Below are 144179 nucleotides of genomic sequence, written 5' to 3' on the forward strand. Positions count from 1 at the left end.
CTTTTTATATTCCATGCATCTTTCAACTTTTGAAACACATTCATATATATTCTTCATACTCATTCAACTTTCAAGTAACCAGTCAAAAGGTAAGCTTTTCTACACTTATGATTCAACTTTTTTTTCACATTTCATATTTTCAGTCAGAAACTATTCACATTTCAACATCTTTCAACTCTTCAATCCCAAAGATAACTTTCAACTATGCAGTTTAGCATCGGCTTTTCAGCATCAGCATTCACACCGCAATAACTTCAGAAATTGCATTTCTAATCCTTATTAACTTCTACTGCTCACTGACCATGAAAAGAAGTAAACACAGGAATATATATATGGCTGTAGTATTGTTTTAGCCATTGTTACCTCCTACACTCCCAGCACATAATTACCAAACATACTGCTTAATCTTCAAACTTTGGATCTATTTCAAGGGTCACATGAAAATATTACTTTCAGACTTTTGGACGTCACTACACACACGCGCTGCATTAAAACACACACTTTCATATATTAAACGTTTTCAACTATTTCTAATTCTAAGGAATTGTAATTTTCTATTTTGTTTTACCTTTGCTGTCACTATTTTTTCTCTTTCTATTTCTATGAAAGTAACGGACAGCAACAAAAACGTTATTCCTTGTATGTTAACATATAAAGCCGATTCTGAGTATCATTTTGAAGGAGCTACGTGTTTGGATAGTGTTGGCTGGAGAGACACAGCGTGGACGCCATTGAAATACTTTAAAATAAATGTATCTGATACATTTTGATATTGTAATGTTGGAGGAACACACCTGCTCTGTGTAACCGGACTTCAGGCTTCAAAACAGCGTCCAGTAGTTTCTGTTGTCGCTCGTTCTTCTCTTTTGAACGACAGAGTTCATCCTCGTACTCTGCTATGGTTCTTTCAAACAGCCCAAATATCTCTTCAGCAGCCGCAGCTAGGCGCTGATTCACCAACGCTCTCACCATTTGGACTTTAGACATTTTAACCAGATAGGTTTATCCAGACATACAGAGGCTATGAAAGCATATGCTACCTGATTTTAGAGAAAATAGCAGAACTCAACAGTTGACAAGATTGTGAACAGTCGCCATCTTGTTTCAAGTTAGTCAGAGTTAGGACAGTCACTTCCGTTTCATGTACATTTCTGGTCTTCAAAATAAAAGCCCAAAAGGTGCGTTGAGGCAGAACCTGAACATGTAGAATATTTCGTAGGCCTATACATAACATTCAAAATAAAATCAATTATTTACAAAAAGGCAGTGACTTATTCAAAAGAAAAGATTTGCAAGACTAACAGCTACTTTAACTAAGTGTATTTTGTATATCAAATACATTCAATATTCTTAAATATATTATGTCAAATTATAGCATTCTAATGAGACAAGGTCCACCACCAGTTTGTTTGAGTCGTCAACTTTATTTACACAGCCCAATATCACAAACCCCAATCTGCGTCAGGGGGCTGCACTGTCTGTACTGTAGTGAAGACCACCCCCTGTGTCCTCAGGCATATTTTGTTAGAAAAATACATACAGAACAGAATTTTTCTTATTTCTAAAAATTCAGTCCTGAACCTCCAAAAAGTCTTCACAAGTCCGGCACACGTCAAGGGATCACCATATTTGTCAGAAATAACAAAAAACATGTTCTTAAACCAGAAATGTGAAGGAGAAATACCAAGAGACAGTTGTCTATTTCAAGCCCATACATTTCAAAGCTTTAGTTTTATTTAAAGTAAATTGACAAAGGCAAGAGATGTGGTCAGCAACCAGGGTGAGGAAAAAAATAAGTAAAAGTGAGTCCCTTACAGACAGATCGTATAATTATATCAAATCTACATGTCTATGATTGGTTGTTAATAATGCCAGTATGAGCCGTGGTTTAGACTTTAGCTCCCCATAGGCTGGCAGGCTATGTTCCAGCCATCGTGGCCTCCTGGCTCCTCTTCTTGTCCAATCGAATGGTCTTCCTTCCTTCTGTCATATGCGGAAGGAAAATACTTAGCTATGCCTCTCCTTCTCTTCTCCTCAACCTACGTGCATGGTTTGTAGCTATGTGTCTTATGGTTAGTCAGCAGATCAAGTCCTATCAAAAATTCCTTTGTTAAGCAGCTACAAACCTCTCTCAGTGCTGGGAAAATGCTCCTCTATCTCAAGGGTATTTCTCTCCCACAGATGTGTCATGTGGGCCTCTGCTTCTATCCCTGTCTCTTATAACAAGAAAAAATGTAAGTTAAATGATTTGATTAGATAATTTCATGAACTTAACATTTAAGTTTATATTGATTGTTAGTTAATTATATAAAAGTAAAGGTAAATATTATGTGATTAGTATTACATCAATAATATTGGAATATGTATTTTTCTAACCACATCCAAAGAGGTCTTAATCTGTATCTCAGTGCACATTTTGTATCTTGATTACTCTGAACAATTTTACATATGTTTCAACTCATATGTATAATTCTCATATGTTTTAACTGTACATTTTCCTATTCTATATTCCGAGATGTCATTACTTATGTGCATATGTGTATGCTAGTTTTTCTCCTGGGTGTTTTTTCCGTTAACATTAAGAATTGAAATTAATCTTAATGTTTCATCAAACTTCCTCAGAAATACATTTATGTCACTGAGAGCGACTTTATTATTTTTCAGAGCATATGAATTGAGACTGGCTTTTGCTTTCTAGGATAAATCATCATCACTGTCGTCAGTCTTGTCTTCAGTCTCAAGTTGTACATGTGGATCTGGATGTGAGTTCCCTGCTTATTACTTTTAAGGAAAATGCATCATTGTAAAATTGTAATATACATTTGATCTGAAAGATTCCTGACTTACAATGAAATCAAAATCAGTGTGTAATAAAACAAAATGTATCAAACAAAACTGAAATGAACACCAAACTAATAAACCAAGTCCATGTTGTTTTAAGACTGAATTCCTTCAGCGTCTTCCACAGATTGTCTTTGAACACACCTGCCTTCATGAAGAGGTTCCTGAGATGTGAAGTCAGGTGATGCTGTGTGCCTGTTTATGCACCAAAATTACCACTATGTGCTGCCAAACTACTTACATTGGAATAATTGAAAACAAAGGAATTATAAGATCTTGCTAGAAATGGCTCTGACTACATTAAATTGTTCCTTATTTTGGCTTCAATGCAGCTTTAAGGACTCACCAACACACTGCTGAAATTAAACTAAATATTTCAGCAAAGAAACACTTGGTGTAGCTGAGCCTTTATCATTACAACAGTTTGAACATTTAGGCAGTCATTAGTGAAACCAACTGGCAAAGGCATCTCTACTTCAAGCATCACTGTTCCTTCAGAAAGAGTTCACAGCTCCACAATGTGACACTAAGGTGTTGATGAAGGGAAATAATTAATTTAGAGATCTGGATGTGAGTTCCTGGCTGGTTCTGGTCCTCCACAGTCCTCTCCATCAGCTCCTGTTTCCATCTGTTCAGTTGAGCTGCTGGCTCCAGGCTCTGCCTCTCTGTTCTGCTCAGTTTGTTGAAGCTGTGAGGACTGAGGACAGACAAGCTTGTGTCTTCTTAGTTGACAATGCCAAGTGAATCTTTGGTCACAAACACTGCAGCAGAATCTTTTCTCCCCTGTGTGGTTCGCCATGTGGACAGTCAAAGATGATTTCTTTGTAAATGCTTTTTCACAAACTGAGCACTTGAAAGGTTTCTCTCCTGTGTGGATGGCCATGTGTACTTTAATTTCTCCTTTCCATTTAAAACGTTTCTCACATACAGAACAGCTGAACCTTTTCTCCCCTGTGTGGACAGCCATGTGGTCAGTCAAAAATGCTTTCTGTGAAAATCCTTTTTCACAAACGGAGCACTTGAAAGGTTTCTGTCCTGTGTGGATGATGGCCAAGTGTTGTGTTAAATGTGCTTTGCGTTTAAAACCTTTCTCACATAATGAGCAGCTGAATCTTTTCTCCTCTGTGTGGACAGCCATGTGTTGTGTTAAATGTTGTTTCCGTTTAAAACCTTTCTCACATACAGAGCAGCTGAACCTTTTCTCCCCTGTGTGGACAGACATGTGTTGTCTCAAATAACTCTTCCCTCTAAATGCTTTACCACAAAGTGAGCAGCTGAGTGGATTTTCTTTAATATTACATCTGACACCACTTGGAGAGACTTCATTATTTTTCAGAGACTTTGAATCTGACGGAGGTTCTCTGATATCATTAGACCAATCATCACTGTGTTCAGTGTCAGAACAGTCTTCAGTCTTGTCCTGTTGTTGAAGCTGTGAGGACTGAGGACTGACACACTTGCTTAAATGTACACTTGACTCATGTTCAGTGGTGTCACTACCGTCCTCACTGTCTTCAGTCTCAGGTTGTAATTCTGGATCTGGATGTGAGGTCCTGGCTGGTTCTGGTCCTCCACAGTCCTCTCCATCAGCTCCTGTTTCCATCTGTTGAGTTGAGCTGCTGGCTCCAGGCTCTGCCTCTCTGTTCTGCTCAGTTTGATGAAGCTGTGAGGACTGAGGACAGACAAGCTTGTGTTTTGCTAGTTGAAAAGGCCAAGTGAATCTTTGGTCACAAACACTGCAGCAGTATCTTTTCTCCCCTCTGTGTATCGCCATGTGTAAAGTGAAATATCTCTTCTGTGTAAATGCTTTTTCACAAACTGAGCACTTGAAAGGTTTCTGTCCTGTGTGGATGGCCATGTGTTGTCTTAAATGTTGTTTCCGTTTAAAACGTTTCTCACATACAGAACAGCTGAATCTTCTCTCCCCTGTATGCACAGCCATGTGTTCTTTCATATCTCCTTTCCGTTTAAAACGTTTCTCACATACAGAGCAGCTGAATCTTTTCTCCCCTGTGTGGACAGCCAAGTGTAGTTTCAATGTTTTCTTCCCTCTAAATGCTTTACCACAAAGTGAGCAGCTGAGTGGATTTTCTTTGGTATTACATCTGGCACCACTTTTAGAGACTCTATTTTTCAGAGACTTTGAATCTGACGGAGGTTCTCTGATATCCCTAGACCAATCATCACTGTCTTCAGTGTCAGAAGAGTCTTCAGTCTCGTCTTGTTGATGAAGCTGTGAGGACTGAGGACCGACACACTTCTGACTTTCTGCTTTTGTAAAACCACACTTAGAGTAGCTGAATGGTTTCTTGCTTAAATTTACACTTGACTCATGTTCAGTGGTGTAATTCCAGTCCTCACTGTCTTCAGTCTCAGGTTGTAATTCTGGATCTGGATGTGAGGTCCTGGCTGGTTCTGGTCCTCCACAGTCCTCTCCATCAGCTCCTGTTTCCATCTGTTGAGTTGAGCTGCTGGCTCCAGGCTCTGCCTCTCTGTTCTGCTCAGTTTGATGAAGCTGTGAGGACTGAGGACAGACAAGCTTGTGTTTTGCTAGTTGAAAAGGCCAAGTGAATCTTTGGTCACAAACACTGCAGCAGTATCTTTTCTCCCCTCTGTGGTTCGCCATGTGGACAGTCAAATAAGCCTTCTGTGTAAATGCTTTTTCACAAACTGAGCACTTGAAAGATTTCTGTCCTGTGTGGATGGCCATGTGTACCTTTATATCTCCTTTCCGTTTAAAACGTTTCTCACATACAGAGCATCTGAACCTTTTCTCCCCTGAGTGGACAACCATGTGTCGTTTCAATATTGTCTTCCCTTTAAATGCTTTACCACAAAGTGAGCAGCTGAGTGGATTTTCTTCGGTATTACATCTGACACCACTTTTAGAGACTTCATTATTGTTCAGAGACTTTGAATCTGACCGAGGTTCTCTGGTCTCCTTAGACCAATCATCACTGTGTTCCCCTCTGTGTATCGCCATGTGTAAAGTGAAATATCGCTTCTGTGTAAAAGCTTTTTCACAAACTGAGCACTTGAAAGGTTTCTCCCCTGTGTGGACAGCCAAGTGTAAAGTCAAACCTCCTTTCTGTGTAAATGCTTTTTCACAAACTGAGCACTTGAAAGGTTTCTGTCCTGTGTGGATGGCCATGTGTTGTGTTAAATGTTGTTTCCGTTTAAAACGTTTCTCACATACAGAACAGCTGAATCTTTTCTCCCCGGTATGCACAGCCATGTGTACATTCATATCTCGTTTCCATTTAAAACGTTTCTCACATACAGAGCAGCAGAATCTTTTCTCCCCTGTGTGGACAGCCAAGTGTAGTTTCAATGTTTTCTTCCCTCTAAATGATTTACCACAAAGTGAGCAGCTGAGTGGATTTTCTTTGGTATTACATCTGGCACCACTTTTAGAGACTCTATTTTTCAGAGACTTTGAATCTGACGGAGGTTCTCTGATATCCTTAGACCAATCATCACTGTCTTCAGTGTCAGAAGAGTCTTCCGTCTCGTCTTGTTGATGAAGCTGTGAGGACTGAGGACCGACACACTTCTGACTTTCTGCTTTTGTAAAACCACACTTAGAGTAGCTGAATGGTTTCTTGCTTAAATTTACACTTGACTCATGTTCAGTGGTGTAATTCCAGTCCTCACTGTCTTCAGTCTCAGGTTGTAATTCTGGATCTGGATGTGAGTTCCTGGCTAGTTCTGGTCCTCCACAGTCCTCTCCATCAGCTCCTGTTTCCATCTGTTCAGTTTGTCTTTGATGAAGCTGTGAGGAGTGAGGTTTCTCTTCATCATCTTCACTCTTCACAGGGACAGGAGTGAATAGGAACTTGGTGATATCAGCCTCCTCCAGCCCTTGAAGCTGCTCTCCCTCCAGACTGGTCCAGAGTTCCTCCTGTTCCTCTTTAATGTGTGGGGGCTCTGGTGGGTCCTCCTGGTCCAGACTGGGGCTCCACTCCTGCTGCTCAGGGGGAACCTCTTCTTTAACCACCACCAGCTGCTGGATGTCTGTAGGAAACATAACAGATAAATGTTATTGGTGTGAATGCTGAAGGAGAAACCTGACTAGCTCCACATACTTTAACATGGAAAAGTTCAGATCAATCATGACATTTCTGCTATCATTCAAATTTGATATCTTTCATTCTTTTGTAGTGCTGTTCCGGAATGTAATTTGTATCAGCCGAATCACATCTCCCTGTTAAATACAGATATTTGACTATTCACTATTATTAGGGCTGCATAGATGAAAATAAGAGACCAGATATTTCTGGAGAAAGGCACACAGGACCACACTTTTGACATTGTTCACAATACAAACACAATGTTTACACTGTATCTTCATTAGTTTATTATGCTAGTAACGGAAAATGTATTTTGTCAACTAGACTGACAGTTTGGGAGTTAGAGGCTGCAGTTTGAGGGGAAATGTTGGATGAAATGACCTATCTGAACCCACTAGCAACAGGTGGAATGTTTGCCTGATCACAGGCCCTCTTTAATACACACCAGGGTTCGACATAACGTATAGCCCGATGGCCCGGGGCCAGTAAAATCATATGCAGGGCAAGTTGATTGGCCAGTCACTGTCCCGCCCGGGCCAGTGACTGGCCAATCACAGTTCAGTATCTTTTTGTAGACTACATCATGGTTCATTGAAATGCGCGTTCTGAGTCGTAATGAAAGCAGTGTTTATTTAAGACTCAATATAATAAACCTAATATAAAATATATTTTTTAATGAAAGGCCAGTGGACAACCGATGCGTGGGCGTTTTGACAGGCGGAGCAACAAGCGGTTGCACTCTCGCTCCGTTGGCAGAGCTGCCTACCGTCCGCCTGCGAGTCGACAAATCAATCGACTTACTCTGCCCCCTTTCTTTCTTCCCACAGCAGAGGTTGAGGCGCAGAAAATGATAACTGCGCTTTTCCTTTATCTGCCGCCGTAATGTTACAATATTTGCATCCAAGCCCCAATGGTAATACAAATGAGAGGCGTTATTTAAACGCTGTGAATGCGTCTCCGGTGATTGTGTCGGTTGTAGACAGAAACGAACGGAGGGACTCCGCTCACTGTACAGTTCCTATAGTCGCGCAGTTTGGCACTGTGTTTTCAGGCTCGAGACATTCAATCAGATCGCGGAAGTCTTTCCCATTGAAATCGCTAACGGGGAGAATATCCCCGGTTATTATTTTAGCCACAAACCACAGTTCATCTGCGCGGCGGCTCACTCGCTGGCGAGATCACACGGTGAAACGCTGCTGTGATCGGACGAAGGCATTGTGTGTTTCTAAGGTGATTTAACGTCATAGTCTTAGACGAGCGTTTAACTTATGCTGCATATTTTGCACTGCATTGTTTTTTATCAATAGTTTGAAAAAATGGTCCCACACCGGACTCTTATATGTGAAGCTGACACTTCATGGAGAAGTGACACTGCTGCAGCGCGCTCACGACCAGACGTGAACTCACATACACGGTGAAATCTCCCATTAAAAAAACGGCATAACCCACTGATTTTCGGATTTCTATTCTATTTTTAAAGTCAACTTGAGCGAAAGTGGAAAACCGGTCATTCGGTCGACACATTCACATCCCTAATGCATATAGAGAAAGTAATAAAAACAGCCTACCACACCACAAAGAATGATCAGACCTTCATCTCTTATTTATTTTTTATGTTTGAACATGACTTCTGCAGGTGAACTATTCATTAAACTGCCCAAATTCAAGAATAAAAACAACCTTCAAACTACTGGACTTTAAAATACTGGCCGACTCTTTCAACATACTTTCAGTTGTAGGCTTCTAATTCAATATGTTTGCCTGGTTTTATATTATGTGTATGAGCAATATCAACATTTCATATAATTAACTAAAAGAAAAATAACCAAATCTAAAGGGAATATCTATACTGTTACAGTATAGATATTCCCTTTAGATCTGGTTATCTTTCTTTATTTTTCTAATACAGGTATTATAATTATTGACACTAAATTATGAAGAAAAAAAAAGTGTGTGCAGGGCCAGTGAAAATATACAAGGGGCCAGTAAAACTCGGATCCACTGGCCCGGCGGGCCAGTAGGAAAAAAAAGTTATGTTGAACCCTGCACACACTGAGCTGAATGACTTACTCTGGTCATTATAAGACAATTTCACACTTTTAAGCATTTTCTATGACATTCAACTTCATTAGTTTCATCTTCATAATAATTGAATACTTCCCAACTTTTTATATTCCATGCATCTTTCAACTTTTGAAACACATTCATATATATTCTTCATACTCATTCAACTTTCAGGTAACCAGTCAAAAGGTAAGCTTTCCTACACTTATGATTCAACTTTTTTTTCACATTTCATTTTTCAGTCAGAAACTATTCACATTTCAATATCTTTCAACTCTTCAATCCCAAAGATAACTTTCAACTATGTAGTTTAGCATCGGCTTTTCAGCATCAGCATTCACACCGCAATAACTTCAGAAATTGCATTTCTAATCCTTATTAACTTCTACTGCTCACTGACCATGAAAAGAAGTAAACACAGGAATATATATATGGCTGTAGTATTGTTTTAGCCATTGTTCCCTCCTACACTCCCAGCACATAGTTACCAAACATACTGCTTAATCTTCAAACTTTGGATCTATTTCAAGGGTCACATGAAAATATTACTTTCAGACTTTTGGATGTCACTACACACAGGGGCGTAGCACCAAATTCTGGGCCCCTATACAAAAAGTCCTGATGGGTCCCCTGAAAGGCGGTCTTACAATACACATGGCTCATTGAGCCAGACAACTCCACAATACACTTATTTGAGGAATGACCAAATCATTACTTTTACTGGTGTTTCCCCCAGAAAATGTCTTAGTCAAGGTGGTCACTGGCCAGGGTCACAGGAGGCGTGGCGCAATGCGCCGCGGCGAAAATGTTGGGGGTATTTTGCTCAAAGACGCCAATGTGCACTATAGAAATAAACAACTGTTTATTTGAATACAAAAACACAACAGACACTGACCTTACAGTTGTGCAATTTTGTTTGCTATGTGCAGGTAAAATTTTACGGACAGTACAAAACACAATTAAAGAAAACTTCTACTGTTTTGGTGCAATGCTATGCAGACACACTAAATACAAATAATAGACCATACACTTGTGTATGCACAACAAGTGCAAATTCAACTTTTTAAAGTTCCTTTATGGATGGGGGGCTGTGATTATTGTGGACAATAGGCCTACTGTGATGCGATAGCCTATAATTCATTAATGGTTATTATTAGCCTACTTGCTTGATTTATTTATTTATAATACAAAGGTTATTGGTCGTTTTGGAACATGTCTTTCCCAATTTAAAACATAAAAATAAAGCAGCATTGAAAATTCAGAAAATAAATCTTGTTGGCCTACACTAGCATGCTGTTCTACAAATAACTCAATAGTTGAAATAATAAATACAATGTGTTTTCCCCTTAAAATGTCTAAATGCATTTCAAAGACAGTAACAGTGTGGCACACCATCACTCTCATGTATTTATCAGACTTTTCTCTGCGCTTTCTGAGCTGATAGATAGGTTGTGTTGCCACAGTGATGTGGAGTCTTAAACTGTTCTAGCTTTGCCAGCACTTATATCTGTACAGCTAAATATCCCCATAGAAACATCGCTGCGTTTATTTTCGCCACCAGTTCAATTCAATGTCGGCTTGCTCCTGCTTACTCTCCCGCACATATGCCTTGGTCATGCGCAGACAACCTGATCTCCTTGCAAGGGTCAGGGGCCTATCATGAGCCAGTCAATTATTTTTTTTTGGAATGGCATTGTTCAGGGCCTTCGAAGATCAGGGCCCCACATTCAGCTTAAAAAAAATAAAAAATAAAAAATGCCTTCGGCCCCACCGTGACTGTCGCACTTTCACCCGCAGTCCGTCGGCCCTGACTACACACACACACACACACACACACACGCTGCATTAAAACGCACACTTTCATATATTAAACGTTTTCAACTATTTCTAATTCTAAAGAATTGTAATTTTCTATTGTGTATTACATTTGTTGTCCCTATTTTTTCTGTTTCTATTTCTATGAAAGTAACGGACAGTAACAAAAACGTTATTGCTTGTATGTTAACATATAAAGCCAATTCTGAGTATCATTTTGAAGGAGCTACGTGTTTGGATAGTGTTGGCTGGAGAGACACAGCGTGGACGCCATCGAAATACTTTAAAATAAATGTATCTGATACATTTTGATATTGTAATGTTGGAGGAACAAACCTGCTATGTGTAACCGGACTTCAGGCTTCAAAACAGCGTCCAGTAGTTTCTGTTGTCGCTCGTTCTTCTCGTTTGAACGACAGAGTTCCTCCTCGTACTCAGCTATGGTTCTTTCAAACAGCCCAAATATCTCTTCAGCAGCCGCAGTTAGTCGCTGATTCACCAACACTCTCACCATTTGGACTTTAGACATTTTAACCAGATAGGTTTATCCAGACATACAGAGGCTATGATAGCATATGCTGCCTGATTTTAGAGAAAATAGCAGAACTCAACAGTTGACAAGATTGTGAACAGTCGCCATCTTCTTTCAAGTTAGTCAGAGTTAGGACAGTCACTTCCGTTTAATGTACATTTCTGGTCTTCAGAATAAAAGCCCAAAAGGTGCGCTGAGGCAGAACCTACACATGTAAAATATTTCGTAGGCCTATACATAACATACAAAATAAAATAAATGATTTACAAAAAGACACTGCACCTTTAAATATATTATGTCAAATTGTAACATTCTATCGAGAAAAGGCCCACCACCAGTTTGTTTGAGTCGTCAACTTTATTTACACAGCCCAATATCGCAAACCCCAATCTGCTTCAGGGGGCTGCACTGTCTGTACTGTAGTGAAGACCAACCCCTGCGTCCTCAGGCTTATTTTGTTAGAAAAATACATACAGAACAGAATTTTTCTTATTTCTAAAAATTCAGTCCTGAACCTCCCAAGAGTCTTCACAAATCCGGCACACGTCAAGGGATCACCATATGTGTCAGAAATAACAAAAAACATGTTCTTAAACCAGAAATGTGAAGGAAAAATACCAGGAGAAAGTTGTCTATTTCAAGCCTATACATTTCAAAGCTTTAGTTTTAATTAAAGTAAATTGACAAAGGCAAGAGATGTGGTCAGCATCCAGGGTGAGGGAAAAAAAAGTAAAAGTGAGTCCTTTACAGACAGATCTTATAATTATATCAAATCTACATGTCTATGATTGGTTGTTAATAATGCCAGTATGAGCCGTGGTTTAGACTTTAGCTCCCCATAGGCTGGCAGGCTATGTTCCAGCCATCGTGGCCTCCTGGCTCCTCTTCTTGTCCAATCGAATGGTCTTCCTTCCTTCTGTCATATGCGGAAGGAAAATACTTAGCTATGCCTCTCCTTCTCTTCTCCTCAACCAACAAGGTTTGTAGCTATGTGTCTTATGGTTAGTCAGCAGATCAAGTCCTATCAAAAATTCCTTTGTTAAGCAGCTACAAACCTCTCTCAGTGCTGGGAAAATGCTCCTCTATCTCAAGGGTATTTCTCTCCCACAGATGTGTCATGTGGGCCTCTGCTTCTATCCCTGTCTCTTATAACAAGAAAAAATGTAGGTTAAATGATTTGATTAGATAATTTCATGAACTTAACATTTAAGTTTATATTGATTGTTAGTTAATTATATAAAAGTAAAGGTAAATATTATGTGATTAGTATTACATCAATAATATTGGAATATGTATTTTTCTAACCACATCCAAAGAGGTCTTAATCTGTATCTCAGTGCACATTTTGTATCTTGATTACTCTGAACAATTGTACATATGTTTCAACTCATATGTATAATTCTCATATGTTTTAACTGTACATTTTCTTATTCTATATTCCGTGATGTCATTACTCATGTGCATATGTGTATGGTAGTTTTTCTCCTGGGTGTTTTTTTCCGTTAACATTAAGAATTGAAATGAATCTTAATGTTTCATCAAACTTCCTCAGAAATACATTCATGTCAATGAGAGCGACTTTATTATTTTTCAGAGCATATTAATTGAGACTGGCTTTTGCTTTCTAGGTTAAATCATCATCACTGTCTTCAGTCTTGTCTTCAGTCTCAGGTTGTACATGTGGATCTGGATGTGAGTTCCCTGCTTGTTACTTTAAGGAAAATGCATCACTGTACACTTTTAATGTACATTTGATTTGTGAGATTCCTGACTTACAATGAAATCAAAATCAGTGTGTAATAAAACAAAATGTATCAAACAAAACTGAAATCAACACCAAACTAAATAACCAAGTCCATGGTGGTTTAAGACTGAATTCCTTCAGCGTCTTCCACAGATTGTCTTTGAACACACCTGCCTTCATGAAGAGGTTTCTGAGATGTGAAATCAGGTGATGCTGTGTGCCTGTTCTTGCACCAAAACTGCCACTATGTGCTGCCAAATTATTTACATTGGAATAATTGAAAACAAAGGAATTATAAGATCTTGCTAAAAATGGCTCTGACTACATTCGTTCTTTATTTTGGCTTCAATGCAGCTTTAAGGACTCACCAACACACTGCTGAAATTAAACTAAATATTTAAGCAAAGAAACACTTTGTGTAGCTGAGCCTTTATCATTACAACAGTTTGAACATTTAGGCAGTCATTAGTGAAACCAACTGGCAAAGGCATCTCTACTTCAAGCATCACTGTTCCTTCAGAAAGAGTTCACAGCTCCACAATGTGACACTAAGGTGATGATGAAGAGAAGTGATTCATTTAGAGATCTGGATGTGAGATCCTGGCTGGTTCTGGTCCTCCACAGTCCTCTCCATCAGCTCCTGTTTCCATCTGTTCAGTTGAGCTGCTGGCTCCAGGCTCTGCCTCTCGGTTCAACTCAGTTTGATGAAGCTGTGAGGACTGAGGACAGACAAGCTTGTGTCTTCTTAGTTGACAATGCCAAGTGAATCTTTGGTCACAAACACTGCAGCAGAATCTTTTCTCCCCTGTGTGGTTCGCCATGTGGACAGTCAAAGATGATTTCTTTGTAAATGCTTTTTCACAAACTGAGCACTTGAAAGGTTTCTCTCCTGTGTGGATGAACATGTGTACTTTAATTTCTCCTCTCCATTTAAAACGTTTCTCACATACAGAACAGCTGAACCTTTTCTCCCCTGTGTGGACAGCCATGTGTTCAGTCAAATATGATTTCTGTGTAAATCCTTTTTCACAAACGGAGCACTTGAAACGTTTCTGTCCTGTGTGGATGGCCATGTGTTGTGTTAAATGTGCATCCCGTTTAAAACGTTTCTCACATACAGAACAGCTGAATCTTTCCCCCCCTGTGTGGACAACCATGTGTCGTCTCAAATAACTCTCGCAGCTGAGTGGATTTTCTTTGGTATTACATCTGGCACCACTTTTAGAGACTTTTTTTTTCAGAGACTTTGGACCTGCCGGAGGTTCTCCGATATCATTAGACCATTCATCACTGTGTTTAGTGTCAGAAGAGTCTTCAGTCTCGTCTTGTTGATGAAGCTGTGAGGACTGAGGACCGAAACACTTCTGACTTTCTGCTTTTGTAAAACCACACTTAGAGTAGCTGAATGATTTCTTGCTTAAATTTACACTTGACTCATGTTCAGTGGTGTAATTCCAGTCCTCACTGTCTTCAGTCTCAGGTTGTAATTCTGGATCTGGATGTGAGTTCCTGGCTGGTTCTGGTCCTCCACAGTCCTCTCCATCAGCTCCTTTTTCCATCTCTTCAGTTTGTCTTTGATGAAGCTGTGAGGACTGAGGTTTCTCTTCATCATCTTCACTCTTCACAGGGACAGGAGTGAATAGGAACTTGGTGATATCAGCCTCCTCCAGCCCTTGAAGCTGCTCTCCCTCCTGACTGGTCCAGAGTTCCTCCTGTTCCTCTTTAATGTGTGGGGGCTCTGGTGGGTCCTCCTGGTCCAGACTGGAGCCCCAGTCTGTTTGGGTTCCCTTTGCTTCCACTTCCTTTTTTTCCAGAGGGTCTAAACCTGTCTGAGGTTCCCTTTCCTTCTCCCAATCACTGTTGTCATCACTCTTAATGTGTGGGGGCTCTGGTGGGTCCTCCTGGTCCAGACTGGGGCTCCACTCCTGCTGCTCAGGGGGAACCTCTTCTTTAACCACCAACAGCTGCTGGATGTCTGTAGGAAACATTCACAGACAGTATGAAAAAACAGAAAACAGTATATACACCTCATTGTAGGCTTGAGCTCAAAGGTCAAGAATACATCTCTGATCAAATATCTATCTATAGGTTATCTTTACCTTTTGCAAAATAATTGAAAAGTTCAAATGGGTTCAGCTGAGATGTGTGATCACATGTTCTGGTCGAGGAAACATTTTTAGTGTTTTTTATATGAAGAAATGGAACAGTAGCCTGAAAATTCAGACCTGCCGATAAGAAGAGGACAGTTGGTGTCAATAAGATCAGATAGTAAACATACGGTCAGGTAGAAAATGATTCCATCACATTTTCTTTGTTAGAGGGCTGTTCCATTAGCCTGAAAATCCAGACCTGCCACTGGCCATACATTTGAGTGTTGGCCCAGGCACGATCCATTGGAGCGCATTAACTTTGTTGGAAAATTCTGCCTTACCAATCAAATCGTTCTATCTGATATGGGCGGACCAGCAGCTGGCAAGCTTCCAACTCCTCAAAGCGGATCGCGACACAGAACTTTCCGGCAAAACTAAAGGTGGAGGTATCTGAACAATGGCTAAAGTAATGATGTGACAGTCAGTGCGTTTCCATGGCACAACTAGATTGGATTAAGACATATATCGAACTAGACACTCGAACGGACCGTGTCACTTGTCTGAGTATACATGACCTTTAAGACATCGGATAAATGTCCACAGGGTTTTTCCTGCATAGAGAAAGTTTTGGCGCGCGCCAAAGCGGATTTATCCAGCGCCAAAGGAAAATCAGAAGCGCCAAAATGATAAAGATTGAGAATAAATATAGCTATTTAAAACCTCTCCAAATTCAGCCCAATTTAAGGGCCCGTGTCCACCTAACGCCTTTTTCCAGCGTTAAACGCTGGCTGTGCGCTCGGGAGTGTGTCTATTGAGGGTTTTTTTCGACCGCTTTTTTCAAGCGTTTTATGAGCTGGGAGAGAGAGTGCTGTGATCGGGGGAGAGAAAATGCTGATCGTCACCTGTCAGTCAGACCTAACACTGGTTTAACTGTTTAGGCTTGCTGTTTTCTATTTAAATCGTTACATTTTAATATGAGTAGTCTTATGAAACAGAGAATACTTTCCACCATCCTCTGTTTGGATGAGGAGTTATCGCGGCTCCTGCAAACACACACGGAGCAAGTTGTAGGCTGACGTGTGCGCATGAAACGATCCGTAGGAGATAAAAAATACAGCGAAAGTTATTTGGTCTTTATAAAAAGCAGATGTTTTGGTGCAAATTGCACTGATTTGTTGAACCATGTACAGATACACAATCTGCAGCCAGATGTTCTTGCAGGTCTTTGGAGGTGATCTTTGGGTTGTGTGCAACCATTCTCACAATCCGCCGCATATGCCGCTCTTGTACTTTTCTTGGTCTGCTAGACCTGGGTTTAACTGCAACTGTGCCTGTGTCCTTCCATTTCCTAAAAACGTTCCTTACAGTAGAAATTTGACAATTGAAACCTTTGGGAAAGCTTCTTGTAGCCTTCCCCTAAACCATGATAATGAATAATCTTTGTTTTTAAGATCTTTTGGGAGCAGTTTTGATGATCCCATTCTGTCTCACTTCAGCAGAGAGTCAAAGAGAAGTGCAACTTGCATTTAGGCACCTAAAATACATTTTCTCATGATTAAACAGACATTTCTATGAGGTTCAAAGCTTAACAACATAATCCAACCAACTTTGTGTTTAAATTAATCAGTTTTACATGCTGTTACAGGCATTAAAATCAACAAAACCACAAGGGTACCCATGTTTTTGCACAGCCAGTTTTTCACATTTTATTTTATTTCATACAACCAAATACTGCTTTTCAAAAAATCTTTGTTTGGAAAACATCCCAGTACTTAGCTATTTCTGGTAAATTAAAGACATACCACTTTTATATTTTTTTTGTGAAAGCAGAGTCAATTATAAGGCCGGCTGAGAGGGGTTCCCAAACTTTTTCATATGATTGTATAGCCATTAGGGGGGCACCAAATAATCAGGACAATGATCAGACCCTAAAAAATGTTTTCATATTTTATATCGGCCATATACTGGAAGAGACACAAACATGTACAAAATGAACCATTGTTAAGATTATTAATGAAAACAATTATTATAATTTTCCACAATGACACGGCGGCAGCGGCGCCAAATTTATGTAAACAAAAGCCGCGATTCAAATTGTTCCTTCAGTCGGATGGTTTTTTTGCCAGCAAGAAATGGAGGAATACGTTATAAAAGGTAAGGCTTATCGACCATTATTTCTATCTGCTAATGTGTAGCTGTGGTGATTTTATAAGCCGATGTGACGCCACAAAGGTGTGGAGAGGTGCAAAGAGACACTAGGCTCATTAGAGCCCAGTTGCGGCTCGAGAGTAGCCGAGTGCAGACGGGGGAGTGAGCAAAAAGCCTGACTGTAACCCGACAGCTCCGAGTTGGCTCGATTTGCATGTGCCGTCGGAAGTAGCGTCTTTATTGCGGATGCAGTTCGTTTTCTAGTATTATTTTGAAGGCCTATTAGAAACATATTTGTAGAAGAGCTACACATAGCCCACTACAACCGATTAGAAGCAGAATATGAAACCAATAGGAGTAAACACTTCAAAAGCGAGGGACATTTTCAAAACAAGATATATCCCCATTCCCCAAACATCTTTATCTTTCTTGTTATTTTACGAGATAAGTCTACTTTTAAGTGATAAAACAATGCTTTTCGATCCAAATAAAGGAGGTTTAGTATTTCTCCCTTTGCATAACAAATATGAAAGGCATAAAGAATGTTAAAGTAGGCCTAGGTTAGATTTCAAAATAGAGTAATTTCAGTAATAAGAATGTAACGTTGATGAAGTGTATGTAGGCCTAATAAAAGATCCCTTTTTTTAGAGATGAACATGATGAACTTTAGTATGCTGATGTCTAACATTTAAAGCAGCTATGAGTAACATTTAAATATCTTTTAAACAGCCTCATGTTTCCTCTGATAATCATAAATTACCTTTAACAGAAAACGAGACCATCAGTGCAAAGAAAGACGTTTTTAAATAGTTTTTATTACTGCTTTTGGTCTGGTCGCACACCCAGTCCGATTTTCGGTTCGCTCGTGCAGGCTCTATGGTCACATATCCATATTGGTCGCAGATTTCAGTATGGCGCAGCAAAGTGATTTGAGAAGTCTATCCCTCCAGGTGAGGGAAGGGGAGCGGTTGGTACTAACACAAAGTTTGCTTTGCTTCACCATCATCAGATAACCATTATCTGAAATAGTCATTATATCAACAACACAAACGCATTACCTCATCGTGATCCATACTAACTGCCGTCTCTCGTTCATTCGCTTTCTGTGAGGACACGTCTTTCAGCTCCGTGAGAGAGAGTAGTTGGGTGACACTGCTGCATCAACTCATTTCAATCAGGTGTGTGTGGCAGTGACTGGCATTAGTTGATGCAGTGTCAAAACCACTCTCATGGAGCCGAAAAGAGTCCTCACACTTTCAACACACGGACATGCACTATATTGCGCCCTTCTCAGTTCACACTCGCACGCCTGGCACGCGCTAGAAAACAGTTTTGCGACAGCGGGCGTCGTAAAAATACTACCGCTTTTGTCCAAAGGGGACGCCAACGTGCCATCTTACTCGTAGTGGCTTTAACATAGCCTACAATTCCCAGAGACCATTTAGATCAATGTCAATTAGGCTATGATTTAATCTCAATGGGATAACACTTCACTACAAAGTAATGTGACTCTAGGTTGTCTTCACTTTTAAATGAATCTATACAGGAGAGTTAAACCTGCATGCTAATTATTGTTTTGGTATTGTAGTGTATTTCATAATGACACATTCTAAGATTACTGATAATCAGCAGATTGCTTAATTACATGCAGAATTAACTAAGGAAAGCCAGGAGAAGCTCCCTCTCTCTGTGTGTGTGAAGTTGAGGCCGGAATGCTGGCTGTTTAGGTTATGGGTCTGCAGGGAAAAACAGCCGTTAAATCACGTTCAGCTAGTATATGTTTTAGAAGGATTTAAGAGCCAATGGGGCGACCAGAACGGTTCTTGTAGCGGTCAAGGGCTCTGGACGTACAAGGAATGCATCTTTTTACGAGCCGGAACTAGAGATGCATCTGAGTCTACTTAAACAAACTCAGGAAAACGTGTAGAACCAGAGCGGCCAAGTCTCACGCTTTGGCCGTGAGACACACGCATATCAACCAGTTCACACGCTCACACGCCACACCTCCAATTTCTCACGCAGAGAAATGAATCCCCGTAATATATTTTTTTTTTGGTACTTTTACTTTGAAAGTCTTATTTTGAAAAGCTAAACGGACTGAGTTCCGTGACATCCTCTTTCTGAACGCGCGTTAACGTTATGCTTTGATGTGCACTGTGCATTCGAAGCGGGAGGCGAGCATGGACATATAAAGAAGGCGAGCCTCCTACCCGCACCTTCTCTTCCGAGGTGTTTGTTGATAGCGTGCCAAGTTACCGCTGATAAGAATTGTGTCCCCGCCGGCCGGTGAGCGCGCGTGCATCAAACATATTAACCCTTCAATTTCACTCAAGTAAATTCAGAAGATCTTTGGATCGTTTTGTATATTGTTTTTGGTAATTTAGTTTGAAAATTAGGTTTGCAAAGTAACAAATGGCTCATCCGCCAATAAAAATGCTTTTATTCTTCTGTGTAATGAACTGTAGCCTATGTATTGCACATTTATAGCACTTTTCATAACACAAATCAAGGTAGCCTAAGAGGAGGGACCAGGTAACCCAGATGTTTTATTTTAGCCTAGTAGTTTGCATTGGTGTTCAACTGTTCCCTAATTTTTTTCTTCTTTGAATAAAGCCTAATGCTGCTAGTAAAATACCACCAGCCACTCATCCCTCAATAGTAGACATGATATAGAATAATTACCTTTATTACAGTTTAACCAAATGTTTTAACAATAGGCTACAGGAGATATTTGAAAGCACTACACATGCATTGTAGGCTATTCAATTAAATTTGTGTCAGCGAAACCGTGAATGTTCTCTTTTACTTTACATAAAAATGAATGCAGAAAAGGCACACATTGCTTCATAAAAATTCACCAGAATGCAGGAAATTAAGTGTTTAATGCTCAAAATTTTCAGGGGGGGGGACCCCCAGACTCCCACTTATAATATGTCCACACCCAATGTTTAATTAAAACCTGTCCTACGACTTTGCAATTCATGAATTGGTTTATTTTAATAAGATTTTTGATGTTTTATCACATTTTCCAATTGTCTTTTATTTCTGATTTATTATGAACAATATGTAAACTTGCAGGACACTAGCAAAAATGATTGGGTGGGAAAGAGGACACGGTTTTGGGTCCCTCGGCCAAAAAATCTCACTCCAAACTTTTGGTGAAACTTGGTAGCCCTGTGTAGAACTAATGCTAATTTATGGGACAACTGTCCACCAGTGTTGCTGCAAAAGCACACAAGCAGACATCTTGGCGAGGGAAACGGACCAATCAGGACATCACATTTTGGGGTTAAAAAGAAGCACACACGGACAGAGGGAAGGTTGGGATTTATATTTTTTTTGTGAAAGCAGAGTCAATTATAAGGCCGGCTGAGAGGGGTTCCCAAACTTTTTCATATGATTGTATAGCCATTAGGGGGGCACCAAATAATCAGGACAATGATCAGACCCTAAAAAATGTTTTCATATTTTATATCGGCCATATACTGGAAGAGACACAAACATGTACAAAATGAACCATTGTTAAGATTATTAATGAAAACAATTATTATAATTTTCCACAATGACACGGCGGCAGCGGCGCCAAATTTATGTAAACAAAAGCCGCGATTCAAATTGTTCCTTCAGTCGGATGGTTTTTTTGCCAGCAAGAAATGGAGGAATACGTTATAAAAGGTAAGGCTTATCGACCATTATTTCTATCTGCTAATGTGTAGCTGTGGTGATTTTATAAGCCGATGTGACGCCACAAAGGTGTGGAGAGGTGCAAAGAGACACTAGGCTCATTAGAGCCCAGTTGCGGCTCGAGAGTAGCCGAGTGCAGACGGGGGAGTGAGCAAAAAGCCTGACTGTAACCCGACAGCTCCGAGTTGGCTCGATTTGCATGTGCCGTCGGAAGTAGCGTCTTTATTGCGGATGCAGTTCGTTTTCTAGTATTATTTTGAAGGCCTATTAGAAACATATTTGTAGAAGAGCTACACATAGCCCACTACAACCGATTAGAAGCAGAATATGAAACCAATAGGAGTAAACACTTCAAAAGCGAGGGACATTTTCAAAACAAGATATATCCCCATTCCCCAAACATCTTTATCTTTCTTGTTATTTTACGAGATAAGTCTACTTTTAAGTGATAAAACAATGCTTTTCGATCCAAATAAAGGAGGTTTAGTATTTCTCCCTTTGCATAACAAATATGAAAGGCATAAAGAATGTTAAAGTAGGCCTAGGTTAGATTTCAAAATAGAGTAATTTCAGTAATAAGAATGTAACGTTGATGAAGTGTATGTAGGCCTAATAAAAGATCCCTTTTTTTAGAGATGAACATGATGAACTTTAGTATGCTGATGTCTAACATTTAAAGCAGCTATGAGTAACATTTAAATATCTTTTAAACAGCCTCATGTTTCCTCTGATAATCATAAATTACCTTTAACAGAAAACGAGACCATCAGTGCAAAGAAAGACGTTTTTAAATAGTTTTTATTACTGCTTTTGGTCTGGTCGCACACCCAGTCCGATTTTCGGTTCGCTCGTGCAGGCTCTATGGTCACATATCCATATTGGTCGCAGATTTCAGTATGGCGCAGCAAAGTGATTTGAGAAGTCTATCCCTCCAGGTGAGGGAAGGGGAGCGGTTGGTACTAACACAAAGTTTGCTTTGCTTCACCATCATCAGATAACCATTATCTGAAATAGTCATTATATCAACAACACAAACGCATTACCTCATCGTGATCCATACTAACTGCCGTCTCTCGTTCATTCGCTTTCTGTGAGGACACGTCTTTCAGCTCCGTGAGAGAGAGTAGTTGGGTGACACTGCTGCATCAACTCATTTCAATCAGGTGTGTGTGGCAGTGACTGGCATTAGTTGATGCAGTGTCAAAACCACTCTCATGGAGCCGAAAAGAGTCCTCACACTTTCAACACACGGACATGCACTATATTGCGCCCTTCTCAGTTCACACTCGCACGCCTGGCACGCGCTAGAAAACAGTTTTGCGACAGCGGGCGTCGTAAAAATACTACCGCTTTTGTCCAAAGGGGACGCCAACGTGCCATCTTACTCGTAGTGGCTTTAACATAGCCTACAATTCCCAGAGACCATTTAGATCAATGTCAATTAGGCTATGATTTAATCTCAATGGGATAACACTTCACTACAAAGTAATGTGACTCTAGGTTGTCTTCACTTTTAAATGAATCTATACAGGAGAGTTAAACCTGCATGCTAATTATTGTTTTGGTATTGTAGTGTATTTCATAATGACACATTCTAAGATTACTGATAATCAGCAGATTGCTTAATTACATGCAGAATTAACTAAGGAAAGCCAGGAGAAGCTCCCTCTCTCTGTGTGTGTGAAGTTGAGGCCGGAATGCTGGCTGTTTAGGTTATGGGTCTGCAGGGAAAAACAGCCGTTAAATCACGTTCAGCTAGTATATGTTTTAGAAGGATTTAAGAGCCAATGGGGCGACCAGAACGGTTCTTGTAGCGGTCAAGGGCTCTGGACGTACAAGGAATGCATCTTTTTACGAGCCGGAACTAGAGATGCATCTGAGTCTACTTAAACAAACTCAGGAAAACGTGTAGAACCAGAGCGGCCAAGTCTCACGCTTTGGCCGTGAGACACACGCATATCAACCAGTTCACACGCTCACACGCCACACCTCCAATTTCTCACGCAGAGAAATGAATCCCCGTAATATATTTTTTTTTTGGTACTTTTACTTTGAAAGTCTTATTTTGAAAAGCTAAACGGACTGAGTTCCGTGACATCCTCTTTCTGAACGCGCGTTAACGTTATGCTTTGATGTGCACTGTGCATTCGAAGCGGGAGGCGAGCATGGACATATAAAGAAGGCGAGCCTCCTACCCGCACCTTCTCTTCCGAGGTGTTTGTTGATAGCGTGCCAAGTTACCGCTGATAAGAATTGTGTCCCCGCCGGCCGGTGAGCGCGCGTGCATCAAACATATTAACCCTTCAATTTCACTCAAGTAAATTCAGAAGATCTTTGGATCGTTTTGTATATTGTTTTTGGTAATTTAGTTTGAAAATTAGGTTTGCAAAGTAACAAATGGCTCATCCGCCAATAAAAATGCTTTTATTCTTCTGTGTAATGAACTGTAGCCTATGTATTGCACATTTATAGCACTTTTCATAACACAAATCAAGGTAGCCTAAGAGGAGGGACCAGGTAACCCAGATGTTTTATTTTAGCCTAGTAGTTTGCATTGGTGTTCAACTGTTCCCTAATTTTTTTCTTCTTTGAATAAAGCCTAATGCTGCTAGTAAAATACCACCAGCCACTCATCCCTCAATAGTAGACATGATATAGAATAATTACCTTTATTACAGTTTAACCAAATGTTTTAACAATAGGCTACAGGAGATATTTGAAAGCACTACACATGCATTGTAGGCTATTCAATTAAATTTGTGTCAGCGAAACCGTGAATGTTCTCTTTTACTTTACATAAAAATGAATGCAGAAAAGGCACACATTGCTTCATAAAAATTCACCAGAATGCAGGAAATTAAGTGTTTAATGCTCAAAATTTTCAGGGGGGGGGACCCCCAGACTCCCACTTATAATATGTCCACACCCAATGTTTAATTAAAACCTGTCCTACGACTTTGCAATTCATGAATTGGTTTATTTTAATAAGATTTTTGATGTTTTATCACATTTTCCAATTGTCTTTTATTTCTGATTTATTATGAACAATATGTAAACTTGCAGGACACTAGCAAAAATGATTGGGTGGGAAAGAGGACACGGTTTTGGGTCCCTCGGCCAAAAAATCTCACTCCAAACTTTTGGTGAAACTTGGTAGCCCTGTGTAGAACTAATGCTAATTTATGGGACAACTGTCCACCAGTGTTGCTGCAAAAGCACACAAGCAGACATCTTGGCGAGGGAAACGGACCAATCAGGACATCACATTTTGGGGTTAAAAAGAAGCACACACGGACAGAGGGAAGGTTGGGATAATGGAATTGGCTAACCGGGCATGGCCAGCCTGGTCTGACACAGGCAATGGGTTATTTTATCCTAATAAAATACTTTATCCACCTCAACTCATCCTGTCTCAGCAGATTCATTCTATTTCTCAAACTAACACCTTTCATGATGGACCCCCGAAAATATACTACAGTATGCCCTAAGGTCATTTATTATGGAAATATTTATATTTATCATGACGTGTTGCATGGTGATGGGTGTTGCATTCTGATTTGAGCATCAGTGCAAGGCTAGTATGAGACTCCTGTCCAGGGCCGCTGCTACGCTTTTGGGTGCCCTAAGCAGAAATTGTCAGTGATGCCCCCCACCCACCCCCCCCCCAAAAAAAAAAACACCCAGAAGCTCGCGTCCGCAGGGCGCGAGCGAATTTTTTTTGCCCTTGCAAGATCTCTGCGACTGCTTTTTGGCACATTTGCCAGCATTTACTAACAGAAAGAATAGCTTAACTTGTGAAAAAACTGCCTTTGCAAAGGAATTGAGTGATAGGATCATAGACTGATTATGAGATAATGGGCCCCTGGGCTTACACTCTTAAAGGGCCCCCCACTTGTCCCTATCCAGTCAGGTACACTGAATGTTCTACACGGATACATACAATTAATGGCAATAACATATTAAGGAAGTCAGTGTTTCCCACAGGATTTTGGGGTATTGTTGGAGGGACCCTGTACCTTGTTGGGGGGTGGGTGGAATTTTTTTTACCTTTTTAAAGTAAAATGTATCAATCTGGTGCACTTTGTGAGGAAATTTTAGAGACTAGAGAGATATCAAATCCTGAGATGCAGAAGGAACATTATTTTTCAGATTTTTCTTAAACAGGTAGCACTCTTTACTCTGCAACTGTAAAAACAGTAGATTGGTCTGCAGACCCATGTTCTATGATGGAGGGGCCCATTTCAACAGATAAAGGGTGGATATGAACAATTTAGAATTCACACATATAAAGTTTATTTGTGTATGTGTGAGGGGGCCTTCAACCCCCTTAGACAGAGCTACTAATGCTGTCGTTTTTAACTTGCTTTTGTATTTCTCCCCTACTAGTTGAGGGGCCCATGATGATTTCTATTTTGTTACATTTTAATGAGTATTTATATTTAGGCTATTCCTTTTTGGACCCTGTTATTGACATCAGTGACTGAGCTCTTTGACTATGCAACATGAAAAGTTACTATCAGTATCTCTGGCTAAGGGCCCCCCTGAGCCCTTGGGCCCCTGGGCCTGTGCCCGGTGTGCCTGTGCAGTAATCCACCCCTGGATAGGTTACACAATTAAGAAAAAACAACGATGGGCCTGTTCATAACTAATTTATATATTTTTTGTAATGTAATGATTATCATGAACTTAAAAAAAAAAAACTATTTTGGGGGGCCCCCGGACCATCTCTTTTTCCTTTTTAATTAAAAAAAAAAAAAAAAATTATAATTTTTTTTTTTTTGGGGTGCCCCCCCCCCCAGGAACTTGGTGCCCTACGCAGTCTGCGTACTCTGCGTATAGGGAGCGGCGGCCCTGCTCCTGTCAGTGTCAAGGTTTTTGGTTGGATCTAAATGTTTCTGTAGTAGTCTATGTGTGGTGAGTCTGTACTTGTCTTTAGCTACACGTTCTTGTAAATCTGTGGCCTTAATGCCATAGTAAATTTTAAAATGTTGTGTAAAGTTGAAGGACAGGGGCATTTCATGTGAAGTCACCCTGGGGCACCCTAACGGGTTAATCCGGGCCTGACTAGACCCAATAATGGCGGACGCGCAGGCGCATAGCGGAGAGATGAATCAACGGCCACTCATGTTTCAAATGTTCGAAATCCATCGTTGTAACAGTGAAGTTGCTGCATTTCTATGAATAGTAATGATCTTGTAATGTTGGAGGAACAAACCTGCGCTATGTGACCGGTCATCAGGCTTCAAAACAGCGTCCAGTAGTTTCTCTTGTCGCTCGTTCTTCTCTTTTGAACGACAGAGTTCCTCCTCGTACTCTGCTATGGTTCTTTCAAACAGCCCAAATATCTCTTCAGCAGCCGCAGTTAGTCGCTGATTCACCAACGCTCTCACCATTTGGACTTTAGACATGTCACCATTCAGAAGCGTATCCAGACATACAGAGGCCACGAAGGTTTATTACTGATGTTTCTAAAGAAAATTCTCGAATTTAACAGCGAGCATCGCTATGATCAAACGCCATCTTGTGTACATTTAGTCAGTCACTTCCCGTGCGTAGAAATGTTCTCGCCTTCAAAGTAAAAGCCCCGAAGGTTTTTTGAGTGGCAAAGACAGCCATTCAAAGAGCATTACTTATAAAAGCTCTTCTGTTCTCATTTTGGTATTAGCCTCTTATAAAGCATATAAATATTGAATACTTTTAAATATATAGCTCTAAATGTAAACGTGCAATCCACTAGAATTGTCACATTTCTACAGTTTGTTACCCTCTTTAACCTCCTAGATTTGATTAAACTTATCTTTTCCTGTCTGGTTCAATTCCAGCTGTTTTCTAATGATTAATTTTCTCTTATTTGATCTTATTCTGCTATGATTAATTATGAGCATTTTTTTTGGTGCTTTATTTCACAGGTTTGGAGAGACAGAGTTGAAATGGGGAAGAGATGGGAATGACATGCAGAGAATTGACCACGGGTCAGATTCGAATCGGGTCTGCTGTGAAGAGGACTGAGCTTCTAGGGGGATGCTCTAACCACCAAGCAACCCCCCTCAGTCGAGTAACTTTTAGTTATTTTGTTGCCTTATATTCTTTTAAGAACAAGAAAAGCTCACTAGTTATGGCTGACCGGCTCATGTCCAACCTTCCGTCTACATGCAAAATTAATATGGCTGAAATTAAATTTATACTTTTAATTTGGTGGTCAGTAACACACTATTAGCCCACATACTGACAATAATTTTCTTGATTTTTGGGAATAAAACAGCATTAATTATGAAACAACTTGTTAACTACGTTTATTGACATTAAAAAAATAAATATTCACACGCGACTGACTTTGCCTTCAATAATGTACATTTGATTTGTAAGATTCATGGGATGCTGTCCACTTGGCTCAGCATTGAAACCACCACTACATTCTGCCAACCTACTTACATTGAGATAACTGAAAAACACATACAGTATAAATCAAAGTATTGCTATTACAGCAGCCAGTAAGGTTTTGCTCTTCATTCTGAGTGGAGGAAAGCTGGGATTTAGGACACTGGCAGGGAGAGTCTGCATCTCTGTGCTTGTTGATGAGAGCACTTAGACTTTTGTTGTTTAGATTTAGTCATCATCACTGTCTTCAGTTTCACAGGAGTCTTCAGTCTCAGGTTGTAAATGTGGATCTGGACGTGAGTTCCTGGCTGGTTCTGGTCCTCCACAGTCCTCTCCATCAGCTCCTGTTTCCATCTGTTTAGTCGAGCTGCTGGCTCCAGGCTCTGCCTTTGTGTTTTCCCTAGTTTGGTTTGGATTGGGTTGTGAAGAATCTAGACCGTCACATTTTCGTTTTTGGACATGTCTCTCTGAAGTGAATCTTTTCTCCCCTTTGTGGTCGGACATGTGTCGTGTTAACAAAGTCTTCCATTGAAATCTTCTACCACAAACTGAGCAGCTGAATTGTTTCTGTCCTGTGTTGAAGCCCAAGTAAGAGCTATTGTTCAGAGATTTTAAACCTGACTGAGGTTCTGTGGTTTTCTTAGAATAATCATCACTGTCTTCAGTCTCAGAGGAGTCTTCAGTCTCAGGTTGTAAATGTGTATCTGGATGTGAGATCCTGGCTGGTTCTGGTCCTCCACAGTCCTCTCCATAAGCTCCTGTTTCCATCTGTTGAGTTGAGCTGCTGGCTCCAGACTCGGCCTCTCTGTCCTGCTCAGTTTGGTTTTGATGAAGCTGTGAGGACTGAGGACAAACTAATGTGTGCCTTTTAAGTTGATTACGCCAAGTGAATTTTTGGTCACAAACTCTGCAGATGTGTCTCTTCAGCCCTGTGTGGATGGCCATGTGTTCTTGCAAATGTGCCTTTGAGGCAACTTTTCTACTACAAACACTGCAGCTGAATCTATACTCCCCCTTGTGCGTGGCAATTTTTTTTCTCAATTTTTTAGATTTACCTCTCAAGCATCTTTTAGGGACTTCATCCTTTTTCAGAGACTTTAAACCTGACTGGCGTTCTCTGTTTTGCTTAGACCAATCATCACTGTCTTTGGTCTCAGAAGTGTCTTTAGACTTAGGGTGTGAACGTGTGGATCGTTTCTCTGTCTTGTGAATTATCATGTGTCTATTCAGATTACTTCCTGTACTGAATGTGTTCCCACACTCAGGGCACCTGAATGTGTTCTCTTTAGGATCACTTATTTGATCATTCATAGACTCATTCACTTTGGTATAAGGTGCTAATTCTGGATCTGGATGTGAGTCTCCATACTCATACTCATATTCAATGTTTGTTTCTGTATCTTGATGTGAGTTCCTGGCTGGTTCTAGTCCTCCACAGTCCTCTCCATCAGCTCCTGTTTCCATCTGTTCAGTTTGTCTTTGATGGAGCTGTGAGGACTGAGGTTTCTCTTCATCATATTCACTCTTCACAGGGACAAGAGTGAATAGGAACTTGGTGATATCAGCCTCCTCCAGCCCTTGAAGCTGCTCTCCCTCCTGACTGGTCCAGAGTTCCTCATGTTCCTCTTTAATGTGTGGGGGCTCTGGTGGGTCCTCCTGGTCCAGACTGGGGCTCCACTCCTGCTGCTCAGGGGGAACCTCTTCTTTACTCACTAGCTGCTGTTGGAAGTCTGTGGAGAGTAATGAAATATAAGTTTTAGAAACTGTATTTTCCTTAGCAGAAGAAATTTTATTTTTGTTAAAATATGTTGCTCTATAGTCATACAACAATCACTTAAACAGTGTGCTTGGTTCCTAACTAATGTCTGTCATCATACCATATATACTGGTACATACTATATCCAATTGGCAGTACACAGCAAGGTCTTTATTTTCTGCTGCCCTGGACATTGTTGCTACCTTCATCTCCTACATTTTGTAATTCGTCTTCACAGCCTAAACACGCCCCTTGATGGTAATAATGGATTGGATTTATATAGCGCCTTATTCCCTACAGACTCAAAGTGCTTTACAGGGTTCCAGGTTCCATTCATTCACACACAGTCATACTGGGGGTGGTAAACTGGGATAGTAGCCACACCTGCCCTGGGGCAGACTGATGCAAGCGTGGCTGCCATTCCACGCCAAAGGCCCCTCTGATCACCACCTTAAACATACAGAAATCATACACATTCACACGAGGCAAGATGGGTGAAGTGTCTTGCCCAAGGACACAACAACCATGACACAGGTGGCCGGGCGGGAATCGAACTGCTAATCCTTGGATCATTGGCCAACCCGCTCTACCACCTGAGCCACAGTCGCCCCATGGTGTCATGGTTCACAAAAATATATCAGTGATTCTTGAGAACCGCGACAAAATGCTGGGACAAAATAGAACTGCTGTTATCTTTAAAAATAAAGAAAAATTAAATTGCCCCAATGGGACCAATAAAGTTTTCTTGAATCTTAAAAGCCCTAGCTCTAGCAGAGGTGGCAGAGGACAGAGGAGTAGCAATAAAAGTCAATCAAAACGGCTTTGCTGATGACATGGTGCCTCAAATCATCACTGACTGTTGAAACTTGACAGTGATCTTCAAGCCCCTTGGATTGTGTGCCCCTCCACTCTTCCTCTAGACTGTGGGACCTTGATTTCCAAATGAAACACAACATTTAATTTGGATCAGTGTTGATTTGAGGTATCATGTCATCTGCTGCTGTTAGTCCACTGTGTTATCAAGTCCAAAGACACCACAGCCATCTACCAGAAGATTTTTGAGCACTTCATGCTTCTGTCTGTTGACAAGCTTTATGGTGATGACAATTTCCATTTCCAGCTAGACTTGGCACCTGCCCACAGTACCATAAACCACTGGTAACTGGTTGACTGACCATGGTATTACTGTGCATGAATGGCCAGACAACTCTCCTGACCTGAACTCAATAGAGAAACTATGGAGTATTGTTAAGAGGCAGATGAGACACACCAGACCCAACAATACAGACGCGCTGAAGGCCTCTATCAAAGCAACCTGGGCTTCCATAACACTTCAGCAGTGCCACAGGCTGATAGCATCCATGCCACGCCGCATTTAGGCAATAATTTGTGCAAAAGGGGCCCAAACCAAGTACTTACACATGCATGACCGGTTTTCCACTTGCGCTCAAGTGGAAAACCGGTCATTGGTTTGACACATTCACATCCCTAATGCATATGGAGAAAGTGATAAACACTACCACACCACAAAGACTGATCAGACCTTCATCTCTTATCTTTTTTTATGTTTGAACATGATTTCTGCAGGTGAACTATTCATTAAACTGCCCAAATTCAAGAATAAAGAGAATTATCAAACTTCTGGACTTTAAAATACTGGCCGACTCCTTCCACATACTTTCAGTTGTAGGCTTCAAATTCAATATGTTTGCCTGGTTTTATATTATGTGTATGAGCAATATCAATATTTCATATCATTAACTAAAAGAAAAATAACCAAATCCTAAGGGAATATCTATACTGTTACAGTATATTCCTTTTAGATTTGGTTATTTCTCTAATATAGGTATTATAATTAGGGCTGTCAAATTAACGCGTTAATTTTGATTAATTAATCACAGAAAAATTAACACGATTAAAAAAATTAACGCAGATTAATCGCACTTCTATAATGCCTTTTGACCCGGTGCAAAAGTGGTGCGGAGCTGCATCTGTAGCTCGCCGGGCCGGACGCGTGGGTTAAAGGGAGAAAGGTAAAGAGAGAAGCAAGGGAAAGGGGCCGACTCGAGGGCTCTATGGACGGTTTATGGGATGCATGAAGGTAGGAAGACATCTTACTTAATTCTCCGCAGTGTCCGTGCATTATTTATTTAGTGGGTGCAACAATGTAGGCTAGGTTCAAAACAGTAGTAGGCCATATCTCTCAATCTTCCTCCAATTTTGTCTGCTAGCTGTCTAGCACCCGCCCCGTGTGTGTGTGTGTGTGTGTGTGTGTGTCTCAATATTTTTGCCTATGAGTAGGCTACGAAATGGTGGCAGTGCAGCGCTGTCTGTTGTGGGAGATGGAAAGTCGTAATTTTGTCTGCTTGTTTTTTTGAGAAAATTCGGCGCTAGTTCATGTATAAAGCTGGCTGAGGGGAGGAGACAGAAGTTACGAGAGACGGAGAGCGAGCGCGCGCGCGAGCGAGAGAGAGACAGAGAGAGAGACAGAGAGAGACAGAGAAACAAACTGTAGTAGGCTATACAGCTGTTTACAAACAGGTATAAAAGTGTCATATAAGTATGCGATTAATTTAGATTAATTAATCACAGAGCCTGTAATTAATTAGATTAATTTTTTTAATCGCTTGACAGCCCTAATTATAATTATTCACACTAAATTATGAAGACGAAAAAAAGTGTGTGCAGGGCCAGTGAAAATGTACATGGGGCCAGTAAAACTCGGATCCACTGGCCCGGCAGGCCAGTAGGAAAAAAAAGTTATGTTGAACCCTGAACACTATCCATAGCTCAGCGCGCAGCGGTTAAGTTACTGTTCAACAAAAGGAGCATTAAGGCTACGGCTTCACAGTAAAAGCATTTCACTGGATGAGTCGACTTTTATTTTGAAGTACGCCTAACAGGAAAGTAGCAGCTCACAAAGCCCCTTCACTATCAGCATGTCTTCTGTTTTCACGAGTTCAATGCGGTGAAATAAGAGGACAGAAAGCTTGTAATTTGCAATACTTGTAACCCCAAGCAATGCAGGGTTCAACATAACTTTTTTTTCCTACTGGCCCGCCGGGCCAGTGGATCCGAGTTTTACTGGCCCCTTGTATATTTTCACTGGCCCTGCACACACTTTTTTTTCTTCATAATTTAGTGTCAATAATTTTAATACCTGTATTAGAAAAATAACCATATCTAAAGGGAATATCTATACTGTAACAGTATAGATATTCCCTTTAGATTTGGTTATTTTTCTTTTAGTTAATTATATGAAATGTTGATATTGCTCATACACATAATATAAAACCAGGCAAACATATTGAATTTGAAGCCTACAACTGAAAGTATGTTGAAAGAGTGGGCCAGTATTTTAAAGTCCAGTTGTTTGATGAGTGTTTTTATTCTTGAATTTGGGCAGTTTAATGAATAGTTCACCTGCAGAAGTCATGTTCAAACATAAAAAAAATAAGAGATGAAGGTCTGATCATTCTTTGTGGTGTGGTAGGCTGTTTTTATTACTTTCTCTATATGCATTAGGGATGTGAATGTGTCGACCGAATGACGGGTTTTCCACTTGCGCTCAAGTTGACTTTAAAAATAGAATAGAAATCCGAAAATCAGTGGGTTATGCCGTTTTTTTAATGGGAGATTTCACCGTGTACGAGTTCACGTCTGGTCGTGAGCGCGCTGCAGGAGTGTCACTTCTCCATGAAGTATCAGCTTCACATAAGAGTCCGGTGTGGGACCATTTTTTCAAACTATTGATAAAAAACAATGCAGTGCAAAATATGCAGCATAAGTTAAACGCTCGTCTAAGACTATGACGTTAAATCACCTTAGAAACACACAATGCCTTCGTCCGATCACAGCAGCGTTTCACCGTGTGATCTCGCCAGCGAGTGAGCCGCCGGGCAGATGAACTGTGGTTTGTGGCTAAAATAATAACCGGGGATATTCCCCCCGTTAGCGATTTCAATGGGAAAGACTTCCGCGATCTGATTGAATGTCTCGAGCCTGAAAACACAGTGCCAAACTGCGCGACTATAGGAACTGTACAGTGAGCGGAGTCCCTCCGTTCGTTTCTGTCTACAACCGACACAATCACCGGAGACGCATTCACAGCGTTTAAATAAAGCCTCTCATTTGTATTACCATTTGGGCTTGGATGCAAATACTGTAACATTACGGCGGCAGATAAAGGAAAAGCGCAGTTATCATTTTCTGCACCTCAACCTCTGCTGTGGGAAGAAAGAAAGGGGGCAAAGCAAGTCGATTGATTTGTCGACTCGCAGGCGGACGGTAGGCAGCTCTGCCAACGGAGCGAGAGTGCGCCCGCTTGTTGCTCCGCCTGTAAAAACACCCACGCATCGTTTGTCCACTGGCCTTTCATTAAAAAAATATATTTTATATTAGGTTTATTATATTGAGTCTTAAATAAACACTGCTTTCATTCCGACTCTCAACGCGCATTTCAATGAACCATGATGTAGTCTACAAAAAGATACTGAACTGTGATTGGCCAGTCACTGGCCCGGGCGGGCCAGTGACTGGCCAATCAACTTTCCCTGCATATGATTTTACTGGCCCCGGGCCATCGGGCTATACGTTATGTCGAACCCTGCAATGGCATTCATTTTCGGCTACAGTAAGGTTTTATGCATCAAATTGTACCGGAAGAGCTATCTACTAGGCTAAGTGTCACCGCTGACTATTGGCTTGGCATGCCTACTACAGCGATTTCGGCACGTTTCCACTGAAAACATGTGTACGAGTGAAAATTTCAAATAAATTGCGTCTGAACGGTTTAAAGAAAAAAAAGAAAAAACGGGAAAACTGGCACGTTTTCACCGTGTAAAGTGCCCCTCAGCAGCAAGGGTCATCTCCAGAACACCCTCCTCTCACCACATCACCCCTGTCCTTTACCAGCTTCATTGGCTCCCGGTTCATTTCCGTACTCAATTTAAAATCCTCCTCTACACCTTCAAAGCCATCCATAACCTTGCACCCACATACCTAACATACCTCATCCAAATTGCCACTCCCTCCCGTGCACTCCACTCCTCTGTACACCTAGTCAGTGGCGGACTCAGGGGGGGGGGGGGGGGGCAGGGGGGCGACCGCCCCTCCTTGTGGCTCATTGGTTGAAAAAGCGCGCTAAAGTGCCCTCAAGAGTGGTGAAAACGAGAGGAAATGCCTTCTTTGCTGCCCTTTTCACGTGCAAAACATGATTGGGTGCCCTCTAGGGTGCCCCTTCATACAATAAATTATGTTGATGTGCCCTCTAGAACAAGAAAATTCGATGACGTGCCTTTATGAGTGCCCTTATAGTCCCCTTCTGCCCGTCTAGTGCCCTTCTAGTGCCCTTCTGCCCGTCTCGTCCTTCTAGTGCCCTGATAGTGCTCTTCTGCCCGTCTGGTCCTTCTAGTGCCCTTTTGCCCGTCTGGTGCCCCCATGGTTGAAAAAGTGTGCTAAAGTGCCCTCTATGGTGGTGAAAATGAGAGAAAGTGCCTTATTGGCTGCCCTTTAAACGTGAACAAAAATTATTGAGTGCCCTAGGTTGCCCCTCCATACAATAGGCCTAAATGATGATGATGTGCCCTCTGGAGCAACAATATGGCAAACCGAAAATAATTGTTGTGGTACTCTAATGAGGTGCAGACATTCCTCTCTTTGTTAGCTGACAAACGGGGAATGCAAAAGAGGCGTTGCTTTCATGTGGCGTCGCTATGACAAACAGCTACATCGATTGGTACTTAAATCTCCACTGGATAACAAAGCAAAAAGCGGATTAAGAGTATGTCCGTACCCATAGTGGAAAAGCGCAATTAGATGCCAAGTTAGAAAAACTTAATATTTTCAGTTTGCATAATCCGTTTAAAATGTATATACATTTTTTAGGTGTCAAGATCCGGTCCTCATTCAAGTGTAGGTTATGTCACGCAAGAGAGACGATAATAGTCAGCTATCACCTCAACATGAAGGAAAACTTCCTTACATTTTTCAGCAGCTGGCTGTCAGCGGTCAAAGGCTGTATGGTAGCGACACATTGAATTTTCTCCAGTCTAATTTACGTAAACGTTAGTAAAGATGAAAGCAGCAAGGCATCCTCCCTTCTTAGGCTAAAATGTGGAAGTGCACAATAATGTGAACAACTCATTTTGGTGTTTATAAAGTCGCTAGAATTAGGGGAAACAGTGTCTTTGAAGCTACATTTTTTCTGGGGGGGGACCCCCAGACTCCCCTTTTAATTGTATGAGCCCATCCGTTTTTTTTAAAAACATCTACAAACACTGTGTTTGGTGTTTTGTTACATTATATTCTATTTAGCTGACGCTTTTATCCAAAGCGACTTCAATTAAGTGCATTCAACAATGAGGGTACAAACTCAGAACAACAAGAATCACGTCAGTACTATAGCTGCAAATAAACCAAACTACAAAGTGCCACAAGTAAGTGCTACATGGAGATGTAACAGGTGCCCCGAACAGGGCCTTCCAGGCACCGCTGCCTATAAGGCTCCGCTGGGGGAACAAAACACCATCGAGTTAGAAACGCCGCTGTGTGTCCACATGTTGTCCAGAATGTGCCCTTTTTATTTTTTCGCCCCTGCCCTTCAAACAGTCTGAGTCCGCCACTGCACCTAGTAGTCAGGTGTAGTGCATTCCAGAGCAGGGGAGAGGAGCAGAGCGGCTGAAGGCTCTGCTCCCCTGCTCTGCAATGCACTACCCCTCCGACATCCGCAACACTGACTTCATATCCCTGTTCAAATCTAAACTCAAAACTTACCTTTTCAAATTTGCATACACCTCCTGATGTTCCCTTCCCGTTTCACCATATCACCATCATCCACTGCCCACTTTATTTTAACTGTTTTTAATTCAATTAATTGTACTGTATATTTCTCTGACTGTACGGTGTCCTTGAGAGTCGTGAAAGGCGCCCTAAAATCATTTTTTTATGTACAAGACTAAACGTTTGATATCACATAACATACTGTGGTGGCATTTTTGCATATGATATATCTCTGGACTCAAATGTTGGAATACTTATTTGAGGAATCTACATTTCAGTTTACACTAAAACACATTCAATATATATATATATCATTGCACTAAGGTCTATACAAGTTTATGGCAAAGGAAACATTTGCTATAAACTTGTATAGACCTTAGTGCAATGATATATACAGTATATATATTGAATGTGTTTTAGTGTAAACTGAAATGTAGATTCCTCAAATAAGTATTCCAACATTTGAGTCCAGAGATATATCATATGCAAAAATGCCACCACAATACCATATTAGTATACAGATCAGAATTAGAACAGATTTAAATACAGATATAACTTTAATAGTATAATAATATCATGGAAAAGTCCAATCCAAAAGTGATACTTTCATAATACAGTCCCCTCCATAAGTATCGGAACAGTGAGGCCAATTCCTTTATTTTTGCTGTAGACTGGAAACATTTGGGTTTGACACCAAAAGATGAATATGAGACAATAGCTCAACATTTAAGCTTTCATTTCCAGGTATTCACATCTGGATCTGATACACAACCGAGTAGATATATTTTTTTGAAAAGGAACACCACATTTTTAGGCAAGCAAAAGTATTGGAACAGATAGACTTTAAATAAATTAAAGTGAATAAACCATAATATTTTGTCGCAAATACTTTGCTTGCAATAACTGCATCAAGCTGACCCATTGACATCACAAAACGTTTGCATTCTTCTTTTGTGATGCTTTTCCAGGCTTTCACCGCAGCCTCATTCAGTTGTTGTTTGTTTTGGGGGGTTACTCCCTTCGGTCTCCTCTTTAGCAGACCAAATGCATGCTCATAGCGTTTAAGTCTGGAGATTGACTTGGCCAGTCTAAAACCTTGCATTTCTTGCCCCTGATGAACTCCTTTGTTGTTTTTGCAGTTTTTTTTATCATTATCTTGCTGCATGATGGAGCATCTTCCAATCAGTTTGGTTGCATCTTTCTTTAAATTGGCAGACCGAATGTTTCTGTAGACTTCTAAGTTAATTTTGCTGTTGCCATCATATGTTACTGTGTTGTTGTCAAGATGAACCTTTACCAAAGTGATGGAAAGGCTAAAGTTTGGAGAAAGAAAGGATCTACTCATGATCCCAAACATACAGGCTCATCTGTGAAACACTGTGGAGGCAATGTCATGGCTTGGGCTTGCATGGCTTCTTCTGGGATGGGCTCATTATGTAACACATGATGGCAACAGCAAAATGAACTCAGAAGTTTACAGAAACATTTTTTCTGACAGTTTAAGGAAAGACGCAACCAAACTGATTGGAAGATCCTCCATCATGCAGCAAGATAATGACCCAAAACACAACAAAGGAGTTAATCAGGGGCAAGAAGAGGAAGGCTTTAGACTGGCTAAGTCAATCTCCAGACTTAAACGCTATAGAGCATGCATTTTACCTGCTAAAGAGGAGACTTAAGAGAGTAACCCCCTAACACAAACAGCAACTGAATGAGGCTGCGGTGAAAGCCTGGAAAAGCATCACAAAAGAAGAATGCAAAAGTTTGGTGATGTCAATGGGTCACAGGCTTGATGCGGTTATTGCAAGCAAAGGATTTGCGACAAAATAGTACGTTTTATTCACTTTAATTTATTTAAAGTCTATCTGTTCCAATACTTCTGCTCGCCTAAAAATGTGGTGCTCCTTTACAAATAATGATATCTTCTCAGTTGTGTATCGGATCCAGATGTGAATACCTGGAAATTAAAGCTGAAATGTTGAGCTATTGTCTCATATTCATCTTTTGGTGTCAAACCCAAATGTTTCCAGTCTACAGCAAAAATAAAGGAATTGGCCTCACTGTTCCGATACTTATGGAGGGGACTGTATTGTAGATCAGGGGTGTCCAAACTACGGCCCACCCTTTTTAATTGGCCCGCAGCACATTCTGAAAATAGAATGGAAAACAGCCCTTCAGTGCCAAAAAAGGAAAAAATAAGCTGGAGACACTGTATTTAATCGTTATTAATAAGCCCAACTACTTAATAAATTCTGTAAATAAAAGTAGATTTTATGTAACAAACATAAGTTGATCAACAAGCCCATTAACCATTTGCATAACAAGCTTGAAATATAGCCTGCTTCCCTTTTCCCCCTCTATAGGGCTGTGAAGGGGGGGGGGGGGGGGGGTCACTATCCTGCCTAAGAAGCAATCTGAGGCTGCTGTTTTGAAAATCATTTGCCAACCCTTTTTGTTACAACATTAATGAAAACTCAATAATGTAAAGTTGTGATGTATTTTTTCCTTCTTTGAGCATATTAAATTATCAAGCATAATTAGGCTAATTCACATTTAATGGACTTGGCTATTTCGATTGATTTCGATATTTTTCCCCTCTAGTGATTGGCCCGGCCCTTGATATATTTTTAAGTATTTGGCCTTCAGTGAAAACAGTTTGGACACCCCCAGTGACCCCTTAATAATTTATCTTTCTTGTGTGTATATATTTCTGTTAAAACGTAGGCCTAGTTCTATTTTATTCTATTTTAATTTCTATTGTAGGCCTATTTTATTTCTATGTTGAGCACAGTAGTAAGGACTCGGAGTAGCCTATATGTCACACAAACATTTCACTGCCACTGCCCATCATGTATGAGTATCTGACAAATAAAAACCTCTTAATCTTGAATGTCTGATCTTGACTACTAGGCTACTACTAGTTCACTCCCGTTAAGTTGATTACACGTTGCTTGACAACCAACGCACTCTGCTCCGAGTACAACTACTGTTGCCAGACTATTTGTGTTGGTGGAAAACACATCAATTCCTAAATGACAATCAACGATCAATTTTTAAAGTAAAATTATGAATTTAACTTGTACAACTGCTGTATTAAAGCAATATCACACTCGAGATCTTCATCGCCCGCCTTAAAATGGCGGACCTGGGACGCATCAGTGGACAAAGAGGTTTCAACGTTCCTTAATCTATTGTAGCTAAAGAAGGTGCATTTCTCTTATTAATAATGAACCTGTAATGTTAGATGAACAAACCTGCTCCGTTTAATCGAACTTCAGGCTTCAAAACAGCGTCCAGTTGTCTCTGTTGTCGCTCGTTCTTCTCTTTTGAACGACAGAGTTCCTCCTCGTATTCTGCAATGGTTCTTTCAGGGCGCACTCACACTAGTGCCGTTTGCCTGTTCCGTGCTCAGCACGATTCAGCACGATTCCCCCCCCTCCCCACTCCCCCCGCAGGCCCGTGCTCACACTGCTCGTGGCCTGGGCACACTTGCACCTTGCCTACGTCACCGTGCACGTTTAGGATTTGGAGCTTAGTCTACTTGTAGGCTATACGACTGTTTGTGAATATTTTCATCCGGCCAAATTTGCATCAAATATTCCACTTCCACATTAGAGCAACGAGAATCCTTAAGCTATTGTTTTTTTTAAAATGTAGTCTTGACGTAATAGGTCGCGGTGAACAGTCTCATATTTGTGCAGCACGCTGTTTATTATTAATATAACGGCCCGTCATCAGACCATATGTATCCGGATGGTTTTGTACACATCGATCGCTCCATCAAATCCAAGTCAGAACTTTTTGTATGGGCAGAGATCGTTTTTTTAAGTGTCTTTATAAAGTTTCTTGTTAAACCTTAGTGTAGGCTACTGTTTCCTTATCACCGGGCTGCGGTGTGTTGTTTTGGGTGCGTCTCCACCGCCATGCGTAAATGCAGTTATGACAGCTGACGGGAGGAAAAAGAAAAAAAATCATCTGACGAACGTGAGTAAACACGAAAACCTTTTTGCTGTGCTTTCTGAGCCGACCTAATTAGCTCTCTCCCTCTTTTATTAGCCCACACCTAGGCTTACACACACGTTAATTCTCACACATTATAGCTACAAGTCCAAGTGGTGGGCAATTCTGGTGCCGACTAGTAAGGCAGCGGACGTTAACGGACAATGCATCCTTAATAAATTCACGTCAGGAACGCCGCCTGTGCGCTTGCTTGTGCGCGTGTCATCTCATTAGCATCTGTACTTTGGCCACGGCACACCTCTCCCAGGTGTGCCGTGGCCAAGGGGCTGTTCCGTGCTGGAATACGGATGGCGTGGTCACACTAGCCAAACGTTCTAGACTTTAGTATGCTAATGAGCTTTGGCACGGGGCCGCGGCCCTAGTGTGAGTGGCCCCTCAAACAGCCCAAATATCTCTTCAGCAGCCGCAGTTAGGCGCTGATTCACCAACTCTCTCACCGTTTGGACTTGAGACATTTCTACCATTGAGTAATGTTTATCCAGTTATACAGCAGCTATGATAGATTCTTGCTGCAGTTTTAGAGAAAACTGTAGAACTAAAATGCCTGACTCTTAGGAATAGCGCCATTGAGTTCCAAGTTAGTCAGAGTAAGGACAATCCCTTCCAGTGCGTGGAGATTTCTGGACTTCAAAATAAAAGCCTCAAAGACGTAAAATATTTTAAAATAATAAATTACAAAAACATTTGGACGTTTGATATTCTCACACAAGGGACACAACCCCCTTCTCCTCAAACTGACTAAAACCACAACGGGACTTTTCCGGTTGCACACGTATTTTTTTGTTTGTTTTTTCGGTTACACTAGTTCTACTCAGGTAAAGCGCCACATGGTCATTGAGGAACATCCGGTTCCCGGCAACATGTTAAATAACCTTCAAAACAAAAGTCTCAAATCTTAAAAGAATGTACAAAAAAAAACTTTATTCAGATTGTAAACAATTACATTTACAGGTAGCCCGTCGCTCTATTGCGCAAGATGTTAAAAAATTTAGTTGTACTGTTTTGTATGAAAATTAAATTGATATTTTACTTTACTACTTATTGTGTTTTGTTACTGGAAATGTGAACAGTATGTGCACGGATGCTCTGAACAAATACGAAGTTCCTAACATATAAAGTTCATTTAATTGACATAAAAAATAAATATGACGGGCAACATACTTTGCCCCCTATAATGTACATTTGATAAGTTAGATTTCTGATCAAATAAACACTATATAACAAAACAGACAAAATAAGAATTCAGGAACAGGAAGCAATCCCCAGATAAAGATAATTCATTTTCTGATTTTCAACAAATAAGTGTCCAACATTTTTACAGAATCTATTTTAGATACAGCCCTTTTCATTTGATAAATCAAAACATATTATGTACAGGTTTTAAAAATGGATTTGGACTCCATGTTTTCAGAACAACATATCATAAATTCATTAATCAGACATCCTTCTGTAATAACATACAGAATAGTGACGGTGAAATCATGGAAAGGGAGGGAGGGAATCGAGGCGCGTTAGAGGGGAAAGACACAATGAACCAAAATAAACCAAAATATGATCAAGCGTCGCGTGGTCATTGCATGCATTGCTTTTGGTGTGAACGCACCTATAGAAGTCGAGATGTGTTAAAAGGAATATTAACATTTACACATAGTTGTTCACAAATCCTGCAGCGCAATCGTTTCTCTCATGTGTGGACAGACATGTGTCGTGTCAGAGATCCCGTCAGGTTAAATCTTTTACCACAAATTGAACACTTGAAAGGTTTCTCCCCGGTATGGATGGTCATGTGTCGTGTCAAATGTATCTTCTGTGTAAATCTTTTACCACAAACAGAGCAAGCGAATGGTTTTTCTCCACTGTGAATTCTCAAGTGTGCCTTCAGATTTGAAATTTTTCTGAATGATTTACAACACTCTAAGCAGCTAAATGGCTTCACAATAGTATCACGTTCATTATTATTCACCAGGTTTAAAGCTGAATTTGTTTTTAATGTCTCTCTCCTGTCTTCGGTCTCATGTTGTAAATGTGAATCTGGATGTGAGTTCTTAGGTGGTTGGGGTCCTCCACAGTCCTCTCCATCAGCTCCTGTTTCCATATGTTTAGTTGAGCTGCTGGCTCCAGGCTCTGCCCCTCTGTTCTGCTCAGTTTGTTTTTGCTGAAGTTTTGATGGCCGACGACACTTGTGTCTTTTTAACTGTGTATACCAAGTGAAACTTTGCTCACATAATCTACATCTGAAGAGTTTCTCCCCTGTGTGGGTGACCATGTGTGCTGTCATATGGGCCTTCTGTGTGAACCTTTTACGACAAACCGAGCAACAAAAGGGTTTCTTTCTCATGTGAATTCTCATGTGTATCTTCAAAGTACCATTTATGCAAAATCTTTTCCCACAGTCAGAACAGGCAAATGATTTCTGTTTAGGATGAGTCTTCATGTGGTTTTTAAGAGCAGCCCGGCGAAAAAATATTTTACCACAAACACAACAGCTGAAATGTTTCTCATTAGTATTATATACCTTATCACATTTAGGGACTTTTAGAGACTTTAAATCTGACTGAGGTTCACCAGTCTTCTTACAGTCATCATCACTTTCATCAGTCTCAGGTCCTAATTCTGGATCTTGATGTGAGTTCCTGGCTGGTTCTGGTCCTCCACAGTCCTCTCCATCAGCTCCTGTTTCCATCTGTTCAGTTTGGTTTTGGTGAAGCTGTGAGGACTGATGACAGACACGTGTGTGTTTTTTGAACTGTTGAGCCCACGTGAATCCTTGGTCACAGATGCTACATATGAATCTTTTCTCTGCTGTGTGGATGGCCATGTGCTGTGTCAAAAACCCCTTCCTTGTAAATACTTTACCACAAGCTGAGCATCTGAATGGTTTACCATTCTTATATTTCACACCACTTTCAGAGGCTCCATTATTTTTCTGATAAGTTAAACTTGAGTGAGGTTCCCGTGGCTCTCCATGGACTTCAGTCTTAGGTCCTGATTCTGGATCTGGCTGTGAGTTCCTGGCTGGTTCTGGTCCTCCACAGTCCTCTCCATCAGCTCCTGTTTCCATCTGTTCAGTTGAGCTGCCGGCTCCAAGCTTTGCTGCTCTCATATCACTTTTAGAGATATCATACTTTTTTAGAGATTTAAAACCTGACTGAGGTTGTTTGGTCCCCTTGGAAATGTTGGAATATTCATCATTGTCTTCAGTCACAGGTCCTAATTCTGGATCTGGATGTGAGGTCCTGGCTGTTTCTGGTCCTGCGCAGTCCTCTCCATCAGCTCCTGTTTCCATCTGTTCAGTTTGTTTTTGATGAAGCTGCGAGGACTGAGGATGGAGACATTTGTGTTGTTTTAGTTGATAACGCCAAATGAATCCTTGGTCACAAACACTGCAGCTTAATCTTTTCTCCCCTGTGTGGATACACATATGTCTTGTCAAGGTTACCTGATGTGTAAACCTTTTTGCACAGACCGAGCAGCTAAATGGCTTCCCTTCAGGATGAGTTTTCATGTGTTTCTTCAGGTGTTTCCTAAAGCAAAATGTTGTACTGCAAACTGAACAGCTGAATGGTCTGTGAATATATCCCATGCCGTCTTCAGCCACAGTTCCTAATTCTGGATCTGGATGTGAGTTCCTGGCTGGTTCTGGTCCTCCACAGTCCTCTCCATCAGCTCCTGTTTCCATCTGTTCGATGGAGCTGCTGGCATGAGGCTCCGCCTCCCTCATATCACTTTTACAGATTTCATCAGTTTTTGGAGACTTTAAACCTGACTGAGGTTCACTGGTCTCCTTAGAATAATCTTCACTGTCTTCAGTCTCAGAGGAGTCCTGAATCAAAGCTTGTAAATGTGGATCTGGATGTAAATCTTCTATCTCATATTCAATGTTTGTTTGTGGATCTGGTTGGGAGTTCCTGGCTGGTTCTGGTCCTCCACAGTCCTCTCCATCAGCTCCTTTGTCCTTCTGTTCAGTTTGTCTTTGATGAAGCTGTGAGGACTGAGGTTTCTCTTCATCATCTTCACTCTTCACAGGGACAGGAGTGAATAGGAACTTGTTGACATCAGCCTCCTCCAGCCCTTGTAGCTGCTCTCCCTCCTGACTGGTCCAGAGTTCCTCCTGTTCCTCTTTAATGTGTGGGGGCTCTGGTGGGTCCTCCTGGTCCAGACTGGGGCTCCACTCCTGCTGCTCAGGGGGAACCTCTTCTTTAACCACCAGCTGCTGCTGGACATCTGTGGAGAATAATAAAATCCACCTTTTAGAAAACTGTAACTTTCTGCTAACGCTTAAACTACTGCCACATTTTTAAAAACATATCTTTCACTTACTCTGATTTAGGTTGCATAATTCAAAAATGTTCAAAGTTGAAAACTTTCCATGGGAATTAACAGGAATTTTGGGAATAAACAGGAATTAACTAATTTTAAGGTTTGCCCTCACCAGTGATTTTAAATATAATTGGGGAAAACATATTTTAGCATAATCGTGACTAAAACATTCAGATTTCATGCAAGTAAACTTAAGTATAAATGGTATTTGTCAATCACATGCACCCTTTCTCTCAGGAAAAGCCTCCACAGGAAGAAAGGGATGCCTTTTTCCGGAAGTGGTGGAGACCATATTGGGCGTCCTTCGGCAGGGCAGAGGTGGACCTCAGCTTCGACCAATCTATTGAATGAATATCTCCAGGAGAACATTCCCCCTTTGGTTCTCCGGGAGAAGGGGGATCATCCCTCTGGGACGGAATGCTTCAGAATTGCTTTAAGCATCTGGCGGACATACACACTGCCCGGCCAAAAAAAAGTTACCTCCTGGATTTTACTAAGCAAATACGCAAGAGCCCTCCATTGCTCAAAAACTGCAGTGTTTAATATATTTCAGTTGGCAACACATTATTTAACCCTAACTGATGTAGTGAATAGCTTCCTTTTTCCTTAAAATCCATGTCAGAAGACATATGCTGTGGTTTTGGAAAATATGTAAGTCTGTTTTAGAGGAGTGAATTTATTGGCCTGCATCCAACAAAGAAAACTACTAAAGAGAAGCTGAAACTACCAGAATCGTGTCCAGAACTGTCCAACGCATTATTAAAACCAGAATAGATAGGAGTGAATCGTCAACTTTGAGGAAGAAATGTGGTCGGAAAAACAGCTTTGATGATCATAATGGGAGATCACCTAAAATAAATAAAAAAAATTGGTGGAATCCAAAATTTAAATAGAATAGTAGAACTCCTGGCAATGTTTAAGAGTAAAAGTAGGAGCATTTCCACACGCAAAATGCAAAGAGAATGGACTATGCATACTATCAGTGGGGCTTATAAATAGAATGCTTCAATTTGCCAGGGAGCATAGTAGATTGGACTCTGAAGCGATGTTAAAAGGTTGTGTGGTCTGATGAGACCAGATTGAACCTGTTCCAGAGTGATGGGGGCATCAGGGTAAGAATACAGGTGGATGAAGTGATGCTCCTATCATACCAAGTGCCTACTGTACAAGCCTGTGTGGCAGTGTACAGTAGGACCAGGTCAACTCATGCACTGAGTAACATGAAAGAAAACACATGTAGCGGCCAAAGATAGCAGCACACAGGGATCTAGTAAAGATGAAAAATCAGTCAACAGATTGTGTTATTCTATTTACAGTCACCAGAACGCGGGACCCCCATACCCCCTAATTCCATTTGGGAATAAAAATCCTAATTTCTATGTTTCTAAAGGCAGGCTAGTAAGGTGTAAAATGTTTTTGCCTTTGCACCTAATGCTAAAACAACCAAATTGTAAACTAACCACGGTGTAAGCCATATGTTTAAAAATGTGTAAATGCGGGGGCGCCTTTAGCTCAGTTGGTAAGGTGTCCCCCTCCCGGGCCGGGCCCAGCAGCAGACCCGGGTTCGATTCCCACCCGCGGTCGTTCTCTGCACGTCACTCCCCTCTCTGCCCCATTTCACCTCTGTCTCTCTGCACTATCAAATAAAGCATAAAAATGCCCAAAAAATACCTTTAAATAAAAAATTTAAAAAATGTGTAAATGCTATGCTGATATTCAGGAAAGAGGCTAGGAGGGAATCATCACAGTATACACCCACTACAAAAACTAGAACACTGAGCTGGACATATACCAACCGCAGCCAGAACGAATTAAACATTAAGGTCTGTATAAACATAAACAAATATTCACTGGACATTATATGCCTTTAAAACAACATAACTTAATGTACATTTGCCTGGGCACGGTGAGAAAAAACTGCTGCTTGAATCAGTTACGGGTTGGTCGACAGCCCAGAGATTGGCAGCAAAAAGACAATGGACCACAAAACTAAAAACTTGAATGGCCAACGGTCTAAATGAAGTACAATAAAGTACATTTAATGCCGACTCTGGACTGGAGACAATGTGTTGTGGAAGATCATTTTGATTTGTTCAAATCTACCATTGATGTGTTATTCTGTTCCTTAATAAACAGTGTGTTATAGCACTGCTGTTCCTTTGGGAATAGTGAAGTAAGTATTTAAAATCTTGTTTGCCTGTGCTGTTTGTTTATCCGAGACGATACAACTACTTTGAGAAACATTTCCTCCCCTTACCCTAACTCTGTGTTACCCAGACTGGGTCCCAGAGAACTGAGCTGAGGGGAATGGAGGTTGAATAAATTGTGCAAAGTATTTGGACCCTATTGAATAAAACAGGCTGGTACCTTGTGTAGTTCTTCTACATTCTAATAAAGAAGACAGGCTAGTTACTCTGACAGTTCCCTGAGTCTACAAACCGGTTTAAATGACCTCTTTCAATAGCGTACTCTTTGTTCACATGACACATGCCGAACATACTAAGACGCAGGTGTCACACCCTCAGGAGGTCTGACCTGTTTTTCACTGCACCACTTCAGCAGCTACAAGCATGTTTTCCTGTTGGAAATTAATGGAACAGATTTGAGTTCAAAGTTTAAGAACTTTTTTTGTCGGGATTTCAGTAAAGTTGGTGTATTTTTGCATTTTCTAAATAAACACGTTCAGTATTTTTGCAGTAGTTTTTTTTCCCCCAGTAAAATTAACTAAATAAGTAGTAAATAGTAAGTAAATAGAGACGAGAGCAGAATGAACTAAGACTGAATGTTGCAACTAGACAGGCAAACTTTGTAGTTTGGAGGGTAAGGATGGTTTGGTTATTCATGTAGAGAACCACCTTTTCCAGTTTTGTGTGAAGAATTTTGTTGATTTTGAAGTCTTATTTATTTCATTACCACCAATAGATTTCAAATTATTTATTGTCATGTGCAGAAAATGTTTGGTGAAATCAAAATCTGAAAATATCAACAGCAGAACTGTTTAATAGTGATGATAGTACGACCCTGTTCCAGAGTGATGGGTGTGAATCTTTGGTCTGAACTGGGCTTCAGGGTAAGAAAATAAGTGATGCTCTAATCATGCCTAGTGCCTACTGTACAAGCCTGTGTGGCAGTGTGTGAGAATAATCTTAATTTTATACTCTTGTGCTTTTTAAATTTAAAAACACACTTTTACACTTTTGTATGTTTATTAACTTCACATTCATTCACCATTTGTAAGTGCACATATCAACACTGTATATACAGAGGCAGGCAGTTTCAGGAGATACTTTGACCAAGGTCAGGGGAGAACTATTTGTGTGGGGTGAGCCAGCACATGACAACCGGCCTAGCAACGACCCCTGCACCCTCCCTTCACCTCTCTTATGAGCAGGGTAGTGTAAACCATGAAATGTATCTTATGAAGACCAGCAAGAAGAAGACGTCATCGGCCAGCCTCTAACACATAGTCAACCAATCAGAAATAATGTATTTGTTTCCATATAACACTTTGTCTCGCCATTTTTGTCTTCAGTCTTACTGGGGACCCTTTTCTGATAAACCAGTAAGCTCCATGTAGGCCTACATGTTTCTGCTCACTCAATTTAGATAATAAATCTTTAAGCTTTGAAATAAATCTTCTACTTGTTTTTCCTTCTTCAACTCTGGTTAAAAGAACACAGGAAATATTTTCCTATCAAGTGTACACACTATGATCTAGGTGTAGTGGCATTCTGTCTGTATACTTCTAATTTTAATACCACAATCGAGCTGTAGGCACAGTAACTGAGTCTGAGATATTGTATCTGGTTCTAAAGATTTACTTAAAAAAGGTAAAAAATATACAAAGTCACACGATCACTCAATAAAGAAATAATATGCTCCCGTGCCTATGGGCAGTTTACTTCCAAACTGAAACTGCGCGTGTCAGCATCTTCACAGAAATAAAAGCATTTGGCCTAAACATATTAAATATTAAAAAATTACTTTTAGCTGAAAATATACTTATAAAATGCAAATAATATGAACTGTAAATTATTATGAATTATAACATAACACATAAAACTTGCACAAATATAAATAAACAATTTCTTATGCTTCATGCAATCTGGCTCTTACACTAGGGTTGCTTCATTTGGTCAGGTAAAGGTTCAGTAGCCTAACCTTTTGTGCCAAAACGTTTAACAAAAAGATGGCAAGTCAAATCTCTGCCATAATCAAAGCTAAAAGAAATGTTATATATTTTACAGTTGACATTTCCTGTTCATAGATCGGAGCCTACATATCCCAGAGGGCATTGCGGTTGTTCAGCAGGTTAATGCTTCAGTTTAGAGCCGATTGCATCAGCTCCCAGTAACCGAATTGCAATTTGTCTTATGAATAACAAACCAAATTTCATGAAAATCTGTTTAAAATGAAGTGAGTTACAGTAGATTTAGAAAAAACAGTCCAGCAAAAGTGCGCATGCTCAGAGCAGGGGCACACGTAAACGGTCAACGAGGTTATAAAGTTTCAAAATCTATTGTTATTACAGTTAAGTAGCTGAATTTATCTGATAAAAATAAGACTTGTAATGTTGGAGGAACAAACCTGCTCTGTGTAACCGGACTTCAGGCTTCAAAACAGCGTCCAGTAGTTTCTGTTGTCGTTCGTTCTTCTCTTTTGAACGACAGAGTTCCTCCTCGTACTCTGCTATGGTTCTTTCAAACAGCCCAAATATCTCTTCAGCAGCCGCAGTTAGTCGCTGATTCACCATCGCTCTCACCGTTTGGACTTGAGACATTTTTGATTATTCATAAAGGTTTATCCAGAATTACAGAAGCTATTGTGGCTTCTCACTGCGGCGTAAAGAGAAATTCAAACTGAACTGAACAGCGGGTATCGTTGGGAACCGTCGCCATCATGTTCCACCAACGTTCCGTCGAAACTCACTCAGTTAAAAACTATTTGTATCCAGAAATTCATGTTCTGCTTCTTATCTCTGGTCGAACCTGAAAAACTACTTTCAGGAAGTAGAATAGTTTGACGTAGCAACCAAAGCCCTGCTAAAAAAAAAAGGAAGAAAAAAAAAAAAGCACCACCTCTTCCCTTTGTTCAAGGTGTTTGCCGCCACCTACCGCACTGGATGACGCACAACAGTTCCTATAGTTTATGTTTTTGTGAAGCCCTCGCCCTCCTATTTTCTTAAATAAAGGTACATTTAACCATATGGAATCTGGTTGTGAGAAATATTATTTTCAGCTATTTAATCTTAAAGGTCCCAAACATTGATTCAAAATCCAATTTGTCCCGCTGCCTCATAAACACACATCCTTATGTCTGCACACTGTGATAATTTACATTTTTTTTAATCGTTATTATTATTATTATTATTGTTTACATATTGGTCAAAAGGGACTGAAATAAGGCATTTATACCATTACTGCATCACCTGTCTTCTGTTTATTAATTTTAGGTGTATTTATAAGGGACAATGCACACTAATAAAAGCGTTTTAAAATGTGCCAGAATTTGCAAGAGGGCTATATTTTACACCCACTGTTCCTGGAGTTTCGTCACTATTTGTGTTATTATCATAGATAGTATAATAAAGGGTTAGGGTTATTATACTATCTATGGTTCACCCGTAGACTGTATGATGATGCCTAAGCAGCCCCTCCAATGCTTTTATTTTGAAGTACAAACATGTCCACGAACAGGAAGTGACTGTTCTTTTTCTGGCTAACTTGGAACAAGATGGCGCCTGGTCCCAGCTAGGTCCTAATGTTGAGTTCAGCAATATTCAGTAAAAACAGCAGCAAGGAGCCATCGAGGCCCCCTGTATGTCTGTATAAACCTTTCTGAATGGTCAATATGTCTATGGCCAAAATGGTGAAAGCGTCGGCGAAGCAAAAAGAGGAACTTTCTCGTTCGAAAGAGGAGAACGAGCGACAACATACACCAATGGACGCTGTTGTGAAGCCTGAGGTCACGTTACGCAGAGCAGGTTTGTAACTCCGATATTACAAGTTGATAATCAATCAGATAAACTCTGCTTCTTCACTCTAACAACAATAGATTTAGAAACGTTGAAACCTAATACAGTTAATAGAACCCGCCGCTCTGCGCATGCGTGTCTGCCATCTTGTGGCGTTCAACACTAGTAAACGATACGATGTGTATTGGGTATTAAGATACGTCTTCTACAACATCCACTGAAACTCGCTTAGTTATGAACCGATGTTCATGTAGAGGTTTTTAAACGTGTTCGTTTATTGAATGCACTGGGGACGGATCTAATCAGCTCCAAGTCAAAACAGCCGCAATGCCCTCTGGGACATGTAGGCTCCGATCTATGAACAGGGAATGTCAACTGTAAAATATTTTCAATTTCAGCGTTTGAGTGTATTGTACAAACCTGACTGAATTTCTGGAGGAAGCCGACAAAAAAATTAGGCAAAGCTCCCGTAAGTGTCTGATTGCAGTGAAACATTTAAAAGTCAAAGCCTTCAAATACAAAAAGATTAAAACGTTTGACATGTGGAAAATCAAGTTATTTTTAATAAAACATTTATAAAAAAAAATCTTTATTATTTTAAGATTCTCTCAAGGAAATAAAAGTAGATACCAATAAAATAATTTGGACGTTGTCATGAATGTGATACATTGATCATGATATTGGTTTGGCAATTGGCATTTTTTCCTGATTAGCCCCACTGATAAGCTGTTTTCTTAAGGCTACACAGACGTATAGTCCATATCCCCTATGTTCTCTTTGCATTGTGCATATGGAAATGTTCGTACATTCACTATTAAACACAGCCAGGAGTTACACTGTAGTAATTGTCTTTGGTGGCAAAGATGAACAATTAAAAGTCAGCGCACAGCTGAAATCTGTTATGTTAGAAACCACACACCATCATGATTCCACCAAATGTTTGAAGTTGTCTTAGTTCCATCACGAAAGTTTTCTTCTGAACAGAGAAACATCTTTTCCATGACAACAGCATGTCTTCTGACTGGGTTGTTTAAGAGATAAGAAGCTGTTCACTGCATCAGTTAGGGTTAAATAACTTGTTGCCAACTGAAACATATTAATCACTGCTTTTTATTTTTTATTTTTTTTAAAGATTATTTTTTGGCATTTTCAAGCTTTATTAGACAGTACAGAGTTGAAATGGGGAGACAGAGAGGGGGGATGACCTGCAGTAAAGGTCCACGGGTCAGATTCGAACCGGCGACCACTGCAACGAAGGCCGAAGCCGATATGGTACGCGCTCTATCCACTACACCACCGGAGCGCCCCTTCACTGCTTTTTTTAACTGATGGTGGGCTGTTTCCCAATTGACTAGTAAAATCCAGGTGGCGAGGCGACTTTCTTTTTTGGCATTTATTTGGTGTTCTACCAGAATCAATGGTAAATGTTTGTTTTCATAGGCTATGTGTGCAATGTGCATGACATTAAATTCAATTACGACAGATCCTGAGTCAGCCATAACGTTAGAGCAAAGACGCTGCGCACCGTTTTCATCCCAAGTGCTTATCCTAGGTCACCCATAACGTTAGAGAGACAACTAGTGCAGAGCGGGTTGGATATATTGGGTGGGCTCATTCTGCGCATGCACTAGAAAAATTAGTGCATTCATTCCAGAACTGAATCACCCTGCGTTAACGCATTCATTTAGGCAGCCCTAATTGTTATTTATATATATACTAATGGTTAATTCAAGAGAAATGTTTAGTTTTTATGGTATAAGAATGACATTATATAGAAGTCTAGGTTCATTACATCAATGATGCTTTATTACATCTAGGGATGCATTATTTAATTTATTTAGCCAATTATTTCAACATTGCATAATAGGGCTGGGCGATATGGACCAAATCTTATATCACGATATAGGTAATTTTATATCACAATATGGATATATATCACGGTATAGTATTTTTCCTTTAAATTCAATGGATTACAATAACCGTACTGTACTGTAATTACATTAGATTATTTTCATCTTTTGCTTGGAACCTAAATTTCCATACAAAAGATAAACTGGTGCAAAATACCACACCAGACCAGTCTGACTTTAGTCAGTCAGTGCAAAATAAAAATGACAGCATCAACCAAAGAGCCTACATTTTCCAATTGATAGTAGCCTATATCAAAATAATGAAAGACTTGAATTTTCCTGCAGCATTTGCTCATCTTCATTTAAAAAAGCTGTCAAAATTAACTAATGAGCAAATGTCTGGTAATACTTTAACTCCAGCTTCAACACAAATAATATGTTCAAGTTTGACTTGTTTTAAAGTTACATAAAACCAGCCTTGCTGGCTGTGTCCACCAATAACAGCACGGGGATGCTAAAGATGTCATTGTTAGCCAGCTAGCTCACGAGAGCTAACCCATGTCGTTTGCGGCTTAAAACAAGCCAACTCTGCGTCACGGCAACAGCACGCTGAAGCGCCGCACACAGCAGCAAGTTTCCTTTGCCCGATGACATTTTTGACCGTTAATACCAGCTGCTCTGCCACCGTGACACCGAGTTGGTTTGTTAACTGTAGTGACGGCGCACCGGAGCTAGACCATGAGCTAGACAGCTAGAGCAACAGATGAGGCTTCTTCTGTTGTGGGTAGAGAAGCTGTATTGCAGCCCAGAACTCTGCTGCAGAGCCCCCGTGTGGCGCGGCGGTGTAACTGTAGGGACTCGGAGGGACAGCTGCCTCCCGCCACATGAACTGTTTTTCTCCGCGGTATAAACGGTATGGCCAAATCTCTCCCGGTAGACACTTTCATATCGTCCACGGTATGATACAGTCATATCGCCCAGCCCTTTTGCATAAATTAAACATCAAATCAAACATAGCCTTCAGACTCCTAGCTCTATGGTTTGACACTCTTATTCCTTTGTCCTCAAGACTTCAGACTTCTTCTTGGATCTTGAACCCTTCTCCCAAGCGCTGGACTTTGGCCATTGATATAAATGAGAAGTTCCTAGTTATTGCCTCAAATGCAGGAGTTTCCAAAGATGTCTCTGGTCTTAGGAGAACATTCTGCCTGGTTGACTGCAGTGCTGGCAGACGCTTTTGTCAGTTAGCGTTGTCAAACCATTTACCAAGGCAAACTACCTCTCAGCATTGCTGTAACATGTCCCACACAAACATAAACTTGTCCCACATGTGGATTGTCCCTGGTCCCCTCAGTGGGGCTGCCCTTCCTTCATAGCATGCAAAGATACATTTATGCTTAATATATTAATAATATAAATGTTTCCTTATTTAGTACTTGTAATTCTGTTAGCTTGTGCAAGAGTTATCCTAACAGTAATCGAACAGTAATAAATCAAAGTTAACTTTGCTTCACCATCGTCATATTTCCATTATTTATCTGAAATGGTCACATAAAAAAACATTACCTCATCACCATGCAGCAGGTTGGTCGTATGGATCCAGCAGTCTGTTTGATAACTGTGTGCAGGGAGTATAACAGGGAACATTGGCAAGGACAATATTACAGATGACCAAATACACACAGAACTATGTATGTAACTATGAACTATTGTCATAATGCAGTTACTTACACATATTGTATAGAAATCCAAAACAGCCAGAGGACAGTGTTCAACTGTTCCTGTGTTTGTTTGTTTTCATGGTCAGTGATCTATTGACAGGAATTTGGTTAATTCAATAAGGATAATATTTCTCTGTATTTTTCCTGCAGAAAACAGTCTGGACCAGGAGGACCCACCAGAGCCCCCACACATTAAAGAGGAACAGGAGGAACTCTGGATCAGTCAGGAGGGAGAGCAGCTTCAAGGGCTGGAGGAGGCTGATATCACCAAGTTCCTATTCACTCCTGTCCCTGTGAAGAGTGAAGATGATGAAGAGAAACCTCAGTCCTCACAGCTTCATCAAAGACAAACTGAACAGATGGAAACAGGAGCTGATGGCGAGGACTGTGGAGGACCAGAACCAGCCAGGAACTCACATCCAGATACAAATCTACTTCGTAAAGAGACCAAAGAACCCCAAAGTTCGAAGTCTCGGAAAAATTATGTAGTTCCCAAAAGTGATAAGAAACACAAGACTGGAGACAAATCAATCAGCTGCTCTGAATGTGGGAAAAGTTTTTGTAAATATCAAAATCTGAAGATACACATGCGAACTCACACAGGTGAAAAGCCATTTAGTTGCTCAATTTGCGGTAAAGGCTTTTCACAGAAGGCACATATGACAAAACACATGGAACTCCATACAGAGGAGAGAAAATTCTCCTGCACAGTTTGTGGTAACAGCTTTTCACAGAGAGGACACTTGACACAACACATGCTCGTTCACACAGGAGACAAACCCTTCAGCTGCACTGGTTGTGACCAAAGATTTAGTTGGTCTACTCAACTCATGTATCACACGTGTGACGGTCTTCTGACCTCACGTCTTAATCAGAACCATACTGAGCAGAAAAAAGACGCAGAACCTCAAGCCAGCAGCTCAACCGAACAGATGAAAACAGGAGCTGTTGGAGAGGACTGTGGAGGATCAGAACCAGCCAGGAACTCACATCCAGATCCACAGTTACACCCTGAGACTAAAGACAAGACTGAAGACTCTTCTGAATCAGAAGACAGTGAAGATGATTGTAAAGAGACCAAAAAGCCTCTTAGAAAAACCTTCAGCTGCTCTGAATGTGGGAAAACATTTAATATAAATGGGACTCTACAGAGACACATGAGGATACACACGAAAGAGAAGCCCTATACTTGCACAGTTTGTGGTAAAGGATTTACACAGATGGTGCATTTGAAGAAACACGCGGTCGTCCACACAGGGAACAAACCCTTCGGTTGCTCGGTTTGTGGGAAAACGTTTAGTTTCGATGCGAACCTGCATAAACACATGAAAATTCACACAGGAGAGAAACCATTTAGCTGCCCCTTTTGTGGTAAAACATTTATAGAAAAGTCCAAGGTGGCCCAACACATGGTCATCCACACAGGCGAGACACCTTTCAGCTGCAGCGTTTGCGAGCAAAGATTCACTTGGAATAAACAGCTAAGAAATCACAAGTGTCCCGGTCCTCAGTCCTCTCTGCCTCATAAAGAGGACACTGAAGACAAGAATAAAGACTCTGAATCTGGAGACCGTGGTGATGAATAGATGAGGCCTTCAAAAGTCAGTCTCTGTTTAAACTGTGAGCGATATGAAATGTAATTCAGATGAAGAATCTAACTTCAGCTCTTTGGTGAAACATTTTGCTTCAAATCAAGTTGACTGTTCACAAGAAAATCCAACCAGGAGAGAAGCTGGTCCAGTGAACCTGTAGTTCGTTTTGGTACGGATCGGTAACCCTACAGTGGACTTGTGTTTCCACTATCAGGCAGTACCCTTACTTGGTAGACGGGGTCAATGCCGGGTGGCGACAGCAGCTACATAACTACCAGCTTGGTACTGGGTGACTAAATAGTTGAGGCACAGTCCGCTTATTTTGGTACCCTTACCAACTTTTGATAGTGGAAATACAAATATCCGTGCACTGTACAAAACGTAACTGTACACTTCTGTGGAAACAAGGCTTTAGTGACATAATATATCACCAACACTCTGAACACATTGACAGAGGGCCACAGCCAAGAACATGATTTCAACAACTTCTGAACCTATGGCTGAAGTCAGTGATGAAATGTACAGTGTTTTCTACTAGTGTATATAATGTACAGCTGTATCGGGCTGTGGAACAACTCTTTATTTATTCCCCCGTGTTGTTGTGAGCGTAAACGTACAGAGACGGCTCGGTGCAACTGATAGAGACAGTGAGCGAACAGCGCTGGCTGCGGCAGCTACGTGACATCGTAGCAGTGGGACATAGTGTAGCCAACTGATTCATTTAATGCCGAGGAAAAACACCACACAATAAACAGTGCTGCGATCACATTTTTGCCAAAACACAAGACTCTCGCCGAGGTGACTACACGCGGCGGAAATTATTCTTTCGACCAATAAATGGACGGGATGTGTAGCTCTGCCTTTTCGGCACCCTTTCAGGCGGCTGGTACCCCAACGGACGAGTACCGAAATAAGAAGCGGCTTAGAGCGGTTAGGTGCGCTTATATCCGTACCCTACCCAACTTTTGGCAAATGAAAAGACAATATACCCGGACCAAACCGCTCCGACCCGACCCGCTCTACTCGGTAGAAACGAGGCATAAAGCTAGCTATTGCATCAAAAAATCACATCAGAACTCCCGTGGAAAATGGTCTTGGCATCTCACCAAATGTGTGTTCCTTTTAAAGGCCAGTTTGCTTATTTTCATTTGTAATAATCCTGTGTTTGTCTTTCCATTGCTGCAAAGAACCATTGGTAAATATTGTGATTTTGTGATTGGTTTATTCTGCTAACACTTTTTCTTAGCTTTCTTTTATTTTCCCTATTAATTAAAGTGATGTTATTCTACTCGTAATTAAGGGTTTGAAGACATACCTGCTACAAGATGTTTAACCATCACAGTAAACATATTTAGGGGAGAGTGGCCTAAGTTGTGCAACTTTTCACTCAAAGTGACTTTAAAGTAAGGCCTTGACAGTAAAGTCTCCAACTCAAATATGTACATATATTTCAGGGTGTTGTGCATCCCTGGCAATAAAAACTTTGCATCTGGAATAAACTGTTGAAGAAATATAGCTTTCGGAAAAAAAGTTGTCTTGATGCACAACTTGCCCCCGGTGTGGTGTAAGTTGTGCGGTTGGAGAGAATATCATGTGGTGAATTGTGCCATTGATATATATCTCATAAACTGTAATGTAAGACAAATCCATAAGACAATTACTTATTTAAGGTTTATTTAAAGTAAATAAAGTAAATAGTTGACAAAGATTGAAGGACAATTTTCTTAAACAAGGCCTAGCAGATCTAATGGTTGTACCTGCAAAGCTCACAATGACAAAGTCACCATCATCATCTTTCTGGCCATCTGAACTCTCATCAGTGGTGTCGTTAAGTGGAATTGAGATGTCACTCTCTTCTGAGCTACTGTAGACAATCACTTTCTTTTGGTGACCAGCGTATACAGCCATGCCACTGGCACAACTCTCAGAAATGTACTTTGCACTAGTTGCTCCGTGCTTGTGGAACCAACTGCCACCTGACAAATGTGATTCCCCTACATTTCTGCCTTTTAAATCAAGGCTCAAAACCCATATGTACACCCTGGTGTTTCCTCCCCATTAACTATCTTACCTCTGCACTACTATCTGTGTTTATGTGGATGTATGGGCTTTACGTCTTTTATTTTGGTTATTGTTATTTTACCTTCATTGTTTACCTACTGAATGCACTATGTACAGCACTTTGGACAGTGCAAACTGTCATAAATGTGCTTTTATAAATACATTTTACTTACTTACTTACTTATAACTCACCCAGGCCCTTTGGCACAAATCACCCCAATCCCAGAAATTCGGATGATAAGCATGATTAGCAATTTAGGGCTGACATCATGCTAACTGTATAGACTCAAAATGTAGCATACCAAAGCACTAAAATATGTGTCAAATGTTTTCAAACTTGTCTATAATTGTTCAGACACAATAATCAAAAAACTTTGATCATGGAAATTTTACTTTGAAAGGCAAAACACAGTTTTTTGAGCTTAAATGTGCTTATATCTTATTCCTTGTGTCTCCCTTCTTTACAGGATGAGTCAAATGGATGGCTCTTCTTAAATATGTGGTCACATTTCCAATTTCTTCCACGGTTTTCTAGAAACAAGGGGTGGCACAACTTCCAAAATGCACAACTTAGGCCACTCTCCCCTATGTGTTTGATTTGTTTTTTTATAAATATGTGTTTGAAAGTTGTTGGAGGACAAACATGAATGAAATCCATGCTCTTAGGCTCTAGGGCAAAAATGTGCAGATATGACTTGTTTGGTCTTCCGTTATTATATCCATCTGTTTTCTACTGAAGCTTCAATAAAGCTTTTCTTCCTCCATTTAGAACACGGGTTAAGTATTTGTGACGTTGTCTGCAGTAAAGGAGCCTATTGTAGAATACCAGTGTTGTGTGATCCATGTAGGAATTGTACCACCCCCATTTTAAGAAGGATATGTGCAGTTGGGTTTTACAGCTTGACTACACCAAAACGCAAAAAGCAGCAAAACCAAAACTAGGATATACAAGGCTAGAAAGTATCAGATATGGAAATATTTCGCATAACTCATCATTGGGGCATTACATGTAAAAATGTAACAATAAATATTGATCTATAGCGAATATTAAGTCTATAATACATATTGACATAAGTACAAGAGAAAGGATGGTTTATGAATATGTGTCACTGCCCTTTTTGTTTTGTCTAAAATATGTGATAAATCTATTTTACATGTAGGCCCATTGCCTCGGCGAACCCTCGAGGCTTTTATTCTGAAGTCTGAAATTGTAGACGTACCGGAAGTGAAGTAATTTTTTCTGACCAACTGAACAAGATGGCGTCTAGTCACAACGTGTTGAGCTCAACAAGTCTCGGTAAAACTTTCTCAGTGTTTGAAATGTCTAAAGTCCAAATGGTGAGATCGTTGGTGAATCAGCGACTAACTGCGGCTGCTGAAGAGATATTTGGGCTGTTTGAAAGAACCATAGCAGAGTACGAGGAGGAACTCCGTCGTTCAAAAGAGAAGAACGAGCGACAACAGAAACTACTGGACGCTGTTTTGAAGCCTGAAGTCCGGTTACACAGAGCAGGTTTGTTCCTCCAACATTAAAAGTCTTATTTTTATCAGATAAATTCAGCTACTTAACTGTAATAACAATAGATTTTGAAACTTTATAACCTCGTTGACCGTTTACGTATGCCCCTGCTCTGAGCATGCGCACTTTTGCTGGCCTGTTAAACAACACGATAGTTTTTTTAAATCCACTACTCACTTTATTTTAAACAGATTTTCATGAAATTTGGTTTGTTATTCATAAGACAAATTGCAATTCGGTTACTGGGAGCTGATGCAATCGGCTCTAAACTGAAACATTAACCTGCTGAACAACCGCAAGGCCCTCTGGGATATGTAGGCTCCGATCTATGAACAGGAAATGTCAACTGTAAAATATAAAACATTTCTTTTAGCTTTGATTATGGCAAAGATTTGACTCGCCATCTTTTTGTTAAACGTTTTGGCACATATGGTTACTGAACCTTTACCTGACCAAATGAAGCAACCCTACTGTAAGAGCCAGATTGCATGAAGCATAAGAAATTGTTTATTTATATTTGTGCAAGTTTTATGTGTTTATTATAATTCATAATAATTTACAGCTCCTATTATTTGCATGTTATAAGTATATTTTCAGCTAAAAGTAATTTTGTAATATTTAATATATTTAGGCAAGCACTTTAGGGCTAACATTGTGCTAATTCTATAGACTCAAAATGTAGCATACTAAAGCACTAACACGTGTCAAATGTTTTCAAACGTGTCCATAATTGTTCAGACACAATAATAAAAAAACCTTGATCATAGAAATTTTAGTTTGAAATGCAAAAAACTGTTTTTTGGGCTTAAACATGCATATATTTTATTCCTTGTGTCTTCCTTCTTTACAGGGTGAGTCAAATGGATGGCTCTTCAAAAATATGTGGTCACATTTCCAATTTCTTTTATGGTTTTCTAGAAACAAGGGGTGGAAACACTTCCCCGCTGGCACAACTCACCCCTACAATAATAAATAAGTCTTTCTAATGTGACTGTTTCCTGTGTACTGCAGATATCCAGCAGCTGGTGGTGATTGAAGAAGAGGTTCCCCCTGAGCAGCAGGAGTGGAGCCCCAGTCTGGACCGGGAGGACCCACCAGAGCCCCCACACATTAAGAGTGATGGCAGTAGTGATTGTGAGAAGCCAAAGGGAGTGGAAGGTGATACTGTAAAAACATCAGTTAGCTCCTCTGAATGTGCTACAAGCTCTGACCACAAGGGACAAGTGCAACAACACAAGGGAACCCAAACAGAATGGCGCCTGGACCAGGAGGACCCACCAGAGCCCCCACACATTAAAGAGGAACAGATGGAAACAGGAGCTGATGGAGAGGACTGTGGAGGACCAGAACCAGCTAGGAACTCACATCTAGATCCAGAATTAGGACCTGAGACTGAAGACAAGACTGAAGACTCTTCTGAGGCTGAATACGGTGATGAAAATTGGTCCGAAACCATCGAAGGTCAGTGTCAATTTAAACTCTTTGAAAAGTAATGAAGTCCCAGTATATATGTATTGTAATTTTGATGAAAAATCAAATACCTTCTCTGACTGTGGTGAATGGAAAAGTAGAGAAAAACTATCAGAAAAACTAAAAGCTAAACCTGAGCTGCTCTAAACAGAACAGTACATTTACATGTGTGTGAGAGGTTGTGTGTGTTCTGGGCTGCCTGGCCTAGGTTGTCCACATTTCACTCTGGGTGGGACTGAGCACAGGACCGTCTGAAATCGTCCAAACTTCACAACCAACCACCCCTTTCTAACGGTCTTAAAAATACACTTCAAATGTTGTGTACATTAATTAGGGGTGTAACGGTACACTAAAGTCACGGTTTGGTACGTATCTCGGTTTTGAAGTCACGGTACAGTACGGTACGGTTCATAGTTAAGGGAGAATGAACAGCTTTAGCTGTCAGTAACTAGCTGACAGTATGTAACATACAAATAAAATGTATAACAAATATAAAAATAATACTGCTCCAATAAATAAAATACTTATTAAATACTAGTGTAGGTGCTGCATAAACTAAAATTGCAATGAAAACATATACAGTGTTAATGCTCAGCAGGCTCTGTAAGCTGGTATGTAAACAAAGGGTATGTCATCTTTAAGGGTCTTTTTGACTTTAAAAAATTAGATATTGCTGCAGCTCTCTTAAGCTCTGAAGTTATCTTATACATATTGCAATCATTAAATAAAAGTGCAACTGCAGCATTAATTAAATGACAGCTTGTGTATTTTCAGTATAAAAAATAATTTACTGTCTGGGTTTGAACAGCTCGTTTTTTCTTCACAGTACCGGTGATAGTAACAGCTGGATGGTGCCTTTTAATGCGTATGCATGTTCGACGTGTTGCCTTCTACATAGGCGATCGCGGTGAAACAATGACCTGTGTGCTGACATTGTTCCACACGTCTATCACTGTTTTCATAATTCACCTGGAATCCGACGTTATCCCTCAAACGGGATTTGAATGACGGGACGCATGCAAGCTCCGGTTTCCTGTTGTCTTTCGCTATGCAGTTCGCTGTTCGATTGCACTGTATAACATTTTGATTTGCACTACTCATAGACTGTAAAAGAGGGGTAGGCTACTACAACTGCTAATAGTGATGCAAACGGAATACTAGAGCGGAGAGGTGTGTATCTCCTGCTCTGACCGCAGCTGGGAGGGAGGGACTGCTGCGCGAGCACCTGCCTGCCTGTCAGTGCTCTGGGACGGGGGAGGTGCCGGAGGGCACCCGCTGCTCATTTATAAGTGTTAAGAGCGATACATGCTTTTGCGACAGTCTCCAAAAGTCACCCATAACACCAGAAAAAGTAGCTAGATTTGTCACTGTACGCTTTTTTGAAAAAAAGTCGCCAGAGGGGTCTGAAAAGTCGCTTGAATGTATTTGCTTCCGCAAACACAAATAGCCCTACAGCAGTCAGAGCGGAGCGTGTTGCTAAGCAACGTGTCAACAACTTGACGGGAGTGAGCCCGTCCTGCAGTGTTTACTCTGGTAACATTAGAGGCCTACTTCACCGGTTGGAATATGAAGGTGTATTGAACTCGGAGATCCTATGAAGTATAAATGTGCAAAAAAAAAAAAAATCGGATCATCCTAGCCTGAGAAAAGGCAGAAAGAGGGTTTTATGGTCTCACTGTCTAACCCTACATTTCTCTTTCTGTGACATCACAGAAAGAGAAATGTAGGGTATTATGTAGGGTATTCATATTCATATTTCAACCGGTGAAGTAGGCCTTTAAGCACGGCGGCCCGATGTCCCGTAAAAATCACCAAAGTAAAGGAACGGCGGATCTTAATCTAGTTGGTTATAGGGTCCGCTGCTCAATCCGAACCCCTGCGTTTCATTTCCCAGAGTTGATGAGTGTATTTCTGCCCGGGGGAAGTTATACAATGAAGTGGGAAAGCTAGGCTAGGCTAAAGCTATGCTGCGTCCGGATCGCGTCCGCTCGTAATATTCAGCAGCCTGCGTTTATATCCATGTGTGTGCGTGCGTGTGTGCGTGCGTGCGTGCGTGCGTGCGTGCGTGTGTGCGTGTGTGTGGCAGAGATGCCCTCTCAAAGGGGGAGACTCGCCACAGCCAACCTGAGTCACACACAGTTAACACAAGTGATGCTCCGGCTCGTCAGTGAGCGGAGTGATTTTGTCAGTTTGGTCAACAGTCCCTGAACATTCAGAGTGATGTTGGACGCTCATATCAGCGCTGCTTCAGAACGCATAGGTCTCTCGTCCAATCAAATCACTCGGTCAGAACCAACTGCTGTATAATACTATTTTGCTGACATCTGTATTTAAATAAAACCTTTCTGACTGTTATGTAAAGTCAGTCAAGGGTCGGGCTGAGATGAGGTGTTAGAAGGATGATGGGAAAAGGAAAGGAATGAGTTGTGAGGAAATGATAACAACACCCAAAGGACGTTTAGTTTTAGACCGTTTTAAAAAATTCTAAAAGATTCCTCAGATGTTGCTGTATCATGTAAGCCAGAGTCAGGATGTTTCCGAATTAAATTCCTCTCTTTACCGAAATCTTATGTATCAAACTTACACTAGAATTTGCATATAGTCGTTAAAGGTTAAAACTGTTCTTTGGTTTGCTTGTTTTTCATGGTCAGTGATCTGGCGAAGTTCAATAATTATAACATTTCTCTGTAATGTTTCCTGCAGACATCCAGCAGCTGAATGTGAGTGTAGAAGAGGTTCCCCCTGAGCAGCAGGAGTGGAGCCCCAGTCTGGACCAGGAGGACCCACCAGAGCCCCCACACATTAAAGAGGAACAGGAGGAACTCTGGACCAGTCAGGAGGGAGAGCAGCTTCAAGGGCTGGAGGAGGCTGATATCACCAAGTTCCTATTCACTCCTGTCCCTGTGAAGAGTGAAGATGATGAAGAGAAACCTCAGTCCTCACAGCTTCATCAAAGACAAACTGAACAGATGGAAACAGGAGCTGATGGAGAGGACTGTGGAGGACCAGAACCAGCCAGGAACTCACATCCAGATCCACATTTACAACCTGAGACTGAAGATAATCAAGAGATCACAGAAGCCTTTAATAGTGATATGAGATGTAATACTGATGAAAATCGATTCAGTTGCTCAGTTTGTGGTGACGGATTTAAACAGAAGAGTAGTTTGAAACTACACATGGTCGTCCACACAGGAGAGAGACCATTCAGCTGTTCAATTTGTGGTAAAGGATTTCCACAGAAGGGAAAATTGACAAAACACATGGCTGTACATACAGGGGCAAAACCATTCAGCTGCTCAGTTTGTGGTAAACAATTTACACAAAAGGGAAATTTGACACTTCACATGGTTATCCACACAGGGGAGAGCTCTCGGTTGGAGTCTCTAAAGGCGAGGGAATGTTTGGCATTTGGCTTGAATGCCCCATCCTCAGCTAGTAACCCAGTAAAAAGGGAAATGAAACAAAGGGAGAAACCATTCAGCTGTCCATTTTGTGGTTATAGATTTACACTGAAGGGAAGTTTGAGACAACACATGGCTGTACACACAGGGGAGGTTTCATTCAGCTGTTCAATTTGTGGTAAAATATTTACACGGAAGCAAAGTTTGAAACAACACATCTGTGTACACACAAGGGTTCAGAAACCAGTCAGCTGTTCAATTTGTGGTAAAGAATTTACACAGAGGGGTCTGAGAATACACATGGCTGTACACACAGGGGAGAAACCAGTCAGCTGTTCAATTTGTGGTAAAGAATTTACACAGAGGGGTCTGAGAATGCACATGGCTGTACACACAGGGGCGAAACCATTCAGATGTTCAGTTTGTGGTAAAGGATTTACACAGAAAGAAGGTCTGACACTTCACATGGTTGTCCACTCAGAGGAGAGTTTTAGTTGCCCATTTTGTGATAGAAGTTTCAGGCAGAAGACACATTTGACACGACACATTGCCCTCCACACAGGAGTCAAATCATATAGCTGTTCAGTTTGTGGTAAAAAAAATATTTTAAAGAAAGATTTGAATTTACACATGAGAATTCACTCTGGAGAGAAACCATCCTCTCATTAGCATGCAGTAAAATATCTCAACTGAAGGGAAATTCACAACATGAAATTTGACACAGCATGTGGCATTCCACACCGGAGACCAGAATTCAATACCTTGTGTGAGCGGGCAGAGAATCGCTTATTTTTAAAGGGATAGTTCAGTATTTTTGAAGTGTGGTTGTATGGGGTACTTTGGCATAGTTATTGTGTTATGGACGAGTTATTGTTATTGTTTTGGACAGCGCAATAATTTTTTAGGATTTTGTGGGAGGTGTCACTGTAGCAGATTTCAGCCTTGTATTGTTGCAGAGGGGGTCAGAAGAAAAAAATATTTCCTCCACACATATAAATGATAACCAAAAACCTAAATATCTGTTCAATTGTATGCTAGACTGAATTTTTCCCACAGCTTTGGTTCGCGCCAGGCAGCAGTTTATTTTTGTTTTGGTATGTCTCTTTAATAATTTGAAGAACGTAAGAGTCGAGAGGCTGATTGGCCAAGCGATACAAAAATAAAGGGCTGTCTGGCAGCAAACTAAACCTTTGGACAAAATCTAAATCTAGTTTACAATTTAACTGATATTTATTTTAAATGCAGTCAATTAAAGGTGAAGTAAGTGGAATGGTCAGTTTAGCTAACTTCCTGTCAGTTACTGCAGTTAGCAGTCCCCTCCAACGTCAGCACATTAATGCACTGCGGTCTTCAAGCAGCGAGTTATCTAGCATCATCTCAGATCCGTAAGTGTAATAAAACATGATTAAAACCATCAAAACATTGGGAAGGATTTTTACCTGCTCAGCCATTGTATCTGTCGCTCTGCACGTGCACCGGCAGTGAGACGTGTGCCGGTTTGTAGCGTTCTCTCTTCTGATTGGTTTTCAGTAGTGGTATCCCCGAAAAGTTTATTTGCCGATTACATGCAGAGCGGGTGACTGAGAGATCGGCTTTATGAAACGCGCACATTATATAAGTGATCACTGTATGAAACAGAGAGATTTAACACTTATATTCACATAAACAAATCGCTTACTTCACCTTTTTTTAAATATTGATGTTGGTCTAAAAAGCCCTAAATGGTCTAGGGCCAAAATACATGACTGATCTGCTGATCCCTTATGAACCAGTCAGAGCAGGTTTTCTAAAAGTCCCCTGAGCTAGGACTAGACAGGGAGAGGCGGCTTTCAGCTTTTATGCTCCCAATGTCTGGAACGGACTGCCAGAGAGTCTGAGGTCTGCTGAAACTCTCAGCTCTTTTAAATCGGGTCTCAAAACTTTCCTGTTTCCCTTTTAACCTGTATTTTTTTTTGTTCAAATGTTTTATTTCTTTTATTTAAATGTTGTATTTCTATCCATGTTTTAAATGTGTTTCTTTTTTGTATGTGTATTCTATACTTGATACCTATGGGGGAAAACCCCTTTTTTTTTTAAAACAGACATGGAGCGTTGTAAAAGGTTGTTCACCAGAAATGATATCTAGGACCTTCCAGGATCCCAACCTGGGTGGACAACCTGGTCAACTAGCTGCTGGAAAGCTACAGCAGACGGATATAGAGAAAATCAGAACCACTGTTCTAATTTTTTTTACTTATAGATATCATTATGAAACTTTGCAAGTTGATTACAGACATTAAAACAACAACTTTTTGTATTACAGTATTTTCCAAAAAGTTTGAATAAATATGAAAAATCATCAATATCTTGCTAATGATGCGTACATTTGCATATCTGCAAAGCCCCAAAATCTAGATGTTGGTCAAAAGCGGAGTCAATTTGTTTTTAAATTTTGAAAACAAGTGTCCAACTGCCTGAAGCCTTTCCTAATCACAGTTCAAATATGATCAATAACCCATAGAAAATGAATTTTTTACACTGTTTTTTCCAAGGGAATGTCTAGCCGTTTCCTAAAATACCAGCTCGAGACTCCAAAAGGACACTTTTGGTCCATGGCACATGAAATGTAACTGTGTAAAAAAAAATATTTTCTATGGGTTATTGATCAAATTTGAACTGTGATTAGGAAAGGCTTCAGGCAGTTGGACACTTGTTTTGTTTTCAAAATTTAAAAACAAATTGACTTTGTTTTCTTCCAACAAACATTTTGGAAAATACTGTAATACAAAAAGTTTTTGTTTTAATGTCAGTAATCAACTGGCAAAGTTTCATAATGATATCTATAAGTTAAAAAAATTCCCCATTAGCCCATCCCCATTCACTTAAACAGTGGTTCTGATTTGCTATGTTGGCCCGCTGTAGCTTTCCAGCAGCTTGTTGACAAGGTTGTCCACCCAGGTTGTGATCGTGGAAGGTCCTAGATGTCATTTTTGGTGAACAACCTTTTACAACGCTCCATGTCCATAAAATCACTTTGCCCCCTGGGTATGATGTATTTAACCTTGAATGGCCCTGTGTCTGAAATGTGCTATATAAATAAAATTGCCTTGCCTTGCCTTTAAAGTTGATAAATTTCTCAAATATACCCATAATTTTCCCCCGTTGGGATTAACATCCTGACTAATCAGCCATCTGAGGCTGCTGTTTTAAGACTTAACTGTCCTAGCTTTTTTGTAACACAATTAATCAATTTAAATTATGATTGACAGGGCAGAAAGGTGCTGTTTTCTTATGAAGCTTTAATAAAGATTTTTTTATCTCCATTTGGGCCCGAGTGAAGTTTTCTTCTAAAAAAGGGAGGGGGGGGGGGGGAGGGGGGCGCATGTGACAATTGTTTGTGCAAATTAACCATCCAGCAGCTAGCAGCTCTGACTTCTTGCAGACCATGAATGAAAGTGCTTTATTTACTGATAATAAACACAGCCAGAGGTAAAGTTTCAGGTGGAGCATACAGTATTGGTACATTTGCATATTTGATAAAACATTTCTGATAAAATTGTAATACAAAAAATAATAGATTTGATGTCAGTAATCAACTGTCAAAGTTTCATGATGATATTAACATGTTAAAAATGTAACCCTATTCACCTGTAGTAGTGTCGAAGCTTAAATGTCCATCGGATCTATTATTTAACTACAGGGTGTAATGAGCGGCTCAGCCCTGCAGATGGCATCAGCGCCTCTATAAAAATCTTACCAGAAGCGGAACCTTTGTTTAGACCGCGTGTTTCCCCCGGATGGTTTAAAGATCGTGCAGCAGTTGGTGTAAGTGTAACAGTTCAATGGAGTGCGTAGATTATTGTCATATTGATCAGCCAGCGATGCAGTGCGGCTGGCCTCTATTGGGTCCGCTGCAGTGGGTCCGTTACGTCAACAAACAGGTGAAGGTAAAGGCGGGAAAAGATGAAGAACTGCAAGGCTGGATGATGACGGTGGATCCGGTAACGGCCAGGTAACACAATATATGCAATAATCTACAATGTTAACACACACACACACACACACCCACACACCGTTAACTCCATTTACAATGATTTACTACAATGTTAACACACACACACACCGTTAACTCCACATACAATGATTTACTACAATGTAAACACACACGCACACACAATATACACACAGCGAACGACACACTCGGCCTGTAAGACACACACACACACAGATCATACAGAGAGAGAGAGCCCTAGGCTATAATAGTTGACTTGTGTCACACATGGCTGTTAAATTGAGACCGTCACCACCATCCGTTTGAAACTAATCATTCCTATCGAGGTTTCGCAGTTTAATCTTCTCAAAAACTGGACTCGCTGGAGCTCGACACACCCGATTTCAAAATCATTTTTGTTTTGTTTTACAATAGCCTAATATGTTATGGTTGCATGAGCAGAGCTAATAAGGGGCTAACGTCGCCCCTGAACTGAATCATGTTGCAACAGTAGAAAGGGGGAAAATTTAGAGAGCAATTAGAGAGTGGGTGGAGTCAGGTGGACAAACTTTTGCACATTGTCATTGATTGTCACTGTTGTTTAAAGTGTGTCAGCCCTTGGGGACCCCTACTGGCTCTATCTAACCCGTTCTATTCCATTCTAACTCTGTCCCCCTCTCAAATTTCTAATATTATGTATTGTTCAATGTACTGTAGGCGACTTTGATAGAACGGGTCTGCCAATGATCGAAGGGTTGGCGGTTCGATCCCCGCCCTGCCACTTGTGTCATGGTTGTTGTGTCCTTGAGCAAGACACTTCACCCGACTTGCCTTGTCGTGTGAATGTGTATGACTGCTGTATGTTTGTGGTGGTCGGAGGGGCCGTAGGCGCTGAATGGCAGCCACGCTTCTTCCACCGGTATGACTGTCTGAATGAATGGAACCTGGAACCATGTAAAAACAATTTGAGTGCCTTTTAGAAAAAGCGCTATATAAATCATTATTGTTATTACTGTAATATTCTAACTCTTTCTCCCTCTCAAATTCCTAAAATTATGTATAGTTCAGTGTACTGTAGGCAACTGTAATAGTCTAACTCTGTCTCCCTTTCTGTTTTCTAATATTATGTATTGTTCATCCAGTGTGCTTTAACATTGTATCTCTGTCTCCCTCTCAGTCTGGTTCTGGTTACCTTCGGTCCGTCCGACAGAGCCTCGGTCCAGGTGAGATGAGAGAGAAACCTTTATTGCCCCATGGGGAATATGTCTTGATTGATTTATTGATTGATTGATTTAATTTATTTCAGACATATCAAAAATACAAAACAACATAAAGCATGAAAATACAATAAACAAAAATTATGTTTCCATTATTTCACAAAAAAGAAAAAAATATACATATATTGATATGATTTGCCTGAAAAGGAGCAGGAAGAAGTATATATTTATTTAATCCTACCCCCTTTCCACAGCTCAAGAAATAATTTTTATTATATTAGCTTCTTGTATTCCTTATAATCTCTATACAATCTATTTATACAATTGGCAATACTATCTTTGATATTTACAATTCATACATATATACAACTTGATATTCTATGATTTTTATGTAATTCATAAAGCCTATTTATACAATGCATCTTGCACTTGGGAACATGTAAAAAAAAAAACATAAGCACAAACAGCACATATAAGTACAAATACATACAGACTCCGACAATTATAGACAAAATGACAGACTAATAAAAACAGACAATAAACATTCAAAGTGCATAGTGCATTATACTTTAGGATGGCTCTCTGCCTGAATTCAACCTGTTAATCTGTTATTCAATCAAATATATTGTTAAACAGTTGAATATATTATATGAAATTTTATTTTGTGAAATAATTTGAACATCGTTTTTGTGAATTGTATTTTTGTGCTTTTCATTTTGTTTAGTATTTTTCATATGTTTTTTTTTTTTTTTTTGATATGTCTGAAATAAATCAATCAATCAATCAATCAACTGAACACTCTACACTCTAACAGGTGGTGATGGGTCACGCTGTGGAATCGGTGGAGATTCTCCAGGATTGTGATGAGGAAACCCTCCAGCGTCTCCAAAGCTTCCTCCTTCCCCCCAGGAGCAGCCGACTGGATCGGGCTGAGCTGCACCGGGCCAAGGACCGTGCCCAGGCCTGGCTCGAGAGGAACCGCATCCCAGTGACGGAGGGGGAAGGCGGGGCGCTGAGCGTGGGAGGTGGGGCGCTCACACTCACAGCCCCATACGGACCGGAGGACTGCTATAGCGCCAACCAGATCATTCTGGAGCGCATCCAGAACCTGCTAAAGAAGCAACCGGATCATCAGGAGCCGGAACACTGTAGTAGGGCTGACGCAGAATAGTCGACATTATGGACAATTCCACACTGCCAATCAATAAAAATTGTGAAAAATAACTCATGTGCTTTTAAATCAATTTCCTTTTGTGTGTGTAAATGGTAGACTCATGTTAAGTCACAGTAAAATAAATTCTTATGCCAAGTCAAGGAGACAAACTGTAATTGGTGTTAAATGACAATCTGGATTTAAAGAATTGAAAAACAAAACATGATTTGTCAACTTAAGGAAAGATTTGACTATGCAAATGTATAGAGACCGAGGACTGCTAAGGCCACTATTCCACTGCCAATCTCACTGTGGAATAGTCTCTATACTGTATGTGGTCATGAAAAAAGGGTCATTCTATTCTGGCTATATGGGGGGAGGTAGGGGGGGGGGGGCTGAATGTCGAATGATTTACCCAGTAAAACATGCAACATTGCCTAAAACTGAGTCAATCCTCAAACGGAGCATTCGTATTGGACTTAGCTCCTTCATAATGTATTAAACATATATACTGTTTATAATTACTAATAAACTGGTGTCACTGTCTTGTTGTAAATTATGTGGAGGTGTTCCCCTCAGCGAAACCCTCTGGGCTTTTAGTCTGGAGAACCCGAAGTCTGAACCCATCGGAAGTGATTGCCCTTATTGTGACTAACTAGGAAGTCCCCCGTGGTTGAGATCAGCCATTTTCTTTTCTGGATAATTATTTCTGAATGATCAAAATGTCTCAAGTCCAAACGGTGAGAGCGTTGGTGAATCAGCGACTAACTGCGGCTGCTGAAGAGATATTTGGGCTGTTTGAAAGAACCATAGCAGGGTACGAGGAGGAACTCTGTCGTTCAAAAGAGAAGAACGAGCGACAACAGAAACTACTGGACGCTGTTTTGAAGCCTGAAGTCCGGTTACACAGAGCAGGTTTGTTCCTCCTATATTATTAGTTTATTATTAATCAGAGAAATTCATCTTTTTTGTTTATAACCGACTCGATAATAACTCGACCCTGCAACTGATCATATAGCAGTTGATTTTTTAAGATTTTAAAGTTCCACTACAACAGTGGTCTAAACTATTTTGTTTAGGCTACATGACAGACACACTGATTGTGTCCCAGAACATATAATATGCAATGCAGCCAAATACACCTAAACCGGATTCTTCTAATACTGGAAAGACCGGAACTATGCATGCATTTCCCTGAAATTCTTACACTATTAGAAAAAAAAACATTTAGCTCCCTTCATAATGTTATACGTTATTTTATGCATGGAAAGTTATTAGGCTCGTTTGAGAAGGAGCCGTCTTGCTATGACCTGCGCAATTCTGACGCGGGTCTTGCTGAGCGCACAGCAAAAATGCTGCAAAAATGCTGTGCGCTCAGCAAGACGCACGTCATAATTGCGCAGGTCTGAGCAAGACTTCTCCTCACCGAACGGGCCTATTGCTTTACGGGTGCAGTATTTTGATGCATTATCGACCAGTTATTATTTATTTTTTCAACCTTCATTTATACTGGAGAGATCAATTGAGGGGTGACCCTCAGCAATGATGTCGACTAGTCAAACAAATGCAAATCAAAAACAGCAATACATAGGCCTACACAATATACAATGCTAACACATCAAAATACAACAACTGATAAAGAGAAGAAAAAAAACTAAACATTTAGGCAGCGATGTAGAATGGCTGCAATTCAAATGAAATGGGTGAAAGTAGGCTACACTATAGCCTGATTAAAACAGTTACAGGTAGAGTTTGGCAGATTTAAGATAATGGGCCGGTTTCACAGACATGGATTAAGCCTAGTTCTGGACTAAATTGTACTTTCAATGGACAATCTCCATTCAAAATTCCATTTAGTCCAGGACTAGGCTTAATCCATGTCTGTGAAACCGGCCCATTATGTCTAAAGTGCCTCCTTTGGACAAAAGCGGTAGTTTGCTAACATGAAATTACAGTTTTCTGAAATATTTATTTCATTATTTTCAACAGATGTCCAGCAGCAGCAGGTGGTTAAAGAAGAGGTTCCCCCTGAGCAGCAGGAGTGGAGCCCCAGTCTGGACCAGGAGGACCCACCAGAGCCCCCACACATTAAAGAGGAACATGAGGAACTCTGGACCAGTCAGGAGGGAGAGCAGCTTCAAGGGCTGGAGGAGGCTGATATCACCAAGTTCCTATCCACTCCTGTCCCTGTGAAGAGTGAAGATGATGAAGAGAAACCTCAGTCCTCACAGCTTCATCAAAGACAAACTGAAGAAATGGAAACAGGAGCTGATGGAGAGGACTGTGGAGGACCAGAACCAGCCAGGAACTCACATCAAGATACACAAGAAAACATTGAATATGAGATAGAAGACTCGCATCCAGATCCAGAATTAGAACCTGAGACTGAAGACAGTGACGATTATTGGACCGAGACCGGAGAACCCCAGTCAGGTTTAATGTCTCTAAGAATCAATAAAGTCTCTAAAAGTGGTATGAGATGTAACACTGAAACTAAACCTTTCCGCTGCTCTGATTGTGGAAGAAGATTCCGTTTAGAATGTAATCTAACGAGACATGTGAAAACTCACACAAGCAAGAAAGCATTCTGTTGCTCCATTTGTGGTAATAGCTTTAGCGTCACAAAAAGATTGGAGACCCACATGAGAATTCATACAGGATACAAACCATTCAGCTGCTCAGTTTGTGGTAAAACATTTAACCAGAATGGACATCTGACAATACACATGGTGATCCACAAAGCTGAGAGACCGTTTGGCTGTTCGGTTTGTGGTAGAAGATTTAAACTGAAGGGAAATTTAAGAGGACACATGGTCGTCCACACACAGGAGAAAAAATTCCACTGCACCGTTTGTGACCGAAGATTCGCTTGGGCTGGTCAAGTAAAAAGACACGGGTGTGTTGGTCTTGAAACCTCTAAAAGTACGACTGATAGACCATTCAGCTGCTCAGTTTGTGCTAAAAGATTTACATTGAAGGGAAATTTGAAAAAGCACATGGTCGCCGTCCACACACAGGAGAAAAAATTCCACTGCATCGTGTGTGACCAAAGATTCTCGTGGGATGTTCAACTGACAAGACACAAGCTTGTCTGTCCTCAGTCCTCACAGCTTCATCAAAACCAAACGGAGGAGAACAGAGAAGTAGAGCCTGGAGCCAGCAGCTCAACTGAACAGCTCCACGGTAAAGAAGAGGTTCCCCCTGAGCAGCGGGAGGCTTCTTCCTCACTCCTGTATTCACTCCTGTCCCTGTGAAGAGTGAAGATGATGAGGAGAAACCTCAGTCCTCACAGCTTCATCAAAGACAAACTGAACAGATGGAAACAGGAGCTGACGGAGAGGACTGTGTTCATCGTCACATCATAAGGCTCAGAACTCTATGTGAAGCAGCAGAGACACTTGAAGAATAAAAATATATACAGCTATACACACACACACACACACACACACACACACACACACACACACACACACACACACACACACACACACACACACACACACACACACACACACAGCTAAATGCCAGTTCAAGTTCAAAAACGTCAATATCAACTGTCAAACAAAAACCGTCCACAACAAACCAACCATAAGCTTTGACTTCACTTATAAAGTGAGCACTATGTCGGAGCAGTAGGCTACTGTACAGCTGCACTAGGGAATATTTAGTTACTTTACTGCAGTCATACTGTAAAAACTGTGTTCTTGCCTGTGTACCTGTTAGTCCCATGAAACACTGCCGTTGTGGAGGAGCGTTTGAATCTGGACTTTTGATACATGGCTGTATGAACACTGAAAGAGTGAGAATTTCATTGCCAACAGCTGTTTCACTAGAATAATAATAATTATTATTATTATTTTTATAACAACTACTAGCAAAATTAAAGGCACAGTGTGTAATTGTGTTATTGTCGTGGATTAAGCTGATAAACACGAGTTGAAGGTGTGACAAATGGATTAATTAACTCCACATGCATTTTCTCTTCTTGGTTTATTTTACACAGGAAACTGGCTTCATATACTTCATTATATTTAGTTGCATCAAGTGGTGAATGTTCTAGATTGCAACACTCCCTTGGTAACCTTTCCTTCCCAGTAATTACAGAAACTACGGTGGCCTTCAAGAACAAGAAGCTAAAGGTGAGAGATCATGTGATAATTTTGGTTTGATAGTGGTTAGATAGACATGATTTGATAGTTTTTTCAATCCTCAGAATGAACAATCTCAAATTCTAAAGCCCTACATGAAGTAAAGTTTCAATAATCAGTCTTAGAAATATTCCGAAGGTTATTACAGAAGGATTTTTTTCATATGGTCATTGTCTGATTTGAGACATTTTCTTCTTCAAAACATGATGAAAATGCATTTTTTTTAAGACCTGTATATAGTATTTTTTTTATTTTATAAATTGAAAAAAGGCTGTATCCCAAATCTGTTCTTTTTGGACACTAATATGTTGTCTAAATGTAATAAAGATTTGAACTCTTGCTTTATCCAACATCTAGATTTGAGTTTTTTTAAGATATGCAAATGTGTGCATAATTAGTGAAATATGCCAAATTTGCATAGGACTATATTGAATTTTTTTTGAAAAAACTCCAATATGAAAAATCATTGTTTTGATGTCAGTAATCAACTGGCAAAGTTTCATGACGATGCATATAAGCTAACATTTTTAAATGTTACCCTTACATTACCGTGGCTCAATTAGTTATTCCCGCCCCCTGTAGCTTTCCAGCAGGTAGTTGACCAGGTTGTCCACCCAGGTTGTGATCCTTGAAGGTCCTAGATATCATTTCTGGTGAACAACCTTTAACAACATTGCATGTCTGTTTTAAAAAAAAGGGTTTTTTGCCCCCCGGGTAAACAGGTACATTTCCCCATGATGCCCACTAATATAAAAACATGTAAGGCCGTTAAGATGAAACATGGCGGCTTCCGTACTTTGCTCCTATGTAGGGATATAAAAGGCTCATTCCAAGGTAATACAATTAACAACTTTAATTTTCAAGCGATTATTCACTGATTAAAACGTAGGCTACTTATGAATATTATGTTCCATTTCTAGTACTAAGTCTGTTCTGAAAAATGACAATATATTCCACACACTGCACCTTTAAAATATGATAGCCTTCAATATGAATTAATTTTTTTAACTTATTTAAAGTTTTGATTTTTACATGCATATGAATGAATGAATGAATGAATGATTTATTTCAAATATGCAACAACAATACAATATTAAAAATGCATCAACAGGAGTCAGCACTAGTGACTCCTGCACTGATAAGGCCGCCAAGCACTCTATAAAAATGCCACAACATATTTGAAAAGAGGTGGGAAGAAGTAAAAACTTGTTCAATCCCACCCCACTTCCTTAAACAATATTAACAGGTCATAAATCAAAATCAAAACTCAAAACTACATGTTTCCTTCAGACTAATTTCTAATTTTCATGATATCAATTCTATGTATCAACACTTGCATATGTACACCATACCGATGCACATAGATACCCACAAGCGTACAAACAAACACTTGCATATCTGTACTCCATACCAATACACATAGATACACACAAACGTACACACGAACACTTGCATAACTGTACAGCATACCAGTACACATAGATGCACACAAACGTACCAATACATAATCCTACACATACCCATGTTTCCTACTCACTGACACACTGAAAATGTCAGCCACTGCCAGCACCACAGCAACTGTGGAGTCAGCCATCGCAGAAGGCCGAGCCACCACAGCACGCGATACCACCCTTAAGACCAATAGCTTACTGCTGATCACACAGTTAACTAGTCATGTTAACAAGTAATGAGACGTCAAAGCCCTCCTTCATTACTGTAACTCTGGAAAACCATTTCTTTGTATCTTCTTTTAAACTGTTTCATGCTTGGACATTGCTTGATCTCCATATTCAAACTGTTCCACAGCTTCACCCCACAAATTGAAATGCTAAAGCCTTTCCTGGTTGTTCGAATGCTGAACCTGTCAAAATTTAGTTTCCCCCTCAAATTATAATTAAGCTGTCTTTCATTAAATCATTTTTGAATATTATTTGGGAGTTTGTTGTTTTTTGCTTTGTACATTACCTGAGCAGTTTGAAACTTCACTATGTCAGTGAATTACATGACTTTTGACTGTAGAAATAATGAATGAGTATTGTCCAAATATCCAACCTTATGAATGACACAAATCGCTTTCTTCTGCAGGATAGTTACTGGTGCTAATGAGGTTTTGTAGTTGTTCCCCCAGACCTCGACACAGTAGATTAGATATGGCAAAACGAGTGCACAGTAAAGAGTGTGGCGTGATTTATGATCCAAAGCCTGCTTTGCTTTGTTTATTACTGCAATGCTCTTTGACAATTTGGTTTTTACATGTTTTATGTGTGATTTCCAACTGATTACATCATCGATCATAACTCCAAGAAATTTTATTTCGTGCACTCTTTCAATTTAAAAGAGCATGGGAGAAATCGAAAAAAAACGTACGTTTGTTGTACATGAACTGAACATTGTTTGAATAGAACAGAGTGAGTTTTCTCCTCCAGTCCATAAGGCGGCGCTCTTCGCATTGCTCGTCATTCTACTGAATTATGACGTGGAACTATGTCACCGGCTTCACTTCCGGATGGTGGTTTATGTCTGTAGCACGAGCGTAGGTAGCAGCCAGCAGCTCTGTAGCTGTTAAAATATTTGGAAATAATCAGAAGAAACGACTTAAAGCGAGCGACTACCGGAGGCCGGGGAGTAGAGCAGCGGTGTGTCGCAGGGAAGTTTGACCGACGACAGAGCGATGAAGCCCGGACACACGGAGGGCACGGAACGTCACAAAGACCTAGGAGACGGTTAGTGAAGAAAGAAAAAGCCTCGTCTGACTCTGGACCTCCATTATTAATAAATTATCTACTTTACAACCTTTTTCTGAGAATCGCTCTGATTTAGAAATGATTATAGATATAAAGGAGCTCGGTATGGTCATTTTTCCATATGCATAGCAACGCCTGGTTAGCAACGAATGCACAGCAATGACTGGATATAACCTAGTAAAATATAATACAATTTAATTGACGAATGGGTCGCGCTCAATAAAGCGGTTATTTAAAGTGTAGTCAGCGATTGTAGACGAATAGGCTGCGAACACTTTTCATACCCGTGTACAATCGCTAACTTGTTAACAAAGGGTGGGCCCCTTTTGTTTACATAAGCCTTATGTAAACAATGGGGGCCCACCATGGCTAGACCAAACATGCCAGTTTAGAGCCGAGGCTGTGTATTAACGCCGGATTTATTTTCAAAACACACACACACACACACACACACACACACACGCACACACACACACACACGCACGCACACACACACACACACACACACACACACAACCACATCCATATCCATATCCATGAGTGAGGGAGAGAGAGAGAGCGAGCTGCAGAAAGGTAGCGGATCGTGACGACATATTCACTGATTTTGACAAAAAGCGTTCTCATCGCTGACTCCACCCTTGAATTCATCAAAGACAAAGAGTATGGTTATTGGTTTAAAACATTTGTTTATTTGGACATAGGCTAAATACCTTAACTATGTGTGGTGGAAGAGGTAGGCAGAATTTTAATAGGTAACAGAAGCAAAGTTATTGAGGATCACTGTTGATAGAAAAATGTTGTGGAATAGCCGGCATTAATAATGTTGGGCAGAAGTATGGCTGCGATGTAGGAAGGGTTTGCACACTGTTTTTAAAATACTGTGATGATTTGGCCATATACTGTAATTGAAAATGATGATCAGAAAATTGAATTAAATTGAACTCGTATTTAAGTGATCTATCTATCTATCTATCTATCTATCTATCTATCTATCTATCTATCTATCTATCTATCTATCTATCTATTTTGACGTATAATGTGTAATAAGTAATGAGTCTTTTTTATTTATTTTTTATCTGGGTTTTTCTGTAATAGCTTTATTAAGTGATTGTCAATGTCAATACATTTTATGAATACCGTTCTATTTAGATTTAGATAGGGCAATATATAAAATCATGAGCATATTTTTCCCCCCATATATAAAGCTTTGGGTTCATTGAAAAAGTTGAACTTCTGTCTTGAAAGTGCTGGAAAATTCCTTAATTGTACCTTTTAAAAGCTGTGTGAACGCTGTGTAGGAAATTAATGCAGAGCTGGTTGATTTAATGATTAGTCCAGACATTACAGTTATCACAGGTGCATTATTGTTAAATACCTACTTCACCGGTAAAAGTATGAAGGTGTATCGAACTCTGAGATCCTATGTAGTATATAAATGTGCAAATATTTTTTAAATCGGTTCATCCTAGCCTGAGAAAAGGCAGAAAGAGTATTTTATGGTCTCAGTGTCTAACCCTAGGACAGCTGGGCCAAGGGAAGACTGAGGAAGGGAAGGAAAACCTCATTCATTATATTATGGTAGCGATTTTATAATGATAGAACGCTGGTTCCGTATGGGTGAAGTATTCCTTTAAGTTGTTTCATCCAACACTACAGAAATTATTTTAAATAGACCAAGTTGCACAAAACTAAGCAGCTTGCATTGCTCTTGACTGGGGCTGCCCATACAGAACAACATTATGTTTAATGAGTAATAGTTTAACCTGGTTAAAGGTGGAGTCAATGATTCTGGAGGAAGCTTGTTGTCAGAATCACTTTTTTGTCAAAACTAATGAATATCTCCTTACGATACGCTTCCTGTCCATATGCGCTGGGGAGAAAAATCCAGTGTTAACACACAGCCAAGGCTCTGTAAAAGGGCATGTTGCTCTAGGGTGGGGCCCCTTTGTTTACATACCAGTTTACAGAGCTCTGACTGTGTATTAACTCCAGATGTTTTTTGAGCACACAAACTACTGACAGGTAGTTGTGGATCACAAGGAGATGTTCACTGATCTTCTTTCAAAGGTTTTTTTTATTAAATCGCAAAGTAGCAAAGCAACTGCAGTACAATGGATTATACATTTTTTCCCCTTTCTTTCCCCCCCGAACATACCCCACCCATATCCCCACCCTCACACCCAATCACAAACAATCCTGCATTAAGAAATGAGTACAAAAAATAATACATAATGTTAAAAAGTTAAAAATAGCAGAAACGAAATGTTCACTGATCTTAATTTTTTTTTTGATTTTGACAACAAGCGTTCTCCAGAATCGCTGACTCCACCTGTGAAAAGTTAACATTGAATTTATTGACACAAGAAATAGTATACAACCCTACAGATTACATATTTAAATGATCTCGAAGATTTAAATTGAATTTGGGAATTAACTATAAGCTAACTACCTTTTTACTTGTGACTTAGTGTATTAATTTTAAGATTCTTTCTTTTAACTCGCTCTAACCACTACACCAACAAACAAAAAAACAGATCTTTATTTTATGACTAAATACTGAAGAGATAAATGATTATGTAACCTACTGAATGAGACAGGTTTTGAGTTTGTGTTGCTTTTTGTTGTTCTGAGAATGTTATGGATGCATGTAATCCACCTAAGGCAAGGCAAGGCAAGGCAAGGCAATTTTATTTATAAAGCACATTTCAGGCACAGGGCCACTCAAGGTGCTTCACAGGGTTAAAATCAAATAAAGAATACAAATACAAAAAAGGAACAAATTTAAAACATGGATAAAAATACAACATTTAAATAAAAGAATTAAAACATTTTACCAAAAAAATATACCTAAGGTGATATTGTTATAAAATAAAATAAAACCCTTACCCCAGTAGGAGTAGCTACAAGTCGCTAGCTACTGTTTCAGACAGACAGAAAGCTAAAGGGTATCCTAATAATCTAACTAACTTTAGATCATGAGTTAATTAACTAACTAGTGTTAAACTCAATACAGTAAAGTCAAAGTATACAGCACATCGATTGGGTATTGTGCTGCCACGGAACGTGAGCAGGGCCTTTATAAAGGAAGGGTAATATCAACACAAGGCTACACATCTTAAATAAAAACACTCTAAGTTTTAATTAAAAGTATTAACATTTGTTGTGTCGGTTCAGCCACTTGGACTCAATTAACTACATCTTTCAGAGAAAAACAATACTGTACACCAGTTTAATTTGACTGCTAAGAAGAGTTTGGGTAGCTTGGACAGGTCTTTAGGACAAATAATCAAAAGTTGAGTAACATTCAGCCCCACATTCAAGAAAATAAGGCTATTTGTGGCTTAAAGGTGGAGTCAGCTATTCTGGAGAACGCCTGTTGTCAAAATGTCCCTTTGTCCATATCAGTAAAACTGTGCAACTTTAAACCGGTATGTTGCTAGCTGCTACAGTGGGCCCCTTTGTTTACATACCCTTTGTTTACATACCAGTAACGGAGCCTAGGCGCCTCAGTATCAACACTGGATTTTTTTTCAGCATGCAGTGCGCACACAGTATCGGACAGGTAGCAGACCAGGATGCAATATTCACTGATTTTGACAAAAAGAGAGATTTTTCCAGAAATAGTCTTTCCGGAATACTGACTTTTTCCAGTATTTTCCAGAATTCTTACTCCACCTTTAAGTGTTTACAGGACATTAAAGGAATACTTCACCCATACGGAACCTGCATTCTATCATTATAAAATGGCTATTATAATATAATGAATGAGGTTTTTCTTCCCTCAGTCTTCCCTTGGCCCAGCTGTCCTATTAACCCTAACCCTACATTTTACCATGTGTGATGTCACGCATGAGAACATTTTTAGAAAGTGAGACCATAAAACACTCTTTCTGCCTTTTCTCAGGCTAGGATGAACCAATTTCAAAATAAATTGCACATTTATACTACATAGGATCTCAGAGTTCAATACACCTTCATATTTCCACCGGTGAAGTAGGACATGAACGTTTTCGAAAACTGTAAATGCATATTTCATTATTCTCCACAGACATCCAGCAGCTGGTGGTGGTTGAAGAAGAGGTTCCCCCTGAGCAGCAGGAGTGGAGCCCCAGTCTGGACCAGGAGGACCCACCAGAGCCCCCACACATTAAAGAGGAAGAGGACGCTGGAGACAGTGAAGATGATTGGGCTGAAACAAGCTCAGGTTGGTGTCAGATTAATCTATGAAACTCTGAAAAGTATTGAATTCCCTAAGTAAGTAAGTGGTATTAAATGAATTAAAAAAATTCAAATACCTGCTTTTACCTCTGGATTCCACTGGCTGTGTGCAAGTGTGTGTGTGTGTGTGTGTGTGTGTGTGTGTGTGTGTGTGTGCCAGTGCGTGTGTGTGTACAGTGGTTTTGCTCTGTGAGCCCATGCACATCAACACTCACCGGCTCCGTTATCCGAGTGGAGCACGGCAAGCTGGAATTGCGAGACAGAGGAGACCGAAGGAATTAAAAGTTACAGGCGGTGGCACCTTCTCCCCTCTCCAGTTATCTTGGGGTCTACTTTTTTTTAACAAATTAGGGTAAAAAGGATCAGGAGATTGATCGCCGGTTAGGTGCAGCAGCTGCAGTAATTCTGATGCTGTACGGGACCATTGTGGGGAAGAGGGAGCCTTATTCCCATCTTTACCCATGGTCAAGAGCTGTAGGCAGTGACCAAAAGAATGAGATCGCAGATACAAGCAGCTGAAATGGGAATTTTCCGCAGCGGGGCTTACTCTTCTTGATAGGGTGAGGAGCTCCGCGATTCAGGAGGACATCGGAATACAGACACGGCTCCTCCACGATGAGAATCAAATCAAATCAGTTTAATTTGCATAGCCCAATATCACAAATAGACATTTGCCTCGGTGGGCTTTACATTCCATACAGTATGACACCCTCTGGCCTTACACCCTTAGCTCGGCTGAGAAAAAACTCCCAGTAAAAAAACAGGAATCAGTTGAGGGGGTTCAGGCATCTCATAAGGATGCCCTCTGGTCGCCTCCCGTTAGGGGTGTACCAGGCACATCCCACTGGGTTCCAGGACAGACCGGAGAGATTATATCCTTCAGTTGACCCGGTAACACTTGGGGATGGTAGTTGCTGGGTAAAGGGACGTCTAGGCTGCTCTGCTGGCTCTGTTAGAGGGAGAGTCAAATATCTCCGTGGTTAGTATAAACAGAAACAAACAATCTAATCTCCAAACATACTCTGGAGATTGCTTACCCCACCTTTTAAAGGTGGGGTGGAGGATTTGGGGAGAAAATGGCAGTTGGGATAGAGATTCGAATCCAAATACCTCAACCACTCCACTTGTTCTCTTTGGTCCCTCCCCTAGGGTCCCTCCCTGACACGCTCTACACCAACAAAGTCGTGCCAAAGTGAATGGACAGTCCCAAAAGTCAATAAGAACAGACAATCGGAGCCTCGCTCTAATTGGTCAAAGTGTACAGCTCATGTTAACTTTGACCAATCAGAAATCATATACCCCAGCTTTAAGTGTGAACAGGAAATAACAGTGTTCTAAAATGTGTGTTTCCTTATTCTCCACAGACATCCAGCAGCTGGTGGTGATTGAAGAAGAGGTTCCCGCTGAGCAGCAGGAGTGGAGCCCCAGTCTGGACCAGGAGGACCCACCAGAGCCCCCACACATTAAAGAGGAAGAGGAGGAACTCTGGATCAGTCATGAGGAAGTGCCGTATCAAGGGCTGGAGGAGGCCGAAATTACCAAGAAAAATATTGAAGTCTCTAAAACTGTTGATAAACCATTCATCTGCTTTGAGTGTGGTAGAAGATTCGCCTTTAAAAGTATTCTAAAGAGACACATGATCATTCACACAGGACAGAGACCTTTCAGCTGCTCAATTTGTGGTAAAAGCTTTACAGAGAAGGGAAATTTGACACTACACATGGCCGTCCACACAGGGGAGAAAAGATTCAGCTGCAGTTTTTGTGACCAAAGATTTCTATGGCATAATCAACTTAGAAGACACGAGTGTGTTGGTCGTCAGTCCTCACAGCTTCATCAAAAGCTAACCGAGGGGAACAGAGGGGCAGAGCCTGGAGCCAGAAGCTCAACTGAACAGATGGAAACAGGAGCTGATGGAGAGGACTGTGGAGGACCAGAGACAGATCCACATTTAAAACCTGGTTCTGAAGACAGTGAAGAACCACAGTCAGGTTCAACGTTAATAAAAAATAGAGATGCCTCTAAATTTGATAAGAGATGTAATACTGAGGAAAATCAATTCAGCTGCTCAGTTTGTGGTAAAGCATTTACACGGAAGAGAAATTTAACACAACACATGACTGTCCACAAAGGGGATAAACCATTCAGCTGTTCATTATGTGGGAAAAGCTTTAAACGGAAGGCGGATATGAGGAAGCACGAGGCTGTCCACACAGGGGAGGACGATATCAGTTGCTCAATTTGTGGTAAAAGTTTTAGACAGAAGGGAAAGTTGACACAACACATGGCCATCCACGCAGCGGAGACACAATTCAACTACTCCGTTTGTGATGGAACAGTTACACAGAATGGAACCTCTACAGGACACTTGGCAATACACACGCGGGTGTTACCATTTAGTTGTCCATTTTGCGGTAAAACATTTAAGTGGAAGGCAAAATTGATAGAACACATGGTAGTCCACACAGGGGAGAAAAGATTCAGCTGTTCTGTCTGTGGTAAAAGGTTTACACTGAAGGGGTATTTGAGACAACACATGGCCATCCACACGGGGGAGAAACGGTTTAGCTGCACTGTTTGTGAGCAAAGTTTCACGTGGGATAATCAACTCCAAAAACACAAGCTTGTCTGTCCTCAGTCCTACCCGTCCTACCAGCTTCTTCTAAACCAAACTGAAGAGATCACAGGAGCCGGCAGCTCGACTGAGCAGATGGAAACAGGAGCTGATGGAGAGGACTGTGGAGGACCAGAACCAGCCAGGAACTCACATCCAGATACAGAATTAGGACCCGACACGGCAGACAGTGATGATTATTCTAAGGAGACCAGACGACCTCAGTCAGGTTTAAAATCTCCCAAAAACTATGAAGTCTCTAAAAGTGATATGAGAGCGGCAAAGCTTGTAGCCGGCAGCTCGAATGAACAGATGGAAACAGGAGCTGTCGGAGAGGACTGTGGAGGACCAGAACCAGCCAGGAACTCGCATCCAGATACACTTTTACAAACTGAGACTAAAGACAAGACTGAAGACTAAGGGTGCACCGAACGCAATTTTCTCGGCCGATCCCGATTGACAATTTTGCAAAGAGTTTAACCTGCCTATATGATCTCTGCCGGTTCCGCTCCCCTCTCTTCCCCATGCACACACTAAAACTATAATTCACAGCGAGCATACACAAGCATTTCTGATGTTAGCAGGGGCCACTGGTCAATGGTGCATTCTGCCCATGCTAACGGAAGAAGGAAATATGTTTTAAGATGTCTGCCGAATGCTTAATGTGCTTATGAGGGTTTTGCATTTTGAAGCTGATGTGTGCTTTAACTAGCCTGTGGTTTAGATTGTGTTGAATGTTTTACTTTTACATTTTTTAATGTTTGAAAAGAAAACATTTATTAGTTCATGCCTTGTGTATTCTGATTATGTATGCTGTTGAAAGGTATAGATGAAGTGTGACCTGAGTTTAATCTGACATGGTTTCTTGGTGCAGCTCATAGCCTAATATAGATGAGGCTTGTGTGTCTGTGTAGACAGGAAAGAGTTGAGCTGTGACAGAAGAGAGGAGAGAGAAGGAAAGAAAAAAAGTTTCACTGATGCTTCAATGTTTCTGCATGATGTACAATGTGCCAATTAGCCAATTAAATGCTTGTGTTTCATTTTAGTACTATACTCATTGTATCTTGAAGAAGTTACTCCCTTTGACTGTCACTTAAAAAAAATGGGATGTGATGTTGAATCTGTGCTGTTGGGCTTTTGATTGTTTGGTTTTTGACTTTCTCTTGCTGAATAAAACCAAGTAGAGCTTAAGATTTACTGAAAAGGCAAAACCTTCCTTTTTTCTTTGGAGATTTTACTACTACACGTGTAAAACAACATGAAATTATAATTTTGCTATTAAAGGATCAGAGGTACCAGTCTCACTCTTCAAGAGAGGCGTTGGGTGGCAGTGGCGAAGTGGGTAGGGAGATCGCCCCTGAGTGCAGGGTCGGAGGTTCGATTCCCCTCCTACCCGCCACATGTCGAAGTGCCTGGGCAATACACTGAACCCCAAATTGCTCCAGATGGTTCAGAAAGCGCCTTGCATGGCAGCTACTGCCATCGGTGTTTGAGTGTGTGTATAAAAAATGTGTTAAGATATGTAAAGCGCTTTGTGACCCTGGTCTGTGAAGGGCGCTCTATAAATAAAACTTACTTACTTACTAGTAGTTTTAAATGCTTTATTCATTCGCTTTTCTAATGTGTATTATGTATTTTAATCTTGCCCCATGTAAAGCACTTTGAATGGCCTTGTGTCTGAATTGTGCTATATAAATAAACTTGCCTTGCCTTGCCTTGCCTTGCCTTGCCTTGCCTTGCCAAGATTTAGTCTCATTATGAGCTAAAAATCCAGTGTGTTGCTGAGTCCCCACAGCTGCATTGAAACCAAAACGAGGAACACATTAATGTTATTAGTATAATTTCTATCAAGCTCTTGTGATTTCATATAATATTCAATGATTCCATTGGAAGTACTTTGGCAGCACCTAGTGGTGGTTTTGATGCTGAACCAAGTGCACTGCATCACCTGAATCCTACTAATTAAATGTTTTAATGTCAATAAACATTAATAACAGATTGTTTCATAATATCGTTGCTGTTTTGTTCACACAAATTAAGACATTAACTGTCAGGATCAAATCAAATCAGTTTTATTTGTATAGCCCAAAATCACAAATAGACATTTGCCTCAGTGGGCTTTACATTCCATAAAATATGATACAATATGACATACAATATGACATCCTGCCCTTACACCCTTAGCTCGGCTGAGAAAAAAACTCCCAGTAAAAAACCCTTTACCGGGATTAATTTTTTAAAGTAAGGGATCCCTCTCCCATGACGGACATACTGCAATAGATGTCATAAATAGAAAAAAAATCACGAAGGAATTTGGACTGTGGGACTGATCAAGGCTAACGGTGTGTTAGTGACCACCAAATTAAAAGCCTTTAGAAGATGAAATTCAGCTTTATTAATTTTGTGTGTGAAAGGAAGGTTCGTCGTCAGCAATAATGGATAAGCTTTTCTTGGTTAAAGAATGTAAGAAAACCACACTTTAAATGCAATGTGCCTCTGACCTGCTCTAAGGACAGAGTGGTTTGAATGGAAAAGGCTGATGGTCTGCCTTTGCTCACAAGGATGATAACATTTAATATTCACTGTCTAATATATAATGCATCAAGTACCTGTTACAGTGAGGTTAAGAAAGAATGGCTGGTGAACAAATAATCTATTTTCTTTGGTCTGTTATGGCACCAAAATATTTTCATGTGAATGTGTTGCCTGAATAAACCATCAGAGCTTTGATTTTGAAGGCCAGAAATGTCCACGCGCTGGAAGTGAGTGTCTTTATTCTGACTAACTTGGAATAAGATGGCGACTGGTTGCGACGACGCCCGCAGCTGAGTTCAACAATTTAATCTATAAACAGCAGCAATAAACCATCTGTATATCTGGATAAACCTTTATGAATGTTCAAAATGTCTAATGTCCACATGGTGAGAGCGTTGGTGAATCAGCGACTAGCTGCGGCTGCTGAAGAGATATTTGGGCTGTTTGAAAGAACCATAGCAGATTACGAGGAGGAACTCTGTCGTTCAAAAGAGAAGAACGAGCGACAAAAGAAACTACTCGACGCCTGGACTTCCAAAGGTACTGTAGAAACATGGCAGTGCAACATGGCAGTCTCAGCACCCTGCTACTTTGTATAAATGGCTAATTCTAGTGGTGGTGCGTCGCTGCGTCCAACCCATATGCGTTTGGTGCGTCCACTTTACATACAAAGTCAATGTACAGACAACTACCTGTATAGGCGAAATCACCTCGGGCGGTGCGTCGGACGCGATCACGGGAAATTTGCGTCGAATGCACATCAGCGTTAGGTGAACATATTCATCTTGCGTGACGCTGTGACGAAAAAGACAATAGTCTCGTTTGAGATGTCGCCGTCTTGCAAAGACCTGCGCAATTATGACGCTCGTCTTGCTGAGCGCACAGCATTTATGCAGCATTTTTGTTGTGCGCTCAGCAAGACGCGCGTCATAGTTGCGCAGGTCTGAGCAAGACGGCTCCAAGTCGAACGAGGCTATTGTTAATATTTACACTGTCGTCTGGATTTTAACGCCCAGCACAGCGTTTTTCAGCTTTTTGTAAAATATGCAAATAAATTATGCACACTCATAACGTGCACCCTGACAGATCCAGCAAAAAAATAAAAATAAAAAATAAAATAAAAATACAATTATTTCTTTCAATACACTTCTATTTGTATTGTTACTGTTAATTCTTGGGATTGTTATATGTAATCCGCGATTACTTTAAAAAAAAGTGTAGATGTTTTTATGAGAAAGGTGGCAGTTATTAAGTTATGTCATATTAAGCAGTGCTTTTGCTGCCTATTCCTTGTGGACAACAAGCAAATAAATATTTCCGCAAATGCGCACTTGATTTTGTATTCTTTAACATACATGTACGAAAACAAACAGGATTATTTCTGTTTATTTTGATGTAAATATGGTATGCTAGAAGCCTTTACGTTACATATCATACATGGACCAATTCAAATCTAGATATTACTGGACATTTACGCAGCTTAGGCCTACGTCATTATGCCGGCTACGCTCATTCACGTCGTTACCCCCGTGAATTTCAAAGTCGACATTTCAAAGTCGACAAAGGTCGACAGGTCAGGCTACATGGACAAACGGATCGGCTAGCTGTACTATCAGTCAGACTGTATTACTATCTGCTTGCTTCTTTCTACAGCCAGGGAGTCAGATTGGTGAGTCAGAAACTATTCTGGGGTTTATTGAATAATACGTTTGGATGAATCGGCCCATTGCAAGCCATGATGCATTTGATATTCAATTGAGCAGTTGTGTTTTCATTGTTGCTGACATACTTGGTCGCTGTGCAATAATTGCGGATTTGAGATGATACATTCTGTCCAGTAGTTTGAATCGGCTAAGTTTTGACTAGTTCCCCTACGTTTTTTCGGCCCTTGGTATGAGGGACGTACTTTGAGTTGATTGATGCGATGTTTAATCATTTAGACTAAACTACAGTAGGCTACGGGCAAACCCGCAGTCACCGTTGTGTCATTTCATATACGTCCGGTCTAGAGAGAGAGAGAGAGAGAGAGAGAGAGAGAGAGAGAGAGAGAGAGAGAGAGAGAGAGAGAGAGAGCATTGAAATTGGTGATTGTGTTGTCTTTCTTTATCTGTTTTAATGTCTGAATGTTTCCTGTTTCCTGCAGACATCCAGCAGCTGGTGGTGGTTAAAGAAGAGGTTCCCCCTGAGCAGCAGGAGTGGATCCCCAGTCTGGACCAGGAGGACCCACCAGAGCCCCCACACATTAAAGAGGAACAGGAGGAACTCTGGACCAGTCAGGAGGGAAAGCAGCTTCAAGGGCTGGAGGAGGCTGATATCACCAAGTTCCTATTCACTCCTGTCCCTGTGAAGAGTGAAGATGATGAAGACAAACCTCAGTCCTCACAGCTTCATCAAAGACAAACTGAAGAGATGGAAACAGGAGCTGATGGAGAGGACTGTGGAGGACCAGAACCAGCCAGGAACTCACATCAAGATACACAAGAAAACATTGAATATGAGATAGAAGACTCACATCCAGATCCAGAATTAGGACCTGTGACTGAAGACAAGATTGAAGAGATCGAAGAAAGTGAAGTTTATTCTAAGGAGACCAGAGAACCTCAGTCGGGTTTAAACTTTCAAAAAAGTTATACGAGTAATACTGATGAGAGACCGTTCAGCTGTGCAGTTTGTAGGAAAACATTTAAACAGAAGAAACAATGGAAGGAACACCTGGTTGTCCACACAGAGGAGAAACCGTTCAGTTGCTCCTTTTGTGGGAAAAGATTCAAAAGGAAGGTACATATGAAAGAGCACATGGCCATACACACAGGGGTGAATAAATGTAGTTGCCCAGTTTGTGGGAAAAGCTTAACAGATTCAAATTTGACACGGCACATGTGGGTCCACACAGGAGAAAGCCCATTTAGTTGTTCAACTTGTGATAAAGGATTCACTGGGATGAGATCTTTGAAACAGCACATGGCCATCCACACAGGGGAGAAAAGATTCAGCTGCAGCGGTTGTGAACAAAGATTCACTTGGGATAAACAACTAAGAAGACACAAGCGTGTCTGTCGTCAGTCCTCACAGCTTCATCAAACTGAGCAGAACAGAGAGGCAGAGCCTGGAGCCAGCAGCTCAACTGAACAGATGGAAACAGGAGCTGATGGAGAGGACTGTGGAGGACCAGAACCAGCCAGGAGCTCACATCCAGTCCAGATTTCTAAATGAATCATTTCTCTTCATCATCAGCTTAGTATCACATTGTGGAGCTGTGAACTCTTTTTGAACAAACAGTAACCACCATGGACTTGGTTATTTAGTTTGGTGTTGATTTCAGTTTTGTTTGATCAATTTTGTTTTATTACACACTGATTTTGATTTTGAAGTCAGGAATCTTACGAATCAAATGTACATTAAAAGTGTACAGTGATGCATTTTCCTTAAAGTAACAAGCAGGGAACTCACATCCAGATCCACATGTACAACCTGAGACTGAAGACAAGACTGAAGACAGTAATGATGATTTAACCTAGAAAGCAAAAGTCAGTCTCAGTTCAAACGCTCTGAAAAACAATAAGGTCCCTCTTAGTGTAATTCTGAGGAACTTTGATGAAACATTTAGCTTAATTTCAAGTCTTCACATTCACAACAAAATCCAACCAGGAGAAAAACTAGTATACAGCATACACATATGCACATACGTAATGACATCTCGGAATATAGAAATATAAAATGTACAGTTAAAACGTGAGAATATGTGCTTTATTCTAATTAAAATATTATGTTCTGTACAATTGTTTAGTTATCAAAATAAAAAATGTGCACTGAGATACAGATTGAGACTGTAATGGGAATTATTGCATATGGTCTGTGTCACGGCATCCTACTTGATGATGCGTCCGGGGCATTAACTGTGGTGGTTTGATATACGCACTCAAACGTAGTTTTCTTCCATCAAAAAATTATTTTATTTTCTAACAAAAAGGCTTCCAAAAATGAGTACAAAAGGTTTCAAAATAACAAATAAATTACAAACTAAACGAAAAAGCTTAAGTTGCTGGCGAAAACAAACATTTAACTTCGAGTGGTCAAAATGATATTCAACCAGAGTTCCTACTCCATGTTGTGACTTGGCTGGACTGCCAGGCTACCATTCTCCTGTGAATTTGCAGGTGGCACAAACCACGCCCCCTTGCCATCTAATCATTCAATTACACAAATACACAATTAATACACTAATTTAACTTAAGAATGGCTGTAACAGTCTATCTCCTCACTGAAATGTTAGCATGCTTATTAGTGCAATAAGAAACATTGTATTTATCTTTTATTACTAGAAGCACTCAGACAGCACCATCCCTATTGTCTTGTACGTCTCTGAGCCTTCCCCCTGAGGACAGAGGGGGTGGTCTACACTACAGTACAGACAGTGCAGCCCCCTGAAGCAGATTGGGGTTTGTGATATTGGGCTGTGTAAATAAAGTTGATGATTCAAACAAACTGGTGGTGGGCCTTGTCTCAATACCTTTGGGCTTTTATTCTGAAGTCCAGAAAAGTACATGCAACGGAAGTGACTGTCCTTACTCTGACTAACTTGAAACAAGATGGCGACTGGTCAAAACGCGGCCCGCTGTTGACTTCTGCTATTTTCTCTAAAATCAGGCAGCGTATGCTATCATAGCCTCTGTATGTCTGGATAAACCTTTCTGGGTAAAATGTCTAAAGTCCAAATGGTGAGAGCGTTGGTGAATCAGCGACTAACTGCGGCTGCTGAAGAGATATTTGGGCTGTTTGAAAGAACCATAGCAGAGTACGAGGAGGAACTCTGTCGTTCAAAAGAGAAGAACGAGCGACAACAGAACCTACTGGACGCTGTTTTGAAGCCTGAAGTCCGGTTACACGGAGCAGGTTTGTTCCTCCAACATTACAATATCAAAATGTATCAGATAAATTAATTTAAAAGTCGTTCAATGTTTCAGACAACATTATCCAAACACGTAGCTTCTTCAAAATAATGCTCAATCAGAATCGGCTATATATATATGTTACTTTCATAGAAATAGACAAACAGACAAACAATAGGGACAACAAAGATAAAACAAAATAGAATATATTATATATAAAATTTGTTTAGAAATAGTTGAAAATGTTTAATTTATGAAAATTTGTGTTTTTTATGCTGTGTGTGTGTGTGTGTGTGTGTGTGTGTGTGTGTGTGTGTGTGTGTGTGTGTGTGTGTGTGTGTGTGTGTGTGTGTGTGTGTGTGTGTGTGTGTGTGTGTGTGTGTGTGTGTGTGTGTGTGTGTGTGTGTGTGTGTGTGTGTGTGTGTGTGCGCGCATTTCGTATAAAAGTCTGAGACCATCTGTCTGTGTGGAAGCCTACTTCCGGAGATATTATCTCAGAACTACGATCTAATCACCTCTGCAAATCAGAAAACACGGGGCAAAAAAATTTTTGTCAAGAGAATCCTTACACTTCCCTATGAGAGGCAATATTTTTAAAAGTTACTATATAGTTATCAGAACCAGAAAAAGTATGAGCTGGCGCGGCACAACATTTTTGACAACGTTTTATATTCACTGTATAATATGTAGTCAAGCTATAATACTGTGCAGTAAACGGACTGTCGCTTCTTTTAAATCGGGAGTGAAGGACTTTAACGTCAGCCAAATTAGTTGACAGTTTTCTTTGAAGAGCCTGATTGATTTCTAACCAAATCCATGTTCCTCAGAAAGTGATCTCAGTTTAAATTATGATATCATTTCTATAATGAGATGAGGCTATTTAACGAGGCTCGTCTTTGACTGGGAACATCACAGTAAAAATCGCGCAGCCTACAGCGTCACATTTCAGCCTGAGCGTCACATATGTTAGAAAACTCCCGTTAATAAAACAAATAATAATGAGATACTGATCAGATAAACAATCGATCAAATAAATGATCGATCAAAAATAACATCAGAAAATGATAAAAACATCCCGATGGAGATTTCTATGGAGCTTTTTGCTTTAAACTGTACAGGGACGCGTTGTGACTCGCTTTCTTCAGACGGAGCTACAGCGTAAAGTGAAAGAAACTCAGAGTCGGTTCCCTCCAACCACCTAGCGAGCAGGTTAGACTGAGTTGCCTCAAAATCCGCTTCTTGAAATAGGCCTCTGTTCAGCTGAGAGGACAGTGTGAAATTGTTCCTGTGTTTACTTGTTTTCATGGTCAGTGACTGTAGATGTTAATAAGGATTAGAAATGCATTTTCTTTAGATATTGTGGTGTGAATGCTGATGCTGAAAAGCTGTAAATTGAATAAGTGGGAAGTATGAATTTATATTTGGGATTGAAGAGTTGAAAGATGTTGAAATTTAAAAATGTTAATAGTTTCTTTCGGAAAATATGAAGTATGACACAAAGTTGAATCATAAGTGTAGAAAAGCTTACATTTTGACTGGTTACCTGAAAGTTAAATGAGTATGAGACGAATGTGATCGAAAAGTTGAAAAATGCATGGAATATGAAAAGTGGGGGTGTATTTCATTATTATGAATATGAAACTAATGAAGTTGAATGTCATAGAAAATGCTTAAAAGTGTGAAATAGTCTTTTAATGACCAGAGTGAGTCACTCAGCTGAGTGGGTGTCTTAATGAGGGCCTGTGATCAGGCAGGAATCCACCTGTTAGGGGGCTCAGCCTCTAACTCCCAAACTGTCAGTCTAGTTGACAACATCAATTCTCTGTTAGCAGCATAATAAACTAATGAAGATACAGTGTAAACATTGTGTTTGTTTTGTGAACAATGTTAAAAGTGTGGGTCTGTGTGCCTTTCTTTAGAAATGCCAGGCCTCTTATTATATCAAATAATTGAATGATAGCAGAAATGTAATGATTGATCTGAACTTTTCCACATTAAAGTATGTGGAACTAGTCAGGTTTCACTTTCAGCATTCACACCAATAACATTTCTCTGTTATATTTCCTACAGACATCCAGCAGCTGGTGGTGGTTAAAGAAGAGGTTCCCCCTGAGCAGCAGGAGTGGAGCCCCAGTCTGGACCAGGAGGACCCACCAGAGCCCCCACACATTAAAGAGGAACAGGAGGAACCCTGGACCAGTCAGGAGGGAGAGCAGCTTCAAGGGCTGGAGGAGGCTGATATCACCAAGTTCCTATTCACTCCTGTCCCTGTGAAGAGTGAAGATGATGAAGAGAAACCTCAGTCCTCACAGCTTCATCAAAGACAAACCGAACAGATGGAAACAGGAGCTGATGGAGAGGACTGTGAAGGACCAGAACCAGCCAGGAACTCACATCCAGATAGACATTTACAACCTGAGACTGAAGACAGTGAGGACTGGAATGACACCACTGAACATGAGTCAAGTTTAAATTTAAGCAAGAAACCATTCGGCGACTCTAAGCGTCGTTCTACACTAGCAGAAAGTCACAAGTGTGTCGGTCCTCAGTCCTCACAGCTTCATCAACAAGACAAGAATGAAGACTCTTCTGACACTGGAGATAGTGATGAATGTTCTAAGGATATCAGAGAACCTCTGTCAGGTTTAAAGTCTCTGAAAAATAATGAAGTCTCTAAAAATGGTGCCAGATGTAAAACCAATGAGAACCCGCTCAGCTGCTCACTTTGTGATAAAGCATTTACAAGGGAGAGTTATTTGAGACGACACATAGCTGTCCACACGGGCGAGAAAAGATTAAGCTGTTCTGTATGTGAGAAACGTTTTAAACGAAAATGGGAAATTAGATTTACACAGAAGCCACGTTTGACACAACACATGGCCATGCATACAGGGGAAAGACCTTTCCAGTGCTCAGTTTGTGGTAAAAGATTTACACAGAAAGGACGTTTGAAACTACACATGGTCATCCATTCAGCTGACAAACCTTTCAAGTGCTCAGTTTGTGAAAAAGCATTTACACAGAATGGCCATTTGACACAACACATGTTCCTCCATTCAGCTGAGAAAACTTTCAAGTGCTCAGTTTGTGGTAAAGGATTTACACAGAAACCAGGTTTGACACAACACATGGCTGTCCACACAGGAGAGAAACTATTCAACTGTTCTGTATGTGAGAAAAGTTTTAAATGGAAACGAGATATGAAGGTACACATGGCTGTGCATACCGGGGAGAAACCTTTCAAGTGCTCAGTTTGTGAAAAAGGATTTACACTGAAGGGCCGTTTGAAACAACACATGACCATCCACACAGGGGAGAAACTATTCTGCTGTTCTGTTTGTGACCAAAGATTCACTTGGCATCATCAACTAGCAAAACACAAGAATGTCTGTCCTCAGTCCTCACAGCTTCATCAAACTGAGCAGAACAGAGAGGCAGAGCCTGGAGCCAGCAGCTCAACTGAACAGATGGAAACAGGAGCTGATGGAGAGGACTGTGGAGGACCAGAACCAGCTAGGAACTCACATCCAGATTTCTAAATGAATCATTTCTCTTCATCACCTTAGTGGAGAAGACAACAGAGATGCTTAAAGTAGAGATGCCTGTGCAGTTGGTTTCACTAATGACTGTGCCTTGAATGTTCAAACTGTTGTAATGATAAAGGCTCAGCTACACCAAGTGTTTATTTGTTAAAATATTTAGTTTAATTTCATCTTCAAATCCATCAGTGTGTTGGTCAGTCCTCAAAGCTGCATTGAAGCCAAAATAAGGAACAAGTTGATGTAGTTAGAGCCATTTCTAGCAAGATCTTATAATTCCTTTTGTTTTCAATGATTCCAATAGTTTGGCAGCACATAGTGTTATTTTTAATTTTTTTATGTATATACTTTACTGTAGGATCATATAATATTCTGGTGAGTTATTTTTACATTGACATCATCCTACAGACATTTTTATTTATATATATATATATATATATATATATATATATATATATATATATATATATATATGTGTGTGTGTGTAAACAATATAAATAAACAAATAAGTAAATAAATAAATAAACAAAACAACACAATAATGATAAATAATATATATATGTACATCCACATACACATGCATAGATAGCCTACATACAAATATATTTATCAGTACACATATACTACATATAAAAAACAAAACAAAAGAAAAAAAAACACATAAAGTATATATATACACAAGTTAACTCTTCCAGCTCTTCACGACTATCTTCAGAATATTAATAATAATAGTTTAATTACAATCCATATATGTTAACCATTTATTACATCGTTTCAAAAACTAAATTTCTAGATTTCTAGGTAACACTTTATAATAACTATCCGTTGTAACTCGTTAATAGATCATTAGTAAACTCTTAATTAATGATTATTAATGATTTGTTAAGTGTTTGTTAGCAGTTTGTTAAGGATTTATAACAATGGTAGATAGTTAATAGCTTAATAATTGAATCAGTTCATCTGGGAGGTAATCCGAGATTAACTGATCACGTCACGTTCAAGTCCATGGCATGCACAGTGTGTATTGAGTTTATTTAAAAATATTTGAAAATGGGGCTGCCCTCAGTGCCCATGCACTGAGTATAGTCTATAGCCTATTTCAGCCTCGTCGGTATCTCGGATTACCTCCCAGATGAACTGATTCAATTATTAAGCTATTAACTATCTACCATTGTTATAAATCCTTAACAAACTGCTAACAAACACTTAACAAATAATTAATAATCATTAATTAAGAGTTTACTAATGATCTATTAACGAGTTACAACGGATAGTTATTATAAAGGGTTACCGATTTCTAATTATATAGGTTATTCTTTCCATTTCTAAAATATTATTTACATTTGATTTCCAGTTTTTAAAAGATGGTGGATTAGATTTTAGCCAGTTCCTTGTTATCTGTTTAAACGCTGCTATCCTAAGTATCCTAAATAAGTATTTGTCTCTTTCTGATATGAGTTCATCCGGTGTTACACCTAGAATGAAGCATTTTGGTTCAGGTACCTGGTTAATTTGGAAAATGTTCGTAATAGAATTTGCAATCAGTTGCCAGAAGGTATTTAGTGATGGGCAAAAGTAGAAAACATGTGAATGGTCTGCGTTATTTTCCCCACAATTTCTTCAACACTCTGATGAATTTGATGTCCTAAACTTTGATTGTATTTTTGGTGTGATAAAGAATCTTGTTTTGTTTTTCTCAATTGTGGGAGTATGTAAGAAAAATATATTTCCAATATCATATGATGTTATAGCCAACCATATGTTATTTACATTTACGCTTATATAATCAACTAAACAATCGATACATTCATAACGTGATCTAAAATGTTCTCATTTCAGGCCCTGGAGCAGGGACAGTTGGAAGGGAGGGAAATAGCACAAAACTTCTTGTAAGTTTTATAGATGTTTTCCCAGAATAACTAGGCCAGAGAAGGGACAGATGTATCTATCTTAAACAAAGGCCTACTGTATTTTCCGGACTCAGCTGACCAAACCATAGATACAAGTTACATTCAAGGCCAGGAGCATAATTCTACGTTTCGGCATAGTTCAGGTCAAGAGCGAAGAAGATGAGGATTGGACGAGAAGATACAAGACTACAAGATAGTCCAATCAATAGACTTTGTCAAGATATGTTAAAAAGCCTTGCTGTCGAAAAGGCTCACTACTTTTTTGTCTGTCACTGACTCCTGCATATGCTGTCCTGTGATCTCACTTCATTAAACAACACCTGAGAACTCTGAAACTTTTTTCCAGTCATCTTTTATTTTTTACCTTCCATACATCCGAACAAACGAACACGAAATATAGTTTTAATAATTACCATCATTTGAATTGTGTCTACTCTACTAAAAAGAGAGTCCGGTTTAGTTTTCCACCTGTTCAGAATTAACTTTGTGAACTTTACTTAAATCTTTATGGATTATTATTCCTAAATATTTCAGTTTATCTTGGGTCCACTTAAATCTGAGGTTTCCTTAGAGTAATCTGTCAGTTGTTTACCTATGCATATAGACTCACATTTATTTTCATTAATTTTATATCCTGAATGGTCACTGTATTCTTTTATTGTTTCCATTAGTTCTGGGAGTGAGTGTTCAGGGGAAGTAAGATATAAAATAATCAGCAAAGATCAGCGCTGACATTGGGTCCCCTTGCCTAGTTCCCTTATGTATTTGAAAGCGTCTTGATAGGGTACCATTGACTCTCACTTGAGCAACTGGGTTTTTGTACATTAATTCTAACCATGAGATGAAAGTGCTGTGAAATCCAAATGCTTTTGCTGTTTTGAAAATATATGGCCACAGTACTCTATAAAAAGCTTTTTCCGCATCTAGTGTTAATAGTAAATCCTTATTATGTTTTTGGGAAAAGTCAATTATGTTAAGAGTATGTCTTACATTGTCAGATAGGAACCTATTACAGATAAAACCAGTTTGGTCACTATCAATTAAGTCTGGCAGGATGTCCTTAAGTCTATTTGCTATGATATAAGTTAATATGTTTTGGTCTGTGTTTAATAATGATATTGGTCTGTAAGAGGATGTATCCATTTTTTCTTTTCCGTCTTTATAAATAACTGTGATCACAGATGAGTTCCATATTGATGCCCACATACCTGATTCTAAGGTTTTAGTAATAGAGGTACCAATAATTCTCTGAACTCTTTATAAAATTAATTGGTGTACCCATCGTCTCCTGGAGCCTTATCTGTTTTTAGTTTCTTAATTTGTTGTGATATTTCCTCTTCCGTTATTCTTTTTATGAGATTAGTGTTTTGCAATGATGAGACTTGTTTTAAATTTAGTTTCTCAAGATATAATTCAGTTCTTATTGAGTTTGTTTTGTCTGTTTCATCTTTGTACAGTTCTTCATAGTATGTTGCAAATGTTTCTGCAATTAAATTTTTGTCTGTTATAACTTTAGATGTGTCATCCTTTAATTGAGTTATATAAGATTTACTTTTTTGATTCTTTAGTCTATAAGCTAACATTTTGGTTGATTTTGGTCCTCCATCATAATGTTTCTGTTTCGTAAGAAGTATTGATCTACTTCTTGTGTCAACAATTTATCTAATTCACCACATTTCTTCTTTAGCGGTTTGTTTAATTTCATATCGAGTGATTTTTTTTTTATGTTTATCTTAAAGAGCTTTTATTTGTATTTCAAGTTCTGTTTTAAGTTGTTCTCTTTGTTTTTTTCTTTAAAGAGGAGTATCGTATTAGTTCACCCCTTAAAACGGCTTTTGCTCCTTCCCATAGAATTATACTGTTAATGTCTTCAGTGTCATTAAATTCCAAATATTCCTTTAAGGTTTTTTTGACTGTATCTTTTAGGTCTCCATTTTGTAGGAGCGAGTTATTCATTCTCCGTAAGTATTTCCCTTTGTTCGAATTCAAGTTCACTTTTAAGGTGAGCTTTGCATGATCTGATAGTGTAATTGTTCCAATAGTGTATTTTGTGATATTTGTCATATCTTTTTTAAACATGAGGAAATAGTCTATTGTTCTCCACACATCTATCATTCCCAACTCTTTACAAGCTCTTCTCAAAATATTTGCATTTTTCTCAGATTTATGTTTAATTCCTGCTGTTGAGTCCACGTTAGGATTTAACACAAGATTCAAGTCACCTCCAATAATAACCATGCCTTTGCCTTGGGTTACTATTAAATCAATAATTTAATTCATAAATTGAGTTTTCTCCTCTGGTGGGTAATAAATATTTATAAGAGTTTTTTCAACGTTTTCTATCTTGCTCAACACCAAAACAAATCTGTCCTTCTTTATCCACTATGGTTTTTGTCTGCTGGAATGGTACATGGTTTTTTATAATTGTTGCTACACCTCTCCTTGATGACGTATATGAGGATGAATAAATTTGTGCATTTGCAATTCTGCCCAGTTTCTTATGTTCCTCTTGCGTTAAATGAGTTTCTTGAAGAAACAATATATCTCCTTTTACTTTTTTCAGTTGTTGTAGGATCTTCCTCCTCTTTATATAATTATTAAGGCCATTTACGTTTTGAGAAATAATATTCAAATCAGTCATATCTTTCATAGATATTGTACACGTAGTTGGGCTTTAAATATTCACTTTTAGTTAGCAGGATTGCAACATTTCTATGCAATAATTCAGTCGTGAAGAGCTGGAAAAAAACAAACAATGAAAAGGAAGAGAAAAACAAAATGCTGAGTAGATTATACCTTGAGAAACATTTGGGGTATACCAACCAATATATTCAAACAACTCATCAAACATACAAAAACGTAAGAAAGAAAAAAAAGAAAAAGCACCCACAGTCAAAACCAATGTGGGTGTCACGGAGAAAAAAAGTTCTGTGAGTCTGAGAAATAGCTCACAATCAATGAGAGCGGTCCAGCTGCTGTTCACAATTCCTCCTCAAGTGAACACAGCCACCGACGCTCCCTTACTCCCGTCAAACACCTCAAAAAAAAAAAAAAAACTTATCGCTTTTGTTCATGTAAAGCCCATTCAGGGGTATAGGTAAAAAAAAAAGAAGGTGGAACCAAAAAAATGGTTTCTGTCTTTTAATTAATTGGTAGGCTACAGTTTCATTTAATACGACAGTGTGTGTCCTTATAACTGTATTCTGATAACCGCAGCTAAATACAATAAATAAGTAGGCTATAAAGAGCATACAAATAATAATAATAATAAAAATAATAATAATAAAATTATAATATTAACCTGCCGGTTAATTACTATCAATTCATTATCTGACTTTAATATGAAAAATCTAAATAAATAAAAACAGGTTAAAGTAAGCATCTCATCTCTGTTCATTATTTGGCCTATAATGACCGATTTAAATGACACATTTAAATCACCTCAGAGTCAGTCAGTATTAATCGCAAATAAATAAAAAAAAGAGAGAAGAGAGAAAAGGAAAGAAAAGTGCCGCAGGTTCATCATCACAGTTCTGTTCGTTCCCTTAGGCAGTTTAAAGGTGAAGCAAGCGGTTTATTTATATTAATATAAGTGTTAAATCGCTCTTTATTCATACAGTAATCATTTACACGATGTGCGTGTTTCATAAAGCCAATCTCTTAGTTAGCTGCTCTGCATGTAATAAGCAATTAAACTTTATGTAGTATCCTGAAATTTTAACCAATCATAAGAGAGAATCAGCTTTGGGTCGGCCGAGGCCTCTGTGGCACCTATCCAGGCGAATCCGGCCCTTCTTGGTCTCCAGGTTGAGGACTTTGGGCAGCCAGGTTTCAAAGATGGACAGCGCATCTATTCCTTCAGTCCCCTCCTTGCCCCCGAATATGCGAATATTGTCTCGCCTCTTAGTCATCCACCCTTCAGCGTCTGATAGTTTGGTTTCCAATTCAACAATTATATCTTCTGCACGTGAAATGCGGTTTTCAGCTTCAGTAATGCGCTCTGAATTCTGCTCGAATTTGGATGTTATCACATCAAGCTTCTGGGAAAATGCTAACATTTTCTCTTCCATCATAGTAGCAACTTGTCTGGTCATTTGTGCTTCCAAATTAGTAGCGTCAATTGGGCAGCTGGTGTTGGAGTCTTCGGAATCACTGTCGGTCATTTCCTTGTTGGCCTGCTTTTGTTTGGCACCTCGAGTGTTTTGTTTTCCCTTCCCAGCTGATGGCATTTCTTTATCGGTCCGTTTGGGTAACTCTTATAGTTTGATTTGTCTTTAGTTTTATAGCGATAAACACGGTGTAACTTAACTTTTAGGGCGGCATTGATCGGGAGCGTCTGTCTTTAGCTTTCTCTCAGCGCGTCATCACCGGGTGTGTTCATATTTTGAGCAAAATATTTAGTTTAATTTCATCTTAAAATCCATCAGTGTGTTGGTCAGTCCTCAAAGCTGCATTGAAGCCAAAATAAGGAACAAGTTGATGTAGTTAGAGCCATTTCTAGCAAGATCTTATAATTCCTTTGTTTTCAATTCTTCCAATGTAAGTAGTTATGCAGCACATAGTGGTAGTTTTGGTGCTTGAACAGGCACACAGCATCACCTGACTTCACATCTCAGGAACCTCTTCATGAAGGCAGGTGTGTTCAAAGACAATCTGTGGAAGACGCCGAAGGAATTCAGTCTTCAAACAACATGGAATTAGTTATTCTGTTTGGTGTTGATCTCAGTTTTGTTTGATACATTTTGTTTTATTACACTGATTTTTATTTCATTATAAGTCAGGAATCTTACAAATCAAATGCACATTAAAGGTTTACAGTGATGCATTTTCCTTAAAGTAACAAGCAGGGAACTCACATCCAGATCCACATGTACAACCTGAGACTGAAGACAGTGATGATGATTTAACCTAGAAAGCAAAAGCCAGTCTCAGTTCAAATGCTCTGAAAAACTATAAGGTCCCTCTTAGTGACATGGATGTAATTCTGAGGAAGTTTGATGAATCATTTAGCTTCATTACAAGTCTTAATGTTCAAAACAAAATCCACCCAGGAAAACAACTAGTATACAGCATACACATACTGTATGCACATAAGTACTGACATCTCGGAATATAGAAATATAAAATGTACAGTAAAAACATACGAGAGAATATGTGTAATATTCTAATTCAAAGAATATGTTTTGTACAATTGTTCAGAGTAATCAAGATACAAAATGTGCACTGAGATACAGATTGAGACCTCTGTGGATGTATTCCTGAGGACAGAGGGGGTGGTCTACACTACAGTACAGACAGTGCAGCCCCCTGAAGCAGATTGGGGTTTGTGATATTGGGCTGTGTAAATAAAGTTGACGACTCAAACAAACTGGTGGTGTGCCTTGTCTCAATAGAATGTTTTAATATAACATAATATATTTAATAATATTGAATGTATTTATTTGATATAAAAAAAAACATACTTAGTAAGGTAGATCTTAGTCTTATAAATAATGTATTTTTAATTAGTGTCACTGCCTTTTGTAAATAATCTATTTTATTTTGTCTGTTATGTATAGGTCCACGAAATATTTTACATGTGTAGGTTCTGCCTCAACGCACCCTTTGGGCTTTTATTCTGAAGTCCAGAAAAGTACATGCAACCGAAGTGACTGTCCTTAGTCTGACTAACTTGGAACAAGATGGCGACCGGTCACAACGTGGCCCGCTGTTGACTTCTGCAATTTCCTCTAAAAGCAGGCAGCATATGCTTTCATAAGCCTCGTTCGACATGTCGCCGTCTTGCTAAGACCTGCGCAATTATGACGCTCGGCTTGCTGAGCGCACAGCATTTTTCCAGCATTTTTGTTGTGCGCTCAGCAAGACGCGCGTCATAGTTGCGCAGGTCTTGCTCAGACCTGTGCAAGTCGAACGAGGCTATAGCCTCTGTATGTCTGGATAAACCTTTCTGGTTAAAATGTCTAAAGTCCAAACGGTGAGAGAGTTGGTGAATCAGCGACTAACTGCAGCTGTTGAAGAGATATTTGGGCTGTTTGAAAGAACCATAGCAGAGTACGAGGAGGAACTCTGTCGTTCAAAAGAGAAGAACGAGCGACAACAGAAACTTCTGGACGCTGTTTTGAAGCCTGAAGTCCGGTTACACAGAGCAGGTTTGTTCCTCCAACATTACAATATCATTATTAATCAGAGAAATTCAGATTCAAGCCTTTCATTGGCTAATACACGTCCACGCTGTCTTTTAAAGCCAACACGTAGCTCCTTCAAAATAGTACTGAGAACACACGGAATAACGTTTTTTTTTGCTCTGTTACTTTACCAGAAAAAGACAAACGGCCAAAAATTAGGGACGACACAGGTATAAGGTTAGCTATCTGAGGAAATGTGTGTTTGTTATGTCTGTCCATAAGATGTTGTGGCACCAGAGCCGGCCCAAGCCTTCATGGGGCCCTTAGCGGAATTCCATGAGGGGGCCCTCTCGAATGATAGCACTGCTCAAATTATTACCTATTGTTAAATTTCAGTCACACACCGCTAGTGCCTCCAATGTCTTGCTGGGTGAAAATAGTAGCCTGCTGGGATCCTGACCCTCCTAGGGGGGTCCGGGGGTATGCCCCCCCGGGAGATTATTTTCACCTTTAAAAGTGAAATGCATGAATTTGATGCACTTTGACAGGAAAATTAAGGGGCTAAATCTGAGGAATATTGTGTGAACAAATAATTTGGAGACGCTGTGTCTGATGATTAAGAAGCTATTGAAGAAAGACATGGATTTTCCATACAAATATTAATTTAAAATAAAATAATATGGAGGGTCCTCTGGAATGGGCTTGGTACTCTTTTTCTTTTATGGTACATATTTCTTTGTAATATAATGAATAGATTTAAATGCAGTGAGAGGATCGAAGAAGAAGAACTCTGTTGTCCAGCTATCTTTTTTTCACAGACGAGGCTGAAATGGGCTATAGACTATACACAGTGCATGGGCAACGGAGGGCAACCCCATTTCCAAATGTTTTTAAATAAACGTTTTCACGTTAAAGTATGTGGACCTAGTCAGGTTTCACTTTCAGCATTCACACCAATAACATTTCTCTGTTATGTTTCCTGCAGGCATCCAGCAGCTGGTGGTGGTGGTTAAAGAAGAGGTTCCCCCTGAGCAGCAGGAGTGGAGCCCCAGTCTGGACCAGGAGGACCCACCAGAGCCCCCACATATTAAAGAGGAACAGGAGGAACTCTGGACCAGTCAGGAGGGAGAGCAGCTTCAAGGGCTGGAGGAGGCTGATATCACCAAGTTCCTATTCACTCCTGTCCCTGTGAAGAGTGAAGATGATGAAGAGAAACCTCAGTCCTCACAGCTTCATCAAAGACAAACTGAACAGATGGAAACAGGAGCTGATGGAGAGGACTGTGGAGGACCAGAACCAGCAAGGAACTCACATCCAGATCCAGAATTAAGACCTGAGACTGAAGACAGTGAGGACTGGAATTACTCCACTGAACATGACCAAAACCACAAGTGTGTCGGTCCTCAGTCCTCACAGCTTCATCAACAAGACAAGACTGAAGACTCTTCTGACACTGAACACAGTGATGATTGGTCTAAAGATATCAGAGAACCTCCGTCAGGTTCAAAGTCTCTGAATAATAATGAAGTCTCTAAAAATGGTGTCAGATGTAATACCAAAGAAAACCCATTCAGCTGCTCACTTTGTGGTAAAGCATTTAGACAGAAGAAATTTTTGAAACGTCACATGGCTGTCCACACAGGGGAGAAAAGATTCAGCTGTTCTGTATGTGAGAGAAGTTTTAAACGGAATCAAAATTTAACACGACACATGGCCGTACATTCAGACACAAGAGACAAACCTTTCAAGTGCTCAGTTTGTGAAAAATCGTTTGCACAGAAGGCAGGTTTGACACAACACATGACTGTCCACAAGGCAGAGAAACTATTCAGCTGTTCTGTATGTGAGAAAAGTTTTAAACGTAAACAAGATATGAACGGACACATGGTCATCCACTCAGGGGAGAAAAGATTTAGCTGCTCTGTATGTAAGAGAAGGTTTAAACATAATGAAAATGTAACACGACACATGGTCATCCACACAAAAGACAAACCTTTCAAGTGCTCAGTTTGTGAAAAAGCATTTACACAGAAGGGAACTTTGACACATCACATGGCTGTCCACACCGGGGAGAAAATATTCTGCTGTGGTGTTTGTGACCAAAGATTCACTCGGCGTTATCAACTAAGAAAACACAAGAGTGTCTGTCCTCAGTCCTCACAGCTTCATCAAACTGAGCAGAACAGAGAGGCAGAGCCTGGAGCCAGATTAATTCTGATGAGACATATGAGAACTCACACAGGAGAGAAACTAAGAAGTTGCTCAGTTCGTGGTAAAAGTTCTACACAAACAGAAAGTCTGACTCAACACTCAAGCGTCAACACAGGAGACAGACTATTCAACTGCAGCGTTTGTAACAAAAGATTTACTCGGTTCACAGACGTCAAAAACCACAAGTGTGTCGGTCCTCAGTCCTCACAGCTTCATCAACAAGACAAGACTGAAGACTCTTCTGACACTGAACACAGTGATGATTGGTCTAAGGATGTCAGAGAACCTCCGTCAGATTCAAAGTCTCTGAACAAAAATGAAGTCTCTAAAAGTGGTGTCCGATGTAATTCCAAAGAAAATCCACTCAGCTGCTCACTTTGTGGTAAAGCATTTAGACAGAAGACAAATTTGAGACGACACATGGCTGTCCACACAGGGGAGGAAAGGTTCAGCTGCTCTGTATGTGAGAGAAGTTTTAAACGGAAAGACAATTTGACACGACATATGGCCATCCACACAGGAGACAAACCTTTCAAGTGCTCAGTTTGTGAAAAAGCATTTACACAGAGGGACAATTTGACACAACACATGGGCATTCATTCAAATGGGAAAATATTCTGCTGCAGTTTTTGTGACAAAAGTTTCACTTGGGCAAATCAACTGAGAAGACACAAGCGTGTCTGTCCTCAGTCCTCACAGCTACATCCAACTGAGCAGAACAGAGAGGCAGAGCCTGGAGCCAGCAGCTCAACTGAACAGATGGAAACAGGAGCTGATGGAGAGGACTGTGGAGGACCAGAACCAGCCAGGAACTCGCATCCGGATTTCTAAATGAATCACTTCTCTTCATCATCACCTTAGTGTCACATTGGGGAGGTGTGAACTCTTTTGAAGGAACAGAGATGCTTAAAGTAGAGATGCCTTTGCAGTTGGTTTCACTAATGACTTTGCTTTAAATTAGTTTTTCAAACTGTTGTAATGATAAAGGCTCAGCTACACCAATTGTTTCTTTGTTGAAAGATTTAGTTTTATTTCCTCTCTAAATCCATCTGGTCAGCCCTCAACGCTGCATTGAAGCCAAAATAAGGACAAGATGATGTAGTTATATTCCAATGAAAGTAGTTTGGCAGCACATAGTGGTAGTTTTGGAGCTTGAACAGGCACACAGCATCACCTGACTTCACATCTCAGGAACCTCTTCATGTAGGCAGGTGTGTTCAAAGACAATATGTGGAAGACGCTGAAGGAATTCAGTCTTCAACCACCATGGACTTAAAAGTTTACAGTGATGCATTTTCCTTAAAGTAACAAGCAGGGAACTCAAATCCAGATCCACATGTACAACCTGAGACTGAAGACAAGACTGAAGACAGTGTTGATGATTTAACCTAGAAAGTAAAAGCCAGTCTCAGTTCAAAAGCTCTGAAAAAAAACAAGGTCCCTCTTAGTGACATTAATGTCATTCTGAGGAAGTTTGATGAAACATTTAGCTTCATTACAAGTCTTAACGTTCAAAACAAAATCCACCCAGGAAAAAAACTAGTATTCAGCATACACATATGCACATAAGTAGTGACATCTCTTGGATATATAATGAGAAAATGTACAATAAAAACACGTGAGAATATGTGCTATATTCTAATTAAAATATTTTGTTCTGTACAATTGTTCAGAGTAATCAAGATACAAAATGTGCACTGAGATACAGATTGAGACCTCTGTGGATGTATGCCTGAGGACAGAGGGGGTGGTCTACACTACAGTACAGACAGTGCAGCCCCCTGAAGCAGATTGGGGTTTGTGATATTGGGCTGTGTAAATAAAGTTGACGACTCAAACAAAGTGGTGGTGGGCCTTGTCTCAATAGAATGTTTTAATATAACATAATATATTTAATAATATTGAATGTATTTATTTGATATAGAAACATACTTAGTAAGGTAGATGTTAGTCTTATAAATAATGTATTTTTAATTAGTGTCACTGCCCTTTGTAAATAATTTATTTTATTTTGTCTGTTATGTATAGGCCTACAAAATATTTTACATGTTCAGGTTCTGCCTCAGTGCACCAGTTAGGCTTTTATTCTGAAATCCATAAATGTACATGCAGCGGAAGTGACTGTCCTTACTCTGACTAACTTGGAACAAGATGGCAACTGGTCAAAACGCGGCCCGCAGTTGAGTTCTACAAGTTTCTCTAAAAGCAGGCAGCATATGCTTTCATAGCCTCTGTATGTCTGGATAAACCTTTCTGGTTAAAATGTCTAAAGTCCAAATGGTGAGAGCGTTGGTGAATCAGCGCCTAGCTGCGGCTGCTGAAGAGATATTTGGGCTGTTTGAAAGAACCATAGCAGAGTACGAGGAGGAACTCAGTCGTTCAAAAGAGAAGAACGAGCGACAACAGAAACTTCTGGACGCTGTTTTGAAGCCTGAAGTCCGGTTACACAGAGCAGGTTTGTTCCTCCAACATTACAATATCATTATTAATGTCGCTGAATAAGGTCCATTAGGTCCATTAACAATTGTGATGTACCTCATGTATATTTTCAAACTTACAATTCAAATATTGTTAACACTACCTCTGCACTGATCTGCCTTGCACTGTACTTATATTTTTATATTTATATTGTAATTCTTAAATCTGACCGTGTATATATACCGTATATATATATATTTATATTTTTATTTAATTCTTAATCACTAACTGACTGATTGCACCATTTCTTCCATCTCTTGAATTGTTGTTGTATATTCGTTTTTGTTAATTTGTAATATTGTTTACTTAACAGTATTTTTAATGTTTTAGTTTTTAGTGAATGTTGTACTTGGAGAGCAAATGGTTGCCGAAGTCAAATTCCTTGTTTGTTTACGCAAACCTGGCCAATAAAGTTGATTCTGATTCTGATTATTAATCAGATAGATTAATTTTAAAGTCTTTCACTTGCTCATTGGACTTCTATGTCCGCTGTGTCTCTTTCAGACCTTATCCAAACATGTAGCTCCTTCAAAATAATACATAATCAGAATGGGCTGTATATGTGAACACACAGTTGCTCTCAGTTACTTTCACAGAAATAGACAAACAGCTACAAAAAATAGGGACAAAAGAGTTCAAACTAAACTGAAAATTATAATATTTATTTAGAAATAGTGAAACACCATTTTAATATATGAAAGTTATTGTGTGTGTGTGTGTGTGTGTGTGTGTGTGTGTGTGTGTGTGTGTGTGTGTGTGTGTGTGTGTGTGTGTGTGTGTGTGTGTGTGTGTGTGTGTGTGTGTGTGTGTGTGTGTGTGTGTGTGTGTGTGTGTGTGTGTGTGTGTGTGTGTGTGTTTGCGAAGTGAATTCCAAAAGTCTGAGACCATATTGAAAGTAATATTTTCCCGTGACCCTTGAGATAAATTGAAAGTTTGCAGATTAAGCGGTCTGTTTGGTGACTGTGTACCGGGAGTATAAGGAGGAACAATGGTTAAAACAATACTACAGTCATTTATATACACACTGAACTATAACATTGTGATACTGGCTGCTGTAACTTACACATATCGGGCAGAGATATGTTCAGCTGAGAGGACAGTCTGAAACTGTTCCTTTCTGAAGATACTGCGGTGTTAATGCTGATGCTGACAAGCCGACACTACACTGTCTGGATTGCTGAAAGTTGTATGAATGGGAAATACAAATGTATATTTGGGATTGAAGAGTTAAAGTTGTTGAAATGAGAATATATATGAATGTGATTGAAAAGTAAAAGATGCATGGAATATGAAAAGTAGGGAAGTATTTATTTAATTAATATAATTATGAATCTAATTAAGTTGTGCCCTAGGCAATAGGGCAGCTACTCCTGGTGGACAACACATGACATGACAGCATAAATTGACACCTGAAAATGGCTCTTACAATGGTGAATAGTCAAATCTCTGTATTCAACTGGCAGATGTGATTTGACTGATACAATTTGAGTCTGGAACAGCACTACAAAAGAATGAAAGATATCAAATATTTGAATGATAGCAGAAATGTTCTTATTGAGCTGAACATTTCCTCATTAAAGTATGTGGAACGAGCCAGGATTCACTTTCAGCATTCACACCAATAACATTTCTCTGTTATGTTTCCTGCAGACATCGAGCAGCTTGTGGTGGATAAAGAAGAGGTTCCCCCTGAGCAGCAGGAGTGGAGCCCCAGTCTGGACCAGGAGGACCCACCAGAGCCCACACACATTAAAGAGGAACAGGAGGAACTCTGGACCAGTCAGGAGGGAGAGCAGCTTCAAGGGCTGGAGGAGGCTGATATCACCAAGTTCCTATTCACTCCTGTCCCTGTGAAGAGTGAAGATGATGAAGAGAAACCTCAGTCCTCACAGCTTCATCAAAGACAAACTGAACAGATGGAAACAGGAGCTGATGGAGAGGACTGTGGAGGACCAGAACCAGCCAGAAACTTACAACCTGAGACTGAAGACAGTGAGGACTGGAATGACACCACTGCACATGAGTCAAGTGTAAATTTAAGCAAGAAACCATTCGGCTACTCTAAGCGTGGTTCTACACAAGCAGAAAGTCACAAGTGTGTCGGTCCTCAGTCCTCACAGCTTCATCAACAAGACAAGAATGAAGACTCTTCTGACACTGGAGATAGTGATGAATGTTCTACGGATATCAGAGAACCTCTGTCAGGTTCAAAGTCTCTGAAAAATAATGAAGTCTCTAAAAATGGTGCCAGATGTAAAACCAATGAGAACCTACTCAGCTGCTCACTTTCTGGTAAAGCATTTAAAGGGAAGAGAAATTTGAGACAACACATGGCTGTCCACACAGGGGAGAAAGGGTTCAGCTGTTCTGTATGTGAGAGAAGTTTTAAACGCAAAACAGACATGAAAGTACACATGGCCGTGCATTCAGGGGACAGACCTTTCCAGTGCTCAGTTTGTGAAAAAGCGTTTACACAGAAGACCAATTTGACAAAACACATGGACATCCACACAGGAGAGAAAAGATTCAGCTGTTCTGTATGTGAGAGAAGTTTTACACGGAATGCACATTTAACACTACACATGGCCGTGCATACCGGGGACAGACCTTTCAAGTGCTCAGTTTGTGAAAAAGCATTTACACAGAAGGGAACTTTGACACAACACATGACTGTCCACACGGGGGAGAAAAAATTCTCCTGCTCAGTTTGTGACCGAAGATTCACTTGGCGTCATCAACTAACAAAACACATGAGTGTCTGTCCTCATTCCTCACAACTTCATCAAACTGAGCAGAACAGAGAGGCAGAGCCTGGAGCCAGCAGCTCAACTGAACAGATGGAAACAGGAGCTGATAGAGAGGACTGTGGAGGACCAGAACCAGCTAGGAACTCACATCCGGATTTCTAAATGAATCATTTCTCTTCATCACCTTAGTGGAGAAGACAACAGAGATGCTTAAAGTAGAGATGCCTGTGTAGTTGGTTTCACTAATGACTGTGCCTTGAATCTTCAAACTGTTGATTGATAAAGGCTCAGCTTCACCAAGTGTTTCTTTGCTGAACAATTTAGTTTAATTTTCATCTCTAAATCCATGAGTGATGAGTCCTCCAAGCTGGATTGAAGCCAAAATAAGGACAAGTTGATGAAATTAGAGCCAATTCTAGTAAGATCTTATAATTCCTTTTGTTTTGAAGTATTTCAATGAAAGTAGTTTGGCAGCACATAGTGGTAGTTTTGGTGCTAGAACAGGCACACAGCATCACCTGACTTCACATCTCAGGAACCTCTTCATGAAGGCAGGTGTGTTCAAAGACAATCGGTGGAAGACGCTGAAGGAATTCAGTCTTCAACCACCATGGACTCGGTTTTTCTGTTTGGTGTTGATTTCAGTTTTGTTTGATCAATTTTGTTTTATTACACACTGATCTTGATTTTGAAGTCAGGAATCTTACAAATCAGGTGTACATTAAAAGTTTACAGTGATGCATTTTCCTTAAAGTAACAAGTAGGGAACTCACATCCAGATCCACATGTACAACCTGAGACTGAAGACAAGACTGAAGGCAGCGATGATGATTTAACCTAGAAAGCAAAAGTCAGTCTCAGTTCAAACGCTCTGAAAAACAATAAGGTCCCTCTTAGTGACATGGATGTAATTATGAGGAAGTTTGATGAAACATTTAGCTTAATTTCAAGTCTTCACGTTCACAACAAAGTCCACCCAGAAAGAAAAAGAAGAAAAACTAGTGTTCAACATACACATATGCACATATGAGATGACATCTCTGCATTATAGAATGGGAAAATGTAAAACATGAAGAATATGTAAAACATGAAGAATATGTGCAGTATTCTAAATAAAATATTACGTTCTGTACAATTGTTCAGAGTTGTCAAGATAAAAAATGTGCACCGAGATACAGATTGAGACCACTTTGGATGTATGCCTGAGGACAGAGGGGGTGGTCTACACTACAGTACAGACAGTGCAGCCCCCTGAAGCAGATTGGGGTTTGTGATATTGGGCTGTGTAAATAAAGTTGACTACTCAAACAAACTGGTGGTGTGCCTTGTCTCAATAGAATGTTATCATTTGACATGATATATTTAAAAATATTGATTGTATTTGATATAAAAAAACATACTTAGTACGGTAGATGTTAGTCTTGTAAATAATGTATGTTTAATTAGTGTCAATGTCATTGCCTTTTGTACATAATTTATTTTATTTTGTCTGTTATGTATAGGTCCACGATATATTTTACATGTGCAGGTTCTGCCTCAGCGCACCTTTTGGGCTTTTATTCTGAAGTCCAGAAAAGTATATGCAACGGAAGTGACTGTCCTTACTCTGACTAATTTATAACAAGATGGCGACTGGTCATAACGTGGCACGCTGTTGAGTCTCCAAGTTTCTCTTAAAGCAGGCAGCATTTGCTACCATAGCCTCTGTATGTCTGAATAAACCTTTCTGGTTAAAATGTCTGAAGTCCAAATGGTGAGAGCGTTGGTGACTCAGCGCCTAGCTGCAGCTGTTGAAGAGATATTTGGGCTGTTTGAAAGGACCATAGCAGAGTACGAGGAGGAACTCTGTCGTTCAAAAGAGAAGAACGTGCGACAAAAGAAACCACTGGACGCTGTTTTGAAGCCTGAAGTCCGGTTACACAGAGCAGGTTTGTTCCTCCAGCATTACAATATCAAAATGTATAAGATACATTTATTTTAAAGTATTTAAATGGCGTCCACGCTGTCTCTCCAGCCAACGCTATCCAAACACGTAGCTCCTTCAAAGTAATACTCAGAATCGGCTTTATATGTTAACATACAAGGAATAACGTTTTTTGTTGCTGTCCGTTACTTTCATAGAAAGAGAAAAAAAATAGGGACAACAAAGGTAAAACAAAATAGAAAATTACAATTCTTTAGAATTAGAAATAGTTGAAAACGTTTGATATATGAAAGTTTGTGTTTTAATGCAGCGTGTGTGTGTGTGTAAAGTGACGTACAAAAGTCTGAAAGTAATATTTTCATGTGACCCTTGAAATAGATCCAAAGTTTGAAGATTAAGCAGTATGTTTGGTAACTATGTACTGGGAGTGTATGAGGGAACAATGGCTAAAACAATACTACAGCCATTTATATACACACTGAACAATAACATTGTGATTCTGCTGTTTCTTACACATATTGTAGAGATCTGTTAAGCTGAGAGGACAGTGTGAAACTATTCCTGTGTTTACTTTTGTGTTTTCTTCTGTGTCTTCATATTCAGTGATCTGTAGAAGTCAATAAGGATTAGAAATGCAATTTCTGAAGTTATTGTGGTGTGAATGCTGATGCTGAAAAGCCGATGCTAAACTGCATAGTTGAAAGTTATCTTTGGGATTGAAGAGTTGAAAGATGTTGAAATGTGAATAATTTCTGACTGAAAATATGAAATGTGAAAAAAAGTTCAATCATAAGTGTAGAAAAGCTTACCTTTTGACTGGTTACTTGAAAGTACAATGAGTATGAAGAACATATATGAATGCGTTTCAAAAGTTGAAAGATGCATGGAATATAAAAAGTTGGGAAGTATTCAATTATTATGAAGATGAAACTAATGAAGTTGAATGTCTTAGAAAATGCTTAAAAGTGTGAAATAGTCTTATAATGACCAGAGTGAGTCATTCAGCTCAGTGTTTGAATTAATGAGGGCCTGTGATCAGGCAGAAATTCCACCTGTTGCTCGTGGGTTCAGATAGGTCATTTCATCCAACATTTCCCCTCAAGCTGCAGCCTCTAACTCCCAAACTGTCAGTCTAGTTGACAAAATCAATTTTCCATTAGTAGCATAATAAACTTATTAAGATACAGTGTAAACATTGTGTTTGAATTGTGAACAATGTTAAAAGTGTGGTCCTGTGTGCCTATCTCCAGAAATATCAGGCCTCTTATTTTAATCTATGCAGCTCTAATAATATTGAATAGTCAAATATCTGTATTTAACAGGCAGATGTGATTCGGCTGATACAAATTACAGTCCGGAATAGCGCTACAAAAGAATTAAATATATCAAATTTGAATGATAGCAGAAATGTCATGATTGATCTGAACTTTTCCACGTTAAAGTATGTGGAACTAGTCAGGTTTCACTTTCAGCATTCACATCAATAACATTTCTCTGTTATGTTTCCTGCAGACATCCAGCAGCTGGTGGTCAAAGAAGCGGTTCCCCCTGAGCAGCAGGAGTGGAGCCCCAGTCTGGACCAGGAGGACCCACCAGAGCCCCCACACATTAAAGAGGAACAGGAGGAACTCTGGACCAGTCAGGAGGGAGAGCAGCTTCAAGTGCTGGAGGAGGCTGCTATCACCAAGTTTCTATTCACTCCTGTGCCTGCGAAGAGGGAAGATGATGAAGAGAAACCTCAGTCCTCTCAGCTTCATCAAAGACAAACTGAACAGATGGAAACAGGAGCTGATGGAGAGGACTGTGGAGGACCAGAACCAGCCAGGAACTTGCATCCAGATCCACATTTACAACCTGAGACTGAAGACTGTGAAGACTGGAATGATACCACTGAACATGAGTCAAGTGTGAATTTAGGCAAGAAACCATTCAGCTACTTTAAGTGTGGTAAAAGGTTTTACCCTAGATTAATTCTGAAGCGACACAAAAGTCTGACTCGACACACAGCATGCAAATGCATTATTGAAAAAAATATATATTGTCAGTGGGGCCCCCCAAAGGGGCGGGAGCCGTTTCAATTGAAGCAGGTGAAACATAGTTAGTTAGTTGTATTTGTGTGTAAAGTGAGGCTTTAGACAGAAGACCAAATATAAAACTAATGCATTTCTTGGGTTGACTCCTTGGTGTCCTGGTTGCCATGCTATGTTTCCCAATGTTTGTATAATCTAGCTGTGTAAATTAATGTGTGATCGTCTCCTGTTTGCAACACAATTATTGCTCACCATAACACCAATGACGTGAATACATTTAGATGGATCCTCAGTGACATAACAACTCTTAAAATTGAGAACAACATATGCCCCTCCAGAGTCAAACAGCAAACAAACCTACAACTGACACACTTTATACCTGTGCCTTAAGGTGCGAACACACTAGGCACTTTACACCCGTACAGACGCGTATGAAACCCGCCCCTTTTCCATAGGGAACCATTGGTTTACGCGCGTACATGGCGCGTAAATGCGTCACTCGCGCTAAAGCAACATTTTCACTCGCGCTAAAGCAACATGTTTACGCGCGTATATATTACGTGCGTATATATTACGCGCGTATAGCTACGCGAGGAGTTCAAAAAATTGAACTTTTGTTGCTCCTACGCGAGACGATTAGCCGCATTGGCCAATCAGCGTTGAGCTTGACCCGCGACGTCACATACATTGGCAGGGTCGGAGAACAGTGTACTGTACACAGAGGCTGATGATGAGAGACACCGAGGAGAAAAATGTATTGCGGGCGGCCGGTGCTGTATGAAGCCGCTCGGGGTTAGAACACGTGGGGAAAGTAAACCAGGAGAATGGACTTCCTGGTTAATTCAATGTGCGGCTGTGCTTTAGCCGATAAACAAAGTTAGCGCCGTATAGCATTAGTTAACTCACCCTGTTGTGTGCGGGCGGCTAGCTCAAATTATGGGTGATTTGAACTGGAATATGCTAAACCCCCCTGCTACTGTTACTCAACAATTTGATGCTTTAAACCTCACTCAACTCATAACTGAAATCACTCGACACAACCCTAGATCTCCCTCATCCTCTACACTGATCGACATTATTCTTACAAATAATCCTTCTAGCTACCGTTCTGGGGTTTTCAGCGATAGCTTGGCCGACCATTGTGCCATTGCTTGCGTTCGCTCTGGTTTTTCAGTCAAACGCCCCCCAGTAATTGTATCCAAGCGCTGTGTGAAGAAGCTTGACATGCAGGCCTTTCTCAATGACACTGCTGCCGCAGACTGGGAGAGACTCAACTTATTCACCACTATTGAGGACGCTTGGTCTTACTTTAAGAACACTTTCAGCCTTATTATTAATAAACACGCCCCACTGAAAAGATACCGGATTAAGAATCGCCTTAGCCCTTGGTTTTCTCATGACTTGGCAGAACTTGTTCGTCGAAAAAATTATCTTTGGCGAAAAGCTCGAACCTCTAAGTCTCCAGCTGATTGGCTTGCCTTCAGGCAATGCAGGAACAAATCCACCCAGGCCATCAGGTCGGCCAAAATCTCTTACTTTAAGGAGAAGCTGACAACGTGTGGTACTGATGCAAGGAAGTTTTGGACCACAGTTAAGTCCATGGAAAACAAACTCTCTTCTCCAAGCTTACCTGTATCCATGGTTTTTGATAAGGTTGTCATTACCGACAAGTGTCGCATGGTTTCTCTCTTTAATCAATACTTTGTAAACTCCACTCTAGCTTTCACTTCTGCTGACCCACCACTCACTTTGCCCTCCCCCTCCATCACCACTAGCTTTTCCTTTAAACCATTCTCATTTTCTGAGGTTCGGGATGAACTTTCCCGATTGGACCCAAATAAGTCTGCTGGCTTTGATGGGTTGGACCCAAAGTTTCTCAAAGCCGCCGCTCATCTTATTGCTGACCCAATCACAAGGTTATTCAACCTGTCCGTTCATCTCTCCACATTCCCTTCTGATTGGAAATCAGCTTTGATATTTCCCCTCTTTAAGGGTGGCTCTAGCGCCGACCCCAATTGCTACCGGCCTATTTCCATCTTGCCATGCTTGGCTAAAGTATTAGAGAAGCTGGTCCTCAACCAACTGAATTTTTTTCTTACCACAAATCACATTTTGTCTGATCTTCAATCTGGGTTTCGTTCTGGCCATGGATGCATCACAGCCACACTTAAGGTCCTTGACGACATCATTACTGACTTGGACAACAAGCAGGTCTGTATTGCCAGCTTTATAGACCTAGCCAAGGCATTTGATTCAGTTGATCACATGACCCTTTTGAGTAGGCTCTCTAGCATTGGTTTATCCCCCACCTGTTGCAACTGGTTTGCCAGCTACCTGACTAACAGAATCCAACAGGTCAAGACAGAGAACATTCTGTCGGAGCCACTAGTTATTACTAAAGGGGTGCCTCAGGGATCAATCTTGGGGCCTATGCTCTTTTCCATCTATATTAACGATGTGGCCAAGGCTGCAGGCAGCTCCAACATCCACCTTTATGCTGATGACACTATCCTGTACGCATCTGGCCCTTCTCTCTGCTCCGCAGCCTCCACTCTTCAGGACAGTCTCACTTCTATTGAGCACTCTTTCCACAACCTCCATCTACGGCTCAACTCTAAAAAGACAAAATGCATACTTTTCGATCGGAAAAACAACACTTCCAGCCCACCCAAGATCCTTTGCGCTGACAACTCCGAACTGGAGTTTGTAAAGTCCTACAAATACCTAGGGCTTTGGCTGGACTCTTCCCTTTCATTCTCCGTCCATATCAACAATATTCAGACTAAAGTGAAAGCCAGATTGGCCTTTCTCTTCCGGAACAAAGCATCCTTCACACGCTCTGCTAAACTTACACTTGTAAAAATGACCATCCTGCCCATCCTTGACTATGGTGATACAATCTATAAAATGGCTTCAAAAACAGCGCTACACAAACTGGACGTTCTTCACCATTCAGCTATCCGCTTTGCCACCAATGCTCCCTTTCATACACACCACTGCGAACTTTTCAAACTGGTGGACTGGCCCTCCCTCCAAACCCGCCGACTCCGACATTGGCTCCAGTTTATTTATAAGACACTCCTGGGCAAGACCCCGTCTTACCTTTCCTCCCTTCTCCACCTCTCCAGAAGCACTTACCGCACGAGATCATCTGAGCTTATCAAACTCAGTAACCCACTCACCAGGACTACCTTTGGCCGAAACTCCTTTCATTTTGCAGCAGCTTTTGACTGGAACAACATTCAAGACACCCTCAAACTTACAGCGTTTACTTCACAGTCTGCCTTCAAGCAGAAACTTAACATTGTTTTAGTAGACCCCCCCTGCTCCTGTTGATTCCACTGTTTCTCACTTGCATACACCCTTCACACACAATATATCATTGACACATCTTAATTTTTTTTTTTTTTTTTTTTTTTTTTTTTTTTTTCACATGCATCCGCTCGCATACACATGCTCGCACGCACACACGCATACATTCGTTTAATTTTTGTGTTGTTTCTTATTTATTACACCCTGTCCAGACCTCTACGCCCGTCCCGACTAGTTTTTAGTGCTTTAGTGTTTTCTATTTTGTTACTGTACATAGGCTGTGCATTTGTACATCCGTTTTATATTTGTCTAAGTGAGTCATGCTTGTGTATTTGTTATTTATACCTGTACTCCTAGTGGGGCCTCTTGGACCAGATCAATATTGTAAATAAGAAACTGTTCTTAATGTTTTATCTGGAAAAATAAAGGTTAAATAAAATAAAAAAAATAAAAATATTATGAACCCAAACATGACGACTGTCCGCGGGACTTTCACGACAAGTAGAGCGAAGCACCGGTGTTGATCTACGCCAGCCACGGTCCCTTGTCACAGCCAGGTAGGGTAATTTTGGCTACTTGCCTTTATGTTGTGCCGCCGTGCACCGATGCTGCTGTAACTGTGTTTGTTATGTAGCTGCCGTGAATATGTAATGCTGTTTTAATGCTAGGCTATTTGTGCTGTTCAGTTTGTCTTTTGGCACAGTTGTTGGCCGTGTTGTTGATGTTTTTGTGCGGACATGCACGCTGTTGTGTCGGGTCTGATCAGCCATGGTTGATAAGGGAAATACAATATCGGGAGGGAGACTAGGCACGTTACGCGCGTATAACCATTTTTGACACAAAATGATCAAGCAACATTTTAGCTGCGTTACGCACGTAAATCTTACGCGTGTAAAATGCCTAGTGTGTTCGCACCTTTAGGCAATAGGGCAGTGACACCTGGTGGACAACACATGACGTGACAACATAAATTGACACCCGAAAATGACTCTTACAATGGTGAAAAGTCAAATTTCTGTATTCAACAGGCAGATGGGATTAGACTGAGAACATTTTTAGTCGGGAACAGCGCTACAAAAGAATGAAAGATATCAAATATTTGAATGATAGCAGAAATGTCCTAATTGAGCTAAACGTGTCCACGTTAAAGTATGTGGAACTAGTGAGGTTTCACTTTCAGTATTCACACCAATAACATTTCTCTGTTATGTTTCCTGCAGACATCCAGCAGCTTGTGGTGGATAAAGAAGAGGTTCCCCCTGAGCAGCAGGAGTGGAGCCCCAGTCTGGACCAGGAGGACCCACCAGAGCCCACACACATTAAAGAGGAACAGGAGGAACTCTGGACCAGTCAGGAGGGAGAGCAGCTTCAAGGGCTGGAGGAGGCTGATATCACCAGGTTCCTATTCACTCCTGTCCCTGTGAAGAGTGAAGATGATGAAGAGAAACCTCAGTCCTCACAGCTTCATCAAAGACAAACTGAACAGATGGAAACAGGAGCTGATGGAGAGGACAGTGGAGGACCAGAACCAGCCAGAAACTTACAACCTGAGACTGAAGACAGTGAGGACTGGAATGACACCACTGCACATGAGTCAAGTGTAAATTTAAGCAAGAAACCATTCGGCTACTCTAAGCGTGGTTCTACACAAGCAGAAAGTCACAAGTGTGTCGGTCCTCAGTCCTCACAGCTTCATCAACAAGACAAGAATGAAGACTCTTCTGACACTGGAGATAGTGATGAATGTTCTACGGATATCAGAGAACCTCTGTCAGGTTCAAAGTCTCTGAAAAATAATGAAGTCTCTAAAAATGGTGCCAGATGTAAAACCAATGAGAACCCACTCAGCTGCTCACTTTCTGGTAAAGCATTTAAAGGGAAGAGAAATTTGAGACAACACATGGCTGTCCACACAGGGGAGAAAGGGTTCAGCTGTTCTGTATGTGAGAGAAGTTTTAAACGCAAAACAGACATGAGAGTACACATGGCCGTGCATTCAGGGGACAGACCTTTCCAGTGCTCAGTTTGTGAAAAAGCGTTTACACAGAAGACCAATTTGACAAAACACATGGACATCCACACAGGAGAGAAAAGATTCAGCTGTTCTGTATGTGAGAGAAGTTTTACACGGAATGCACATTTAACACTACACATGGCCGTGCATACCGGGGACAGACCTTTCAAGTGCTCAGTTTGTGAAAAAGCATTTACACAGAAGGGAACTTTGACACAACACATGACTGTCCACACGGGGGAGAAAAAATTCTCCTGCTCAGTTTGTGACCGAAGATTCACTTGGCGTCATCAACTAACAAAACACATGAGTGTCTGTCCTCATTCCTCACAGCTTCATCAAACTGAGCAGAACAGAGAGGCAGAGCCTGGAGCCAGCAGCTCAACTGAACAGATGGAAACAGGAGCTGATAGAGAGGACTGTGGAGGACCAGAACCAGCTAGGAACTCACATCCGGATTTCTAAATGAATCATTTCTCTTCATCACCTTAGTGGAGAAGACAACAAAGATGCTTAAAGGGGACATATTATGAAAAACAAAACATTGCAGGTGTTTGGGCACCCTTTTAGGTTATTGGGGTCTCTACCAGCACACACAAGCTTCAAAAAAACAAATGTGTCAGTTTCTTCAGGGATGCTTTTTTAGAAAAAAGGGGGATTTGAAGGTTTCTTCCAAAAAACACAGACTGGTGACGAAACCGGTCGGTTTTCATTACCATAAATACTCCCACGGGAAAGCTTACCAGAAACTCGGTAGTTGATTGGCAAATCAAGACGCCCCGTTGGTAATCACACACAGCTGAGCCTCCACTCGCTCATGCAACAACAGAGGAGAAGCAAGCTGCAGTGTTAGCTCATCCTCAAGCTACCATCACACCCCAGCCTCGAAGCAGACCGGGGCTGAATGGATTTTTTGTTTGGCTATGCCCAGCAAAGGTTGGCAATCTAGTGTGATCTGCTGTTATACTGGAGTGTGGAGGAGATTGTGCCTGGAAGACAGAGAGACACCATCTCTCCTCTGGAAATGTAAGTAGTCCTATTTAAAAACAAATCTGTCCGTTTATGAGTTCAATGTGTGTAATGTGCTTTAATTTATCCCTCCTATAATAACCAACGCCGACTGAAACGAGAGAATGTCTCTGGGTTAAGTAGTTAGCGTTAGCGCCCGTTAGCTTTTATGCTAACGGTTAGATCTGTGAGTGTCCGTGACAGCCCCTGTGTGAAAACACGGTGAAACTGTATGGTGTGTTGGAAACTGAAGAGTATTTGTTTGTTGTTGACAGTGTGTAGTTATGCAAGCAGTCGTGGTACATGCAGCAGTAGGCCTATTACATCTCCAGTGTCATATAATAGACAGGAATAGCCTACTGTAAGTTGCCTCTGCTGCTGTTTGTTTCCTGTCCATTATATTTCAAAAAGCACACAGTATCACTCAGAACTCGTTTCTTCTTGAGCAAGGGCTATACTGAACTTATTAGTGGCCCATCTTATTTAATAATGGAAGAAAAAATATATTTTCATTAGTTTGTAGCTTTGCCATAACTACAGATGTATCATGTATGTAGGCTACACATGATGTAACATTGAATGTGCCATGTTTTACAGCTATCTGGGTGACCTGACGGAGCGTTGACCCACAAGGACCGTCACACTATCTGTTCCATCAGAGGACTGTTCACTGGGTGGAACAGGTGGTCTTCTTCAGGGCCCACCAGCAACAACTGGACAGTTACATACAATATGGCTTTGCTTCTGTTTGAATTATGTACACTTTATATTTCCATTTCACTGGCTATGAATAAACTGCTTTATTTTTAAGTATGGTTTTGGTCATTTTAAAATGTAATGATACTGTTTCAAAGAAAACATCTTCAGAGAGATAAAGGGTTGAATTAAAAAACTTATAAGTCAATGCATGTAGATCGGTCTGAAAACTAGTCCAACATCCTGACTATGAAAATGTGAGTTTCAAGTAATCCTTTACTACACGAAGCAAACAGTGACAGTAAGCAACACAATACATGTTTTAACAGTAAAACTTTATTATAAATGAGTGATCACAATACAAATGATACATTACCTACTAGATATTGAAAGGGTGTCAGATAATTTGCAGCTCTGACTGTAATTGTTTCTATATATTTTTTTTTACAAAAGATAATGTCTTTCCAGTGGATCTTGACATGATACATTCCTTTCCTGCCACGTTACTGTACATTTACAGCATGGCTTCACAACCAAAGCTTTCACTCCACTGGGTTGTAGATCATTCCCCAGTTTAACCTGTAGAGACATACATAAAACGTTGTATGTTACAAGTTTAGAGAGTTTATTCATAAATACTTAGCTCATATTCTGTTACTGACTGTGACATATTTAAACTGTATTTACCTGAGGATAATGTCAGGGAAACCAGAAATCTTGATGCAATTTTCACAGTTTTCAGCTCAGACTCCTGCCTGACCAGGTTCAGTTGTAAAGCTTTTGGTTTAGAAGTGATAAGTGTGCTGATATTTGCTGTAGAAATGAAGGTAAACATGGTAACATCGATCTCCGTGCTGCATTGGCCAAAAGTAAACAAAACTGACAGCTGGGCGTGTGCCATGCCCATATAGGTAGGTATAGAGTAAATGAGCAGGGCGGTGCATGCACGCCCATGTAGATAGGAGGGGGGTAGATGTCAAAACCAAATTTTTTAGGGAGAGGCCAAAAAAGGCCTGAAAAGGCAATGAAGAAATGGGCATTGGTAGAAAACTAATGGGCTTTTTGTACAATAGACCATTAAAACCTTTTCTAGTAGACCTCGGAAATACACATTTAAACCCGAGTTTTTGCATAATATGTCCCCTTTAAAGTAGAGATGCCTGTGTGTGTAGTTGGTTTCACTAATGACTGTGCCTTGAATCTTCAAACTGTTGATTGATAAAGGCTCAGCTACACCAAGTGTTTCTTTGCTGAACAATTTAGTTTAATTTTCATCTCTAAATCCATGAGTGATGAGTCCTCCAAGCTGGATTGAAGCCAAAATAAGGACAAGTTGATGAAATTAGAGCCAATTCTAGTAAGATCTTATAATTCCTTTTGTTTTGAAGTATTTCAATGAAAGTAGTTTGGCAGCACATAGTGGTAGTTTTGGTGCTAGAACAGGCACACAGCATCACCTGACTTCACATCTCAGGAACCTCTTCATGAAGGCAGGTGTGTTCAAAGACAATCGGTGGAAGACGCTGAAGGAATTCAGTCTTCAACCACCATGGACTCGGTTTTTCTGTTTGGTGTTGATTTCAGTTTTGTTTGATCAATTTTGTTTTATTACACACTGATCTTGATTTTGAAGTCAGGAATCTTACAAATCAGGTGTACATTAAAAGTTTACAGTGATGCATTTTCCTTAAAGTAACAAGTAGGGAACTCACATCCAGATCCACATGTACAACCTGAGACTGAAGACAAGACTGAAGGCAGCGATGATGATTTAACCTAGAAAGCAAAAGTCAGTCTCAGTTCAAACGCTCTGAAAAACAATAAGGTCCCTCTTAGTGACATGGATGTAATTATGAGGAAGTTTGATGAAACATTTAGCTTAATTTCAAGTCTTCACGTTCACAACAAAGTCCACCCAGAAAGAAAAAGAAGAAAAACTAGTGTTCAACATACACATATGCACATATGAGATGACATCTCTGCATTATAGAATGGGAAAATGTAAAACATGAAGAATATGTAAAACATGAAGAATATGTGCAGTATTCTAAATAAAATATTACGTTCTGTACAATTGTTCAGAGTTATCAAGATAAAAAATGTGCACCGAGATACAGATTGAGACCACTTTGGATGTATGCCTGAGGACAGAGGGGGTAGTCTACACTACAGTACAGACAGTGCAGCCCCCTGAAGCAGATTGGGGTTTGTGATATTGGGCTGTGTAAATAAAGTTGACTACTCAAACAAACTGGTGGTGTGCCTTGTCTCAATAGAATGTTATCATTTGACATGATATATTTAAAAATATTGATTGTATTTGATATAAAAAAAACATACTTAGTACGGTAGATGTTAGTCTTGTAAATAATGTATTTTTAATTAGTGTCAATGTCATTGCCTTTTGTAAATAATTTATTTTATTTTGTCTGTTATGTACAGTATCTCACAAAAGTGAGTACACCCCTCACATTTCTTCACATTTTTCTTTATATCTTTCCATGGGACAACACTGAATAAATGACACTTTGATACAATGTCAAGTAGTCAGTGTACAGCTTGTATAACAGTGTAAATTTACTGTCCCCTCAAAATAACTCGACACACAGCCATTAATGTCTAAACTGCTGGCAACAAAAGTGAGTACACCCCTTAGAAAAAATTTACAAATTGGGCCCAAAGTGTAAATATTTTGTGTGGCCACCATTATTTTCCAGCACTGCCTTAACCCTCTTGGGCATGGAGTTCACTAGAGCTTCACAGGTTGCAACTGGAACCCTCTTCCACCCATTTATGACAGCATCACAGAGCTGGTGGATATTAAAGACCTTGCGCTCCTCCACCTTCCGTTTGAGGATGCCCCAAAGATGCTCAATAGGGTTTAGGTCTGGAGACTTGCTTGGCCAGGCCATAACCTTTACCCTCAGCTTTTTTAGCAAGCCACTGGTCGTCTTGGAGGTGTGTTTGGGGTCGTTATCATGTTGCAATACCACCCTGCGGCCCAGTTTACGAAGGTTGAGTGCACATGGGCAGCGTCGTACACAGAGGTTGGCTTTGGAAAATAGACGTATGAGTGCTGCCAGCATTGCTGAAGGGCTTGAAGGGGCGGGGGGTCAACCTGTCAGTGCTCAGACCATACGCCGCACTCTGCATCATACTGGTCTGCATGGCTGTCATACCAGAAGGAAGCCTATTCTAAAGATGATGCACAAGAAACCCCACAAAAAGTTTGCTGAAGACAAACAGACTACGGACATGGATTACTGCAACCATGTCCTGTGGTCTGATGAGACCAAAATACATTTATTTGGTTCAGATGGTGTTAAGAGTGTGGAGCGGCAACCAGGTGAGGAGTACAAAGACAAGTGTGTCTTGCCTAGAGTCAAGCATGGTGGTTGGAGTGTCATGGTCTGGGGCTGCATGAGTGCTGCCAGCACTGGGGATCTACAGTTCATTGAATTCTAACATGTACTGTGACATACTGAAGCAGAGCATGATCCCCTCCCTTCATAAACTGGGCCGCAGGGCAGTACTGCAACATGATAACGACCCCAAACACCCCTCCGAACGACCACTGGCTTGCTAAAGAAGCTGAGGGTAAAGGTTATGGACTGGCCAAGCATGTCTCCAGTCTTAAACCCTATTGAGCATCTTTGGGGCATCCTCAAACGGGAGATGGAGGAGCGCAAGGACTCTAATATCCACCAGCTCCTTGATGTCGTCATTAATGGGTAGAAGAGGGTTCCAGTTGCAACCTGTGAAGCTCTAGTGAACTACATGCCCAAGAGGGTTAAGGTAGTGCTAGAAAATAATGATGGCAAAACAAAATATTGACACTTTGGGCCCAATTTGTAAATTTTTTCTAAGGGGTGTACTCACTTTTGTTGCCAGCAGTTTAGACATTAATGGATGTGTGTCGAGTTATTTTGAGGGGACAGTAAATTTACACTGTTATACAAGCTGTACACTGACTACTTGACATTGTATCAAAGTGTCATTTATTCAGTGTTGTCGCATGGAAAGATATAATGAAATATTTGAAGAAATGTTAGGGGTGTACTCACTTTTGTGAGATACTGTATAGGTCCACGATATATTTTACATGTGCAGGTTCTGCCTCAGCGCACCTTTTGGGCTTTTATTCTGAAGTCCAGAAAAGTATATGCAACGGAAGTGACTGTCCTTACTCTGACTAATTTATAACAAGATGGCGACTGGTCATAACGTGGCACGCTGTTGAGTCTCCAAGTTTCTCTTAAAGCAGGCAGCATTTGCTACCATAGCCTCTGTATGTCTGAATAAACCTTTCTGGTTAAAATGTCTGAAGTCCAAATGGTGAGAGCGTTGGTGACTCAGCGCCTAGCTGCAGCTGTTGAAGAGATATTTGGGCTGTTTGAAAGGACCATAGCAGAGTACGAGGAGGAACTCTGTCGTTCAAAAGAGAAGAACGAGCGACAAAAGAAACTACTGGACGCTGTTTTGAAGCCTGAAGTCCGGTTACACAGAGCAGGTTTGTTCCTCCAGCATTACAATATCAAAATGTATCAGATACATTTATTTTAAAGTATTTAAATGGCGTCCACGCTGTCTCTCCAGCCAACGCTATCCAAACACGTAGCTCCTTCAAAGTAATACTCAGAATCGGCTTTATATGTTAACATACAAGGAATAACGTTTTTTGTTGCTGTCCGTTACTTTCATAGAAAGAGAAAAAAAATAGGGACAACAAAGGTAAAACAAAATAGAAAATTACAATTCTTTAGAATTAGAAATAGTTGAAAACGTTTGATATATGAAAGTTTGTGTTTTAATGCAGCGTGTGTGTAAAGTGACGTACAAAAGTCTGAAAGTAATATTTTCATGTGACCCTTGAAATAGATCCAAAGTTTGAAGATTAAGCAGTATGTTTGGTAACTATGTACTGGGAGTGTATGAGGGAACAATGGCTAAAACAATACTACAGCCATTTATATACACACTGAACAATAACATTGTGATTCTGCTGTTTCTTACACATATTGTAGAGATCTGTTAAGCTGAGAGGACAGTGTGAAACTATTCCTGTGTTTACTTTTGTGTTTTCTTCTGTGTCTTCATATTCAGTGATCTGTAGAAGTCAATAAGGATTAGAAATGCAATTTCTGAAGTTATTGTGGTGTGAATGCTGATGCTGAAAAGCCGATGCTAAACTGCATAGTTGAAAGTTATCTTTGGGATTGAAGAGTTGAAAGATGTTGAAATGTGAATAATTTCTGACTGAAAATATGAAATGTGAAAAAAAGTTCAATCATAAGTGTAGAAAAGCTTACCTTTTGACTGGTTACTTGAAAGTACAATGAGTATGAAGAACATATATGAATGCGTTTCAAAAGTTGAAAGATGCATGGAATATAAAAAGTTGGGAAGTATTCAATTATTATGAAGATGAAACTAATGAAGTTGAATGTCTTAGAAAATGCTTAAAAGTGTGAAATAGTCTTATAATGACCAGAGTGAGTCATTCAGCTCAGTGTTTGAATTAATGAGGGCCTGTGATCAGGCAGAAATTCCACCTGTTGCTCGTGGGTTCAGATAGGTCATTTCATCCAACATTTCCCCTCAAGCTGCAGCCTCTAACTCCCAAACTGTCAGTCTAGTTGACAAAATCAATTTTCCATTAGTAGCATAATAAACTTATTAAGATACAGTGTAAACATTGTGTTTGAATTGTGAACAATGTTAAAAGTGTGGTCCTGTGTGCCTATCTCCAGAAATATCAGGCCTCTTATTTTAATCTATGCAGCTCTAATAATATTGAATAGTCAAATATCTGTATTTAACAGGCAGATGTGATTCGGCTGATACAAATTACAGTCCGGAATAGCGCTACAAAAGAATTAAATATATCAAATTTGAATGATAGCAGAAATGTCATGATTGATCTGAACTTTTCCACGTTAAAGTATGTGGAACCAGTCAGGTTTCACTTTCAGCATTCACATCAATAACATTTCTCTGTTATGTTTCCTGCAGACATCCAGCAGCTGGTGGTCAAAGAAGCGGTTCCCCCTGAGCAGCAGGAGTGGAGCCCCAGTCTGGACCAGGAGGACCCACCAGAGCCCCTACACATTAAAGAGGAACAGGAGGAACTCTGGACCAGTCAGGAGGGAGAGCAGCTTCAAGTGCTGGAGGAGGCTGCTATCACCAAGTTTCTATTCACTCCTGTGCCTGCGAAGAGGGAAGATGATGAAGAGAAACCTCAGTCCTCTCAGCTTCATCAAAGACAAACTGAACAGATGGAAACAGGAGCTGATGGAGAGGACTGTGGAGGACCAGAACCAGCCAGGAACTTGCATCCAGATCCACATTTACAACCTGAGACTGAAGACTGTGAAGACTGGAATGATACCACTGAACATGAGTCAAGTGTGAATTTAGGCAAGAAACCATTCAGCTACTTTAAGTGTGGTAAAAGGTTTTACCCTAGATTAATTCTGAAGCGACACAAAAGTCTGACTCGACACACAGCATGCAAATGCATTATTGAAAAAAATATATATTGTCAGTGGGGCCCCCCAAAGGGGCGGGAGCCGTTTCAATTGAAGCAGGTGAAACATAGTTAGTTAGTTGTATTTGTGTGTAAAGTGAGGCTTTAGACAGAAGACCAAATATAAAACTAATGCATTTCTTGGGTTGACTCCTTGGTGTCCTGGTTGCCATGCTATGTTTCCCAATGTTTGTATAATCTAGTTGTGTAAATGAATGAATGATCCGTGTGATCGTCTCCTGTTTGCAACACAATTATTGCTCACCATAACACCAATGACGTGAATACATTTAGATGGATCCTCAGTGACATAACAACTCTTAAAATTGAGAACAACATATGCCTCTCCGGAGTCAAACAGCAAACAAACCTCCAACTGACACACTTTATACCTGTGCCTTAGGCAATAGGGCAGTGACACCTGGTGGACAACACATGACGTGACAACATAAATTGACACCCGAAAATTACTCTTACAATGGTGAAAAGTCAAATTTCTGTATTCAACAGGCAGATGGGATTAGACTGAGAACATTTTTAGTCAGGAACAGCGCTACAAAATAATGAAAGATATCAAATATTTGAATGATAGCAGAAATGTCCTAATTGAGCTAAACGTGTCCACGTTAAAGTATGTGGAACTAGTGAGGTTTCACTTTCAGTATTCACACCAATAACATTTCTCTGTTATGTTTCCTGCAGACATCGAGCAGCTTGTGGTGGATAAAGAAGAGGTTCCCCCTGAGCAGCAGGAGTGGAGCCCCAGTCTGGACCAGGAGGACCCACCAGAGCCCCCACACATTAAAGAGGAACAGGAGGAACTCTGGACCAGTCAGGAGGGAGAGCAGCTTCAAAGGCTGGAGGAGGCTGATATCACCAAGTTCCTATTCACTCCTGTCCCTGTGAAGAGTGAAGACGATGAAGAGAAAAATCAGTCCTCACAGCTTCATCAAAGACAAGCTGAACAGATGGAAACAGGAGCTGATGGAGAGGACTGTGGAGGACCAGAACCAGCCAGGAACTTGCATCCAGATCCACATTTACAACCTGAGACTGAAGACAGTGAAGACTGGAATGATACCACTGAACATGAGTCAAGTGTGAATTTAGGCAAGAAACCATTCAGCTACTTTAAGTGTGGTAAAAGGTTTTACCCTAGATTAATTCTGAAGCGACACAAAAGTCTGACTCGACACACAGCATGCAAATGCATTATTGAAAAAAATATATATTGTCAGTGGGGCCCCCCAAAGGGGCGGGAGCCGTTTCAATTGAAGCAGGTGAAACATAGTTAGTTAGTTGTATTTGTGTGTAAAGTGAGGCTTTAGACAGAAGACCAAATATAAAACTAATGCATTTATTGGGTTGACTCCTTGGTGTCCTGGTTGCCATGCTATGTTTCCCAATGTTTGTATAATCTAGCTGTGTGAATTAATGAATGATCCGTGTGATCGTCTCCTGTTTGCAACACACTTATTGCTCACCATAACACCAATGACGTGAATACATTTAGATGGATCCTCAGTGACATAACAACTCTTAAAATTGAGAGGGTTCTAGCGGTCAAACAACATATGCCCCTCCGGAGTCAAACAGCAAACAAACCTCCAACTGACACACTTTATACCTGTGTCTTAGGCAATAGGGCAGTGACACCTGGTGGACAACACATGACGTGACAACATAAATTGACACCCGAAAATTACTCTTACAATGGTGAAAAGTCAAATTTCTGTATTCAACAGGCAGATGGGATTAGACTGAGAACATTTTTAGTCGGGAACAGCGCTACAAAAGAATGAAAGATATCAAATATTTGAATGATAGCAGAAATGTCCTAATTGAGCTAAACGTGTCCACGTTAAAGTATGTGGAACTAGTGAGGTTTCACTTTCAGTATTCACACCAATAACATTTCTCTGTTATGTTTCCTGCAGACATCGAGCAGCTTGTGGTGGATAAAGAAGAGGTTCCCCCTGAGCAGCAGGAGTGGAGCCCCAGTCTGGACCAGGAGGACCCACCAGAGCCCCCACACATTAAAGAGGAACAGGAGGAACTCTGGACCAGTCAGGAGGGAGAGCAGCTTCAAAGGCTGGAGGAGGCTGATATCACCAAGTTCCTATTCACTCCTGTCCCTGTGAAGAGTGAAGATGATGAAGAGAAAAATCAGTCCTCACAGCTTCATCAAAGACAAGCTGAACAGATGGAAACAGGAGCTGATGGAGAGGACTGTGGAGGACCAGAACCAGCCAGGAACTTGCATCCAGATCCACATTTACAACCTGAGACTGAAGACAGTGAAGACTGGAATGATACCACTGAACATGAGTCAAGTGTGAATTTAGGCAAGAAACCATTCGGCTACTCTAAGTGTGGTAAAAGGTTTTACCCTAGATTAATTCTGAAGCGACTCAAAAGTCTGACTCGACACACAAGTGTCAACACAGGAGACAGACGATTCAACTGCAGCGTTTGTAACAAAAGATTCACTCGGTTCACAGACGTCCAAAACCACAAGTGTGTCGGTCCTCAGTCCTCACATTTTCATCAAAAAGACAAGACTGAAGACTCTTCTGACACTGAAGACAGTGATGATTGGTCTAAGGATAGCAGAGAACCTCCGTCAGGTTCAAAGTCACTGAAAATTAATGAAGTCTCTAAAAGTGGTGTCAGATGTAATACAGAAGAAAATCCACTCAGCTGCTCACTTTGTGGTAAAGCATATAAAGGGAAGAGAAATTTGAGACAACACATGTTCGTCCATTCAGATGAGAAACTTTTCCAGTGCTCAGTTTGTGGTAAAGCATTTACACAGAAACACCATATGACACAACATATGACTGTCCACACAGGGGAGAAAACATTCTGCTGTTCTGTTTGTGACCAAAGATTCACTTGGTGTCATCAACTAGCAAAACATAAGAGTGTCTGTCCTGAGTCCTCACAGCTTCATCTAACTGAGCAGAACAGAGAGGTCCTGTGGAGGACCAGAACCAGCCAGGAACTTGCATCCAGATTTCTAAATTAATAATTTCTCCTCATCACCTTAGGCAAAGCAAGGCAAGTTTATTTATAATACATTAACAGTTTACAGTGGTGCATTTTCTTTCAATAAACATGACTGACAACTTGTTTCATTGTATTGTTACTGTTTTATTCACAAACCTCAGGAACATAACTGTCAGGATGTGGGCCAGGTGTGTCAGTGATCGCCAAATAAAAGCTTTTAGAAGACGAACCTAATTTTTAACCTTCTTTATACCAGCTGTGTAAAAATATATATGTACATCTACAGTCTGTTTTTAACACATGCTCAGAAACCCACTGTCCACAAACTGGCCCAACAAGCCCAAGGTTGTACTAGTAGTATCTTTAAAAAGATAAAATATCTAATTTTTATCACATAAATAAAAGTTAACTTGAAACCTAATTATCCCTTACATTTTTTCCACTGCTTAGGTTTTCCACCAGACTTTTGTTCATTTTTGTATCACTCCAATCAGCTGCTCGACTCAGAGCTACTGTGGACTATTCAAGAGACACAAGAAAACAAAAACAAACAGCTGTCCGGCAGCAAACTAAAGCTGTGGAAAAAATCTCAGTTTAATGTACAACTGAAGAGATATTTAGAGTTTAAGTTCAGCATATATGGAGAAAAAACGTTTTCCTTTTGGCCTCCTCTGCAACAATAGAAGGCTGACTTCTGCTACAGCGAAATCTCCCCTAAACTCCTCCCTAAACTATGAGGTAACAAAATAACTATGCCTTAGTACCCCATACAACCCCACCATAAAACTAAATTACATTATTGCTTCAACGAAAAAGAGACGGGCTTCCTTCAGTAAATGTACTTTATTACAATCCCTTGCTGAAGATCACTGTTAATTAAAAGTATGTTTGTTTTCATTTTTATTTGTTTTTGTATTTAAAAAAAATATAATATATAATTAAGATTTGTCTTTAGCTTGGTGATTTTATTTTGAAGGACATGTACCATTTTGCCCCGGATGTTCTTTCCTCACCATGTGGCACTTAACCTGATTAGAAACCGCATTGTCCCGCTTTTGTGTTCAGTCGGACTGTTCAAGGAGAACAAGTTGGTGTGATTGTGTGAACATGTCTAAAGTCCAAATGGCGAGAGCGTAAGTGAATCACCTCATCACTATTTTAAATGTGATGGTGTTGCCAAAGGGAAACCAGGGCTTTTATTCTGAAGTCCAAAAATATTCACGCACCAGAAGTGATTTGCCTTATTCTGACTAACTTGGTACAAAATGGCGTTTGGTCCCGTCCCAACGAGTCCCGCTGATTATCGAAAATAACAGCTTCAAAAAGCCAATCTTAGCCTGTGTATATCTGGATAAACCTTTCTGAACGCCCTCAGAGACAACCTTTTTACACCATGTTTTTCCACTCACTCATCTGCCGGTAGCTACGAAGCTGTTGCAGTTAGCTTAGCATGCTAGCTGGGGGACGGAGTCAGAGTGACTGAAAAATGTCTAATGTCCAAATGGTGAGAGCGTTGGTGAATCAGCGACTAACTGCGGCCGCTGAAGAGATATTTGGGCTGTTTGAAAGAACCATAGCAGAGTACGAGGAGGAACTCGGTCGTTCAAAAGAGAAGAACGAGCGACAACAGAAACTACTGGACGCTGTTTTGAAGCCTGAAGTCCGGTTACACAGAGCAGGTATGTTCCTCCAGCATTATAAGATCATTATTAAACAGATAAATTCAGATTTAAGCCTTTCACTGGCTAATAGACGTCCCCGCTGCGTCTCTTTCAGCCAACACTATCCAAACACGTAGCTCCTTCAAAATAATACTCAATCAGAATCGGCTTTATACGGAACACACAAGGTAGGCCTATAATATTTTTTGTTGCTCTCAGTTACTTTATCAGAAATAGACAAACAGACAATAAATAGGGACAACAAAGGTAAAACAAAACAGACAATTATAATATGTGTTCAGAAATAGTTGAAAACGTTTAATTTATGAAAGTTTGTGTTTTTTTATGCTGCGTGTCTGTGCAAGGGCGGCCTTATCGATATGGGGGGCCTTTTCAAGACCTAGTGTGGAGCTCCCCATTTAAAAAAAAAAAAAATAATGCTTGTGCAGGCTCCTCACGAAAAGAAAGACGATTGTGGAATCCAGTTGGTTCACAGACGGATTCCCCCCTGGAAGAAAATGTGTACCTTTTTAAATTAAAATGCATCATTCTGGTGCACTCTGAGAAGAGCATTTAGAGGCTATATCAAATCCTGAGATGCAGAAGAAATATTATTTTTCAGATTTTCCTTAAAGCTAGGGTTGGTAATTTTTTCTCTGTAATATTTGGCAAAAGAATCAGAATCAGATTTATTTGTCATTGCACCGTTACAGAACAACGAAATTTATTTTCAGTTCACACCCCGCCAAGAAACATTAAAAGACAGTGACAATAACATGGGTGGACAGGAAAGAGTGTAACTGTAGGTTCGTCTAGCGTACGCCGCGCTCCTATTTCATAGAAGGAAAAGGAGAACAACAGGAAAAGACAGGTTAAAAAAAATGCCAATATCGAACTACGTTCCTTATGGGAGTGCAGTGTGTGATCAGTAAAAAACCACCTTAGCACAATAAGCAACATGATAAACACCACAGACAAATAGGACTCGTAGACTTGCACATCAAAGGGACGGTTAAGGGTTTATGGGACGGTAGGTGTCGCAGCACAGGCACCAGGGGGCGTACGCAGATGACAGGCGCGCCCCGCCCGCAGCATCCGGACTGCAACAAGGAGGGAGAGGGGGACGGATTCAAGAGGGCTTGAGTGGTCAGGTTCATGTGTGATATGTGCCTGTGTGTGTGTGTGTGTGTGTATGTGTGTTCCGTGTATCTATCCCTGTCCAGACACAACGGGAGTCTTCAGGCGCCAGGTGGTATGAGCGAGTCCATGGAGACAACCTCGAGGCCCAGCCACAGATAGAGTTCACTCTAGATAGAATTCATTTCTACCCCCTTAAATGAAATGTTATACCGCTGATTTAAATAAAACACACACAAACAAATAATTACATTTTTTATATCTTATTATGAAGAGATTTCTGAGAGATTTAAACAACTTATCACCAAAACAAAGACACTGCTTCTCTACTATTTTTTTTAAAGAAGCATTACACCTATAATTTTAAAATTAAATAGGAATTTTAAATCTAAACTTTAGGCACTTGTCTGTAACTGTAAAAGTATGCATAGAATAAAATAATTTAACAATAGTGTGATAATTTTCCTTATTTGTGTCTTATTTGCTTATCAACTCTATTTTATTCAACACTATTTTTGCAAGCCATGCTTTTACCTTAATAGGCCTACATTATGACAGGCACAATGAACTCAGTAAAATATTAAATTATGATTTTTATTTGTTATTAATTAAAACTGCAGTCTCAAAATCAATGTTTTTGCAGTGCACTCCTCTCCCTCCTCCCTTCCTCACACTTTTCGTGTGACCTGCCAGAATGTGTGATATTCTGGCAGGTCACAGCTTTCGGCGCAACAGCGGTATAGCTCGTAAAGCTGAGTTCCTATGCTAGTTCACGTGAAGTTGTGATGAACATATAAAGGATCTTTGGACTTATTTCCTTCATCTGCCTTTCACCGAAGTTCGCCGACTTTACCTGGGATTAAACGCGCGGTCGCGGTGGATGTTTTTTTTTTTTTTGTATCTCATTTCCTCACGTTCACCTGGATTCATAATGATATAACTCACCCGCGAGCAACTTTCTCTTCAGTCTGGTAAGCTACTATGCCGATCTTTTTCTCTCTTTCCCTTTTCTCTTTCTCTCTCTTCTTCTTTGCTGCTGCGTGACTCAATGTTGTGAAGCTGCACGTGCTGGTCTGCGTAGTGTAAACAACGGCCCACGTGAGACGTGACTGTTCCATTTAAAGTTAGAAGTCATGTTTCAGTGATAAGATGTTGTGTCAATAATGTTGGTGTGACCCATACAGTGTTAGATTGAGTGCTACGTTTATGACAACGTTGCTTACCAGACTCTCCACAATGACAGAGTGCATTTACCATGCACGCTCGCCTCAATACTGTGACACGGTATAACAAGAAAAAACGCGGTCGACATTCGTGGCCTTTTCATATCGCGAACGACCGTTTTTTGATTGTTACATCCCTATCTGTGAGTAAGATGTAGATGCTCAATATGTACTTATGTATTTATCATTACTAATGTTTAATTACCTCGGAATCGGACATAGTGTTTGTCTCCTTATCAATGTAACTGAATTCACATGCGCATAGCTGTCGTTCAGAGCTGTTTTCTCGCATACTTTCCACCCCAGCTTTAAACAGGCAGCACTCTTTACTCTGCTAAAACAGTACAGTGGATTGGTCTGCAGACCCATGTTATAAGATGGAGGGGCCCATTTCAACTGATAAAGGGTGGACATGAGTGACTGAGCTCTTCGACTATGCGGCATTAAAAGTTACTATCAGTATATCTGGCTCTGTGCCCTCTGGCCCCTCTGTGCCCTCTGGCCCCTGGGCCTGGGCCCGATAGCATGCAAATGCATTATTGAAAAAAATATATATTGTCAGTGGGGCCCCCCAAAGGGGCGGGAGCCGTTTCAATTGAAGCGGGTGAAACATAGTTTGTTAGTTGTATTTGTGTGTAAAGTGAGGCTTTAGACAGAAGACCAAATATAAAACTAAGGCATTTCTTGGGTTGACTCCTTGGTGTCCTGGGGCCTATTGCATAAAACTAGGATAAGGGATTAACCTAGGATATTTCGGTTATCCTGGCTTGCGTTAGCCATGATCCGGTTGCATAAAAGCGGAGGGACAGAAGTTACCATGGAGATAAACTTATTCTGTTGCCTGATTGGCTCAGTCAGCTATCACTCCGATCTGAATTCAAGGTGTTTAACAGTTATTCCATGATCTTCTGTGTTTTGCTTTATTTTCATTAGCCTGTTTTAAGGTACCACATAAAAGACTGCATTGTCATTTAGTTGAATAGTTCTTCTTTTTTATCTATTTAACCTGAACCATTTATAATTAACTTAATTATAATTAGATTAAGATGCAATGATAATAATTATAATAATTGATGTTCAATATTGCAGGGTATATTTATTATCGATTATCGATGGCAGATGACGTTGCAAGTGTGGGTCAAATAAATTCACTTTGTACTTATCACTATATCGAGGTGCATCTAAAACAAAATTCAATATCAATGAAAAATTCCTTTTTTCTGTAATTGTAAAAGTGAAACTTAAATATATTCTAGAAATTCATTACACATGGAGTGAAATTAATCTAGAATAAACATACTTTTCAGAAGGTCGACATTTCTGTATTATAAATCCTTTTTCTGATTGGTTGTATGTAACATTCTAATATTTTGAGATACTGGATTTTTTATTCCATGATCAATCAATCATCCAAAAAAAAGGCCTGACACATTTCACTTTGTGTAATGAATCTATGAAAGTTTCACTTTTTGAATGGACTTTCCATGATATTCAATTTTTTAGATGCACCTGCAGACTGCTCACTGTGAACTATTTTATCATAAAACAATGCAGGAACATCAAGAACAGTTGGCAGAGAATACATCTCCTGTATGAAATGAACTGCCCCCTCACTTACGGTTTAAAGGGGACATATTATGAAAAACAAAACATTGCAGGTGTTTGGGCACCCTTTTAGGTTATTGGGGTCTCTACCAGCACACACAAGCTTCAAAAAAACAAATGTGTCAGTTTCTTCAGGGATGCTTTTTTAGAAAAAAGGGGGATTTGAAGGTTTCTTCCAAAAAACACAGACTGGTGACGAAACCGGTCGGTTTTCATTATCATAAATACTCCCACGGGAAAGCTTACCAGAAACTCGGTAGTTGATTGGCAAATCAAGACGCCCCGTTGGTAACCACACACAGCTGAGCCTCCACTCGCTCATGCAACAACAGAGGAGAAGCAAGCTGCAGTGTTAGCTCATCCTCAAGCTACCATCACACCCCAGCCTCGAAGCAGACCGGGGCTGAATGGATTTACTTACATTTTTTGTTTGGCTATGCCCAGCAAAGGTTGGCAATCTAGTGTGATCTGCTGTTATACTGGAGTGTGGAGGAGATTGTGCCTGGAAGACAGAGAGACACCATCTCTCCTCTGGAAATGTAAGTAGTCCTATTTAAAAACAAATCTGTCCGTTTATGAGTTCAATGTGTGTAATGTGCTTTAATTTATCCCTCCTATAATAACCAACGCCGACTGAAACGAGAGAATGTCTCTGGGTTAAGTAGTTAGCGTTAGCGTCCGTTAGCTTGTATGCTAACGGTTAGATCTGTGAGTCTGTCCGTGACAGCCCGTGTGAAAAACAGACGGTGAAACTGTACGGTGTGTTGGAAACTGAAGAGTATTTGTTTGTTGTTGACAGTGTGTAGTTATGCAAGCAGTCGTGGTACATGCAGCAGTAGGCCTATTACATCTCTAGTGTAATGTACACTATAACAGACAGGAATACTGTAATTTGCCTCTGCTGCTGTTTGTTTCCTGTCCATTATATTTCAAAAAGCACACAGTATCACTCAGAACTCGTTGCTTCTTGAGCAAGGGCTATACTGAATCTATTAGTAGCCTATCTTATTTAATAATGGAAGAAAAAATATATTTATTAGTTTGTAGCTTTGCCATAACTACAGATGTATGATGTATGCTATGTAGGCTACATGATGTAACATTGATTGTGCCATGTTTTACAGATGAGTGACCTGACGGAGCGTTGACCCACAAGGACCGTCACACTATCTGTTCCATCAGAGGACTGTTCACTGGATGGAACAGGTGGTCTTCTTCAGGGCCCACCAGCAACAACTGGACAGTTACATACAATATGGCTTTGCTTCTGTTTGAATTATGTACACTTTATATTTCCATTTCACTGGCTATGAATAAACTGCTTTATTTTTAAGTATGGTTTTGGTCATTTTAAAATGTAATGATACTGTTTCAAAGAAAAAATCTTCAGAGAGATAAAGGGTTGAATTAAAAAACTTATAAGTCAATGCATGTAGATCGGTCTGAAAACTAGTCCAACATCCTGACTATGAAAATGTGAGTTTCAAGTAATCCTTTACTACACGAAGCAAACAGTGACAGTAAGCAACACAATACATGTTTTAACAGTAAAACTTTATTATAAATGAGTGATCACAATACAAATGATACATTACCTACTAGATATTGAAAGGGTGTCAGATAATTTGCAGCTCTGACTGTAATTGTTTCTATATATTTTTTTTTTACAAAAGATAATGTCTTTCCAGTGGATCTTGACATGATACATTCCGTTCCTGCCACGTTACTGTACATTTACAGCATGGCATCACAACCAAAGCTTTTTCACTCCACTGGGTTGTAGATCATTCCCCAGTTTAACCTGTAGAGACATACATAAAATGTTGTATGTTACAAGTTTAGAGAGTTTATTCATAAATACTTAGCTCATATTCTGTTACTGACTGTGACATATTTAAGCTGTATTTACCTGAGGATAATGTCAGGGAAACCAGAAATCTTGATGCAATTTTCACAGTTTTCAGCTCAGACTCCTGCCTGACCAGGTTCAGTTGTAAAGCTTTTGGTTTAGAAGTGATAAGTGTGCTGATATTTGCTGTAGAAATGAAGGTAAACATGGTAACATCGATCTCCATGCTGCATTGGCCAAAAGTAAACAAAACTGACAGCTGGGCGTGTGCCATGCCCATATAGGTAGGTATAGAGTAAATGAGCAGGGCGGAGCATGCACGCCCATGTAGATAGGAGGGGGGTAGATGTCAAAACCAAATTTTTTAGGGAGAGGCCAAAAAAGGCCTGAAAAGGCAATGAAGAAATGGGCATTGGTAGAAAACTAATGGGCTTTTTGTACAATAGACCATTAAAACCTTTTCTAGTAGACCTCGGAAATACACATTTAAACCCGAGTTTTTGCATAATATGTCCCCTTTAAACTAGCAAGGCATTGTGGGAAAATGGGCCGTCTTTTCCATTTTTCCATCAGTAAATCTGTGTTCGATCTTTGGGTCTACTTCTGAAAGCTGTGGGCTGGGATTTAACATAATTACTTACACCTGGCTTGACAAAGCAGCCCCTTTACATCCTGGATTGGCGTTTATGCAACTGACTAAAGGCTGTTACATACTCCGCGAGAAGAAAGAACAAAGTTCTCGTGACAGAGCTGCGAGAAGTTCTTTCTGGTCTGACATTACATACTTCACGAGAACTCAACTGCCGAATTCCTCACCGCGGCACATTGTTACCATGGTAATTTACTCAGTAGCGCCAGCTGATTTCACTTCGCTTTCCTCATTGACTTCAGACTGACCAATCACACAATAGTTCTCGGACAAGCTGCGAGAAGAAAGTTCGGCCCGGGTGATGTGTCGAGAACAAGCTGCGAGAACAGCTAAACAAGAGCTGAGAGAAGAAAATGACGTCATTTTCTTCTCGCAGCTCTGTCACCGAGACCTTTGTTCTTTCTTCTCGCGGAGTATGTAACAGCCTTAATCCAAAGTGCCCAGGCAAGACTTTGTCAAGGCTGGCTTTATCAATCATCCTGGATGTCTTTATTCCACTTTTATGCAATAGGCCCCAGGTTGCCATGCTATGTTTCCCAATGTTTGTATAATCTAGCTGTGTGAATTAATGAATGACAACACAAAGTATGATGTATGAATATTTGCAAGAGAAAATTGTGTATTGTGTGGAATTGTCCGAAAGAATAATAAATAAATAAATAAATAAATAAATAAATAAATGAATGAATGATCCGTGTGATCGTCTCCTGTTTGCGACACAATTATTGCTCACCATAACACCAATGACGTGAATACATTTAGATGGATCCTCAGTGACATAACAACTCTTAAAATTGAGAGGGTTCTAGCGGTCAAACAACATATGCCCCTCCGGAGTCAAACGGCAAACAAACCTACAACTGACACACTTTATACCTGTGCCTTAGGCAATAGGGCAGTGACACCTGGTGGACAACACATGACGTGACAACATAAATTGACACCCGAAAATGACTCTTACAATGGTGAAAAGTCAAATTTCTATATTCAACAGGCAGATGGGATTAGACTGAGAACATTTTTAGTCGGGAACAGCGCTACAAAAGAATGAAAGATATCAAATATTTGAATGATAGCAGAAATGTCCTAATTGAGCTAAACGTGTCCACGTTAAAGTATGTGGAACTAGTGAGGTTTCACTTTCAGTATTCACACCAATAAAATTTCTCTGTTATATTTCCTGCAGACATCCAGCAGCTGCTGATGGTTAAAGAAGAGGTTCCCCCTGAGCAGCAGGAGTGGATCCCCAGTCTGGACCAGGAGGACCCACCAGAGCCCCCACACATTAAAGAGGAACAGGAGGAACTCTGGACCAGTCAGGAGGGAGAGCAGCTTCAAAGGCTGGAGGAGGCTGATATCAACAAGTTCCTATTCACTCCTGCGACTGAAGACAGTGAGGACTGGAATGATACCACTGAACATGAGTCAAGTGTAAATGTAGGCAAGAAACCATTCAGCTACTCTAAGGGTGGTAAAAGTTTTTGCCGCAAATTAATTCTGAAGAGACATATGAGAACTCACACAGAAGAGAAACTAATTAGTTGCTCAGTTCGTGGTAAAAGCTCTACACAAACAGAAAGTCTGACTCAACATTCAAGCGTCAACACAGGAGACAGACGATTCAACTGCAGCATTTGTAACAAAAGATTCACTCATTCCACAGACGTCAAAAATCACAAGTGTGTCGGTCCTCAGTCCTCACAGCTTCATCAACGAGACAAGACTGAAGACTCTTCTGACACTGAACACAGTGATGAATGGTATAAGGATATCAGAGAACCTCCATCAGATTCAAAGTCTCTGAACAAAAATGAAGTCTCTAAAAGTGGTGTCCGATGTAATTCCAAAGAAAATCCACTCAGCTGCTCACTTTGTGGTAAAGCATTTAGACAGAAGAGAAATTTGAGACGACACATGGCTGTCCACACAGGGGAGAAAAGGTTCAGCTGCTCTGTATGTGAGAGAAGTTTTACACGGAATGAATATTTAACACGACACATGGCCGTGCATACAGACACAAGAGACAAACCTTTCAAGTGCTCAGTTTGTGAAAAAGCATTTACACAAAAGCGGCATTTGACACAACACATGACTGTCCACACAGGGGAGAAAACATACTGCTGTTCTGTTTGTGACCAAAGATTCACTTGGCGTCATCAACTAGCAAAACACAAGCCTGTCTGTCCTCAGTCCTCACGGCTTCATCCAACTGAGCAGAACAGAGAGGCAGAGCCTGGAGCCAGCAGCTCAACTCAACAGATGGAAACAGGAGCTGATGGAGAGGACTGTGGAGGACCAGAACCAGCCAGGAACTCACATCCAGATCCAGAATTAGGACCTGTGACTGAAGACAGGGAGGACTGGAATGATACCACTGAACATGAGTCAAGTGTAAATTTAGGCAAGTGAACCAGCATTACGAAGTAAAACCACATGAGATCTGTAGTCATTCATTCATTGGACAGACATTCTGGGGTGGAGAAAAGCAGGAATATAGGCTATTATCGATATAATATGGGGTGAAAATACTAAAAAGGCCTACATCTACCCTATAAATAAAGAAGAAAAACATAAAATTATTCTTGTTTCATATGGTTATAATATGTAGCCCTATGACAATGCCACGTTATGTGGCATGTAGCCTACGATGTGAAACATAATTTTTACTGTATTTTTGCTGCTGTACGCGCAGCTCGCGAGAGGAATAGGCTCAAGCTGACACTCAGCTGATTAAGCTGTGTATCAGCTGGTTGTCAGTTCGGCGCAGTTCAGCTCCAAACTGACACAGGGATAGTATTGACGTACATTCCCGTACATGGGAAGCAAAATAAAAACACACACTTCTTGCGCAGCGTTAACCTGTTGGCACAGTGCGGGAGACGCTCCCCTCTCCTTCATCTGATCGCTGAACACATTCAGCATTTTTACGCATCCTCTCGATCAAATGTAGCCTAATATATTGTTCTGGGCTCCCGGTCAAACCACAACTTATCGTCCTAACAATGGCGACAACAACACTTTCCCATAATGTGAAGCTCTTTCAAAGGTTTTTTTATTAAATCACAAAGTATTAAACAGCTGCAATACAATGGATTATTAATTTTTTCCCCTTTTTTCCCTCCCGAACATATCCCACCCATATCCCACCCAATCACTAAACAGTCCTGCATTAAGAAATCAACACACAAAGCAATACACAAAGCAATACACAACGTCAAAAAAACCAGAAACGAAACAGAAACACAAACATAGCACCATAATGTGAAGCTGACGGCAATTTATTTAAAAAGAAAAGAAAGAAAAGGCACAGTGCCTCGTGCATTTGGGTCGGATCGAGTCCAGACAAATTCACACCACAAACGAACCGCATCAGAGTGCGTATGGAAGCACGCCGAGACCACCTCTTCAGCTGGGTCTCGGAGCGCTTGTTTGGTCCGCCCCGAGTGCGATTGCTGTATTCACACCTGCCTGAAAGATGCGCACCGAAGGCGGAAGTGCATCTGAGTTCGTTTCAATCGAACTAAACATGGCATGTGTGAATACACCCTAAATATAAAAACTGAAGCTGGGAACACACCGCACTGGACGCGCGGCGAGATTACATACAAAGTCAATGTACTAGCGCGTGGCCGCGCGTCCACCCAATAATCGGCGTCCAGCGGCCGGTGGCGGGGGCTTGCGCGGCGTGTGGCCGTGCCTCATGAGAGGCGCGTGAATCGGGAGCGCGGCCATTAGCGGCGCATAGAAATTGTGTCATCGAAGGAGCGTGAATCGAAGGCTTGTGCGGCGAACACGGCGCTGCAGAAAAAGATGAACATTTTCATCTTTTTCTGCAGCGCCGCCGGGCGCCGCGCCTCCACAGCCAATCAGCGTTGAGATTGCCCGGTGGCGGTGGTCTGCAAGACGAGGTGGGCGTGTGGAGTGAGGACATTGGGCTTCCAATACATTCTGCAAATATGTGTATTTTGCATCTGTTTAGCTGTTGGTTGTACTTTAGCCAAGGTAGCGCCGGTTAGCATAGTGAAACTCACCCAGCTGTGTGCTGCTCCTGAGGATAATATGAACCCAAAGTTGACAGGCAGTGTCCGTGTGGAATTCCATATAGTAGGCCTACAGCGAAGCACCGGTGTTGTCCTCCGTCAGACGGCACACTTTCACTTTCAGGTAGGCTGATGTCTGCCTTTATTTGTGCTGCTGAGCACACACTGCTGTTGTTAATGTGTTTAGTATGTTGCTGAATTGCTGTTAATGTGTGTGTATTTGCGATCGGGGTGCGTGTTCAGGCTGTTTTAATGATATTTGTGACAAGACTGCTGCTGGTTACACAGTGAACCTACATCTGTATTTTTTGGCACAGCTGGACCATGTTATTGTTGTTGTTGCACCGTAAGTGTGACAGGTCTGATCTCGGCGTCGGCGTCAGGAATATATGGCCCAATATGATCAAGCGGCGAGCCTCCTGCGGTCACGCGGCCAACCGCCGCCTACGATGAGGCGGCGGTTGGCCGCGGCGGCGGCTGCGGTGAACATGGCCCAATATGACCAAGCGGCGAGCCTCCTGTGTTCACGCGGCCAACCGACGCAGATGTGATTCCACTGATTAAAAAGAATTAAAGATGTCAAATATTTGAATGATAGCAGACACTTCTGAATTGAGCTGAACGTTTCCATGTTATAATATGTGGAACTAGTCAGGTTTCACGTTCAGCATTCACACCAATAACATTTCTCTGTTATGTTTCCTGCAGACATCCAGCAGCTGCTAGTGGTTAAAGAAGAGGTTCCCCCTGAGCAGCAGGAGTGGAGCCCCAGTCTTGACCAGGAGGACCCACCAGAGCCCCCGCACATTAAAGAGGAACAGGAGGAACTCTGGACCAGTCAGGAGGGAGAGCAGCTTCAAGGGCTGGAGGAGGCTGATATCACCAAGTTTCTATTCACTCCTGTCCCTGTGAAGAGTGAAGATGACGAAGAGAAACCTCAGTCCTCACAGCTTCATCAAAGACAAACTGAAGAGATGGAAACAGGAGCTGATGGAGAGGACTGTGGAGGACCAGAATCAGCCCGGAACTCACATCCAGATCCACATTTACAACCTGAGACTGAAGACGATGAGGACTGGAATGATACCACTGCGCATGAGTCCAGTGTAAATTTAGGCAAGAAACCATTCAGCTGCTCTACGTTTGCTTCTATACAAGCAGAAAG

General features: G+C 40.4%; 7 protein-coding genes across 7 annotated transcripts in view; 5 read left to right on the forward strand and 2 right to left on the reverse strand.

The window, feature by feature from the left end:
• Window positions 1–13593: 13593 nt before the first annotated feature.
• On the reverse strand, window positions 13594–26455 carry LOC307264073 (uncharacterized protein; the record flags this gene model as incomplete). Its single annotated transcript, XM_080045385.1, has 3 exons — window positions 26204–26455; window positions 14494–15041; window positions 13594–13614 (listed from the first exon to the last, which is right to left on the reverse strand). The coding sequence occupies exons 1-3, from the start codon at window positions 26394–26396 to the stop codon at window positions 13594–13596; spliced, it is 762 nt and encodes a 253-aa protein (XP_079901511.1). The 5' UTR covers window positions 26397–26455.
• Window positions 26456–40881: 14426 nt separating this feature from the next.
• On the reverse strand, window positions 40882–49142 carry LOC307264577 (uncharacterized protein). The gene is made up of 2 exons (XM_080046011.1): window positions 48830–49142; window positions 40882–44146 (listed from the first exon to the last, which is right to left on the reverse strand). The coding sequence occupies exons 1-2, from the start codon at window positions 49020–49022 to the stop codon at window positions 41607–41609; spliced, it is 2733 nt and encodes a 910-aa protein (XP_079902137.1). The 5' UTR covers window positions 49023–49142; the 3' UTR covers window positions 40882–41606.
• A 910-nt stretch (window positions 49143–50052) lies between these two features.
• Window positions 50053–57527, forward strand: LOC307263812 (uncharacterized protein). Its single transcript, XM_080045076.1, has 2 exons — window positions 50053–50225; window positions 53938–57527. The coding sequence occupies exons 1-2, from the start codon at window positions 50084–50086 to the stop codon at window positions 55371–55373; spliced, it is 1578 nt and encodes a 525-aa protein (XP_079901202.1). The 5' UTR covers window positions 50053–50083; the 3' UTR covers window positions 55374–57527.
• Window positions 57528–58697: 1170 nt separating this feature from the next.
• LOC307264008 (uncharacterized protein) lies at window positions 58698–63868 on the forward strand (the record flags this gene model as incomplete). Its single annotated transcript, XM_080045332.1, has 4 exons — window positions 58698–58953; window positions 59971–60420; window positions 63133–63310; window positions 63793–63868. The coding sequence occupies 4 exons, from the start codon at window positions 58698–58700 to the stop codon at window positions 63866–63868; spliced, it is 960 nt and encodes a 319-aa protein (XP_079901458.1).
• Window positions 63869–67636: 3768 nt separating this feature from the next.
• gemin6 (gem (nuclear organelle) associated protein 6) lies at window positions 67637–70443 on the forward strand. Its single transcript, XM_080045001.1, has 3 exons — window positions 67637–67824; window positions 68981–69026; window positions 69835–70443. Exons 1-3 carry the CDS (start codon window positions 67655–67657, stop codon window positions 70189–70191), a joined length of 573 nt encoding a protein of 190 aa, XP_079901127.1. The 5' UTR covers window positions 67637–67654; the 3' UTR covers window positions 70192–70443.
• Window positions 70444–76882: 6439 nt separating this feature from the next.
• Window positions 76883–85596, forward strand: LOC307264010 (uncharacterized protein). Its single transcript, XM_080045335.1, has 3 exons — window positions 76883–77044; window positions 81114–81269; window positions 82648–85596. Exons 1-3 carry the CDS (start codon window positions 76993–76995, stop codon window positions 84315–84317), a joined length of 1878 nt encoding a protein of 625 aa, XP_079901461.1. The 5' UTR covers window positions 76883–76992; the 3' UTR covers window positions 84318–85596.
• Window positions 85597–125632: 40036 nt separating this feature from the next.
• The window catches only part of LOC307264011 (uncharacterized protein), a gene marked incomplete at both ends in the record, with an annotated part of 19144 nt that continues 597 nt past the window's right edge, over window positions 125633–144179 (forward strand). The window contains 5 exons of the mRNA XM_080045336.1: window positions 125633–125825; window positions 128544–128775; window positions 131968–131983; window positions 132376–132529; window positions 143723–144179. The exon at window positions 143723–144179 is cut by the window's right edge and continues 87 nt beyond it. Of these exons, the coding sequence (XP_079901462.1) occupies window positions 125633–125825; window positions 128544–128775; window positions 131968–131983; window positions 132376–132529; window positions 143723–144179 (1052 nt within the window). The remainder of the gene's footprint in view (window positions 125826–128543; window positions 128776–131967; window positions 131984–132375; window positions 132530–143722) is intronic.

This window comes from Ammodytes marinus (assembly GCF_949987685.1).
Source record: "Ammodytes marinus genome assembly, chromosome: 17".
Classification (NCBI taxonomy): Eukaryota; Metazoa; Chordata; class Actinopteri; order Uranoscopiformes; family Ammodytidae; genus Ammodytes; species Ammodytes marinus.

Coding starts and splice junctions, on each gene's coding strand:
- LOC307264577 (XM_080046011.1), bottom strand. CDS start 49,022: ATGTCTCAAGTCCAAACGGTGAGAGCGATGGTGAATCAGCGACTAACT. Junction 44,147..48,829: donor AGTCCGGTTACACAGAGCAG/GTTTGTTCCTCC, acceptor TATTCTCCACAG/ATGTCCAGCAGCAGCTGGTG.
- LOC307263812 (XM_080045076.1), top strand. CDS start 50,084: ATGGTCAATATGTCTATGGCCAAAATGGTGAAAGCGTCGGCGAAGCAA. Junction 50,226..53,937: donor GGTCACGTTACGCAGAGCAG/GTTTGTAACTCC, acceptor TTTTTCCTGCAG/AAAACAGTCTGGACCAGGAG.
- gemin6 (XM_080045001.1), top strand. CDS start 67,655: ATGGAGTGCGTAGATTATTGTCATATTGATCAGCCAGCGATGCAGTGC. Junction 67,825..68,980: donor GTGGATCCGGTAACGGCCAG/GTAACACAATAT, acceptor TCTCCCTCTCAG/TCTGGTTCTGGTTACCTTCG. Junction 69,027..69,834: donor CCGACAGAGCCTCGGTCCAG/GTGAGATGAGAG, acceptor ACACTCTAACAG/GTGGTGATGGGTCACGCTGT.
- LOC307264010 (XM_080045335.1), top strand. CDS start 76,993: ATGAAGCCCGGACACACGGAGGGCACGGAACGTCACAAAGACCTAGGA. Junction 77,045..81,113: donor TCACAAAGACCTAGGAGACG/GTTAGTGAAGAA, acceptor TATTCTCCACAG/ACATCCAGCAGCTGGTGGTG. Junction 81,270..82,647: donor TTGGGCTGAAACAAGCTCAG/GTTGGTGTCAGA, acceptor TATTCTCCACAG/ACATCCAGCAGCTGGTGGTG.